The sequence below is a fragment of the Mytilus galloprovincialis genome, chromosome 2 (genome assembly GCF_965363235.1).
Source record: "Mytilus galloprovincialis chromosome 2, xbMytGall1.hap1.1, whole genome shotgun sequence".
Classification (NCBI taxonomy): Eukaryota; Metazoa; Mollusca; class Bivalvia; order Mytilida; family Mytilidae; genus Mytilus; species Mytilus galloprovincialis.
The window spans coordinates 42,011,504-42,126,220 of record NC_134839.1 but is presented as its reverse complement, the minus strand read 5'-3'; the positions used below and the strand labels follow the sequence as shown (position 1 = coordinate 42,126,220).

At 32.3% G+C, this 114,717-nt stretch overlaps 7 protein-coding genes and 1 long non-coding RNA gene across 9 annotated transcripts in view; 3 read left to right on the top strand and 5 right to left on the bottom strand.

Moving 5' to 3' along the window:
- Positions 1–4,597: 4,597 nt before the first annotated feature.
- On the bottom strand, positions 4,598–12,500 carry LOC143063625 (uncharacterized). 2 transcript variants are annotated; one of them, XM_076235854.1, is made up of 5 exons: positions 12,364–12,500; positions 10,863–10,922; positions 10,343–10,393; positions 7,600–7,681; positions 4,598–5,961 (listed from the first exon to the last, which is right to left on the bottom strand). In XM_076235854.1, the coding sequence occupies exons 1-5, from the start codon at positions 12,416–12,418 to the stop codon at positions 4,647–4,649; spliced, it is 1,563 nt and encodes a 520-aa protein (XP_076091969.1). In that variant the 5' UTR covers positions 12,419–12,500; the 3' UTR covers positions 4,598–4,646. The 2 variants fall into 2 exon arrangements, with proteins under 2 accessions (XP_076091969.1, XP_076091970.1); XM_076235855.1 differs by lacking the exon at positions 10,343–10,393.
- A 6,092-nt stretch (positions 12,501–18,592) lies between these two features.
- LOC143063624 (uncharacterized) lies at positions 18,593–30,417 on the bottom strand. Its single transcript, XM_076235853.1, has 4 exons — positions 30,297–30,417; positions 28,168–28,224; positions 24,024–24,117; positions 18,593–21,277 (listed from the first exon to the last, which is right to left on the bottom strand). Exons 1-4 carry the CDS (start codon positions 30,340–30,342, stop codon positions 20,032–20,034), a joined length of 1,443 nt encoding a protein of 480 aa, XP_076091968.1. The 5' UTR covers positions 30,343–30,417; the 3' UTR covers positions 18,593–20,031.
- Positions 30,418–34,375: 3,958 nt separating this feature from the next.
- LOC143063623 (uncharacterized) lies at positions 34,376–52,243 on the bottom strand. The gene is made up of 14 exons (XM_076235852.1): positions 52,137–52,243; positions 51,905–51,971; positions 51,129–51,340; positions 50,093–50,297; positions 49,688–49,837; positions 49,146–49,288; positions 48,386–48,611; positions 47,897–48,034; positions 46,687–46,833; positions 42,117–42,235; positions 40,352–40,553; positions 37,689–37,811; positions 35,215–35,388; positions 34,376–34,698 (listed from the first exon to the last, which is right to left on the bottom strand). Exons 1-14 carry the CDS (start codon positions 52,197–52,199, stop codon positions 34,421–34,423), a joined length of 2,247 nt encoding a protein of 748 aa, XP_076091967.1. The 5' UTR covers positions 52,200–52,243; the 3' UTR covers positions 34,376–34,420.
- A 4,769-nt stretch (positions 52,244–57,012) lies between these two features.
- Positions 57,013–64,621, bottom strand: LOC143063622 (uncharacterized). The gene is made up of 4 exons (XM_076235851.1): positions 64,466–64,621; positions 60,896–60,976; positions 58,477–58,590; positions 57,013–57,186 (listed from the first exon to the last, which is right to left on the bottom strand). Exons 1-4 carry the CDS (start codon positions 64,562–64,564, stop codon positions 57,061–57,063), a joined length of 420 nt encoding a protein of 139 aa, XP_076091966.1. The 5' UTR covers positions 64,565–64,621; the 3' UTR covers positions 57,013–57,060.
- A 1,651-nt stretch (positions 64,622–66,272) lies between these two features.
- LOC143062256 (uncharacterized) lies at positions 66,273–68,970 on the top strand. The gene is made up of 4 exons (XR_012974644.1): positions 66,273–66,443; positions 67,027–67,128; positions 67,872–67,973; positions 68,822–68,970. It is a non-coding gene; the product is annotated as an uncharacterized LOC143062256 (long non-coding RNA).
- Positions 68,971–75,014: 6,044 nt separating this feature from the next.
- On the top strand, positions 75,015–79,841 carry LOC143063621 (uncharacterized). Its single transcript, XM_076235850.1, has 4 exons — positions 75,015–75,150; positions 77,517–77,600; positions 78,515–78,616; positions 79,695–79,841. Exons 1-4 carry the CDS (start codon positions 75,103–75,105, stop codon positions 79,821–79,823), a joined length of 363 nt encoding a protein of 120 aa, XP_076091965.1. The 5' UTR covers positions 75,015–75,102; the 3' UTR covers positions 79,824–79,841.
- Positions 79,842–89,845: 10,004 nt separating this feature from the next.
- Positions 89,846–108,925, top strand: LOC143063620 (carboxylesterase 4A-like). Its single transcript, XM_076235849.1, has 5 exons — positions 89,846–90,066; positions 95,496–96,967; positions 97,376–97,587; positions 107,381–107,412; positions 108,468–108,925. The coding sequence occupies exons 2-5, from the start codon at positions 95,541–95,543 to the stop codon at positions 108,726–108,728; spliced, it is 1,932 nt and encodes a 643-aa protein (XP_076091964.1). The 5' UTR covers positions 89,846–90,066; positions 95,496–95,540; the 3' UTR covers positions 108,729–108,925.
- A 5,476-nt stretch (positions 108,926–114,401) lies between these two features.
- LOC143062035 (isatin hydrolase-like) overlaps positions 114,402–114,717 on the bottom strand; it is a gene marked incomplete at its 5' end in the record, with an annotated part of 845 nt that continues 529 nt past the window's right edge. Inside the window, one exon of the mRNA XM_076233887.1 lies at positions 114,402–114,717. This exon is cut by the window's right edge and continues 529 nt beyond it. Within this exon, the coding sequence (XP_076090002.1) occupies positions 114,539–114,717 (179 nt within the window).

Below are 114,717 nucleotides of genomic sequence, written 5' to 3'. Positions count from 1 at the left end.
TCGTTGTCATGGTTCAATGACTGCTTAAATACAAACATTTTTTTTTCATGTGAAATACGAGTAATAAGATAGCTTTATTACGTAAATGGGTTCATTGGCTGCAGGATCTACATGTCTATCATGCTGCGTTAACCTTACCTCAACCTCAGCTCATGGATCAGTGAACACGGCGAAGTTTTCGTGGTCACGTCTGTATCCCAGATACTATAAGCAATAGGTCATTGTTATTTTATTTTTGGAAGATTGAAAGGTGGTCGTGTTCGATTAGCAGGTTTCATCTGACCTTGCCCTAAATTTCATGGTTCATTGGACAATGTTTAGTTTTGTAGTTTAATCTATTTCTCCGATACTATAAGCAATACTATAGGGCCACTATTATTTGTATATGGAGTAATTGTGAGGTGTACTAAAAAAAAACTGAGAACATAAATGGGGAATATATCAAAGAGACAAAGACTCGACCAAAGAACAGATAACAGACGAAGTCGGCCTTCAACGCACCAGGAGGTGGGCCTCAGACTAGTAATCTGTTTGCCATATGAACTTGACCTTATTTCCATGGTTCGTTTGCCAATGTTGAGTTTTCTTTGTTACTATAAAAAAATAGGCCAATTATATTTGTGATATGGAATGATTTTCAGCTAGATGATCATGTCTGTCTGGCAGGGTTCATATGTCATTGACTTCATTATCAGGGTTCATTTGTACAAGAAGATTGTTTTTGTGTTTCTCAAGTACTATTTGCGATAGGACCAATGTAGCTGGTGTATGGAATATAATTGTAAGGTGTACATGTCTTGGTGGCATTTTTATCTGACCTAGACCTCATTTTCATTGTTATCGACTCCTATGAGTCGATATTAAGAATTGAACGATGGCAGTCAGTGCGTGAATTTTTCTTGCTACCTGATTGGAAGATATTACGAGACGTGAATAATCAAAGTTTATTAATTGGTTAGGACAATCCAAACCTAGTAAATGTCCTTCAATCCCGTAGAGTATCGGATTTGTCCTCTCTATTTTAGCAATTAGATTTTGCCTTGTCATTAATCATGCATATTCATGATATTGGTACACAGGTAACTTTTATCTATAAATAGTCGAATCTTCTGGAGTTTCGTAAACAACAACGTCAAACGATATATACTACTTCATAACGTGTGACCTCACGTGTGTGGTAAAATTTGATGCACGTGGCTACTCTAGTTAATGAATAAACGAGAGCACTTTCCATTTTCATCAGCTAAGAGTCGACTAGCCCTTTTTGAAAGGCTAATGCTTGTTGAAATTTGAAATCATCTCGTTTTTCATAGACTCTATATGGCAAGCCGTTCTCGTCAAAACTATGTTTAAACCCTTTTTTCGAAAAAAAATACACAATGAGATTAAAAAACCTAAAATAGCACACTGAGAAATCGAAATTACACACTGAGATTTTAAAATTACACACTGAGATTAAAAAAAAATGAAAAACACACACTCATCAATTAAAAAGACACACTGAGATTAAATAAATTGAAAAACGCACACTGAAAATTGTTAATTACACACTGAGATTTCAAAAATACACGTTGAGATTAATATGCAAATAACTAATGAATATTCATGAGATGAATAAACCAACAGATTAATATCATGGTGTCTAGAACTCTTGTCATTATAATGAAATGCGGTTCCTTCAACCAACGTTCACAACAAATTTCAAGACTTAACATCGTTTTTTTTTTGCTAACTCATATTTATAAGTTATTTGTCAATATAATTCAGATTAATATTATTGCTAACGGTGTATCGGGATTGTTTGCTTAACACTTTTTAGGCATAGGTCCTTTTTCAAAAGTCTTTCAACTGTTACCCTGATTTCGCAAGGTAATCTTTTATATTTTTGTTGTTACGTTTATATGTTATAATAGACACTTGGGTAAACATGTCATTGCATTGTTTGTCTTTTTTTTCCGATAATTTCTTATATTAATTTTAATAAAGTTTTCAACATTTGGTTATATCAGAGACATATAATACATGTCTCTGGTTATATTTTGGAATGAGAGTAAGTGGGTATTTTTCTTGTTCTATTAGTCTTTAACGTTGTATTGCTATTGTATTTTATAAAACATTTGGCACCAGATTGAAGGACTAACGAGTTATGTCCCATAGTTGTGTTAAACTTGTAATAGATTAAGATTACGTATGCTAATTAGATATATGCGCATAAAAAGTGCGCACAAATCTCAGTGTGTAATTTTAAATTCTCAGTGTGTAATTTCAAATTCTCAGTGTGTGTTTTTCAGTTTATTTCATCTCAGTGTGTCTTTTTGAAATCTCAGTGTGTAATTTTGAATTCTCAATTTGTAATTTTCGATTCTCAGTGTGTGTTTTTCATTTTTCGTAATCTCAGTGTGTGTTTTTAGGTTTTTTAATATCAGTGTGGGTTTTTTTTTAAATTCTCAGTGTGTAAAATTTTCGAAAAATGTTTTAAACGTAGTTTTGACGAGAACGGCTTGCCATAAGTCTAGTGTTAAAAAATTACCACTGATCGCAATGATTGACCAGCGTAAGCTATGCATATATGCGGCAATTTTATTACCGTTAAACTGTTGATTTTCTATAACGTTTTTGGTTCATCAAATCAAAATGACTGCCTTTCGAACGGGTACTATAGGTCCGCTTCAAAGTATAAAAAAAATCAATATTTTACACCCACGCCAATGCTCGATATATATAAAGATATTGACAAATAATGTTAAAATGAGTATAAAGTATAGTATGAAAGAATTAATTGTATACAGGCACAGATTCAATTGATCATTATTGATGCCGATTCATGCTAATGAATTATATTTGCACTTTGATATCCCATAAGGCAACCGTAAGACCACATATAATGTTATGTTAACATTTTTTTTATATGAGATAAGGCATAGTTTGATTATATAAAATCCCTGATGATACAAAGTACAATCATATATATCATTCTCCAAGGGCTATCAGGTATCAAGCAGAGTCAAACATGTGAATTAAAACAAATACCCTGGGCATGGTCCAACCTTTTTCATGATAAACAATTAGTTTTTTTTTTAAATATATTTTAATGTCTTTTTTCAGCTCCTGCCACCCTCCCCTTATTTTTAAGGGACCCTCCGTAATCCGGGTCCACATTCACATCCAACTTATTAAATGAGTTTTTTCACATCGCAGTATAACGTAGTACACTTATGGTCATGAGTTCGGAAATCTGATAATTTTGTACTCATTGTTGTCAAAATAATGATAACTGAAGGAAATGTTGATATGTAGTGTTCACAAAATATAAACCTTCAATTTAAAATATACATATAGATTCTACCACTGCATCGAGTGTGATAAGATATTTATCCACTCGAGACAGTTAAATTTTCAAATTTAAAACGCGAGGCTCGCCGAGCGTTTTGGATATTTAAAATTTAACTATCGAGAGTGGATAGATATCGTATTACACTAGATTTGGTGGTGGAATCTGTTTCTCTAATGATTTTCAAACAATACGCAGGCAGACTTATTCCTTCTTTGCGATTGATCTGCAAAAAGATGTGTTCTTTCTATGTGACGTCATCAGACATGGTCGCCTTTTTTCATGCCGTCACAATAGGAAATTCAGAGGAAAACAAGAAAATTCGACGTCATAATTGGATTTTAACCAACGAAGAACTGAAATCAAACGAACCACACGTTGATTAAATTTTTTTATACAATGGATGCAGAAAGGGATAAATTGACGAAGAATTAGAGAAATGACAATAAAACGCATGCAAATTTTTTGGCCTACACATATGTATTATTAATTCAGCGTTGTTTTCATTTAATAATTTAAAGTCCGTTTGATGTAAGAAAAACTTTTTTTTCTCTTGATTTATGTTAATGTATAATATATACGAACTCTGACTTTGAACATCATAATTTTGGACCAAAATAAAAAAAAGTTACACAGTAGGGCTTTATGTTAGTTCTATTTTTTATATATATATATAAAATACTTGATGAGGTAGGTATGAATAGTGTAACAGCTTTCCATTCACAACAAAACATTAGACATTTAACCTTTTTTGTTTATTATTGGTCTAAAATAATGATATTTATAGTCCGAGTTCGCGTATATATCATACATACACATACTTTAAGAAAAAAATGTGTATTTGTAAAAATGAATTTTCAGAATTATTTTCTGAAGATTTATAGAAATCAAACGGACCAAAATAATCAGTGACGATAGCAATCGGAATAAAAATCTCATCAACAGGTTTTACAGACAGTATACAATGTGTAGGGAATTTTGTGTTATGAATATTAGTACATTCTTCTATTTCACAATTAAAACTACACATCATATTTCTAAGAACACAACACATTCTAAACAAACGAAAATCGATATCTACTTTCTTGAGACAACAGAACTTATCTAACTACACCCGATTATGAAACCCAACTTTTACGTTTGCACAAAAGGATGTTCCTTATCCTACCTGTATGTTTGATTTACTTTGAAAGTAAAAAGTACTGTCCTAATAAATGAATAAAATAATTATTTTATATTGCAGCCTCAATGAGTTGTGAGCCAATGTACATATATTCCATTTATTAATTTTACAGAAAGAAAAACTTGGACGAGTTTAATTATTTCCTTCTTCCTCTTGCGATTCAAATTCAGACTCAGAGGTCTCAACTATTGCACCAATTAAGACGTTTCCCTTGGATACGGACACATCCTCATACAAGATATTTATCGCCATCGCAGGTGGCAATAATTTATCGGTTTCAGTTTCGTTTCCGCTATTACCGGGTGTTTCATCGCTTACACCCGGAACTGATGATTCTCTGCTGTTACTCTCAGTAGAATCTTCACTAGTTTCATTACTTTCTTCGCTGCTAGAAGTTAATTGGTAAGAGCTATCATCTTGATCAGACAAAATTTCAAAAGTTTGTGATCCCTCTATTTTGTGCGCTGTTTCTTCATTTGGGATGGATCTTTGTTTCTGAACAAAGCAGTAACCAAATTTATGTCGATTTGGTTTATTATCCTCTGAAGGATTTTCATTTTCGTTGTCATTTTCAATTGTCTTTTCTTTTTTTTCATCATTTTCACAATTGTTAATGACTTTATATTCTCCCGTTTCCATTGTTGTTTGTATTATGTCGGTTCTTTGTTCCTTTTCGATTTTCATCTTCTCTTTTGGTTCTGTTTCTTTTTGTTTTAAGGCTTCATTTTCTTGCGTATTTGGTTTTTGGGTTTCTTTTTGTTGATTCATTTGCTTTCCTTTTTCTTTTTCAGGATTTTTTTGCTTTTTCTTTTGTTTTTCTGTTTCTGATTTCTTTTGTTTCTGTGTTTCATTTTCAATCTTTTTTTGTTTTTGATTTCCTTTTTCTTTTCCTTTTTCCGGTTTAGTTTCCTTTTTCTTTTCTGTTTTTTTCTGCTTTTCTTTTTCCGTTGTCTTTTGTTTTTTATTTTCTTTATTACTTGAATTGTTTTTTTCATCCATTGGCCTGTGTACTTTTTTTCCTTTATCGTCTTTCTTTGTCGTCAAACTAGGATTTGCATCCTGTAATTTCACATCTGATAAATGAGAATATGTTGGGTCCATAATTTCAATCCTTGGCTTTAGGAAACTTCCGTTATCGTATTCGGTAACCTCCATATCAATTGTCACATGGTTATACGGATTAGGATTTTCCTTTTCATTCAACAACGACGATTTTATCCTGTTGTGGTCAACAAGATCGTACGATTCTCGATTATATCGCTTTTTAGATGTTGATGATTGAGAAAAGTCATCGGAGCTTTTTTGATCCGTGTCAATATGGCAGTAAGCATAACTTTTCTGATCAGATTCGAACGATCCTTCATTAACATATTCGTTTTCGTGTGCCGATGCAAACACTTGGTCCTCGTCATCGATAAGCTCAGCATTTTCTGTATCATCATCTTTCCTATATTTAATTGAACATATTTATTATCTATCTTTAATTTACCTATTTGTACATTTATAATTTTTAGAAAGCTAGTTATATTTAGTCGTTGAACTGTCGCCGTTGACGTATACTCCACATATTAATCTTTAATATTTACAATGTTGTGTTTGTTTTATTTAAATGTTTTTGTATTTATTCACTGGTCTAAACTTTTGAATATTTCGTCCTGATGAAGTAAATTGAAGATACACACGTCCTACGCATTTAACTTCTAGTATGCATCTTACACAATTATAATAATTTTTTTTTGGTACAGAAAACGCTATGCAATATATAGATACTGGTATGTTGTGTTGAACTTTCTAAATGTGTATTATTGTAGGGCATTTTAAAGATAAGCATATGTTGAAAGCGCTATTAGAATAATGGAATGCTTCATTTTATAGCTTTTTACAGATTCATTTTAAATTTTATACTGCAGCTATAGGTGTGTTTATTTTCTAAATATAGTAACACAGCTATTTTTTGTGCAATGCCAATTTCATCATATAGAACTTTTTTCCACAATCAGGGGTTCTTTAAAAGATGAAAATAAGATGGAAATTAGTTTTACAATTGAAATAGCTATCAATATAGTAATGTAAGTTGCAGTATAAAAACAATATTGGATCAATGTCAGAAAAAAAAGACTTTTGCGTATTCAGCCAAAACTGGGGAAGGGCGAGGTTCCCCCAGTTTTTCAGCCTCATACAAAAAAGTTTATATTTTTCTGACATTGATATTAATATTGTATATTCATTCACAATTTGTTTACATTCGAAACGATTTATAGCTTGTCAGCTTGCTTAGCAATCTAACTTTTGTTGAAGTCTATACACTGGCCTCTAGATATTGATTGGTTATTTTTGCTTTTGGGTTGCTGTCTCCTTGAATAACATTGTGTACGAAGCACAGCTTAAAACTCAAATATTTCTACGTTTTATTTTATAAGGAACTCGTGAGGTTATGGATGTTGAGCTTTTTTTGGACAAAATCATCTTTTAAGCAAGATATGATTTCATCATGATAATTGGATACTGAAATATAGAATGAAATTCAAAACAGTGTGGCTGTGGCCATTGATTGACACATTAAATTCATCCATTGACTGGGACAATTTACGCGAACGTTTGTCTGTAACGACCACTGTTCACGACGTACCTACGATAGACATTTAAACTGTGGGGTCACCAAAGGTTTCTTAACGCCTTTAATTATGAAATAATTCGAAAAATTAATCAGGAATAACCTTTATGTTTTGATTTACATAATTGGTATAAATCAAAACATCGTGTTATTTCTGATTAATTTTTCGAAATACTTTATTAAGGTGTTGAGAACCTTTGGTGACCCAATAGTTTAAGTGTCTTTAAAAAGTACATAGTGAGCAGTGGTCGTTACATACAAACGTTCACCTAAATTGTCCCATCCAATGGATGAATTTAATGTGTCAATCAATAGCCACAGCCACACTGTTTTGAATTTCATTCTATATTATATTCTAGTAATGCGGTTTAAATGGGTAATCTGCATACAAGTATTCAGATTTTCAAGGCATTGGCTTCGTCCATGAACTGTCGTTATTCACTTGTTTATTAATTGTAATATCTCACATACCTCTTGCATTTTGAGACAAAACAGCCAATGGAAAAAATCAAAGCGGCTGTCATAAAACCCGCCGAGAAGTACATTATAGCATCTGAAATTATAATGAAGCAATTTGTAACTATTTGATTAAAGTATTAACTATATGTATGTGTAAGGAGTACTTTAACGTGTACAAATGGATACTAATATAACGGGTTAGCAAAACGCGTAAGCCTATGAAATTGAGTATTAAAACAAACGAGCTATCAGTCGAGTTCTTAACTTTTACATATAGTGTCTTGTATAAATTCATATTGTTTTAAAGAGTCGTCTTTGACACCCTTGTAAACTATCAAATCTCAGCCAAATGGTTAAGCTAGAAAAAAGTGTATTGAATCTGTAAGTATTTTCTTAAATAAATGAATATAATGCCAAAGATAACTTAATAAAAACTTGTCTCGTTCATTACTCGGACCAATGGGATTTAAAATGACATCGGAATGACTTTCAACCGCAGTTTAGTGCGGTCAGCTAAGTGAGTTTTTTGACAAAATGACATTCAGTTAATCAATACATAATGTATATATCAGTATATAAAAGTTTTTATTCGTCCCTTTTGTTTTTATTCTATATTTCTACGAAGATAATTCTATTTAGCTGAATATTTTATAAAGTATGTCAGGTTGAGATTGGAAGATTTTTTATACATTGTTCAAAAATATCACAACCGATACCAGACAACCTCAACTTGACATAAAATTGAGAATGGAAATGGACATACCTTATAAGATATTCTGCTCAGTAAAATTATATTCGTAAAGAAAAGGGTAAAAACTGTTGTCATACGTTTATATTGATTAGGATATTATCAGATTATTACATGGCATTTTTCATATCGCATGTATTATTAGCCCTAGGTGCAATATCAGCCCAAGAGCCGCATGGCTCGAGGGCTGATAATACATGCGATATGAAAAGTGACATGTTATAATCTTTTTATCATATGCTTTAATAATGGAGAAAAATAACAGATGCATATATTGATCCTTTTACGTGGTTCCCAAATAGAAGTTCAAAGAGGGAAAGTCCACGGACGTTGGACCCCAAATTCAGTACATTCGATATGAAAGCTTTCTATCATATGCCTCAACAGAGAAGACAAACATTTTAATATAGACGAATCGACAAAAAAATAATTCAACAATATACAACTTTTTTTAAGTAACTTTCTAAATTATGTTCGAAACTGTTAAAAATGCATTTATTTAATAATTTTTATTTTTTTTATGTTTGTTTTTATTATTATTTTACACAATATACTTTCCAGTATCCAAATAATTGTTTTGTACACTATTTTGTTATGTTTTTCACTGAAAACGTAACATTGAGGTGTATTTTCCGGAATTTGCCGAGTATTACCGGAATGCCTTGTGCGATAACGTTACGGAAAGGCATGTGATAACAGTCAGAGCATGTGATAAACTTTTCATATCAGCCCGCTAAGCACCAATTCGAAAAATATAGAATTTACGTTAATTTAATGCTATTATCATACAGTAAAAATCATATATTATTTAGTCTAAGTATATGATGAATACTGATATATACATTACGTATTTTATTTTATTTTGTCAAAAACACATATATATTATCAGATTATAACATGGCATTTTTCATATCGCATGTATTATCAGCCCTAGGTTCGATATCAGCCCAAGAGCCGCATGGCTCGAGGGCTGATATTGGCCGAGGGCTGATAATATATGCGATATGAAAAATGACATGTTATGATCTTTTTATCATATGCTTCAACAGTAGAGAAAAATAACAGATTCATATATTGATTCTTCCATGTGGTTCCCGAAAAGAAGTTGAAAGAGTAAAAAGTTCACGAACATCGGACCTAAAATTTGATACATTCAATATGAAATCTTTCTATCATATCAACAGAGAGAAAAAAAACACATTTTAATATGGACGAATCGAAAAAAATATAATTCAACAATATACATAATGAACATTGTTTGGAAAAGTAAACTTTTTTAACTTTCTAAATTATGTTTCAGAAAAACTTACAAAATGCATTTATTTAATTTTTTTTTTTAATTTAATTTAATTATTTTACACAATATACTTTCCAGTATTCAAATAATTGTTTTGTACACTACTTTGTAATGTTTTTCACTGAAAACGTAGCATTGAGGTGTATTTTCCGGAATTTGCCGAGTATCACCGGAAAGCCATATGATAACGTTACGGAAAGGCATGTGATAATCGAAGCGTGTGATAAACTTTTCATATCAGCCCGCTAAGCACCAATTCGAAAAATATGGAAAATACTTTAATCTAATGCTATTATAATACGGTAAAAATCATATGTTATTTAGTCGAAGTATATGATAAACTGATTTATACATAACGTATTGATTAACTGATTGTCATTTTGTCAAAAACTCACTTAGCTGACCGCACTAAACTGCGGAAAAAAATCCTTTCGATATCATTTCAAATTTCATTTGTCCGAGTAATGATCGAGACAAGCTCTGATTCTGTTATCTATGACGTTGAATTATCCTATTTAAGACAACTTTCACGGATTGACAATAAATTGATGAAAAGTCGACCATCTATATATATTTTATTTTCACCAGAAAAGCTCAACAGGAAGTTCCAGTATTTTTTTTTATCGCTTAACAATTTGGTTGAGAATTGAAGGTACCAGGCGTGTTTGAACTATCAAAATGATAGCATGCTAGTAGTTGGTTATACTCACGATTTCCAGTTTTATTTGTAAAGAATGTTACTATAGCATCCCAAATGCTTTCTAAAATATAGTTGAAATAGTACACTTTTTAATGAAAATAGAAAATTAAAAAAAAAATATATGAAAATATGTATCGATTGAGTTAATGAATAATTGAATTTAAAAACACTCAATGAAATTTAACCACAAAGTGTTCAAAGCGATGTAAAAACATTAAAGAAAGTCGAACATTACATTAGTTTCCTATATTGTGTACTTTTGTTTGTCTGTTTGTCTGTTTTTTGTTTTTTTTTCTTTTTTAGCCATGGCATTGTCAGTTTTATGAGTTTGACTGTACTTCTGGTATCTTTCGTCGCTCTTTTACATACTATTATATTTGATACACCATTTAAAACTTTCCTTAGAATAGATTATTCTTGTGAATACCATATTTGAACAGGCATGAAATGAATAGAAGGACAATACATCAATCTTGCATTTACAATTGTGATAGCACCTGATCGTTTATAATATATTTGGGAATACTTACTCTCAGCAGAAGACTTTGCAGTAGAAGTTTCGTCTCCCATTGTTGAAGTACTTGCAGTACCTGCAGTTTAACAACATAATGAACATACATACAAATTTCGTATATTTGCGTCTAAGTAAATGCAACGTAAACTGTTACTTATTGATTTCTATTACAAAATCAGTCATTTTTGTATATGCTCAAACTAAAGCACCTATTGAATAATTTTCTGGATTTTTTTTTCTCGACATGTTGTACAATTTTGTTTGGAATATTACCTCGTACTTTTGCCACTCTTCATTAAAATTTGTTAAATTGTGTCATAAATACGTATTCACAGATGTAATTTTAAATTAAAAAAAATGTGGTATGAGTGTCAATGAGGCAACTCTCCATCCAAGTCACAATTTGTATAAATAAATTTGTCTAGAACATCAATATAATTCTTATACACCGTTTCCTGTGTTTCATCCTAATCAAAGGATTGTATTCATATCAATCGACATGGAGTCGCTATTTGTTTGGGGGAATTGATACGTGTTCTTATCATATGCATTAAAAATGGCAATCTAATTAAAAACCGATCTCCCATCGCTCCCGTTTTCTGATATGTCGGGTGGGAGATCTAACGAAACAGGTCACATGTGAGTGAACTAGAAGTTATAAATTTATAATGATATGCAAATGAATTGACGACCTATCAATGAGCCAATCAAAAAAGTTTATGCATTCTTTTGACTGGCGATTTCTTCGTAAATAAAATGATTTATATCCCTTTACCTCACGATAAACTTTCAAGATCGTGGAAGACTCATTTTCATTAGACGAAAAAGACACACCTACGAGGTCACTCACATACATGTGACCTCAAAGCGGGTTTCGTTAGATCTCCAACGCGACATATCAGAAAACGGGAGCGATGAGAGATCGGTTTTAAATTAGATTGTAAAAAAGTGAAAGGTCTCCATTCTCTATCAATATGCACAAGAAAGTTTCGAAACCTAAAATTCTAAAATGATTTTCCAAAATTTCAAATTGACACCGATTTAATTTTTTTATGTAACTACTTGTCATTATCCGCTTTATAAATTTACTTTTTATTTTAAATAAGATAAAAAATCATCCGTCAAAGACAAAACTTTCTTCTTCAAGCTGTCATGACACTTGACATGGTGATTTTTATTGCCATAGGCTGTTTTTATGGTAAGCGTAAGTTTTTTCCAACAATGAAACTTTACGGTAGAATTTGTAACATTATCTGAAATAATAGAGGTCTCTAATTTTCCGTTTTGATTTGAAGTCAGGGTATTTTTTTGGGGGAATACCAAAACAATTATAGAAATGAGATTTGATTGATAATATATTAAACGATTTTTCTTCTTCTTCAAATTGATCAAGAAATGGCAAACAACTAGTAGAAATACTTGCTATATGTGATTGTAACCATATGGTATAAAGTATTGAAATTCTTTCCTGCAGAGTCCATAGTAAAACAAAGAGGTTAAAATAAATTTTTACTTACAGCATGCAATCTGTAAAATTATTAACCACCATCGAAAACTGGACACCGTCGCCATCTTTCATATATTTGTATAACTGATATGTCATACGGAAATATTTAGTCAAAACATATTCATACTAATTTTAATAAGAGTGGTCGTTTCCTGGTATTGCAAATTATTGACGCTAAACTGAACAAATAATACTAATTTCCTTGTAAACAATTATTTTTGAGTTCTATTGCGTTCTTATTAATCATTATACCAGTTCTCCAATAATGCATACCCATTTAATATTTACCTATCGTATATTTCTTTCATCTTCACGATAAAATAAACTCCCTATACCAAAGTCATGCACAATTGGGCAGAATGTATTTTATCTAAATTTAACAGGAAACTCATACATGTAAAAGATACCAGGCTTTACTTTGTGCACGCTAACCGAAGCGCGTTTTGTCTACAAAAGACATATTGCTCGAATAAAACATCGAAATCACATGAATAACGAAGTTAAAAAACGTCGAAGACCTAAAAGTCCGAAAGGTTTTTGCTAAATATAACTAATAAAACCTATTTCTAGAAAGTCTTTAGTATTTTGAAAATTCAAAGTATTTGTTATGGTATTACACATGATGAGGAAACCTCGACCAGCAGTAGCATCAGCTCATTTTAAACCTTATTATAATATAGCTATATTTACAAATAAAACACTGATCATCATTTAGGTTTATACACATACAATAGTTGTTGATATTCATCTCCTGCCATTTTTAAATTCCGTCAATCAATTTCATATACATCATCAAAGAAATGCAACCAATGCAACCAATAGAGACGTTGTTTATGGTAATTTGTATGCGCTGCAATTATATGCACGCAACCATAATATTTTTCGTCGTATATTATTATGAGTTGAACTTTCATATTGCATAGTCATAACACGGCTCTCTTCACGATTTTGATGACACGTTATTTAATAGAAACACGGTTTATGTTGTTTCTGATGTTCGGGCTTGCCATGACGCCTTAATAACAGACTAATATATAAAATATGATTAAGACGACGATCAACTGTTCTAAAGACTGCACACAAACTACCAGCATTAAATAATTCGACAACATGATGTAACACCAATTGTTATGGATAACAAACTGATGTGTGCTAAGTCGAATAACTATACATGTAAGGGGCATAAGCTGTCATATTCACCAATTCGACTGCAATTTTCATAATTAATTTATTATAACTAATATGGAAATCATATTTTCATGTACCACTAGTTTCAAATAGAAATAAACAATGTGTAAAGTCGTAGATGTATCGGAATCTCGTGTGTATTTTAGTCTAGACGTCATATAATCAACCACCGAGACGATCACCGAGGACTACCGATCGTCATATTACCTGATATAAAAAGTGCATATAGACATAGATAAAAAGCAGTCATGTGTATATGGATTGTTCTAGGTGTATTTGATTTCATACTGTAACTGTAGGTTAAAAGTTTATCATCGTTTTTTACCTGTATAAATAACGATTGTTTTGTGGATCGCATCAGTAGATGATATGGTTCTTCCTCATTTCATTTTCAATGTTGATTTTTTCCCTTTTAACAGCTAAATACATGCGTGGTCCATCTCCAGTTTAGGGGTCAAATTTAAGGTGACATCAATACTGATTTAATATTGTAGAATAATTATTTATTCACATTTGTAAGTGAATAATTCATCAGCTATGTTTCTTTGCTTATTTTGTAAAAAAAAATGAACCAAACTGTTTGCTGAAAAATGTCAACGCGAATTAAATTTTGTATATATTCATATCGTAACCGCTAACACCTCTTTAAACAATATATCCCATATTGTATAACCCGTAATTTAATTTCTGTCAAATCTTGTATTTCATACCTCTGCCAATATATATTTTTGTCACAATTTTTATTGTTTATTTAGGGTTTCTGTCAGATGAAATAATATGCACTTTTGCACGATTTATCTCTTTTCTGGACCGGCGCTAGTATTACCGTGAATTATAATCTTAACTTTTATTTGTGCTGCTAATTCTCTAAGAAAAAGCATTTAGGAGACTCTATTTAATCTAATCACAACTAAAATTTCCTAATTTACCAATTGCGAACCTTTAATAGCAGACCTGTTCTTGTTTTGTTAGGAATCACAGTTTGTGATAAAATCCAGTGAATCCCATTCAGTTGGTAAAATTCAACATCTTAATGAATTTTTCGGGAAAAATCACGAATTCTCTAAACAAAATGCCTAATTTACCCATAGGAACATAATTTGAATAAATCAATTAGAAAAATAAACAGCATAAATGTCGTTTCTGATATTTAGATATATACAAGGATAACCTAGCAGATTTACGATTGAGGGACGATTCATTGTTCCCTATGGTTAATTTTCTTTGATTTTTTTTATTGTGATGTTCTTTTGTCCTTATGTTAAATCTTTTTTTATCTATCCAAACGTCCTCGCTATCCATGTTCATTTGGTGATGTCTTCGATTTCACGAACGTTTTAATATGTATTTCTAGTAAATTGTTAAGTCAGGTCTTTAGAGCAAAACCTTTAATAAATGTATTCATAAATACGAACATCTCATTTGGAAGTTTGGATGTGCCAGTAGAAAACCTAAAAATGGGATAACACATCCAATTTTTGCGGTGATGTTATTCATCGAGCCTGATAATATAGATACAAATCGGGTAAATTTTTTGATCCTTTAAATAAAATTATTCTAACAGGGGACTAATTAGGCACTTTAACAAAATAGTATTGACAGTCACACATAGGAACATTATCGGTCCTACATTCTGTCGATACCAATATTTTGGCATTGCACAATGTCATGTCAATGTGAAAGAAACACATTTTGTACCTTTTACGCTACATGCATTGGACGTTGGATTTGTACTGATTGATATTTAAGTCTCAAGGCTGATGGTTACAAATCTGGTCTTTTTTCACGAAAAAGTTTTTTTTTCACTATGAGTACAAATGAACCTATGCACTTGGAAAAGTTTAAAAGCATGACTGAACCTAGATATATAAAATTTAAATTCATTTTAAGTTAAAGAATATTAAATAGTTATCAAAAGTACCAGGATTATAATTTAGTACGCCAGACGCGCGTTTCGTCTACATAAGACTTATCAGTGACGCTCATATCAAAATAGTTATAGAGCCAAACAAGTACAAAGTTGAAGAGCATTGAGGATCCAAAATTCCAAAAAGTTGTGCCAAGTACGGCTTATCTTGATTTTGCTGCTCATTTTTTTTCCGTTTCTGCAGAGATGCCAAATAAACTGAGTTTGGAAAGTTTTTTGAGAACCCCCTGCAGAACTCGATTGTATCTCTATTATCCATTTAAATCAATACAACTCACAACATTTAGTATATCTTCTACAGACTGAAAAAAAATCACATTAAAATCCAGGTTAGTTTTAAAATTTCATGAACATAAACTACATATAACTTTATATATCTAGGACCTGCCATGCCTTAATAGTTATCAAAGGCACCAGGACCACAATCCAGTACGCCAGACGCGCGTTTCATCTACATAAGACTCATCAGTGACACTCATATCAACTATCATAGCTACATCGGTTTGTCTGTATTGAGAGTAGATTTTGTGGTGTACCCACGAATATATTTTTCAATTTATCTGAGCACAGACAAACATGCGCACCAAGAGAACTTTCAAGGCATGCCAGGAACTAGGTAAGTGAAAATTGAATCATTTTATGTTTCAGAAAATTAAACGCCTACCTGGATATTGAGATTCCCATTATTAAGCTTGCAGAATGTGATAAATATAGATTATAGCATGGCAATTTTCATATCAGCACCCATATCAGCCCGTAAGCCGACAGGCTCGAGGGATGAGTTTGATCATGGGCTGATAAGGGGTCTGGTATAAAAAAAAAAAAAAGATGACCTGCTATGTTCTTTTTATCATATACTTCAGCAGAAGACATTCAGACAAGAACTTTTATAAAATTTTATGAAATTCATTTATTGTGCATTATTTGTTTTGCATTTTTAAATAATTTGTGCATCTATTTCCTAATAGTTTTTTTATTCTACATGCTAATATTTTTCTCTAAACAGTAGATTTTCCAGAATTTGCAGAATGGCGTCGAAATGCTGAACGATAAAGTTAAAGAAAGGCATGCGATATTAACCGTAAGCAGTTGATAACAAAAGTCATATCATATACTCTGCTGGGCATTCATGTGATTTATAATTGTGAGATTATTGAATGTTTAATTACTAAGAACCCTTGTCTCTTGTTGAGGAGCGTGCATTATGATTTGAAGATGTCCTTTGTGGTTTTTTTTGTCTTAATTTTTGTCGATTTCGACTTTTGTCGAAAAAGCGAGACATACCGATTTTACATTCCGTCGTCGGCGTCATCTAAACATTTATAGTCAAGTCTTATTTTTTACAAAGACTTCATCGTAATTGTTTTATTTTAACTATATACATAATAATTATTATATCATAATGATCATACAAGTAAAATGAAAATGAAATAATTCAATGAATACATATTTATAGAAATCGTTATTCAAATGAATATTTACTCTCCCTCAAAACAACGGGAATGCAAACTAAAAAAAAAACAAATACAGATAATCACAAATATTATGTTGAAGATAAACAATGTTTGTATACTGTTACTTTTAATACCACTATTTTACCTCCTATACATGAGGGGGAGGACAGGGGTAAGGGAGAGAGGGAGAAAGGGGGTAGGAGAAAGGAGAAAGGGGGTGGGAGAAAGGAGAAAAGGGGTAGGAGAAAGGAGAGGAAGGCTAAGAGAAAGGAGAAAAAGTTGGAGAAAGGAGAAAAAATAAAATATCTCTCCTTTTAAAAAAATTTCTAATATTTCAAGAAAAAATATCTCAAAAGGAGATGTTTTATTCTAATGGGAGAAAGGAGAACGGGGTTAGGAGGAAGGAGAAGAGGGGTGGGAGAAGGGAGAAGGGTACCCCCTTGTCCTCCCCCTCATACATATTTAGGAATATGATTAGTAAAAAGCAACCGCATGGAGACCGTGTATTGTATATTCCATACTAGGTTATTATTATAATTATACGGGAATTATTTCAATATACGATCAATAGTGGTGTTAAGTCAATTTGAAAATAATACGATGTTGAGGAAAAATCGCATTTAAAGCTTTCAACAGACGACGAAATTTATGATGAACTATTGAAATAAATTAAAAAAAAAATAATTTGTTATTTCTGGCATTTTTTCGTATAGAACAATGAAGTAGGTTCTTACTACTAACAGTATCGAAGACTTGATCACTATGAAAGGCTACTTCTAAGCACTAGTCAACTTCACTTTCACCACATATGGAATTTACTGACCCCATATATATATCGTATTATGTCATAAGCGTACTATCAAACTAATAATACAAATTGCACAATAGTATAATTTTCCAACGGGTTTTAAATTTCATCAAAAGGGCAAACGGATTTCTTGCAGTTCCAACAAAAACGTTATTATGCTCCTCCTCCTCCTCCTCCTCCTCCTCCTCCTCCTCCTCCTCCTCCTCCTCTCAACACTACATCATCATCATCATCATCATCATCATCATCATCATCATCATCATCATCATCATCATCATCATCATCATCATCATCATCATCATCATCATCATCATCATTCATCATCATCATCATCATCATCATCATCATCATCATCATCATCATCATCATCATCAAAACATGATTTGCCTTACATGCATGCTCATATGCATCATACTTAGTATTTGTTTATTTATTTATATTGCATTTTGAAGAAAAGGCTATAATTTCGCAAATTAATTAAGTTTAAATTATACAAATAGCAAACATAGCAGCATGAAAACAGTCTAAAATATAATTTTTGTGTATATGTTTACACTAGGCATAATACAAACAACTATATCCAGTAGGCAGTACTTCTGTGTTGACTTGAATTATCATTGATATGTTCATAATTATGAATTAACTGTTAACAAAAACTTTAAATGTTTAAAATACAAAGGCTTTTCTACATCAGGAAAATATTACCTTAGTTTTATTTGGCAAAACTTTGAGAAATATTTGGTCATCAATACTCTTTAACTTCGTACTTATTTGGCCTTTTTAACATTTTTGTTATTCGACCGTCACTGATGAGTCTTTTGTAGACGAACCGCGCGTTTGGCGTAAATATAAAATTTCAATCCTGGTATTTATGATGAGTTTATTATGAACATTATTTCATATTTATAACATTCATTAGAGCTAATATAGTTATCAACTGTAAATATCGTTCTCTGTAATAGTTAGAATAACATTATTATTGAGATAATAAAAGGGTCAGAATAATTATGTTCATTTCTTCAAATACCAACAGTGAACGAATTAATGTCTATGATTAATAAATACGGTGAAACTACGGCAATATGTACCCATTCTGTATTTCAGAGTGTCCTTTTATGATAATCAAAATTTTTTGAACAAAATAGAAAATCTATATATCAAAATAAAAGTGTGGTATGTATGTGTATATAGAGAATATAATTCCCTTTCTTCATTATTAAGTATGAGCGTAAGTATGGGAAAAGAATTACATTCATTTTTCATAATTAATACACATCAAATCCAACAATTTCATTGGTGGGAAACGCTTTGTTTATTCAAAATGATCAAATTAAAATATGAACTTCATTGATTGTTTGACTGTTTGTTTATTTTTCTGTCCATTTTAGGTCCAAAAGAGGACAAATAATAAAAAAAAAAAAATCATTAGACACGTTATGCAATAGATTTACTTTACTGGATAAAAAAATCAGTATTTTAAAAAGCTCATTTTTTGTAGCATATCATATATACCGTCAAGAAGAAATGACGGTATATATGATATGCTACGAAAAATGAGTTTTTTAACATCTCGCCTACCGATGCATGAAAGAATTCTTAACGTGCATTGCTTTCTCCCAACAAGTCACAAGATTTAATTCCCTATTGATAAAGATGTAATTTTATAAATCCTTCACAACAATACTAATAAATGCAGTATAACTATTAATTATTTTTTAATAAACTGTTTTATGTTGTGCAATACTAAAAGTGGCTTTTTAGCTTGAGACTGCTATTGACAGATTTAGTTGTAATACTTGTATCGTAAATTATTTATGTATCTATGTATCACAAAGCTTGGAGGTTTTTCAGATAATCAAAATAAAACACAAAAAAAAAAAACAATGGCTCACGTTCCTGTCTATGTAATAATTGAAGCATTTTGTTAAAAAAATAAGCATTTTATAAAATGCATATAAATTTTCTGGCATTTATTTAGGAAGTACCCGTAACGTGCATATCCTTGAATATCAAAATAACGAAATTAAGTCATTCAAGGTCGATGCAGAACAAGGATTTTTAATCTACTGTGGATTCACTACTGTGTGAGGGTACCAACTTTCAAGGATTGAGGAAACTTTGTATTTTCGTTGATATTTGATTTCGTAGTACTAATGGGAAGTGCATACAGACCTTTATAAAATTTGTTCTTTATTGAACATTTAGATTCGTGGTTCACCTGTAATCACGAAATCAACTAAAATAAGCATCCCACGAATTTTAATGAGTCCATAGTGTATACTGTTCAAATAAGCTAATTGTTCAAATAGAGTAATTATCCTCAGATTGTTCATGAGACGATTCAAGTTCCTGATCCAAAGACTCCTCAACAGCATTGATCCTTACATTTCCTTTGGCAATTGGCACATCCTCATACAAAATATTGATGGCCATTCCTGGTGGGAGTAATTCGGTTTCTGAATCACTATCATTATTACTTGACGATTCATTCCTACCATTTGGGATTTCTAATTTCCCACTATTGGTTTCAGGAGAAACGTGTTTGTTGCTCCTTTCTTCGCTTCCTTCAAAATTTGAAATAAAGAGGAAAGAACCATTACTTTGGTCGAACAAAACCTCAAGTGATGATTTCCCATTCTTTGCTTCAGTTGATTTCTCTGCAGTGTTATGTTCTTTATTTTTACTCCTGATTTTGAAGGATTTTTCATCGTCGTCACATGAAACTTCAAATGCATCGGATCCATTCGGTGTTTCTGCTGAATCTTTATTTGGAATTTCTTTCTTTTTCTGGACGAAAGAGTATCCAAACTTCTTTCTGTTAAGCCTGTTTCCCTCTTTTATTTTAAGTTTATCATTGTCGGTTTCATAATTTGTCATACTTGAGCTTTTCTCCATTTCAGCATTTAAGCATATCTTATGTTCTTGTATCTGCTCTTCGCCATTCACTAAGACCTTTAGTTTTTGTTTTTTACTGTCATCAGTTTTGATTTCAGGCTTCTGTGGTATCTCTGGTTTCCTTTGGTATCTTTTTTCCGTTTCTGGTATCCTTGGCTTTTGCCTTTCTGGCGTGTTTTGCTGTTGATCTTTTGAATTTGTTTCAGCATTGGAACTCTTTGTTTGGTTGTTTACTTCGTCACTTTTTTGTTTCGTAGCATTAGGGCTTTCAATATGCAAGTTTGCTTCTGACAAATGAGAATATGTTGGGTCCATGACTTCAGCCCTTGACTTTAGAAAACACGCGTTATCGTATTCGGTATCCTCCATATCGACTGTCACATGGTTATACGGATTTGAATCATCTTCATCATTCCCCAAATGCGATTTTGCTCGATTGTGATGAACCATATCATACGATTGTCGTTGAGGAATTATCTTTTTAGATTTCGAAGACTGAGAACAGTTTTCAGTGTTCTTTTCAATATTGCAGTAACCATAACTTTTACGATCGGACTCACAAGATCCTTCGTTAACGTATACATTATCTGGTGCTGTTGCAAACATATGTTCCCCTTGGTCAGTGCTCGTAGTATCATTATTGTTCTTTTTGCTGAATAATAAATAAACAAATAAGACACATGTTTAATCAATTTGAATTTCCTTATTATTATTTTAGATGAGATTTTATTACACAAAACTCTAAAAAAAAAAAAAATGAAGAAGTATTAAAACAGGGAAAGAAAATGCCATGAGGATAGTAAAAACTTTTGTGTCGGGGGAAAAATAGACAGCACCATGTCCAAAAGTTAGACGATGAAAGACAAAATACTACTTTAAAAAATCAAAGAATGCGCTTTAATAAATCCATTAGATAAGATGTTATTTGATGTGTCACCTGATCAACAAGTGAAACCGGTCGTGTAGCTCTTGACAAGCAATGCTACGAGGATAAAGATGTCTTAATGGAGGAATATTATAATAAAGTAAACCAAATACAGTAATATATAAATAAAGATGTAAAGACACCCACGAAGTCTGATTTTTTGTATATAAAAATGACAGTTAAACGCTAAATTTGTCCAAATTGTGAAATTAACAAGACGCATAATTGGCAATTTAGCCAATGCTCCGTTCCGAATTCATTGCTTTGTATTTAGATATAGATGTGGTATGAGTGCCAGTGAAACAAATTTGACCTATATGTGTTAATTTTTATACGTTGTGACTTTGATGGAGATTGTTCTCATTGGCACTCATACCTAATTTTCTTATGTAATCATGGATGATTTATGACGAGAGGTATTCTATGGCGTCTTAACTTAGAACAGAAATAAAAAAAAAACATTTTTTTTTCTGAAATAGATAAAGAAAATGTTTAATGAGTGCCAATGAGACATCTCCGCATCCAAGTCCCAATTTGTAGAGGTAAACCATTATAGGTCAAAGTACGGTCTATAACACAGAGCCTTGGCTCACACCGAACATCAAGCTCTAAAAGGTCTCAAAATTACTAGTGTAAATCCATATAAACAGGAAAACCAACGGTCTAAACTACATAAAAAAAAAACGAGAAACACTCAAGAACCACAAACGACAACCACTGAAAATCACATTCCTTACTTAGGAAAGATACAGTACAAATCTGAAGAAAAAAAGATAACCTGGACATTTTACGCAGAATATATTGTTTGATACATCAAGGGATAAGACATTTTGTGAACATTTCAATTATGTTGAATGAAAAATTATGATGTATTTTCCTTTTTTATTAACACATAATTTTATTTTTGTAAGCAAAAATCTCACCACAAATACTTATACTTAATCAAAGACTTTGGCTAGCTTTATTTTGATCTGTGTTATCCAACCAACGGTTTGGATAAATGACAAAATGAGGTCTGAACATATAACATTGGCATATGTCTAATGGGGTTGCCTATCTTTTCTCTGAACTATTTCTTTGGAAACCAGCTTTGATTTAAAAAAAAAACAAGGTAAAATATTTTAACTCAATTTATCCTGCTTAATAATGTCTCAAAATTACACCGTAAAAGATATTTGCCCAGAGCTATAGACTATGTGATGGAAAATGTACCTTAATTGGTTTATAAATAGATATGATTTATGTTTTTTAATATTGTATAAATTGTTTTGCCGTGTAATTATTTCACCCGTCAAGATTATTTCTGCTGTAATGAATTTATTTTTTATGTGATGTTAAGATACATATAAGTATGAAGATAACATGGGTGTTATTATTCGTTTTTAACCAAGAGGTTGCATCTATAAGGAAAACGAAGTCGGCGACTCTGTCCCGTTTCACATCTTTGAATATATAAAGCTGGGGCCATTCTTTTTTGTTTTTGTTTGGTAAGGCAGAAGTTCTTTGACTTCATTGACATACAAGTCAAGAATAAAACAAAAATGATATTTATCAAATTTGTGAATCTTTTGTATAGCTTTAATCTTCCTACTTGAAACAAATTAAATTGTTTTTCTTGAAGAAATTCAGAATCAAATAATTCATAGTAATATCTATAATACTAAAATTACGAGGTCCAATTTGTCAGCCGTCATCACGTAAAAACGACGAATCAAAGAATTCAACTTTATATATAACTAATATAGTACAAAGGTGTAGATTAAAAATTACACCACTCCAGGCCCTTTTGTTTTCCACGTAATTAATATTGCCAATAATTAAGAAAATCCGGATCGAGTCCGATACCGATACCAATAGTATATTCACCTGTTACCTATTACCTTATCTGTACGTTCCGCATCTGACAGGCGCACCAACAAACGGTGTATTCAGGATTAATATGCTATATACACGGGTCATAATCACACCTGACGTAAAACAGCGAATCAAAGATTTCAACTTTATTTATAACTAATATAGGACAATTCTGTTGATTAAAAAATACTCCATTCCAGGACCTTTTGTTTTCCAAATAATTAATATTACCAATAATTGATAAGTTCCAGTTCGACGGGTTCAAACAGAAAGATTTGAAAGCAGAGAAAACTGTGTATCTTATAATCGACATGACTTTATCAGATGACAATACTCATACTAAAATAAGGCTTGCGCATAATTATATACTTTAATTTGGTGACGGACCCGCGATATCACGGGTGTGTTCTAGTATAAATTAAAAACGTATGTTCCAAATTAGAATGATTTTTTTATGGCTTAGAAAAAGAGAAAACTATGTTATCAAAGTAGTTAAAAATGTGTGTAAGAAATTAGAATATTATTTTGTGTGGAGGTAAATTAATAATTTTCCAAGTTTATTTATTTTAATATGTAGATTCCTTTAATAAATATTTGAATAAATTATATCGTATAATACCTTGGTTGGGTGCTGCGTTTTGAAACAAAGCAACCAATGGAAAATACTAAGGATGCTGTCATAAATCCTGCTGAAAAAAACATTAACTTGGAATCTACAAAAGAAAAAGGATATTTATATTTATAAAACAGTTGACGTAGCGTGAACTTGGAGAGTTGTAAGAAATATTACACTAATATATTTGTATACTATAATAATTAAACCGTCAGTAATTTGTATATAACAGGCGTTCAAGGTTTTTTCACGATTAAAAGCTTTAATTCATATCTCTTCTTATGTATGTGTCATCTGATGTAAGATGGTGAACTAAATTTGTCTGATAATTTTTTTCCCCCAAAATTTAGTCTATGATGTGGGAATGATATGCGACGAAATACGACAAAATGCTTCTAGTGCATCCAATAACAGACATTAAAACCATGAAACGAGATTCAGTTATTCAATGGTCGGCGTCGATACAATGCCTTTCACTTAAAACGTGTATAAACCAGGGGTATATCAAAGAACGTCATGTCCTTTTACAAAATGAAATTATCGGAAGATACACAGACCTTGTTGATAAATATTCCGTATCAACTTCACAAATACAACACGGTCATCTTAAAGTATAGATTCTAGGTACTGACGTTGTTTATTATCTTAATAACGTGTCATAGAATTATTGTATGTGTCTTCGTAAACTATTACTTTTTCTGTTTAGTCAATTTTGGTAATACTTATTTGATGTGGGTAGGTGTTTATACATCCGGTCATTATGGACAAAAACAGAAAAAGAAAAAAAGACAAGCTTGGTCAGATAATGTAATTTATGAAACAAAAAAGAGATTAATTCCATTGGTAATAAAATAAAACAGAACCCTAATAATAATCATTTAAAACAAAAAATATTTTTTTCTATGTAAAAATCTTAAAAAGATGGTAAAGCTAAAGAAAATTGAATATAAAGAAAAAATATTTGCTTCACTGTCGGATAATAGTGGTAAAAGTGCAAAAGAATATTGGAACATTCTAAAATCATTTATAAAAAAGAGAACAGATGAAACGCAGGATATCCCTGAAATATTAAAAGAAGAAGACAAACTGATCAAACACTTTATAGATCAAGGAAATCCAACTAAAATTAATACTACCTTCCAAAGGGACATAGACAATAAACTTAAGAATAAAGAAAATAATATTATAGAAAATTTAGAAACAGATAAACCATTCAGTTTCTCAGAAATACAAAAAAGTTATAAATGGACTAAAATTAGGGAAAGTTGCTGGTCCTGATAGAATTATAAATGAAGTTATAAAATATTCTAACTCATTTATGATTAAAAAATATGTAAAATTATTTAATCTTATCTTATAAACAGGGAAATACCCTAAAACATGGAGAAACTCATTTTTAGTCCCATTACATAAATCTTGAGATAAAAATGATCCCAAAAACTACAGAGGAGTCTCTATGATTAATTGTCTTGCAAACATATTTAATGCAACTCTAAATCCATAGGCTTACTAAAATTATAGATGAACAATTAAGTAACAGCCAATTTTGTTTTAGAGAGAAACACAGAACTGCAGATAGCATTTTTATATTAAAATCTCTAATTAATAAGTATTTACATAAAAACAAAAAGAAATTTGATGCTTGTTTTGTAGATTTAAGAAAGGCATTTGACTCTGTATGGAGAGATGCTCTTTTGTACAAACTTTATAATATGGGGGTTGGAAAGAAACTTTTTAACATTATAAAACATCAATATGATGACACTGGGTTTTCTATTAAATACAAAAACATGGTAACTGATATGTTTATTATTACAAGAGGGGTTAAACAAGGTGATCCACTGAGTCCTACGTTATTTGATATATTCATTAATGACATCACAGAGGTCTTTGAAAATGACTTGTGTTATCCTCTAAAATTATAGACTCAAAACTCAGTTGCCTGCTTTTTGCAGATGACTTGTTAATTTTTTCAGAAACTAAAACAGGGCTACAGAATAGTCTCAATAATTTACCTTTATACTGTGATGAATGGCAAATAGAATTGAATATTAAAAAGACAAAATCTATGATATTTAATAGGACATGCTCTAAACTAGAAAAAAAAATTTAAATTTAAAAAACAGTAGCATTGATAAGTATATCAGAATACTCATTTTTAGGCTTATTAATTAAATGCAGTGGCAAGATGTCTGATAGTACTAAAGAACTTGTCAAAAAAGCCCAACAAGCTTTATTGGGGTTGAAAGCTTACACAAAGTCTTTGAATAATTTACCAGTCAAAGTGGCATGCCACCTCTTTGATTCCCTCATAAAACCAATAATGATATATAACTCTGAAGTAACGTATTTAAACACATATATATCTGTTTTTAGAGCAGAAAAACAGAGCTTTAAATTCTGGAAAAGAAGTAGATATTTTAAGTTTTGCAGAAAAAAGTCCAATTGAAAAATTACACTTGAAATTTTGTAAACTTTTACTAGGAACTAGAAAGAATGCATCTAATCTTGCAACGAGAGCTGAATTGGGGAGACTCCCTATAGAATTTAATATTAAAACACAAACTTTATTATATTTAAAGAGATTTGAAAGCTGCAAGTTAAATCCTCCTTTGAAAGAAGCTTACACGCTTAGTAAAAACTTATACACAGAAGGAGTATACTCCTGGTTTATCTATGTAAAAACTATTTTAAGTGAACTTAATTTAGATATAGCACAAATTCAACTAAATACTAAATACAGAAAAATAAATGATTCATTTAAAGTTTAATTAAAAACAAGCTCTAAAAACTACTTTGAAAATTTGATACAAAATAAGATGCAAAACATCGATGAAAAAGGTAAACTTTATTTATATAAGAACCTTAAACAAAATTTATGTTTTGAAGACTATTTAAGAACATCAAACTTTACTTATAGAAAATTAATAACAAAACTAAGAATAAGTGACCATAATTTAAATATAGAAAAAGGCAGACATTGTAATATTCCTAGAGAGCAGAGATTATGCCTTATATGTAAAACATTAGAAAACGAAAAACATTTTATATTAGATTGTAAATTAAATAGGGAACTAAGAAACAACTTTTTTTAACAATTTGGATTTTAATTTTCCTGTTCAAGATTTATCTGATGAAGAAAATACCATCACACGTAAATAAATTGGGGTCCTACATCAAAAGGTCATCAGAACTGAGGACAGGGGACACTGGAATATTTACTGTAAATGAATGATTGTGTATATATATTATATATGTGAATTATAGTTATGTTGTTTTCTTATTTTGTAAAATAAAAGTTTATATGGTAATAAATATTTGAATTGAATTTGAATTGATTATGTTATTTTGCTATAGTGGATTTTTATGTTCTTGTCTTTTGTTTTTGCTAATGTCCTTTGTCTATATGCTTTTATGTTTTTCGTTATTTTTTTATATTTGTTTGATTTCATAGTGAATAAGATTATAACACAATATTGACTGCTTTGTAACTGTTTTAAAGATTTTTACCTATTATATCTGTTTGTTTTGTTCATACATGATTGTCAATATAATGGAATTGACTGCGACAAGTGATGGGTTTAGCTAGCAATAAAACCAGGTTTAATCCACCCTTTCTACATAAGAAAATGCCTATACCAAGTCAGGAATATGACAGTTGGTAACCATTTGTTTGATGTGTTTGAGCTTTTGATTTTGCCATTTCGTTAAAGACTTTCAGTTTAGAAATTTCCTGGCAGTGCGGTATTTTTGTTATTTTACTTTTTACATAATTACCCGGAGTACGGTAAATTACGGATTTTTTTCACATCTTTGTTTTCAGAACAACAAAATTTTTAATGCTTTAATAATCTTTGTCGTACATAAATTACATATAGTTTGACCGAATAACAAAAAGTTTTTATTGATTGATATAAATCAACCCTACCATTTGTTACCATATCATCATATTGTAAACCTTCATAAAAATATAGAGTATTTGTTACCATTTCCACAGATTTTCCTCTTTATCTGACCTTACACGAGCGATAATTATCTTAGCAGAGCAATCTGAATTATCTGATTTCAACCGGTCTGAAATTTCAGGGATTTTACGAATTCACTTATAACAAATGCAATGCAATAAATTATATTAATACTGTGTACATACTTTCTGTTTCGCAATGACGTGTGGCATCAGTTGTTGTTGCATCAGTGTCAGAAATATCTGTAACAGGAATACGTTAGCATTGAGGCTATACATTAAATTAAATCATAGAATAGTTTGGTGTTGCATAACTACGCATCTAGTTAGCAGTCTACACTAACCAGTAAATAACACAAACATTTTGTGCTCTTACTTTTTTGTTGGTCTAAAAATAATCTTTTTCTACCTTCCCAACGCTACAAGGTATGGGTAGGCAACATCAAACAAGAATTTGTTAAAGGTGGCTTGAGGAGTTAAGATCAGTAGTCAGCACTCCCCCTTGACACTATTTGCGGGTATAGTGATAGGCCGTCTGAAAGGGACGATAAATGGCTGACCCGAGTTAAGAGAGAGAGAGAGAGAGAGAGAGAGAGAGAGAGAGAGAGAGAGAGAGAGAGAGAGCAATATCTTTTGCACGTTAAAGACACCCTTGTAGATTTTGAAAAAAGAGCAGCCTAATGCCGCTACAAGGCCGCACTCGTACCCGCAAAGTGGAGAGCAACTTATAAGTTTGAGTGTTTGGTTTGGGCCGGTATGTGTTATCTCTCTGTATATCCTACGTCATTCTTTTCTTTTAATATTGTCTACTTGGGATCCATTACTGTAACAATTAATCACTGATAGTAAGACGTGAATCCCAAGGAAAATGTTCATTTTCTAACAATATATTTCTAATCCCTTTTACATCCCGACTTCAAAAATGGGGTTAAGAACTCACCCTCCAATAAGAAATTTAATGTAAAAAATATTTTGTTTCTTTTAAAATCTTTTGACAAGACGATACATTGTTGGTAATGGATAGATATCTGAGATTAATCCTCAATACACCTCAATTGTTTGATACTTATCTTTAATTCCGGAATATGAGATTTATCCGTAAACTATATACTTCTATTTTTGTCATACTTCTATAATACTTTATCACAATTTATTTATTTGTCTCACTTATCCCCGTCACTCAACTGAAAACTCTTTGAAACTATTTAATTTCACATACAGGTATATTGATGATGTTCCTTCCATTAACAATCCACACTGTTGTGATTTGATCCCTTCAGAACTTGAGATAACATAATTAACAGATACAGCTCCATACGCCTCGTTTCTAGACATTGACCTCGAATTTGACATGCAACTGTCATACAAATAAGAGGTTAAGCTAGATATATAGCAATGTTTAACCCATCTTTGTTTGGAAATTAGTCCGTACCAAGTCAGGAATATGGTAGTTGTTTTTCCCCTGTTCCGTTGATTGATATAGCGTTTTGTTTTGTAGGTTTTTGTTGATTTCTACTTTTTAGGTTTGCCTTAGTGATCGGGTTTTTTTGTTATACTTTTTTTTACATTAAGGTAATGCATTCAAAAGTTTCTGTCAATGTGCATCGATCACTTAGTTTTGGGGTAACATATGTCTCTTATGTATGGAGAATTTCTATTTAAAACCTGGCCGAGATGGACGAAAGGCTCGAAAATGGTAAGCATTATTTGCCGCTTCTCTGTTTCGCACGCTGTAATTAGGAATAAAGAATAGGACGAAAGATACAGAGGGACAGTCAAACTCATAAATCAAAAATAAACTGACAACGCATGGATAAAAATAAAAAAGACATACAGAAAAACAATAGCACAAATGACACAACATAGAAAACCAAAGAATAAGCAACACGAACCCCACCAAAGACTAGGGGTGATCTCAGATGCTCTTGAAGGGTAAGCAGATCCTGCTCCACATGTGGCACCCGTCGTGTTGCTTATGTGATAACAAATCCGGTAAACAGTCTAATTCGGTAGGTCAAATCCATGAAAGGTAAGGGGATTGTAGTTACGACGTTAGGAACATATCCGATATCATTTGTGAAACTGTTATTCCATAACGGTCAACCAACTCGTGATCTTAAGATCCCATGACCTATTAAATGAAAAATAATAAAAAACAAGACACTCGACTTCGGCAGAAACATGTACAGACAGCGCAATATAAATGTATTATTACGTCAGCGATACAACAATGCACATCGTTCTGAAATAGTGCAAATTCGTATAAATCAATGATTTCCAGTCAAGAAAATGAATAAAGACATAAAAGTACTTACAGGTGATCATTAAGATTAGCCTGAGCAAACTCATTAACAACGCCATAATTATTTTTTCAAATGAGAATATACGGAAATATTTGAGACTAGAACAATTTTCATATTTTTTATAACAAATGAATATATTTCCTGTCAAAATGAAAAAAATAGATACACAGCACACGTCTGCTCTTTTAAAAGTGTATTTAATGACTAATATTTAGAGTATACTTGTTTTTGATTCAGTAAAAATGCACTTTTAGTAATTATTCAAAAGAATGTCATAATCTGCGAAAAATCCAAAAATGGATGTATTATAACAAAATTTATGAAACGTCGAAACTGGTGTTCATAATTCGCACTAAATAACATTTGCTGAAAAGATATATTGTAAATTCAAATAAAATACGACAACGTATGTGATAGGCATGAATTATGTCACAACCGTCTTTCAAATATCGATTTTACATATTTATATATATCTGACAGTTCTCGATTCAAATTATACTTCATTGACAGAAAATGCATGGACTCTTTTCATTTGTAATATCTTATCAAAAAAAGAAATTTCATATAAAAAAGCGTAACAACAAAATAGCTCTTCTCAATGAAGAGTATCACAGCTCGGTAAAAATGTAAAAAATATAAACAAAGCAGCTAATCTAATGTTAAAACTTCAATCAATATAAAACAAACAAAATATCAACAAAGACAAACAAAATGGCATATAGACACTGTTCAGACAAAGCATATAAGCATAAATGAAAGACGTGCATACAAAACATTACCATAGCGCAATGACACATAGACATGGCGGGATGTATAAACACCGAGCCACGCCAAATTGATACTACACAAAACGACTAAAATGTAAAGGTTAAAAATATACAAAGCCAATAAACAAAACACTATGTAACATGATCAAGATGATTAACAACGTCAATACTTTAGTACAAAGCATCTATACTTCAAGACCATCATGCATTTATTTTATTTATACGAACGTTGTCTTGGTATCTTCCAATGAACTTTTCAAGAGAAAGGACGAAACGCTCTTTGACATATTCTCGATTCGTTAACTTTTGCTTCGACACTTGGACGTTTTACAAAGTCTGAGTAGCAGCTACAAGATCTAAAATATTGAATGATTAGTGAAATGCATATCTCATATTCTGGTGAAGTTGGTATATTGCTGCGAAGATGGGGAAATATTTATAATTCCAAAATTAAAACGTCTCGTTTGTCGAAGTTTCGAGTACTGAGATTACCGCTTGTGTCAAATTCGAGGTAATCGTCTTGAAATAAGGCGGATAAAGCCATATCTACTGTTTCTGTAATTTCTTGTTCTCGAGTATATAATTACGGAACCAAATAAGAAAAGTCTGCTTTGTTAATTAGAAAACAGCATAAATATATTTGAATGCGAAATTGAATTATTTGGATTTTTTTTTTATCTTCTTGTGTAAAAGAAGAGACAGACAAGGAGAGGCGCACAGTAAGTTCCCATAGAAATGCCGATAATTTGTTGAAAAAGTGTACCTATAAAACACACATATATTGTCAACTCTAGCATAGTTATCACTTGTACCTCGGTTCGATGTATCATATTTGTTGTAGCAAATTCATTGTTGGAACTCGGTTTTCTGACTAGTGGTTTTTTTAAAGCTAGCATATTTACATAAAACGTTTAAACGTTCCATATTTTCAACAGTCAATCGACTGATACGTCTTCATCATATTTTGCAATGTAAATTGAAAGAATACGTCAAACACTTCTTCAGTGTAAAATTGACAAATCGGAACAACCATATCAAAAACGTATGAATGGCCATCGTAGTGACTTTGACTGTAAGCCAGACCTGCCACTAAGTCGACATTTGAGATAACTCGAAGGCAGATAGGAACCGACTGACTATCATCATCATTCACCTTAATGCTTTGTGGTTCAGAGAGAGGAGAGTTTTACTCGGGAAAGATTCTGGATACAAAAGTTGAAAATGTTGACACCAAATGGGACCAACTCAAACAAAGCAGCACCTGATTTTGTTAGTTAATTTTGAAATATATAACTTTGCACTCCCGCCGGTTGTTATATCTAGTTCACAAGGTTTTAGAATACAAAAATCATTATATTTTGAACATTTGTTTCTAATATATTGGTATTACGATCAAGACTATTGAATGGTCACTTAAATTTTCTACAAACGTTGGTCGGTGTTTTATTTGTATGATGGCTAATTATTCTGAAAATTATAGGTATTGATAGTGTTACTCAAGTGAAGAATGGATTTATATGTACAAATCTGCATTGCAAGCCGTAAGACAAACATCACTACTTTTCATCTTTGAGTTGTCATCATCTTAAATATAGCACCAAGAGCATTACCTACAGCCGAATAGAACGGATTTTTTTTTCACAAATGATACTACTAAAAGGTGAAAACAAGAACTGTGCGATTCTAAAATGCAGACGATTTATAACACCATATCGGCGAAAATGGGAAAGAAATCGAAAAAAAATCTAGATCTTGGCTTTACGTAGTCCCAAAAGCCTAAAAGACTTGCTGATGAAAGCTGATTTCCCCCTCTATATCAGGCTCTTCGATTCTGGGAGCAAACGATGCAAATACTGAACACCCAGACTTTTATTGCGTACCTTTCCATAGATTCACATGATAGTGTCCTGTCCATTTAAACTTTAGGCAGTTCTTTTGTCTCATTGAACAAATACAAAAGGTATTGTTCTCTGTGTAGTTTATTCACTCAGACCTTTAAATTTCTTGTAAGAGAAATCTATCACTCATTGATTAATCTACCTGAGTAAAAAGTTGATCTGCTAAATAGATAGAAATAACAGGTCTACCATTAAGAATGCATGTGATTTTGTGCTTATTCAATTTTGATATATTTTTTTTTCAATCTGTTTAAAATAAACACTAATTTAATCATAAAATGTTCATTTTTAAAAACATATGTATTGTTCCTATCGACATTTTTTTTTTAGTTTTTGTTTAGTTATAGGATACTTTTAAGAAGGCCTTAAAATAAATATCATCATTTTTAGGGTTTTTATGTCAAATGTGTTTTGAAATGTAGGAATAACATTGAAAAGTTTGTCAGAAATCAACTTTTATTTATGTTTGCATAAGTGTTTACCCCAACAGATTGAATATATATAAATTTTTATAAACTCACATGCAATTTTTTATAATGGTAAACCTGTTATTTCTATCTATTTAGCAGATACATTTTTACTCAGGTAGATTAATCAATGAGTGATAGATTTCTCATAGAAGAAATTTAAATGTCTCATTGAATAAACTACACAGAGAACAATACCTGTTGTATTTATTAGATGGGACAATAGAACTGCCAAAAGTTTAAATGGACAGGTAACTATCAGGTGAATCTATGGAAAGGTACAACTGGGGTCGCAATAACAGTCACTTCGCTGGTATTGAATACACCATATTTTATTGCAATGTTATTTTCAAGGCTACACATGCTGTGTATCTTCAATAGCGTAAATGTGGTAAACATAATAGTTTTATGAGTCAAAACTGTCTTTTTAAAAACAGGTGAACGTCCATAATAGTGACTATGATTTTTTATTTGTGACCTTCTGTCCTGTGACGTTTTGTCTGTTTACCAAAAAATACAAAGCCGCTTATGAAGAAAGAGTAATAAAACACATACTAACCCCCAATTAAATAGTTATATTATGTTATTAACTATACTGAAAGCTAGTCGGTATTCAAAACCATGTTCGTAGAATATTAATTAGTATTTCTAGCACCTTCCTTCTGTAATTTGAATGACCTAGGAGCTCCCCATAGAGTTCGTTGATGGCTGCGATAGTTAAAGATAGTTCGGACAGTTGCGAAAATCTTGTGCTATATGTCACGGATTATAGCTATACGAAACATATATTCAATGGGAGACAACTTGTATTCGTTAATTGATACTTTTTATTGATGCTGCTTACATTTTTAAAACATGTGTGTATATGTCTACAATTCATATATTTATACACAATTAATCATACTACATCTTTTGACAAAACTTATCTTGCACTGTATACTACAGGCGGAAAAGAAGACTTTATTTTGACAATTTTTATTTAATTAATCTTTGTTCACCATGCTTCACCTTACCATAAAATCAATTGAATATCGTGTCTGTATAGATTTGTCGTAATCATTTTCATCATACGGATACCACAAAACATAGTTTGTATTCCATATATTATTGTAGATGTTAAACCCAATGCCTTTAATGTCATCAACGGTAATTGGTTCAAGTGGTACAGGAAATGGTGAAGGATGCTTCGTTTTTGTCCCTATAACAACTAAAGGTGCATCTTTAGTTATTAACTGAAGACCATTTCCTGACTCGTCAATATAATATGCCCCATTATCAACAGCTGGAAGATAAACATGTTGAGAGGCTTCAATATATATCTTACAAAAGCAAAATGTTTTACAATGTATTGTAAAATACGTAAAAATCTTATCTTGCACTACTAGTATATTCTTTACTAATTCAAGAGATTTAAAAAAAAAAAAACACAAATATTTTTTACTTCCAAAACACGTAATTTTCACACGAAATATTTTGTATGTAGCTTGTTCACCTTTTCGAGAAAAAATGTCTTTTAATATTTTGTGATTTCTTTGTTTTATGATATTTTTTTAATCATGTCGGACACATGCGTTGTTCAAGGATACACAATTGTAGACAGAAAAATGCTCAACGAATTTGTTATAATTCAAAGATAGGCCATTTCGGTATTTATTTCTCTAGTGATGTTTGTATACCTCTCTTCCTCAACAACAAAATCTTATCTGTGCTGTACAATGTTGCGAATTTGCAGAATTAATTCATTGTTCTGCGAATAGCTTTTGCTAAAATATTTATACTAATAAAAAAATAACTATACCGTGAACATATTGACTTCCATTTTGAATGACATTTGAAGGATCAACGAGATGACCGACTTTTGACAAATACCACTTAAGGTTTGATTTTGGTACTGCTGGACTGAAGTAGTAAGAAATTGATTCCGCTAGACGGCTTGGTGTCTTGTTCTTTAAAATTACTCTTGCCTCAAAGCCTAAATGATATAGTTAAACTTGTTCATTGGTACGAAAATACGTATTTTTTGTAGGAGCGTGGGTATTTTTACCAGTATTAAGTTTCTAAATTTCAGATTTCAGGATTTCATTTATTTACCTGTTCGTTTTTACTTTGTTCCTCCCATTAACGAACAAAAGATAATTTATTAACTCGGATTTGATCAAGAGTGAATGAATAAAGAGCGTTAGTATTAACTGCAAAGTAGAACTTTCATATACGCTAGTCTTTCAGGTTGGTTGTAGTGCTAAGCCAGGTTAATGTTGGATAGACTCATAAATGAATGAGGGACTGTGGCATGTTTTGAGTTTTTAAATATGACACGTTTTAACCAAAAACTCAGTTTGAACATTTGAAGCACATTTTTCTTATGGTGAATGTATAAAATTCTCAACAGCTATTTTTTGAATGGAGATCCCAATCAATCAATTACAGCGTCTCACAAATTATTGTTGGTACCACCGATATGACTCTTAGCATATTGAGTATTATGTATTATAACTGAAAATCTTCGACCTAATTTTATTTATACAATTTCATGTGATGATGTTTTTAGGATTTTTTTTTTATTTATATATAAGCGCTTTACACCACCCGGCCAGCTAGTCTAGGTGGTTGAGTGGTCTATAGCACCGGACACCGTCCTAATATCCCAATAGTACGAGTTCGAATTCCTACGAGGGAAGAACAACAATTTGCTTCCGCCAATTTGTAGATTTCATATCGCTGAGGAAGTGAAGAATCAGAAAATACTCCAATATAGGTTCTATCTTAAAAATTAGATATAAAATCTGAGCAGATGTAAAGCATTTTGGCTTCAATGGTTTTAAAAAGAGTTCATCAATATTAAAGAACAAAATGACATGAATATAACCAAACCATACAATAAACAGCACAAAGCAATAAAAACTCAAACACGAACATGCTTAAAAGTTTTGACAACATTTACAGATTAAACGAGTGATATCTGGTGTTCCAAAAGGCTAGAGAATATGGCTCTGTATTCATTGTATTGCATCGACCAATTACATTTGATAGTAGCAACAAGTAAGTCTTTTCAAATAATTTATGACATCTTTCACAACAGCTGAAGCTGGCACTGGTTATCTGCGAATCAAAATGATGAATAAATGTTTGACTCGAAATTCCCAAACCCATTGATTTAGATAAAGCAATGATTCAATTATTAAGCAGATTACAATGTGTCAAGGGTAGATCATTCCAATGTACAAAATATACACTGTTAAAGTCGTGCCTAGAATTAAACCTTTGTATTACATGTTGAAGTGTTAACGAGGTTAGGATTGTAGTTAATATTTAAACACATAAAATTTAAACAGCTTCAGCACTGTGAAACGTTTAGACCAAAAGTGCACAAATGACGTGTTTAGCATTGTATTTTTTTTAATCTTCAAAAAAGTATCAAACCACCCTGGTTGTTTCTTACAAACAAAATGAATATAACATATAATATTATCTGTGGCCCAATAAGTATATACATTATGAATTTCTGTTATCGACATGACATGACCACATTGATAAATAAATAAAAATGTTCGAGAAAAAATACTTGTGTGTGCTTTCAAAAAGAAAAATTCAATTGTGCTATTTCAATGGAAACAATAATATGCACCAGTGGTAATAATAAACACAAAAATGTTCAATGCCGAATCACCGATCCTAACCGTCTACTTATTGTTGAGTTTGTTGTAGGAATTTTCCCCATTCCTGGTGCAAATCCTTCAATAATTCATCCACTGAACATATCTGGGACATAATTGGTCGTTATGACATACGAGAGAGTATCCTCAGTTTCTAATTAGCTCAACCTATGCAGCAGGAATGACAAAAATGACAAAAACCGTCATAACAAAGAATTCAACATTGTATCCATATGTTAGGTTTCGATGATCGTGTAAACGGTGGTTTCATTAGATATTGGACGTTGTCGTATTTATTGTAACCATTGCAATTGACACATATTATCGTTTTTCAAACAAAAGGAATTGTGCTATTTAACTGTTTAGAGTTAGATATTGTCCGTTTTCATTACCCAGGATATATCCCCTTGTTTGTCAAAACTATAGATAATTGGATTCGTTATTTTTCTACATATAAAATAGTGTGCTAGTTGAGAGAAATCAGGGTGGTGCAATACATTTTTCCAGATGGATTTGTCAGTATTCACTATGACTTTATAAGCACAGAATAACATTACTAAATGACAGGTGATGTATGAATGTGTAAGGTTGTATTTTAAAAAACCTCAACGTTTTTTACCGGCAGGAGAAGTTTCATCTGACTGTCGTTCATTGTATTCTACTATAATGGTCTGTGGGGCACCATAGGATGTATTTGCAGTCGCATTTTCCATCACAAGTTCTAGCACAAATCTACACGAATCTAAATAAAATCCAGTATAAACAAATATATTGATGATAATTTAATAATCGTATTTGTTTCATCAATACGTATCCACAAAATTTGAACTTTTAAGAGTAACTACAAAGGGAATTCGAAATTTTTTAGGCCAAGAAAAGTATATACACAAAAACTGGTGGATAATGCGCATTTTATTTGAGAACAGAGTGATATTTACAGAAATGTTTATGTTAATATTTCTTTTTGATCGAGTTGAGTCATTTCAATTGATATTTTCAAAGTGTGTCTTTCTATAATGTAATATAATATTACTTTTTAAAACGATTAAACCCGCTGCATTTCTTTGCACATATCTGAAGTCAGGAACTTGTTGTTCAGTAGTTGTCGTGTGTTGATGTGGTTCATAAGTGATTTTCGTTTCTTTAACCGATTAGACTGTTGGTTTTTCTTTGCGAATTGTTTTACACTAGTCGTTTTGTGCCTTTTATAACTTGCTAAACATTGTGAACCCAGACTCCGTGTTTAAGGCCATACTTTGACCTACGATGGTTTACTTTTTACACATTGTGACTTGGATTGAGAGTTGTTTGAATGTGACTCATAGCACATTTTTCTATTTGTGAATTTGATGTTACACTACAAACTAGAGGCTCTAAAAAGCCTGTGTCGCTCACCTGTATTTACTGATGCTTTGAAAATCATGTTAAATAAGGTTAAAATCATAATTTATAGTATAAAATATCATTATATACTATAATAATATCTAAAATAATAGCAAAAAAATGCAAAATTTCCATAAAGTTACTTACTCAGGGGCAGCAACCCAACAACTGGTTGTCGGATTTGTCTGAAAATTTCAGGGCAGAGATATCTAAATCTAATGAACATATTTGCCACCAGTCAGATTTGCAGTTTCAGAGATATAAACCAAAAAAATGCATTTTACCCTATGCTATGTACAATTTTTAGCCATATCTGCCATCTTGGTTCATGGGCAGGGTTATCTGACACAAATAGAAACTCCTAGATGATTGTGGACAAGTTTGGTTTCATTTTGTATTTGTAGTTTCAGAGGAGAAGATTTTTGTAAAAGATAACAAAAATTTAAGAAAAATTGGTAAAATTGACTATAAAGGGCAATAAATCCTGAAGGGGTCAACTGACCATTTTGGTCATTTGGCTTATTTGTAGATCTTACTTTGCTAAAACATTACTGATGTTTACAGTTAACCTCTATCTATAAAAATATTAAAGATAGTAACCAAAAAGGCAAAATTTCCTTAAAATTACCAATTAAGGGGTAGCAACCCAACAACTGATTGTCCGATTCATCTGAAAATTTCAGGGCAGATAGATGTTGACTTGATAAACAATTTAAACCCATGTCAGATTTGCTCTAAATACTTTGGTTTCAGAGTTATAAGCCAAAATCTACATTTACCCCTATGTTCTATTTTTAGCCATGGCGGCCATCTTGGTTGGCTGGTCGGGTCTACGGACACATTTAAACTACATACCCTAATGATGATTGTGGAGAAGTTTGGTTAAATTTGCCTTAGCAGTTTCAGAAGAGAAGATTTTTGTAAAAGATTCCAAAAATTACGATAAATTGTTAAAAATGGACTATAAAGGGCCATTACTCCTTAAGGGTTCAATTGACCATTTAGATCATGCTGACTTATTTGTAGATCTTACCTTGCTGAACATTATTGCTGTTCACAGTTTACCTCTATCTATAATAATAATCAAGATAATAACCAAAAACGGCAAAATTTTCTTAAAATTATCAATTTAGGGGCAGCAATCCAACAATGGGTTCTCCAATTCATCTGAAAATTTCAGAGCAGATAGATTTTGACCTGATAAACAATTAATTGTTGTCAGATTTGCCCTAAATGCTTTGGTTTCAAGATATAAGCCAAAATCTATATTTTACCCGTATGTTATATTTTTTGCCATGACGGCCATCTTGGTAGGTTGGCCTGGTCACCGGACACATTATTTAAACTAGATACCCAAATGACAATTGTGGCCATGTTTGGTTTAATTTGGCTCAGTAGTTTCAGAGAAGAATATTTTTGTAAAAGTTAACGACGATGGACGACGACGGACAACGGATGCAAAGTGATGAGAAAAGCCTTTGGGCCAGGTGAGCTAAAAATTACTAAATTCAGAAGAAAAATAACAATATTTGAATTCCATTTGTTTGAACCATGAAATATAATTGGAGCTGTGGTATTTAATGGAATTAAGATCCTATTACATTTTTATATGATGCTTTTCGATGTTGATATTAATGACTTCATATACTTTCGGTCAAGATAGTTATTAACAAAACTTGTATGGAAAGCATTGTAAAAGAGGGGCGAAAGATACCAGAGGGACATGTAAACAGATAACGCCATGGCTAAAAATGAAAAAGACAAACAGACAAATAATAGTATAGAAGACGCAACCTAGAAAAATTAAGACTAAACAACACGAACCCTACCAAAAAAATGGAGGTGTAATCGACGTCATATGTCTTGTTGATGTAACAATTATATATTTGAAATCCATACCTTGGTCTAATCTCCACATTCTGTTTAATTTAGTCTTCCAAAGTTTAGACTCTGGATTTGCATTCTTAGTAGAATTAGGTTTATCATATCCTGCCCCTCCGTAGTAATTATACAATGATGACATATAATTAAAATCTGATTCATTATACGTGTTATATAGTATAGCTCCCATTGGGTTAGAGGCATTTGATACCCAATTAACCTGCAATTGCAAAATTAAAATACTTATTCTATCATCTTTCTGATAATTTTGAAAATAATTCTAATCAGTACGTGTTTTAATATGACCTTTTTATAAGTTTAGACTCTGGATTTGCATTCTTAGTAGAATTAGGTTTATCATATCCTGCCCCTCCGTAGTAATTATACAATGATGACATATAATTAAAATCTGATTCATTATACGTGTTATATAGTAAAGCTCCCATTGGGTTAGAGGCATTTGATGCCCAATTAACCTGCAATTGCAAAATTAAAATACTTATTCTATCATCTTTCTGATAATTTTGAAAATAATTCTAATCAGTACGTGTTTTAATATGACCTTTTTATATGTGATTGCTAAAATTAAACGATATTCCCTATTAAACACATATCCTCAATCTCAATGGTATTTAACAACTGTGTGTATAATCGAGAGTCCTTTAATTTGGCGACTTAAAAAAGAAAACATTAGAAAATCTAAGTTATATATATAAAGATCAATAGGATAAGAAACATCCCCACTTGCTCGCATTAAAATTTTACGAAAGCATTGGAACAATCTACAAAATGACAAACAATGAAGTGAAATTCTAGCCAAAAATCCTTTTATATAAACGTAACAAAACTATAAAGATTACTTTGCAAAATCAGGATAGCAGTTGGGAGACTTTTTAAAAAGGGACTCATGCTCTAACGTTTTGAAGCAACAAATCCTGATAGTGACACTGTTTATAATAATCTGAATTATAGGCAACAAACTAATGAATATGAGTAAGCCAAAAACCTTGTTTAGTCTTGAAATCTATTACGAATGGTGGTTGAACAAAACGCGTTCTATTTTAGTGACGAGGGTTCGGGAGACCAAGATATTAATCTTTTGAATTATTTATCTCATAAGTATTCATTATAAATTTGCCTAGTTATCTCCGTATGTATTTGTGAAATCTAAAAGTTAAATTAACAATGTTCAATGTGTGTGTTTTCAATTCATTTCATCTCAGTATGTGTTTTTAAAATCTCAGTGTGTAATCTTAAATTCTCTGTGTGTGTTCTTCATTATTTTTAAATCTCTGTGTAATTTTGATTTCAGTCGGTGTGTTATTTTAGGTTTTAAAATCTCAGAATGTGTATTTTAATTCTCAGTGCTTATTAAAATGGTTTAAACATAGTTTTGACAAGAACTGCTTCCATATTAGTGCGTTTTTTTGGAGTTAATAGATTAATTTTGACTGTACTCTTTTCTCAACTGTCGTACACATAGAAAAGGCGTAAAGTTTAAAATTTAGAAACAAAACATTAGTTCAATTATTGGCCTTACTTATCTATTTGATATTTATAAACGATTACATACTTAACACTTTTAGTTTATATGATACGTGTATTTGTTTTGAGTAAGATAGAGCACACTGATTAAAATCTAAACGTCTTTCGGTTAGCTTTTAACATGTTGTGATGCCTATTAGAATAGAAGCTATATGTTCATGATGTTTAACACAAAAATGAATTAGTGCTCGTGACCTGAAATATGTTTTTCTACTTGCATACTGATATAAGTACATACTTTGTTAAAAGGATCATACAAAGTTCTTAAAGATCCATCACCATTGAAGCCTATCTTCATTCCCTGTTCACATTCAAAGTCTCTGCTTAAAATTGAAGTGATGTTTTGAATTTGGTATTCTGTAAAATATTTTAGAATAAAGTTGTAATGGAAAATGAAATTCATTTAGTGTAAAATTGAGAATGGAAATGGGGAATGTGTCAAAGAGACAACGACCCGACCATAGAAAAAAAAACAACAGCAGAAGGTCACCAACAGGTCTTCAATGTAGCGAAAAATTCCCGCACCCGGAGTCGTCCGTCAGCTGGCCCCTAAACAAATATATACTAGTTCAGTGATAATGAACGCCATACTAATTTCCAAATTGTACACAAGAAACTAAAATTAAAATAATACAAGACTAGCAAAGGCCAGAGGCTCCTGACTTGGGACAGGCGCAAAAATGCGGCGGGGATAAACATGTTTGTGAGATCGCCTATTTTCAAAAAAAATCATTTAGTGTCGCCTATTTTCAAAATATATTGTTTTACGAAGCAATTTATCATTTCAGTTAGTTTCATTTTGGTTCATTCTTTAAATTTTTACACTTGACTTAGCTTGGTATACGAGCTTCTTATCATCCTTTTGTTCATACAATGTGCTATTTTAATAGAATTTTGAAATGTAACTATATTCTTTTAATTTCTGAACTAAATTGTCACTGATACCTGAGACTTTTATTCTATAATAGTTCCAGCTGATAATCGAAATAGTATTATGTAGTTAAATATTAACGTTCAAGATCAATTTAAAATGATTTGTAAACAAATAAAACACATATTTCAAAAGCATGTTTCTTTTCATAAAACACAGTATTAAGAGTAAAAATATAAGTTGGGCTTGATAACGTTCCTTTATGATTCAACTTTCCAATAAACTGTAGTATTTAAAAGTCGTGCTACATTAATATAAGAAGAGTTATTTTTACAAGCTACTAGCTGTAGATGAAGAAAGACAGAAGGTATCACGTCAACCAAAACAACATAAATCTAGTAAAAACAAACATCACCATCGCAAAAAATAAAACAATAAAATTAAAGACATAAAATTGAGAATGGAAATGGGGAATGTGTCAAAGAGACAACAACCCGACCAAATAAAAAACAACAGCAGAGGGTCACCAACAGGTCTTCAATGTAGCGAGAAATTCCCGCACCCGGAGGCGTCCTTCAGCTGGCCCCTAAACAAATATATACTAGTCCAGTGATAATGAACGCCATACTAATTTCCAAATTGTACACAAGAAACTAAAATTAAAATAATACAAGACTAACAAAGGCCAGAGGCTCCTGACTTGGGACAGGCGCAAAAATGCGGCGGGGTTAAACATGTTTGTGAGATCTCAACCCTCCCCCTATACCTCTAACCAATGTAGTAAAGTAAACGCATAACAATACGCACATTAAAATTCAGTTCAAGAGAAATCCGAGTCTGATGTCAGAAGATGTAACCAAAGAAAATAAACAAAATGACAAAAATACATAAATAACAACAGACTACTAGCAGTTAACTGACATGCCAGCTCCAGACTTCAATTAAACTGACTGAAAGATTATGATTTCATCATATGAACATCAGGCACAATCCTTCCCGTTAGGGGTTTAGTATCATACCATCATAACATATATGAGAAGAACATAACCCGTGTCATGCCAACAACTGTTTAAAAAAAAAAAAAAAATGTGTTTAGTTCCGATGCAAAGACCTTATCAGTGACTCAATATTAACGCCAAAATATGCAATCTTTAATGACTTGACAACAGTATCGTAATTATATCCCTTCTTAATAAGTCTATTCAAAGGTTTTGTAAGTTTCTGAGGTGAATACTGACACCTTTGTGCTTTATAAAGAATATTACCATAAAAAATTGGATGTGAAATACCTGAACGTATTAGAAGTCTGCATGTTGAGCTATATTTACGAATGATGTCTTTATACCGATGATAAAATTTAGTAAATGTTTTGACTAGTTTGTGATATCGAAAACCCTGGTGTAATAATTTTTCAGTAATACATAAATTTCTCTCGTTAAAATCTAAAACATTGTTACATACACGAGCGAATCGTACAAGTTGAGATATATAAACACCGTAGGATGGTGACAAGGGAACGTCACCATCTAAAAACGGATAATTAACGATAGGAAATGAAAAATCATCCCTTTTATCATAAATTTTAGTATTCAGCTTTCCATTAGTGATATAGATATCAAGATCGAGAAAAGGGCAGTGGTCATTGTTAGTATTAGCTTTATTTAAAGTAAGTTCAACAGGATAAATTTCATTAATATACATACTGAAGTCGTCATTATTGAGAGCCAAAATATCATCCAAATATCTAAAAGTATTATTAAATTTGTTTATCAGATGTTGTTTCGATGGGTCTTTGCTTATTTTTGTCATAAATTGTAACTCATAACAATACAAAAACAGGTCCGCAATAAGTGGTGCACAGTTAGTCCCCATTGGAATTCCGATAATCTGACGATATACGGAATCCCCAAAGCGAACAAAAATGTTATCTAGTAAAAATTCAAGGGCAACAATTAAAAATTACTACACAGAAAACTAGTATAAAAGATTGAGTAACAGTTCCTGTCTCATTAGTGCCATCCGTCGTAATACTCATTGCATGTACAAATTATAGAGCGGAAAATATTCATAGTCATCTACGATACATATATTCCTTATCTGATGTCATTTTTAAAACTTTCGAATGAATGCTTTTAACTTTACAATTTGGAATACAATGGTTTCCTTTTTAGCAGATTCTGAAACCCTATTTCAAGGAAATCATGACAAGAAACATAAGGCCTGGAATATCGAATCAACTGTGAGATACATTTTTCATATACAGGTCACAGGCGCTTGGGTATATGATACAGATTTTTTTTTTTTTTTTAAATATAATATTCAATTTTCTATATTTATAATACATATCTATCACTTCTGTGCATGTCTCATCTAGTTTCGAGTGATTCAAACGACTCAGAAAAAATACCAAATTTTACAATCCATGTTGCTACGGCATATCTAGCATGTTAGTTCTGCACAAATATATGCAAGGGAATTGGCGGGAACAATTATTATTGCTGTTTTTTTTCTATTAATTTGTATTATAGCGGATCCGACTATTATAGTCCGGAAAACACTTCAGTTCCGCGAGAAAATCTCTCCTAACCCCTTCTTTATGAATCGGTAGAGCTTCCACATAGTCTAAAACCTTAATTTTAAAGTTTTCTTATTAAGCAACAAAATAAAATAGCCGTATTCCAAATCGTCTGTGAAAACCGCAATAATGACAATTAGACGGAACGTTAGAAGTATATTTTATTAAATAACGTCAAAATCGTATGTGGGGACATTGTATCGGACATTTTAGTTTTATCTGATATCTCGTATATTATATTTAATTCATTGGAATTTAATATCAAAATAGAGCTAATTTTTTGTACTTTTATCCATTATAATTAGTTTTATGTAGCGAATGGCACTGTATTAAATAAACATCATGAAAAAACAGAAAACGTAACCATGCGTTTAATTTAGTTTGAAGGGGACAAAATGTCGGACATTGCTATTCAACTCGAATGATAAGAATTTATTTTAAAAAAATCCTGATTATTGCTTGAGGCGAAAGTGTGATCTTTGTACAAAATACTAGTATAAGAATTATTTACTTTCGACATGGGAATTACTCTGAAATTCCCTTTTTTGAGACAATTTAACAAAAATTACAGCAACCTTTCGTGCATGGGACAAATAATTTGTATCATCTTGATCCCTTTTTTTATATTTCCGTCTTTTCGAGAGAAAAAAAATCGACATTACTTCATCGCCCAATTATGAATTGCTTGTTCTAGACAAACTTTTACATCGTTTTGTAATAAAATTTATGTGTTTTTTACGGTATTCAGAATTTCACAAAACTAAAAGTGTAACGCGGGACAAGGAAATCATATTGCAAAATAAAGGTTTTATTGAGTTTTAATTAATGAAAATGGTCTGTTACATATACAAAATTGCAATAATCTGAAACAAGAGTTTAAAAGCTTTAAAATGATATACAACACTATATAATATCAATTTTTATGTTTAAAAATTAATAAGATGAATGTGTCTTGTCCGTGATTTTACCAAAGTAACACCAGTAGCGTGCGACGTTTCATAGATGTTTTGGGGAAAAGTTTCGAAGATCACGGCAGATCAAGCAATATGCATGTCACGTTGACTGTTCAAATTTTACTGCACTAGGTGCTCGTAATGCTCGAGGCCAAATTATTTAAAATTCTAGACCAATTATTTGTTGTCATTTGTGATCTAATGGGAATATAAATTTTATCAACACACATATTCGTTAGAAGACTCATAACGGTGACTACGATACAATTACCAACAGCAATCTTGACTCAAATAAATGGTTAGTATGTTATATATAACATCAAACTGCATTTTAATTTTCTGCAAACAATCGAATTTTGCATTTACAATCATCTAAATCGTAAATTGGTTTTTGTATAACCTTTCTTACCTCCAACATCAGGGTCTACTGGATTAGTTTCAGACAATAGATATTCTACAATATCGGCAAGTGGATGGTTGCCTAATTTATCTAATGCCACGTGTAAGAATTCTCGCTGTTCTTGCCATGCCATTACACAATTTCTGTAGTTTGAACCTTAAACATAATTAACGAGAACCATGTCAAAATATATTTACTTTTTAGTATTCATATTACTTGCTTTAAGTTGTCGTTATTTCGTTCACACAAGATTCTTCAGTGACACTCGAATAAAAAAGACGGCAAAAAAGGGAGCAATACAGTTGCCCTCATAATAAAACTATAAATAATTTTACGACTGGTGTGTGGTCGAAAGGGTATGAAAACAACATGAAGATATGTTGCATGTAAACGATAGTCGAACATCTGTCCGAAATTGTCTTGACTCGATTTCCAAAACACTTTGTAGAGCTACTGTATTTTTATGGGCTCAAATCTTTTAATAAACAAATATCGTCTGCTAAATGCTTGATTTTAAGTAGTATTTCTGTTGAAATATGGAAGATAACAACTTATAAAAAATTATCAATAGAGAATACTAGTAATACAAAATTATTATACAGGTTGCAGGGAAACAGTTTTCGATCGCTAACCGAGTCTGATTCTGTTTTATACTACTTCGTGTGTTTTACTGGTACTGTTAATGGCTATAACAGAAGGTTTGGCGCGAAAGGTGCAATTATTAAACTGCATCTTTTACGTACATTTTTTTGTAAACTAGAACTGTTTGAGTTGTGGAACCCGGTAAAAAATCGTTTTAAATAATCACTAGTTAGAAGCTGCTTTTTTGTTTTCTCAGTGTCGTCTCTTAGAATACATTTTACGTCTCGTTATGTGCTCTTCAAACATAGCCATTGTTTGTCATTCAAGGACCAGTTCAAAAAATATAGTTGTAGAAACATAAACAGTAAGGGAGTCACTGTCTTTCAAAAATGACCACCGTGAGTTCCGAGGACCTGCTAGTTTATGATCGTTTATAGGGTCGATCTTTTTCGCTAAACTATAATAATGGTTATCCTCTGCTATAATAAAATAAAATGAACTAACAATGATAATTTTGAAATGTCAATGAAACCGAACATTAACTTAATCAGCTATTCTTAAAGAAAATCAAACTTATACTTTTTAAGATGTTTTCTTTACTGTATACATAACTTATTTAGTTCATTTAAAAACATACCTGTCAATGCTTTCTGAAACGCAACGTTTGTCCAGTTAATGTTGTCTCTAACACTTGGAAGACCCCATGTATGCTCGGGTACTTTGACAAGAAACCTAACTGCATCTTTTATCCTAGGGTCTGTATAATTACATTCATCTTTAAAGGAAAAAAATCAAACAGTAAGAAAAACACATTACATCACAAGCTCATAATAAAATATGTAGCCTTTAAACCGTTAAGGGTATTTCCCGTAGTTAAACGTACTGAAATTGCTCTTTATGATGTGGTGAAACGTTGATTTAAGATATGACATCATATCACCATACATTGATATTCCAAAGGTTACATAATAACTTGTTCTCTTTATCTGGTAAAATGGCGATATTTCCTACGCATAATTTATTATAGTTGATTGTTCTCTTTCAGCCAGCTTTCTTATTTTTCTTTTTTGTTACTATCTTTTATATTTAATTTAATTTTACATAAAATTTAAAATCATAATATTACTTGAATGAAAACAAAGTTCAAGTCCTGTTTGAAACGTTCTTTGGAAAGTAAGCTTATAGGGATCTGAAGAGATTCCTTGAATCCAAGTATCTCCAATTTCTTGTGTCAAAACTGGTAGTTGATTTTTGATTGGTTGTATTGCTTCAATATAATCTTCAAATGTTGAAGCATCAATTTCAGCACCAGGAAACTGTAAACGTAGTATTTCGTAGTAGTTCAAGATTTCCTGAAAATAAAGTTAATTTGTTTTCACTTTGCTTTATCTTAAACATGTTAAATAACATGATGACTTTCTTTAAAAAAAACTCACATTATCTTAAGCGTAAGTTCCATTTTATATACCAAGCAGCTACTTTTTTTCTGAGGCTACTTTTTAATTGAAACAAAAATATTCTGTGAGATTAATCTATTAATCTTTCTTTGCCTGAAGTATATGAAACTTTTATCAACTAAATTATATATATATATATATATATATATACGCATTCATCAATGCAAGATAGTGATTAACAGTACATCAGCAATAAGATCAATCTATAATTGGTATTATATGCAACTGGTCGTACTCATAAACTTATATAAAATGAGGGGATTAACATATTTTCCCATCAAAGCACTAATTTCTAGTACGATAGCTGTTTTATTATTTTGTTCTCGCTTTTGACAAAATGCATACGAACAGATATATTTGTATTTGGATAAAAAGTAATATGAAAGGGTACAGATCTATATTTACACGATCATTTGATAAATAACGTACTTCAATATTTTCAGGGGGACCACTGTTGTCTGTTCTGAAGGCGAAACACAAAGCCTCTGTAACATTCTCAACTACCACACAATCTTTTCGTGAGAGTCCCCCAGGATGAGCAGGATCTGGACCAGGGTTTAGTGGATATCCTCCTAATATAATGTCAGTAATTACCAATCATGATTAAACTAATAGCGTTACCCCTAGTATCAAGCGAACATATTATATCTAAATAAAAGATAAGAGAAGACATTATAGCGATCATTTAACTAGTGAGCATACATTTACAAGGAAATGATAGAGGAGTCTTGAAACGACAATGGTATAACCTATTTTACAGATTACATCGTAAACCAGAGACATCGTAAAACAGAGACAAGCCAATGCAATGACTGTTAAGATTTATACCAAGATTTTAATCATAATGATTTTTCTTCATTTTCATTGTTGTTCATAGTTACGTCACTATTTCTTTAAAATTTTCATAGTGTAGTCTAGTATTTGAAACAGAAAATCTGTAAAACTGGTATTAGTTATAAAAGATATCGCACCTGCATGCCATGTTCCTAGTACTTCTTTCTCTTCAAACTGCCACCTGAAAAGATTTGGTACTGCTGGTGGACTGGTTCCAGGGTTCACACCAACGGAGACGGCTTGTATTCCTTTCTCGACCAATGTAGGTATAATTGCTTGTGTCATACCTTAACGATAAATTATACGAAGTAAGTCTTTGCTTACAAAAAATATAGAAGTTTAACACTCAATAACATTTAAATAAATATAAAATAAGCAACATAAAGAAGCAAAATACATATGGATATCTGAAATAACAGTCATAAGCGAATATTAAAAAGGCCAAACGAAATAGTTACAGGGTCAGTCAGAAGAAAGTTAAGCTTATTATTTTTTTTTTAATTTTAAAATCAAAAGCTGACTTTGCTAAAGTCTATTCTCACCTGGAACATCTCGTTGACTTAGCGTCCTATATTTTCGTGTTAAATTAAACATTTCATCCAAATCACTACTAATGTTTAAACTTAGTCCTAATAAAATTTCATTCATATTCTCCATCTGCATGTTCATTGGTCCAGCATGCCATGTTATATCCCCATATATGGTAACAGCTTCTTTGAATGCTTTTAGGTCCTGATCAGATGGACACTTAAAAATCATACCGACTATTAATACACAGTAATCATGACTAAAGCTAACGTTACGCGTTTTTTGATAATCATGGTCACAGGCGTCATCTCGTATTTTTTTTTCTTTGTTAAATTGGTTGATCTGTTTCAGGGTTGCTGACGCTCAATTGAATAGCTAAATATCTACTTCGTCCATTATAAGGCTTCATTAACAATTATTAATGCGAATAAATAAAAGTGACCTATAGAGGCTAACGTCTACTTCATTTGGTCTGTGATAGTCATAATCATACATGATACATGTGGCAACGTGTTTATATCACAGATTCTTATTTTAACATATGAACGTAAAATGGTGGATATTATAAATATCAAGATACTAGAAGACACGAACTAAATGGTCTAATAATTCATAAGCCATAGTTCGTTTCCCAAATGATAAAAACATGGGATTTGTTTTTTCAATATATAGCGTTAGTATGGACCCAATTTTCTTTTCATTTAAGAACGTCGAGGTGCATTGCTGTTATACATGTGTTTCTCTTATTCAGACCGTGTGTTGTCATGCGTTTTTGTATAGATTGTTGGTTTATATATGCAAATCTTATATCATAAAAATTACACTAACTTATGTCATAAATCCGAATCAGGTGACGTAAAAGACATTTCTTATCCACAATATCAAAATCAGAATTATTATAAACCATCCGCTGTGTGTTAGAGGTCATACTACAGTCAAAAGCGACTCATAAAAGCAAGTCTTCTCATTCAATAAATTATTGATAAGTTAGAGTTGTTAAAACATGTTTCAATATTTATAATTAACTAAGCTAAAATATTGTAAGCCTACCTTTAATGTAATATTATTTAATATGAAGCCTTGTGGACAATCTACATACAAACTAACTAGCCAAGGGTGTGTTGTATATATAAACCTTTCCTGGTATTGTTTATCTCTCAGTTCTCGTGACAGGTTCACAGCACGAGGAAAGTATTCATGGAAATAGGTATTCAATATATTGTTGATAAATCCTGTCTGTGGAATGCCATTGTATCCAACATCTGTAACAGATTTATACGATCAGTTAGTCACTGCTTCTTTGATAGGTATACTAGGTATTTTGTGCCAGAAAAGGGAACATATCTTTTTGGGGCCTGTTCCAAAAATCGGTTTTTAATGATAGTCGTGTGCATAGCATGAGTCATAATAACACCACAGTAGATTACTACAAACAAGGACGATTGACTCGGAGTCAGAACAATGTTACTTTGGAAACAAGCACGTGAAACAAACCGACACAGCGTGTCGGTCAAGTATTAGGTAGGGTTTAAATGCATTATTAGCATGTTAAACATCCTGATACATGTACATGTATAATAATCCAGCATACATTCATATTATTGTCATTCAATTTGTGTGCTCTTTTGGTGATATTCCGATCAATCTGTGAACTGTAATTATTTTTGGATTGTTACATTTATAATCATGCCAATGTTCAGTTGTAATTTTCAAGTAATACTTATCTATGTAATATCGCCGGTTATAGAAGCGTAGGCTGTTTTATAGTGATTTTGTTGAAGATCTCTTTTATCGAACTTACTCTAGTGTATTATATTTATACATACCTAAATGATTCATAAATAATACATGGACAAAACGCACATAAGGTGGTCCACTATTCACTGTAAAAACCTAAAACAAAAAATAAATATAAATGCAGTTAATTTGAGTACGCATTGTTCAGTATGCACAATCACCGTGTTCAAGAAGTAGCATAGTTTTTACCAATTTCAAAAACAATCAGTTATTCAAAAATCTACATATGTACAAGCATATATATAGCACCTCTATATTTACCTGAGTATGAAGTATTGTTATAATAACACAGAATGATATTATGAACGAAATAGTGGTAGCCATCTTTATATTACAGATATGGGTTCATTATCTGTAGTTTTGTATTTAATGTACATATCGTGATATCTAAACTCACACCGGTATCTTAAGTAAGTAGGGTATTCACTATCAATCATTATTATTTATATCATGCATGATAAAAACTTTTACAGTTAAGAAAATTCAATAAAGAGATAAATAGGAAGATGTGTTATGAGTGCCAATGAGACAATTCTCTATCCAAGTAAAAATTTATATAAGTAAACCATTATAGGTCAAGGTTACGGACTTCAACACGGAGTTTGCTTACACCGAACAGCAAGCTATAAAGGGCCCCAAAAATAACTAGACTAAGTGTAAAACCATTCAAACGGGAAAACCAAAGGTCTAATCTATATGTCGTGTACATGTTATTTTTTTATACTGTAACAGGTTATTACTTGTACAAACATTTCATACAAGTTATAACCTATACAAAAACAATTGTACAAGTAATTACTAGTACAATTTTTGCTGAGAAAAAGATAATAATAATTATTTATTTAACATGTGCAAATCATTATTCTACCTTGGCCTGTTTGGTGTTCTCAACAAATCGTTTCCCTTTAAACAAATAATACAAAAAATTCATGACTTAGACCTAAAGGTATAAACTTTCAATATATGTGTACTTTTTGTATATCAAATATATAAGCAAAATTTAAAAAAAAAAAGTCAAAACTAAGATGTAAAGATGCAAAACAGTGTAGAAAAAAATATACTATGATGAAATAATTAACTTGTGGCATGACAATAAACCTTCTAACAATTTGGTATTCACATGGGTAAAATACAGAGGGAAAGTAAGTAATGTAAAGGAAGCTAAATTAAGTACTTTAAAAAGATTTTTTACTATGGTGTTTTGATTTAGAAATTGGAGACAATGCTTTAATACAAGTGCAAAGAGTAGACCGATGTCCGATGGACTGTATAAAAACATCAGAGAAGTTGTGCTGAATAATGCCGAAAATGGATATTAAATAGGAACAAAAGTTGAAATCATGATCGGTTTAATGAGTCAAAATCAAATTGAAAAGATTCGGAGAAAAGATTTGGCAATGTTGGACATACACATGTACAACATTGAGGTTAACGTCATGAACGCAGTACAACGAAGGGAATGTTCACTGTCGTTATCAGGGTGACTGTATGACAGATACATGTAAAAGCTTACTGTGTAATTTCAGCTGTCATGCTTACTTATCTTGTGCAAATAAATAGGTTATTTGATCTATTAGGCCTTACTTTTGTTTCCAATATATGATATAACATATGCAACTTTTTATCATGATTTATATTTGAAAATGAATGGTAGAGAGGTTTTATTTATTATTTGCTTTTAACGACTTTGTCACTTTGCACCAGTACTTAAGTGGCAACAAGCTGTTTCGCTGATTTTTCTCAAGGTGTCATGTTATCTTATGTTGTTACTTTGCGTCCATCGTTTGTCTGTAATCTTCTAACATTTCGAAAATACATGTACTGTATTATATCAACTATGCAAAAGTACTGATAAAACATTAAAGCAAAAGAAGAAACAAACATAACTCAATATACCTCTGCTGGTGGACTATCAGTCACTGAGGGTATCATCAGCTCAGTAGTCAGTACTTCGGTACTGACATGACTTAACAAACTTAACTAAAATTGTCCGTTTATAAATTTTGAAATTATAATAAACTAAGGTTTCAACTCCTTCAGGCAAAGTTGACTTTAGATGCATTTGGCTATTTATTTAGGTATTTTTGTCATATAGCTCTTCGACGGTTTCGGTACTTATACATCTTCGAATTTCTTATGTTTGGCTTTGAGCGTTCCTGATGAAGGTAAATCCAGAAAAGCGCTTCAGACGCATAAAATTATTCAACGTGTTGTTTTCAATTTTTTTCAAAGATGATGTGTTGTACAAGTTATTATCTTTTTCTCAACAAAAAATGTACAAGTAATTACTAATACAATTATATTTGTACAAGTAATAACTGGTATGATGGCATCATACAAGTAATTACTCGTATGTACGTTTTTGTACAAGTAAAAACCTGTACAAAATAATAAAATGAACACAACATATATAAAAGACATGAATATTTATCTATGTTCTTACCGACAGAATATTGACACACTGAAATATATAATTTAATATTGCAGGAAATCGGAGGCCTTATGTTGTTTATAAGGGATACGTAAGCTCCACAAAATTCTGTACAAACATCGGTACATAGCCGGCTCGTCTGCATGTTCTACAAAAGAATTATCCTTTACATTGACAAAAAATTCTGTCTGCAGTAAAAGAGCGTTTTCAGAAATACTGTGAAACTGTGTACTCGCGTAGTGGTATCTTCCATATGTAGATTCTAAAAAAATCTAAATAAAACTTCATGATAATTTCAAATCTCGATCTTTTTCTGAAATAAATCCTATCAAAACTTTTGATTTTTTTAACCATTCCACATGTGAAATTGAAAAATGGTCTAAAAGAAATAATCCACCATGCTTTTCAATGGTAGCATACGCTATAAAATCATAACTTTGGAATATCATACTGCATGTTTTGTTAATAGTGAACAAAACAGTAAAACATGCTACACAGAGGAACAAGTGATCAGTATGCAGGAGTTTCTTATTAACAAAATATTTGTTGAATTTGGAGGAACTTTTTCAACAAATTTTCGGTATTCCTAAGTGCGCCTCTCAATGCCGACCACTTTTTATTTTCTTAAAAGTCGGAGTTCCATCCGAATCTGAAACCAAAGAAGCCAGATCATTCAGTTTCACATTCAGATACCTGGTATACTGATAATGTTCTTTTAAATAATATAATAAATCCAAACTTTTCTAATGTGATTCCACTATTATAACCCCCAGAACGGGAAAATAAATAAAAACAACAGACACGACTTCTTCTGTCTCATTTTTAGACGCATACATTGTACCTCGAATTTGACAGACAAGGTAATCGCAGTTTCAGAATCTATGACAAACGTGACGATTTTAATTTTGAAATTATCAATTTCTCCCACCTTAGAACCAATATACCAACTTCACCTGCATATTGGATATAATATATGCCCCAACTTATTCATTATTCAATAGCTTGCAGCTGCTACTCAAACTTTGCAAACGGTCACCAGTGTTTGAGTTAAAAGTTGATGAACCAGGAATATGTCAAAGAACGTCTCGTCCTTCTTCTAAAAAGGTTCAACGGAAGGTACCAAGACCCTGTTGATAATTATTCCACGTATCAACTTCACAAATAATAGAAGTATAGATTCTTGGTTATAACGTGTTATAATATTCTTTTGTTTGTAATTTATGAATATAACTTTTACTGTTTAGTTTGTTTTGGTGATATTCATTTGACGTGGCTCTGTACAGTACTTATACATCCCGTCATTGTGCTATTGTTTTATGGAAAACATTTGTATTCTGTTCTTTCATATATGCTAATGTGCTTTGTCTATATAGATATAGGAAGATGTGGTACAGGTGCCAATGAGACAACTCTCCAACCAAGTAACAATTTATAAAAGTAAACCATGATGGTCAAAATACGGCCTTCAACATGGAGCCTTGGCTCACAACGAACAGCCTTTTTGTGTTACTTTGTTACATATTACGTGGCTCTGCACTTGTACACCCCGTCATTGTGTTATTGTGCTTTTTTTGTCATATTCTTGTCTTTCATTTTTGCTAATATGCTTTGTCTACATGCCTTTTTCGTGTTTCTTTGTTGCATATTTGTTAGTTTTATAGCGAGTAAGATTATAACACAACGTTGACTGCTTTACCCCTATGTCTGAAATTTTTACCTTTTATATATAAAAAAAGAAGATGTCGTACGCGTTTTATTGCCAACGAGACAACTCTCCACAAGAGACCAAATGACACAGAAATTAACAGCTTTAGGTCAACGTTTGTCTGGGTTTTTTCTCACTCATAGTTGTCAATATAATGGAATTTTAATGCGACTGTCATACAAGTGAGATGTTAATCTAGCTATAAAACAAGGTTTAATCCACCATTTTCTACATAAGAAAATCCCTGTAAGTAACCAAGTCAGGTATATGACAGTTGTTATCCCTGCATTCGTTTTATGTATAAGAGTGTTTATTTTGTCATTTGACTATAGAATTTCCGTTTTGAATTTCCTCGGGAGTTTTGCATTTTTGTTATTTAATTTTATATAAAATAACTGCATTGTATTGAGTTTCAAATATCTAAACACGACAAGAATAAATAGATGATGTACAATTAGCAATTAGACTAATAACCAACACAAGGCCAAATGACAAATAATTTACTACCTAAATATAGGTCCCTGTATGAGGTTCATCAATGAGCAAAACCCAAAACGCAAAGCTACTACAAAAGAATCACTACAAAAGATGTATCAAATTGTAAAACCGAGAAAACTAACGTCCTAATTCCAGATAATAATAAAAATCGAAACGCAATGATGACCAACGACATTGCGTATATTATCTTAGTCTACGTAACTTTTATTGTACCATTATCATCAATTGTTTGTTTTACAAGCCATATTATCGGTTATATATAGGCCTGCAGATGCAATAGGTAATCATTTGCAATCGGGATGACAAACCAGTTGTACAGGATAAAAAAACTACTTTAATTGTTTAAAAATATGTTAAGATAAAAAAAAAAAAAAACTACAAAAGAACATTCATAGCTTGTGATTTATAAGGATATGTAGTTTTCTTTCCACATTCTGGCTGTGAACTACAAAATCGACAAAATGTATCCTCTATTGACTCTATATCAAACGAAACGAGGTACATTATTTAAATAATTTATTTATATATAACAAGAAGCTTTACGTTTTTTTTTAAATTGTCATGGAGTATATGTTTGTGGCTTTTGTACAAGCATGACCAAGTCTTTGACTTGATTGTGTAAGCGCGTCCAATGTCATTGATGTAGTGGCTGAACTTAAATGGGTTAGCATCTTTAGCTGTAACGAAAAAGAAATATAGATAACTAATAGAATTGTTTTTTGTTATATAAAGAACATGCGCTATTTCATATAAACTGATAAATCATATCACTGGTGTTCAAGATGTTCCAACTTTACATATATAATGATCGGTTCTCGTGAACTCGAATGATAACTGCTTGATTCTGTTCAATATTCGCTGATCCTGTTTAAAGACATCTCCAAAAATTAAAAGAAAATTTATTTCAAAAAAGCACTTGAACACAGTAGGTCACAAAGATACTTGACACAGTAACTTAGTCTACGTAACTTTTATTGTACCATTATCATCAATTGGTTTTTTTTACAAGCCATATTATCTTAGTCTACGTAACTTTTATTGTACCATTATCATCAATTGTTTGTTTTACAAGCCATATTATCGGTTATATATAGACACTGCAGATGCAATAGGTAATCATTTGCAATCGGGATGACAAACCTGTTGTACAGGATAAAAAAAATAGCTGGTTTAACACAAATCTGCAGTAATACATGTAATAGCCGGTAGTATGGTGTGTATAAGTGAGTTGAGATGACATTTGTGTCAGCATTTTAGTTCGAAAAGCTGTTCCGGAATTCTCTTCAGCAAGGCACACCAAAACCAGATAACATTGACATGCTGAATATATGTCTCATTAATGAAAGCCAATATTCAGTGGTTGCCGTTAGTTCATGTTTGTTATGTTTGTTTTTCGTAAATTGGTGTTATAAATTAGGCAGTAAGTTTTCTCGTTTGAATTGTTTCACATTAATTTTGACATGTCGGGCCCTCTTATAGTCGACAATACGATATGGGATTTTCTCATTGTTAAAGGCCGAATGGTTGCCTATAATTGCTAGCAGCCTCTTTGTTTGAACTCTGGTGGATGGTGGTCTCGTTGAAAATAACACCGAAATTCCTTTTTTCTTTATGAAAATGAAAATCATGAAGATCAAAAGAAAGTTTATAAAGTAACAAAATTAGAACATTATGCTAACCTCAAATTGACCTTTAGATGTTTTTTGCTTTTAGGGGTTTGTTGTTGTCTGAAGGTTACTGATATATACCCCAGACTGTTGTCCTTTATTCATATTTATGATAATATCTATACATAAGGGATTACTTTCTAGATGATGGAACTTTGAAAGTGTCTGCTGATGGCAGATATTTGCTAGTCTCCACAACTTTTCACGGTTTGTGAGTAATTTTATATTGTTGTATCACTGAAATCGACTACAAATTTAATCTTATTTATATTAATTTCAGTACAAATCAGTCATACAAACCTCAAGTCTGGTCTTTCCATCTACTGTATGTACTTGTTGCTGTTCGTCTTGTGATAGGTTCATTATGTAGCAGGTGACTCCATGTTGGTAGACATTTACCATGCCAAGCATATGCTTAAATTGATTTAAATTATTTTCATTATCATTTGACAAAATCATCCTTATATTCTTAAGTAATGTATACAGTTATGCCCGCGTCACACTGTTCTGATTTTTACGCCGATGGCAACACGATTATGGAAATTTTCAAAATCGGGACTGATCGTATCCAGATCGGGCTATTCGTAGTGCCATCTTTAACCATCGTAGAACCATCGGCCACTTTTTCTAGCCTTCGGGGACAACTTCGGGAAGGGTTCTAAATTTTTTAACATGTTAAAAAATCCCCGAAGGTGCGTCCGATGTTGAGGGTTCGTATTGAGTTCGTATCACCATCCTCAACATCGTAATGTCACTGGGAATGCATCTTTGAACATCGTATTGCATTCGTGTTTCCATCGTTTCCATTGGGCAGTTTTGACATTACGATGTCTACACGAATGAATCACGAAGCTACCCGGAGGTCTTACGAAGACAACACGACTTCGTGAAGACCTCGTAATCCCGTCGTGTTGTCATTGAATAAAAGTACGAAGGCGACAAGATGGAACTACGACGGCAATAAATCCAGCTAAATGTAAGTTAATTTTCGCGCTAAAATACATTTAAAGTGCCATGCGCGATATGCACTGGTCAGTCTAATACGACAGTTAAGAAAGACGCTCACAAAGCATGGAGCTCATATCATATGATTTGATGAGAACAAGAAAGGCGATAGCGTTGTTTCTATTAATTCAAATGGAACAAGAAGTGCAGCTATTACAGGCTCAGGATTTACTTTAACAAGTAGAATATTATTTTTTGTCAATTTTTCATATCCAGAAACATAATGAAAATCATAAACGCGCCTCGTACACCAACACTGCAGGTACACAGTATATAGGGAAACCAACTTTTTCTTCATTATTCTGATTTTTTATGTATCGTCTGAGTTGTTGTCACACGAATGTTTACTCCATAACCATTTTGTTTTCTATATGTCATATTTTTGCCGCATTTGTTGCTTTCCCCACATCCTTCCTTTTGTCTATATTATTATGATATTCTCCTGGAAAGAGCTCTTTTTGAATAAAAGGGATCAATGCACCCATTACCCTACCTTTAAGATAGATCAGTAAACATGGGCATAATTATGGGTGATTATTCAGACTAGTGCACACATATAACAGTTCAAACAAGGCAATGCCGAGCGTGGCATCCCCTCGTATGTAACATATTGGGGACAAATATGGACACTATATTTGTATATGACACATGCAGAAAATAGTAAATTGAATATGCATATTTGATACATAAACTATTTTTTTAGAAATCAACAAAAACATTCAGTAACTGGAAATACCTTTAATATTGTCTTTAGAACCAGCAGGTAAAAAAATGAGAAACCAATTTCCTGGGTATTATGCTATTTCAAGGAGAAAAAACAAGTCCATCTGCATGACCTTGACCTTTGGCCTTGAACATAAAAAATGTCAGATCATTACAAGGAGGAACAATATACCAAATGTGGTTAAAATCTTTTGAAGAATATTGGTTTTAGTGTGTCCACAAGGGTGATATTGCCTTGTATTACAGCTGCCACTGTGACCTTGACCTTTGAACTTTAAAGCGCTTAAAAGCTGTACACGACGTCTTTTAGACATCGTATGGCCATCGCGCCATCATCGTAATCCATCGTGTAGCCTTCGTAATCCATCGTGTAGCCTTCGTGATCTATCGTGTAGGCTTCGGCTGCGATATGAAGCTTAAATACCCGTCTTTGGTTAACCTTCGTATGTCCATCTTTTGCTATCGTATATAATTTCGGCACCATCGTATAAACTTCGTTATTCTTCGTACTTGCTTCGGTCACTTTTTGGTATTTTAACGAGATCGGGACCAACTTCGTACGAACTTACAATTTTCGCATTCGGTTTTCCATCGTATATAAAAATCGGGACAGTGTGACGCGGGCATAAACTTAATGAATTCAAGACGATATATTTGATTTATTAATGATCATGACATTTTAACATTATTTTATGATCATTGTTAAGCTATAATAAATAGTTTCGACTTTCAGAACAAAAGTAATACTTCTTTCGCTGAATAAAGCGTTTAGTGATTTAGTCTTCGATTTGACACCTGTGACTCCTGTAAAAGAAGGGCAATGGAATTAGGTCGATTCGAGTACTGATATAAGATTAGCGCCAAACACCCAGAAATTGTAAGATTTAATTGAATTTTGTTTTGCATTCAAAAAGACATTCGTCATGCAAGATAAAAGATAAAACATCTATTTTTTGTCAAATAGCAAATTAAATTATCATAAAATACTTACACTCATACTATCATAATAAAATCTATAGTTGTCCATTTCATTTTGATGTGGCTTTTTTGTTGTTGTAATTCCATAGCTGGCCTACAATAACCAATCGAAAAAAAATATAAATTCATTGTAAACTAGATGTATTTTTGTTATCCAGTGAGTACAAATAAGAAAATCCTGCAACAAATTTATTGTTCGAACTTCGCTTTTTAAGATCCACTGATCACCAATGCACTTTAATATAACAATACACCGATGTAGCAGTAGTTTTTGTTTTGTCATTTCTTTTTTATTCATTAATATAGGCTTGCATATCAAAACTCTTAAATTTTACACATTTTCCTGAAATGCTTAATTTACCTTGATTGGTATGTTTTTGAATTAATTTTCACCTATGGAGGCAATTTGCTGGGTTTTACCTCAATGCACTAACATAGTTAAATTAAGAATTTTAAAGAAACAATTGTATTGTACATAATTCACATTTAGACAAAAGAGATTAAAGATACCACAGGAAAACTCAAACTCATAATTAAAAACAAACTGACAACGCCATGGCTAAAAAGGAAAAAGAACAGACAAATAACAACACACTAAACACAACACAAAAACTAGGAGCCGCCGTGGTGTAGTGGTTAGTGCATCGGACTACTAGCACAAAGGTTCCTGGTTAGATTCCCGTCTGGGATGAAAATTTCAGGGACTGAATTTTCGGCGCTCCCTTGACACCATTTGCGAGTATGGTCTTGAGGAAACGACGATAGTCCGTCGGAAGGGGACGATAAATGGCTGACCCGTGTTAAGAGAGAGCCATATCTCTTGCACGTTAAATACACCCTTGTAGATTTCGAAAAAGAGCAGGCTAATGCCGCTACAAGGCAGCACTCGCACCCGCAAAGTGGAAAGGGATTAATATAAGTTGCAAAACTTGTTTCCCAATCCACTATAATTAATAATGAGCAACACGAACGCCACTGGGGATGATCTCAGGTGCTCTGGAAGGGTAAGCAGAAACGGTCCCAAATGTGGTACCTTTTAATACAAACCCAGTAATAAGTTTTATTCGGTAAGTCACATTCGGAAAAAAGGACGACATAAGGAATATGTCAGTTATCATCTGTAAAAATTATATTCCATAACGGTCAACCTACTCGTGATAGCGTCCGTGAAGCTTACGAAGGGATGATTTCATTTTCACCGCTTGGAATTCTTGGTTTATTATATTCCTTGTGAGCAGCAACTTTATATCAAGGAAATCATGATAGAAAATACAAGCTTTGGAATATTGTATGAACTGGGAGATATACGCTGGAATGTTGCCACATATAAAGTTCACAATTGGGAAGCTGAAATCATCTTGTTTATCGTAAAGTTTTCATTGTCCATTTCTAGATGTAAGTCAATTAAGATATGATGCAGACTTATCTGTTTCTATTGTATCGTTTATCACAAGTTCGAATGGATAGATGCGTTCAACATAGTCACCAAATATTGAATTATTTGATGAGAGAACTTCATCTATATAGCGGAAAGTAAAGTTCCTATATGAAATCAGCCTAATATGAATAAAGGAACAAGTCAAGGGCGCACAATTATTCCCATGGGAATGTCAATTGTTTGCTGAAAATCATCTTGTAATGTCAGTTTCAGAGAAATGTTTTGTAAGTATCAGATTTATTATTAAAATTTTACAAAGTAGGATTTATCTCTCCCTAATATAAAAAAGAAGATGTGGTATGATTGCCAATGAGACAACTGTCCACAAGAGACCAAAAAGACATTAACAACTATAGGTAACCGTACGGCCTTCAACAATGAGCAAAGCCCATACCGCATAGTCAGCTATAAAAGGCCCCGATAAGACAATGTAAAACAATTCAAACGAGAAGACAAGATATTTGTACATCTGTATCTACAAATGTATGTTGAACATTCTTTTTTTTTTGAAAGCTTGACCAACTCTTTCAATTTTTCTTTAAGTTTGGAATGGGGAATATTTGTTTAAAGTGTACAAATGTTTCAATATCATTACAAGTCTTAAATTGTATGTAGTCTAAAAGATCTTTGGAATTTTTAATAAAATTGAGAATGGAAATGGGAAATGTTTCAAAGAGACAACAACCCAACTATAGAACAGACAACAGCAGAAGGTCACCAACAGGTCTTCAATGCAGCGAGAAATTCCCGCTCCCGGAGGCGTCCTTCAGCTGGCCCTAAACAAATGTATATACTAGTTTAGTGAAAACGAACGCCACAAGCATCCACATCTGATTCACGCCACCTCTAGAATACTAGTGGGTAATTTCACAATAACTTTGAAGCCCGGCTTTGATTGCTGATAAAATGATGTTAATAATTTAGGAAGTCAGAGGTTTCGTGGAGCACTTGGAAGACCTACATGTAGCTATATATACCGTTTTGTGGTATGGACACTTATGTAGTTTATATATAAGAAGATGTGGTATGATTGCCAATGAGACAACACTCCACAAGAGACCAAATGACACAAAAAGTAACAACTATAGGTCACCGTACGGCCTTCACCAATGAGCAAAGCCTATATCGCATAGTCCGCTATAAAAGGCACCGAAATGACAATGTAAAACAATTCAAACGAGAAAACTAGGTATCTAGTATAATGTTGGAAGATCCAGTTATTCATCTTTGGTTGAAATTCCAAAGAAACATAGAACGGATTTATGATTATGCAGGATTTCTTCTTTAGTAATTGTTGTGTCAGTTTCAAAGTGAATTGTCTATAACTAATTCATGTATCAAACAGTTTATGCAATGTGATTTATGATGTTGTTTATGACTTTAACTGCAGTAAAAACAACACATTTGGGACGAGAGTTTTTTTTCAACATGTAATTTGTCTTCATCGTTTCTCGAGGCCTTAAGATCAGGAAATCCAACACTTATACCACCGCTTCAGGAGTGATATTGCCCCTACCCCCGATGGTCTGAACAAATTTAATAACTTGTTGAGGTCTCATTAAATATTGTCAATTGCAGCTGAACTTACTAGAAGACGTTATAAAACCTGTAAGGAGTGCAGTTTCTGATTTATTTGTATAATCTTAAGCCGCATTATTGAACCAACCAACTGTGGCTACTACCTGATATACATAAGTTGAAGCGATCAGAATTTGACCTGGCTTTCCAAATTATGTACTTTTTTTATTTCCTTGTTCACGATAGTGGTCATCCTGTTGGTATCTGGACAATATATGTTCTTTATTCAGTGTATGTGTTTCGGTTACAATCTTATCTGCCTTAAGTGTCTCAATCGCAGACAAATTCAAATGCAAACTAAAATGCAAAGCTCGCCACCTTGTTACATTTAGTCGACTAACTTAGTTTTAAAGTAGGTTATTTCAAAACAATCTTCTGTTTGCTAATATCAAAACTTTCATATTTATCGTTCATTTGGTAGATTGATAGCTTCTTACGCTTAAAGAGGAATGCTTACAATTATTGACATAAGATAAATGCTGGAAATAATTTAATAGAAAAAGACATTATCAACACGAATAAATGTTTCATCTTAACTTATCGTATAAAAATTAAAAATGGTTTTACCTCAAACAGACCAAATACAAGCAAAAATGCACTCAACAAATTTCTTGTCATGTTGAAAGGACGTCGTCTAATGAAAATGTGACAAGAGAATCCAAACATGTGTTCAATACATTATAAAGCTGAAATCTATAAGATAACAAAATTCGTGTATGTCAACTCCGAATTCATACTTTTAGAAACCACATGTATCCACATTGTTGGGAACAATTCTGTAGATAGCGAATATTAAGACTCCATATTTTGATATTGTTATTTCCGTCATTTCCCACAGAATACAAAACAAAGACTAGAATTAACTTTTAATGTGAATCATTGGGTGTATCGAAAAACCAGTCAATTATTTCTTTTTAAAACATACAAGGAAATAAATAAATTGATGATTTTTTTATACTGTAAGGTGAATATTTATACAAAATTCCTGTTTAGAAATATCAATATAATTTATTTTTACATACAGTGCTTTCCCATGTGAAATAAGTCCGACAATTTTACACTTCTGAAGTCACACAACAATGGGTGCCGATGACGTAGCATTAAACACGAATTGAGAATGCGTAGAAACGAAATAGTTTCTTGTATGTTATTCTGTATATTTTGAAAGAATTCGATCAGTGATAGTTTAGATGATTAAAGAGATAAATGCGTTATTTTTTGGATTTCTAGTTATAGTTTAACGATACAGAGTTGTATGCAAAATTTTAGCAAAATCTGTGACAGTACATTTACTGTTCTTTGACCCATAGATGTATCCCTCGTTATAACATCTATGATTGACCTATGTAATGTCTACGACACAATTTCTCTTTGCATTGTAGCCTTATTTATATGAGATGTAAAAAGACTCCGTACTCGATATGAAACTGGCGAGTGGAAATCTGAGTATTGTAACTATGATAGCTTGCTTTTTAAAAAATTAAAACTTAGTTGTACTGTGATTATTGTGAGCTTGATTGGACAGTCTTGTAGGATTTTGAAGCTTTGATGTTTTGACTAAATCTTTAGTTTTTTATAAGTTTTACATGCAATGCAAACACTTTGATGTTAAGAAAGTAAACAGAATTTAGATATTACAAACTGAACAATCATCATATATATATATATGACGATACCCTGTCCCACATATGGCATATAAACATCTTAGTATGTAAGATATCTAAGTCGTGGAACAAAACATATGAGTAAGCGATCATATTCGTCAGACGAAAGATGTTTTACATGTAACAATTTTTTTATTTTAAATTGAATGACTTTTTCGAAAGGACTGCAATTTATTCAATGACAATTATTTTTCTGTTTTTCTGTGTTGTAATTAAGAACTAGAAAATAATTTCCCACACGATAGAAACTAAACTATAACATCTATTATAAAATAAATTTAATATAATATTTCCCACTAAACCATATTTTAAGCATCTCCAGTTGATCATTGAAAAAAAATATATTAAAATTAAAATCATAAAAAAATATTGCATTTGTACATTTTACGATATGTTATGGAAAATGCTATGCAGTACTGAGGGGATTATAGCATAATTACACTCTGCTCTATTCAAAATGTGAAAGTTTAGGCTGACATGCAATGTATGTCTTAAATATGTAAATGTTCCTTGTAAAGCTAGACACGCTATTTTGTTTTTATTAACTATAACAATCGATTTTTTTTCTAACTGGAATTAACTTTATTTGTTAAAATATTTCAACCCTCCCCCTCAAATAATATTTTGTCCCATATGAAACTTGCATCAATATAAAATAATACATAACATATTATGATAATGTAATAAGACTTGACCCAAGGAAAGTCAGTATACTGGCTTATCTGAGATAGGAAGATAGGTCTTACGTAGAGTGAAGAGTTCTCATGACTTCACGTTTTCACTCATATATAACGTTGTCTATTCCTTGACACCGGTCTAGTTTTATAGTTTTCAACATGAAGTTCTTGGCTTGTGTAATCGCTTTGGTTTTTGCAGTTTTTGTAAGTATTACATGTTTTAATAATAACCAATATTAGAGAAGTATATATGATGTGCTACATTTCATTTAATTAATCAAGAAATCTTAAAAATCTATGTCAATATTTTAAACCAACGTCATACGATTCAATTTTGGAAAAGGAGGAATAAATGTACGGGCGACAACTGTTCCTTGAATTACGAAGAATTACCAAAACTTTACAATAATATTAACTTCAATCACATGATATTCTCAAAGCAGATAAAAGAACAAACAAAGTGAGTTCAAGTAAACAATTATTGTGAGTACTACTAGTAGTAGGAGACGCCTAAATGCTGGCTATAATAGATATAGGAAGATGTGGTATGAGTGCCAATGAGACAACTCTCCATCCAAATAACAATTTATAAAAGTAAGCCATTATAGGTCAAGGTACGGCCTTCAACACGGAGCCTTGGCTCACACCGAACAGCAAGCTATAAAGGGCCCCAAAAATTACTAATGTTAAACCATTTAAACGGGAAAATGCATGTTTTGTTGTCGTTGATGTTTTAGTTAAAGAAGCCATGCAAGTATTAGTACTAACATTGAAATTGTCTTTACAGTCAGTAACAGATGCAATGACCACTATGATGACCCATACACACCATTCAACACGTGAACCATATGAAAAAGACAGTCTAGCCTTTTACTTCGATGACACTTCGGTAAGATATCAGTCATTGTGTATAATTCGAATACTCGAAAAAATGTTATAATCGGAATACGAGAATAGTCTTTTTCCTCATCTAGTATGAATTAAACGTGTTATGCATCTTTGTACATTACGCCAGATCCCCAAGGGTGACAAGGGTATAGAAAAACTGTCACTTTTGGGCTCTTCCGTCTTTCAGTAAAACCCTGACCAAAGATGGGTGTACGTTTTGCTGTGCGGGATGTAAAGAACGCAGCCATGTCCGGTCAGAATGTCGTGTATAGACAGTGTTACGCTCTCTGTACGTTAATAACCATACAAACACTCTTTAAGAGGATCGTAGGTGGCCTGTTGCAAACTAGGAATTAGTTCTTATCCAATATATCCTCATCTTCCTCATTAACACCATATTCTCATTTTATTGTTAGTATGTTCTCGTTTTGAAGCGTTCAACAATCAATCAATGTGGACCATTACAACAGTCTTAATTCTCGTATAAATGATATCCTTACTTATAATAATTATGAATGAAATAATATTTTTTCTATTTAGAATGTTGCAACGATAGTTCCAGTGTCTCGTGACGTAGTCTCAAGTATGCATATATCCAGCTAGGTAGTTTTAATTCAAACAAACTCATTAAAATGTGCTTTGTGGAAATTCTTCTTAGCTTTAATATACTTAAAGTTCTAAAAAAAGAAGCAGTACATACTTTTTACCCCGTTACTACTTCATGATTATAATTTATATTTACAGAACTATTTGATACTTAAAACAAAGGGTTACTGCTACTTCATGGCTTTGACTTTTGCTGAGCAACACATGGTACACAATCCCGATGGCATGAGGAGAATAGAGGTATATAGAATTCATCTTTATTTTTATTCTTCTAAATTTGACGGCTGATAAAAAAACTAAATGATGTTTTATCTGTTAAATAGATGACGATGAAGACGATGATGATGGTTTTTCATCAAGTAGCAAATACTGTTCTTAGCCTAGTGACCTAATATATGATATATATATGGGGTCAGTAAATTCTATATAGGTTGAGAGTGAAGCTCGGGTCAGTCAATTCCATATGGGGTGAGAGAGAAGCGTATTTGGTCACTGGCACACTATGTAACAAATTTATCTTACCGACTATCTTAACATGTGGTATTAAGACTAGTGGCTTATCAAAGTGATCAAGGCTTCAATACCGTTTGTATTAAGAACCTACTTCCATTGGTCTATACAAAAACAAATGACAACAATAACAACTTGTTAGCTTTAAATGTATGTTATGAATTTATTTCATTCGTTTATCAACAACTTCTTCGTCTGTTAAAACCTTTTAGGTTTAGCTCAACACCGTGTTGTTGTTATAGGATGGTTGTGTCGGTAGGTTTTTTCGGATGTATTACAGTATTTTGTTGTTTTCAAAATGGCCTTATTTTTACAAAGACAGGCACTTATCTACAGTTTTATATCTCAAATATGTTAACTCGTGTACTTTCTTTCTGCCTGTATCAGCTTTTATGTATTCTTTAAGTATTTTTGCAATATTACATTGCTGCAAATGCTGAAACTATTCACCTAGTGGTCATATTCAAACCGCCAGTAACGCTTTTGTATTTTTACTCCTAAAGTGAATTTATTTATGAGAAACACTTACACAAATATAATACTTTTTCATCGATGTTAATTTTGTTTTGTTTTTTCAGACTCAGATGTTCCATTTTATGACATCTGCTACTCACACGGCAATGACTGGAGGCGATCATGCCCATGTTTCCCACTACGTCTACAATAAGCACTGCGCTCATGAACATATGATTAAACTTGTACAATAAAACACACAATATTTGCACTTTTTATATCTTAAATTGTTGGATAAAAATTATGTTATCTTGGAATAAAGCGATTATTGACAGTAGACAGAATACTCTTTGTGTGCTCGTAAGAGTGCAGACCCCGAATGACCTCCAATGTAGTGTTTGCTATTAATAATTATCTAAATTGTTTTTACTTTGAAAATATGTAGAGTTTATTTACAAACAGATATTTGCAGATCGACTGACACTATTTATTACATAGTGTGCTGGAGACCTAATACGATATAATCTATATGGGGACAGTAAAATCCATATGGGGTGAGGGCGAGGCACCAAATAGAATGAAATTCAAAACAGTGTAGCTGTGGCCATTGATTGACACATTAAAATCATCCATTGACTGGGACAATTTACGTGAACGTTTGTCTGTAACGACCACTGTTCACGACGTACCTACGATAGACATTTAAACTATGGGGTCACCAAAGGTTCTCAACACCTAAATAAAGTGATTCGAAAAATTAATCAGAAATAACACGATATTTTGATTTATATCAATTATATAAATCAAAACACAAAGGTTATTCCTGATTAATTTTTCGAATTATTTTATAATTAAAGGCGTTAAGAAACCTTTGGTGACCCCACAGTTTAAATGTCTATCGTAGGTACGTCGTGAACAGTGGTCGTTACAGACAAACGTTCACGTAAATTGTCCCAGTCAATGGATGATTTTAATGTGTCAATCAATGGCCACAGCTACACTGTTTTGAATTTCATTCTATATCGAATAGGTGTTATACCACCATTGATTTTCCCCTATTAGTCTTTGTTAAATTTGCACTTTTTAAAAAATTGTGCAGAATTTATCTTAGTTTCAAATAAAGAAATACATGCCATGAGTAAAGTTTTATCCTGTCCAGTACTATAAAAAATATCACAACCATCACTGGAAGTTAACCAATCAAATTTTCACCTCTTTTTTCATCTGTATGTATACAAGCTTTAGTAATCATCTAACCTAAAGCTTCAAAAATATTATATAGAAACCCAAAATAAAAATAATAATGGTGCTTTGAAATACCCAAGATATGCGTTAATGATCCAGAAATGTTTTACTGAAATTAAATCTAGGATTACCTTCCTACAACAGTTCAATTTAAGGGAATATTTTTTCGACCTATTTTCGTATGCAACCGGATGTGACGTACATGTACTATGAATTGGTGGTATTAAGTATACGTTCACTAGTACACTGTGTAACGAATTTAGAGGTCTATCAAAGTCATTAAGTTTTCAATACTTCTTCCATTTGTCTATACAAAAACAACTTGTTAGCTCTAAATGTGTTCTATGAATTTATTTAAATCGTTCATCATCAATTTCTTCGTCTGTTAGAACATTTCAGATTTTACCTCAACACCGTGTTGTTTTTATAAAGGGACGCAACAACACTACTCTTTATCAATGCTGAACCACGCATTTTTTTGTACTTTTGTGTAATTTTGTTCCTCAATAATTGTTAATTATAAAAGAATATACTAGTTCTTGTGTCCTATATAGTCTCCTTTTTATTACATTGTACTCATTGTGTATTTCGTACTTAGTATTATCATTTATACATGACGAGTTAATGAATAGAATATGTTTAGACTAATAAACAAAAATCTAAATGACCATATTTACATAGTCAAGACGAAGCAGAATATAAAAAAGGTATGTCACAGTGCACAATTAAACAAAGAAAACTTATTTTTGGGTGTTTAGAAATCTGTCCCCGGGGAAACAGTGTGACTTGTAAATAAAGGTTGTGTTACAAGAGTTGACCGAATGACCTTTTGTTAATGAATATGTGCGATGCACCAGACCACACAAAGAACGAGTGATCTGAATAGTTATGACAACTCTGGGACATATACTCTGGTGAAAAGTAACTAATAAAACTAAACACGAATGAGTAGTTCAATAATTCAGCAAGGGAAAGCTTTTATTTCCGATGGAGCCTCATATGAATAAAGAAACAAGTTGACAAGAAAAAAGAGCACAGTTGGTTCCAATGGGAATGCCGATTGTTTGTTAAAAAAACACGTCATCACGGTTTCAATCACATCAAGAAATCAAATATCTTGATTACAACGAAAGGTATGTATACACACACATAGAACTTGAATACACATTATGTCGACTCATTCATACTAAAAGAAGTCGTCACATCCATCCCGATTTGTATTTTATTTTTACAAAATGTGAAATAACGAGCAACTACATAAACTACATATTAAATTAAATCGCGCTATACCCATGTAGCAGCTGTTAGATGCAGGCATATATATCAGAAAAGGAATCATTTGTAGTTGAAAAGATCGGACCTATGCACCAGGAAAACTAAGCCGAAAAACTACTAGTAACATGAATTACGAATCCAGCGTTTGATATAACTATTTCGTCATGCAGCTGTTAATAGTTTTATGTTTTGAAAATTTGTTATCAAATTACTTAAAATGGCTGCCGATGCCAAACCGGATAAAGGAGGGGGAAGACATTTATCTTTTAATTGGTGCAATCGTATACTTTTTTTTTGGGTTCTAATTATACTATGCATGTATATAATAAGTGGCACGTACGTAGCATTTGCGCCAATGATTTGTTGCACAAAAAGGACATTCGTTGGCGCAAACAGATTTCTCCCGATCATAGCTAGGCAATAGAAGAAAAAGTATCGACCTGTCAATATGACATATCCTTTTGTTTTGAAAATCATGTTATGTTACATATTGATGACAAAGACATTTGTAACGGATTTTACTGTTCATTTCCATGTATTGTGTAACAGTTAAAAAAAATCTCAGCAACGCCCTCCAAATGAACATATATGTTCTTAACAAATAATGCAGACTCAAACTTAGTGTAATTGCACACTCTGAAGATACATAACGTATTTGATACATCCCGAAAAAGTGCGGATGTCCTATTTGTGGTGTGTACCCGACAATTAAATTCATATGCCTCTAGCTTCTTTTAAGAGGCAGGGAGGGTAAAATAAATACGTTTGTCCGTCAATTCGCTTAAATTGGAAAGATACATTGCCTACGAATTAACCAAGTCCACAATGTTTTATATAGCTAAAATATCTATTGTGTAATATCCTTCTTGCCGTCGAGATTTTACTTCTAGGATTAAATAAAAATAGGCATATGATTACGGCTTTAAAGCAGATGTTACTAGATTAGGTATCTAATTTCTAAAGTTTCTTAGCATTCTTCAGTTATAATGAAAAGTTCAGTTCTCGTAAATGTACTTTTTTTTAAAATCCGTGTATATGAAAGGCGGGCAACATCAGGCTTGCTTCAATGTACTACGATTTAGTTCCGACCCAATTTGAGAATTATTACGTCGAAAAGAGAACCACGCACTCAACACGACTATGTATTAATATTAAGGTCATTATATACTAAAGAATCTTATGTCACGAATTTCTATTTCGGATATAAGATAAGTTTCCTTATACTGTTCAAGTACATTATAAAATGGGAATATTCAGGACATAATACAATGCATTATAAGGATAAGAGAATTTCTTACGCTTCACATTTTTTCATTTGCTTTACAATTTAACTGGAAATAGCACTACCAACCCTTTTTCTCAGCAAAAAAGATAAATCAATACATTTCAGCCATAATCAGCATGCACTTGGTGGTTTATTAGTTTTTTTGTATTGACAAAAAGGGAAAACAACCACTTTTTAAACGACGAGAAATTCTGGATTTACATTCTTCAGGAACGATCAAATCCTAATAATCTACTTTAAAGCAATGATGTATAAGAATCGCAACAGCTAGTGAGCTATGTGAATAATAAGGACATAGAATATGAACTAAATCCATATTTAAGTTTACTATGTGTGAGGGAGCTGAAACCTTAGGTTTTTTTATACTTTCTAAATTGAAAAACGGTAAATCTAAACAAACATTGTTTTAAATCATGTCAGTAACGATGTTCTGAGATGATGATAAACTCGGAAACTGATAGTCCACTGCAAATATCGACACAATGCCAAAAAAGTTAAAACAACCATGATTTAAATTTGACCCACATCCAAAGTCTTGTTACTTTAGAAGAATAAAATGTATTTAATGTTCAAGCAACGTTTATTTCAGGAAGCTTCCTATTTTTTTCTAGTTGTGATACTTGAATACCTGATGACAAATCAATGTTGTATTCATTTACACTCATTGTAAAACTACTTTAGAATTGAATGCTTCTTTTTGTAACTTCATTCCACCTGGGTGTAACAGCGTTGACCGAAGTACATTTTGTATGAAGCGCGGAAGCGCTTCATTCTAAAAATGTGCCCACAGTCAACGCTTTTACAACCCTATGAAGTTACAAAAAGAAGCATTCAATTCTTATAATTACATTTTTTAGCTAGGATCATGAAAACACGAATTTTATCAACTTTTGATTTAATTCACCTGTGCACTTTATTGTGGAACCTCGTGTTAACATGAATGATAAGTTTTATTGAGTAATGCAATTGCTTAAGAAATAACACGTGATATGCAGTTAGCCAATCAGAATAACGTATTATAATGAAACATACATCTAATGTAATTATTTTGATGTGTGCACCGGGGAAAAACGTCCAGTACATGCCATCGACTTGTGTGGTAAATCAAAGTATTTAAAATGCGTAACTAGTTTTACCGGCTTTGCATGAAGTGTTTTCTGGATATCAATTTGTCACCATTTTACCATAGGTGAAACCTTAAAAAGGTTTTTGGAAAAGATAGAAAGTTTCAAGAAGTGTTTTTCGAATAATCTTTATTAGTTTCGATAGTAACAAAAAAAGTTTAAACCATCAGGCCATGTAAGGGAACAGCAAACAGTACTTACAATCAACTTTGAGAGGATAAAACCCTAGCATTTTTGAAAAATGATTTACTAAGTATATTTTTACACAAACTGTCAAATAAATCAGACCAGAATTAATGCACTGGTTACTAGGTTAAATATACATTTATTTTTGTAATCTTATATAGAAAGAAGATGCGGTATGATTGCCAATGAGACAACTCTCCATAAGAATTCAACTGACATAACAAATTAACAACTATAGGTCATCACACGACAAGTACTATAATCCACCAGCAGCAGGGTATAACCTAAAAATTTAGGAAATTTAATTGGTAATGCCTTTATCATGGCAACCCCGAACATCATCTATGCGTCCTGCACAGCAAAAAAGGGTTTACTGCAAATCGGAAGAAGACCAAGGGGTTACTGTTTTTTTTATATATATCAATCAAAAAGAAAAATTGTAATAGCACTTCTATAAGATTATGAGACAAAATTATGAATTATAAACTTTTATTTTTTATATTTTATTTTATTTTGAATTTTGAATGATTCTTCTCGGCTTTCTTATAGTCTATTTCCATGAGCCAATAGGTTAAAGTTGGCACAATATGTCGGGTGTAAAACACTATCAAACTACATTGTAATGAACATATTTCATTTGACCTTTATCTTGCTTGTTTGGCGATGATTCAGATGGATAAATGGATTGGTGTTTGATTAACGCCCAGTGGCAAACATTTAACTTAAGAAAAAATAAAGAGATGTTTATATAATTACCAAACGAGACAACTATCCAACAGAGACCTGTATAAAAACTATTGGCCACTATACAGCTTTAACAATGAGCAAAACACATACCGTATTGAAAGCTTTAAGTAATTCGTCATTATAAATTGTCAAGAGAAAAAAAAATCTGTTATCAAATAAAATCAATAAACGAATGCCAAATATGACTAACATCAAGTAACGACAACCACAGAAAAACAGATTTCATACATTGGGTAAGGTACTAATTAATTGTGCCAAAATTTAATAGTTTGATCTTGAACTGCATTTTAAAGATAAACCATTTAAATGAATTCTTATTCTATGATAAATATAACACTTATTTTAAAAATAACAAGGATAATTATTCAAGTGACAACAATTATTTTGAAATTAAGCAGTGTGGAATTTTTATATTTTCGAATATCATGACTAAATACAACATTCTTATTAGTTGATCGGTATTTGTTCAGCTGATAAGAAAACCATTACCTATCTAGAAGATATCTGTCGAAAGATTACTTACCAGATTGTATGTACAACAAAGATGAGGTCTTTAATAACCGTAGTTGGTCTTCTTGCAAGTATTATTTTGGTAAGATATTTTATTTCGACATTTGTATCTGTTATTTGTATGTTCATCATTACATGTATTTAAAACATATGTTTGGTATACGTCAATGAGACAGCAACCAAGCGATGACAAGATAGCGACATCAATTGACCAATTAGACATGGCACGTTCTGATTTCAATCGGAGTCTAGAATATTTGAAATCTTGAAAAGAAAATTTCTGCATCAACACCAATTCCTTTGCGAACATAAAAACGTCTTAGGTATGGCCGTGACCTGCTTATAAAGTGAGGGCAAAAACTAGTTTTCTGAGCAGTAAACCTTTCAAGTACACAGAATAACACACGATTTACTATCAGTACATGAAAACCGCTTTCCTCTAAAATTGTCTTGCAAAAAAATGCTTTCATTTGATATAAAAAAAAGCTCATCGTGCTGTAATCAAATCATGCTGTCAATCTTTCTTGTAAAACTGTTACGACTTAAATTCGGCGTATATTTTTATACAGAAACTTTATAAACAGTAATTAATAAACCTATATATCGTGTGCTATATGAATAACTATCATTGAGAATGAAAGACAGGTTTTAGTCATGTTTCGGAAAATAAATACGCGTATTCTTTATTCAGAATGTTGTTATTCCTTTTGTGAAATACAGATAGACTGCTCGCTTAATCACGTGTACTGATACATGTATATACGTCTAAGACAGACGTTCCCAATCATATAACACGTGGTTATACAGGAATAACTCTCTAATTAATATATACACTTCGTCTCAAATTTAGCCTAAAAATGTTAGATTCCAGAATCCGCTAAATTGCTTTCTTGCCTCAGTGGGATTCGAACACTTCTTTTGTTACATCTTGGCAACATCGCCTGAACTGTGATCCGCGCTCTTAGAGCAACCAACCAACCAGTATATATAATTAGAAAATACCAGCGAAATATACTTTGGTTCATAATTTAATATAAAATAATAAATACAATCCCCTTCCCTTTCATGAATGTGACCTACCGAATTAGACTATTTGCCGTATTTGTTATAACATGAGCAACAAGACGGTTGCCACATGTGGAGCAGGATCTGCTTACCCTTCCAGAGCACCGGAGATCACCCATGGTTTTTGGTGGGGTTCGTGTTGCTAATTCTTTAGTTTTATATGTTGTGTCATGTGAACTATTGTTTGTCTATTTGTCTTTTTCATTTTTAGCCATGGCGTTGTCAGTTTATTTTCGATTTATGAGTTTGACTGTCCCTCTGGTATCTTTCGTCCCTCTTTTAAAGATATATAGTTTTGGTGATAGGCGATATTAAGATCTTAATTCTTTTTGAAGCGTGTCACAGACGAAATACCAACTCAATATGACACCCAAAAGAATAGTCTTCCCGACAGAAACTATTGGCGTTTGTGATCTAATCATAGGATATGTCATTGTTGTACCCTTGATGCATTGTAATGATCAAAATAATATGTGTTTATAAATACTTTTAATTGGTGACATGTAGAGTGAAAACGGACTGGGATTTATAACAAAAAATATCCCGACCCTGATTTGATAAAAAAACAAACTTGTCGAGCACTTCTAGCATTTTTGACAATCCCCCAAAAAAAATTGGAAATACTTTTTGTGTACTGAACACATTAAATGATAAAAAAAATCTAGGTGCGCATGACAATCCCAGCCCCATCCCACGGAAAATCAAATGGTCCGTGCCTAATACGGGATGTGAATGTGATGTCATTATACCAACACGCTATTGAGTGACCTATTTGGTGCCTCTAAAAGTAGAAGAGTACAAATAACCATTATCAATATGGTTGAATATTTTTTGCGCCCTCCCTCTAAACATTAAATCCTGGATCCGCACCTGATTTCTGGTGTTTCCGTGTTCAGAACAGCTTCCATATATGAGTGGGCTGAAATTTTTTTGCATTAATATATGAATGGGGGTGGGTTACATTCCAGCCGCACTTTGGTACCCATTTTTAAACAAAAACTGAAGTACCCCCCTCTCTCTGATGTATAATGGCGCAAGTAGATGGTTAACCTTTCAGATCAGCTTTGTTTTATCTGTTGTATAAAGTGATAATATTATTTACCATGCTGTCACATCTTTAAATTTATTTTATACGTCTATACAAGTCATATGTGCCAACTTTACGAAAGACATTCTCCGAGCATTCTCCATCCTATAACTCGTGGAAATACAGGTCTAACACCATAAATACTTTTGTGATATAAGTTTGGAGAAATACAATTTAACATATAAATATATATACAACATCAATATGTCTCAAATTTATCCATATGTATGGGTTGAAGACACACAGTTGGTTAATCTACCTATTTATAAATGCTTGCAAACTATTTTCTTAAACAGGTGACCAGTGCTGCCATGACTACAAAGCATCCTCATGTTCACCATTCAGTAACGGGGTTATCGTTCTTTTACGATATGAATTCTGTGAGTTTTGTTTGCTTATTTTTAAGAGCGGATGTTTTTTTTAAAAGATTTAATGACGGTCATATTTAGTTAACTGAATGTTTTTTTTTTAACTACCTCAAATGTCAAACAGGTCATATAATTTTGAACTGTAGCTTAGTTGTAGAATGACAGTCATTCCTTCAAAACTTCACGATTGCATCATTCTTAACTGACAACTCGCTTGAATGTCAGGAAATCAAATGATCTAACCAGTTTATTTTTTATCATACTTTGTAAATAAATTTGTTTTTAGAAAATTATTTCAACAAATTGAAAAATAAAGAAGCGGTGAAAAAAGGACTGACCTTTCTATAATTGTTAAACAAAATTTATATTCCCATAATAGAAAAATAAGGAGCTGTGGTATGATTGCCAATTTAACAAGTATTCATTAGAGTCCAAATGCAATTGATGTAAGCAGCAATAGATACGGCCTTTGTTGCTCATCTTGAAAGCTGTAAGAAGGACCACAAAGAAAATAATAAAAAAACTCCAAAATATGCAGAGGTGCGTCGTTTCTCGCAGCTTAATCAGAGAAACCATAAAATTAAAAATAGCATTAAACAATTTTACATCACTCATATACAAACACTATGATTGCTTCTATAAAGAACAATAACGATAGGGAAAAAGACCAAAACATAGGAACACTATAACATTCATCACTATATCATTCATTAACGAAAGACAAGAAAGTCAGCTGTTAACATATGTGTATTTAGATTTCTGTATGAAATATTTTATCAAGTATGAAGCAACATTTGTGAAGTTAAATTTTATTATTCAACTGTGTTGCTACATGTATAACTTGTACATGTTTTGTGCGAGATGTAAAACTTTCGATATTTAACACAGTTATCATGACAGTGAAACATGACATGTTTATACCTTAGAACAATATGGTGATGAAGAAAGATGGATACTGTTATTTCGTGGTTTTAACACCAGATCAAGAATCAAGTGTAAAGACTCAAGATGGGTTAAGGTCAATTGAGGTAAATTACATGTACTCTGTACTCATTGTTATTCGTGGGATACCAACTTTCGTGGATTTCGTGGGTATACATGGACCATGAAATTAAATGTTCAACGAAATACCATTTGCGAGTATGGTTTTGAGAAACAATGAGAGTCCGTCAGAAGGGGAAGATAAATGGCTTACCCGTGTTATTAAAGAAAGAGCAATATCTCTAGTAAAAGACACGATAAAGAGCAGGCTAATGCCCCAAAAGGGCAGCACTCGCACCAGCAAAGTAGAAAGGAATTAATATAAGTTGTAATAACTTGTTTTCCAATCCACTATTAATAAATATGTTTAAACTAAACATACTTTAAACTTATTTATTTTGGTTGCATTTTCTAAGAAAGTTGATTACGAGTTTAAACTATTCCTTTTCATACATTTCAATTTAGAGGGATAGAAAATGGTCGTATCAGTTAAAATCCATTCAACAACAAAAATGTACTTGCATGTATTTGTATAGAATTGTCAAATTATCATTTTGTCCAAATAAGTTTTATAATCAAGGCCCATTTGCAAATCAGACAAATAATGTAAATTCATCTATTAAGATCCAATAAACCTAGCTACACGGCAGCTAGGGTGCTTTATTTATAAAAGTTAGGTTAGTTTTACCAAATTGAAATATACGTCTACATTCTTTCAGGGATGGTGGCGTGTCAATTTCGGCAAATACAGTTACCGAGAAAGAGTAGTGTGTTGCGTTAGACTTATTCATTGTCATAACATCTTGTATATACATGTATTCATGTTTCTCACTACATAAAAAATCATTGTTTGCGTGCGTACGTCCAGAAGGGTGCTAAAAGAAAAGTGTTTCTGAAAATCAATTAGGATGATGAAGAGACATGACATTCGTGTTTTACCCTTGCTTGAGATTAAATCTGTTTAGTTGACTCATGAATCATATTAATACAAAACACAGATAAAGACAAAAAGACAAACTAATTCATATAGTTGTGGAAACTTACCAGAAGATTATGTCCATTTAGAATAACAATCATTATTTAATATTATGATATTATTAAATTATTGAATTTAATTTCTTACAGGCTAGCATGTTGACTTTACACACCACAGCTGCTCATCTTGGCATGACAGGAGCAGACCACGCCCATCTGTCACACTACATCTACAGTCATTTCTGTAAAAACGAGCCTTTAATTAAGCTTGTTGAATAAAAAATGAAAGAAAACGTACTTTCGGATGATTGAAGATTTGAAAATATGTTGAACATGATCTCTTTCAAATTTTGGAAAAAATGAAATATGATATAGCCAGGGATCCATACCGGTTTATCGGCGGAGGACATTTTAGCGCATTGATAGGACATTTGAGCGAAACAATTTGGACGTTTAAGCGCCAAAGTAGAACCCATTTTAGCGCCTGATTTTTAACCCATTTTAGCGAAAATTGAAATTGTCAATGCCCATTTTAGTGAAATATTTTTAACCCATCATGATATATAAAAAATTAAAACTTTATTAGACTCAAGACAGCACAATATAAAACAAATGACAGCACTACATGTCTGAAAGATTTAATCAAATGTTAAAAGTTCGTTCTAGCCTGGAGTTATATTCCAGAACGTACATAATAGGCTCTGGATATACACCATGTACAACACTGTTGAATTGAAATAGGAACTGTTCTTTCTCTTCATCTTGTCTAGATTGTAGTGCATATTTGTTTATACTTCGTATTTTTATATATATGTTGTTGTTTGCAATTTGATAATAGTATAATTTTATATATAAAAAAGTAAATAGCTGGGTGACAACTATAAAATTGCTCATTATAATGGGCATGGAACGACTCAGATCCATTATTAGTTCGCTTTGAATTACACTGAACGTCTGCCCAAAGCTTAGTGAGTATTATTCAACCAGGTAAGTCAGTTTTCGCTAAAATGGGCTATCGAAAATACAGGTGAATGGATTAATCCGGCGCAAAAATGGGCTCTAATGTCGGCGCTCAAATGTCCATACATGCTGCTGAGTTATTTGGAATGGCAGTCTACAAAAATGTATTGGCAGTTTATGAGATTTACTTACTGTTAGCGTCATATATGTAAACATGAATGGACACAGCATCTTCCCAAGATTTGTTTCCCAATTGTTAATAATAGGGTGAAATATATATTTGTTTTGTTGTTACAAATGCAACACTCTGCAATCAATTGATACAAAATATTTCAAAAATAAAGGGGATGGGGATAATTTGTCATAGGTGTCCACAAAATTTGGTTCAAAGTAGAACAGCCAATTTGAGTGATACACTTTCCGGAGCCATTGCCATTTATCTATCAAGAGATTAAATAAAGATCCATGCACGTCACCTCATTTTTCTTTAACTGTGATCGCAAAATCAAATTGCATATTATGTTAGTTTTCTAAAAAAATATTCTGATCCCCAATTTGATGAAAAAATGAAAAAACAAAATTATGGCCAAGCAGATGGCAAAAATGAATATCCAGATTTTCACCATACCTCAAGCTCCGTTACAGTTATTAACCTGTCTCTCTGGAGCTCTAACCACATTTGCCCACAAAGCCAACTGCTTTATTTCCGTATACAGAGTAGATATCTTTAATGTATGGATTTACTCAGGCGTTCTGTGAACTACAGAATCTAACCAAATAAATAGTGAATGTGTCCATACGTCACAGATAATGCCCCTGCTTGCATATAACGTTATTAAGGGTCGTTACTCAAGAATGGTAACTAACTCGCACTTGATCTGTGTTGCATGGTACATTTTGGTGGATGCAAAATAAAGCTAGAGATCGGAAACTAATTGTTGGGATGTATGTATGTACAAGGGTTTAATCGAGTAAATATCGTGTACAATGCATATATATCATTTTGTACAAATTATAATTTGTTCAAAACAATTTTACAAATTATAATTTGTATTTTGACTTTCAATTGTACAAATTATAATTTGTCAGATTTGCTCTAAATGCTTTGGTTTCAGAGTTATAAGCCAAAATCTTCATTTTACCTCTATGTTCTTTTTTTAACCATGGCGGCCATCTTGGTTGGTTGGCCGGGTCACCGGACACATATTTTAAACTAGATACCCCAATGTTGATTGGGGTAAAATGTAGATTTTGGCTTATAACTCTGAAACCAAGCATTTAGAGCAAACCTGACGGGGTTAAAGTGTTTACCAAGTCAATATCTATCTGCCCTGAAATTTTCAGATGAATTGGACAACCGGTTATTGGGTTGCGGTCCCCAATTGGCAATTTTTAAAGAAATTTTGCCATTTTTGGTTATTATCTTGAATACTATTATAGATAGAGATAAACTATAAACAGCAATAATGTTCAACAAAGTAAGATCTACAAATAAGTCAACATGACCAAAATGGTCAGTTGATTTCTTAAGGAGTTATTGCCCTTTATAGTCAATTTTAAACAATTTTCATTAATTTGGTAAATTTTTGTAAATTTTTACAAAATATTTTCCTCTGTAACTAAAGGGCCAAGTTTATTATAGATAGAGAAAATTGTAGGTGGCAAGAATGTTCAGTAAAGTAAGATCTGCAAACACATCACCATCATCAAAACACAATTTTGTCATGACTCCATCTGTGCCCTTTGTTTAATACATGTATGCACATAGACCAAGGTGAGCGACACAGGCTCTTAAAAGCCCCTAGTTAAAGGCTGATAAACTGCTTTACGTATTGATAGTTGAAGATCAAGAACCGTTGCTGTAAATAAACATGTGTCTTTTAGAGCTTCAATTTAACGTTAAGACATAAAAAAAAAACCTGTTAAAATTCACACAGAATTCCTTATATTTGGTACCAAAAATCTCCAGATTCAACAATTACGCCATAGATATTTTGAAGACTGGTTTGGACACGACCCTACTGAGGAATATGTATAATGACATAAACCACAAACAACAACTCCTGATTATAAGTTACTGTCTTGTTTTCTTGGTAGGATATTAGTCTTGGGTTTATCGTCCACACAGCGAACGTTTTTAAGCAAGAATGATCGGTGTTTCAATGTGTCAAACTCAATTTAATTATTAGACCATTATGCTTGTCCTTGGTGTTCACATGATCGTTCTTTCATGTATCATTCCCTGTTAGGGTTAGAACCTTTTAAACAAGTTTCTCCTTCTGATCAACATTGCCGACCATGTTTACACAATTACATCAACTGAGTAAATGACTAGAAATTAAAGTAAATAATAATACCTGGGATATATAGCTTTGGCATATTATTAAAGCAATTGGCACCCAAAGTAATTATTCGCTGTATAGTTTTGAAGAAGAGACAAATGTGAAAGTCAAAAGATGCAATTCTCGATTTCTTAATTCACTCACCTGCTCAAATGAATGTATTTTGTAAATACAATGTACTGTATGATAATTTAATAACAAATCTATTGTGGTGTGTATTAATGCTTTTTTTCACCAAAATCCATATTATAAATAAACTCATCATAGATACCAGGATTCAAATTTTACATTTACGCCAGACGCGCGTTTCGTCTACTAAAGACTCATCAGTGACGCTCGAATCTAGAAATGTTTAAATTGTTGTACAAGTTATAAGTGATTTTTTTGGTCAAATATTGTACAAATTGTAATTTGTACAGGCACTTTTTGTACGAATTACAATTTGTTCAAAGTTAAAATACAAATTATAATTTGTACAATTTTTTCGTACAAATTATAATTTGTACAGAAAATGGTAACTTTTACACACCAGATAGATCGTGAATTGGTCGGAATAATCTAAATTAATATGGATTCAATTACACGACCTTAACTCGACCATTCATGACCCTTTAACGACTCCATCACAACTCAAACCCGACCACTAGTTGAATTCATATTCGATAATTCCGACCAATTCACGATCACAACACGATCTTACTCGACTAGCTAGACCAAACCAACTATACTCGATCTCAACCACATCTCGACCAGACCAGATCGACCTCATCGTATAGGGGTTGTAGGGTTAGTCGGGAATTGGTCGGGTATGTACAATTTCAATATAAAAACGTCTGCATTTTTTTATATGACCGAAAGAAGTGGGGGAGGGGGGACATTTAGTGTTACCCTTGTCTGCCCGTTAGTATAGTAACGTACGTCCCAACAATGAGTTTCCGTTCTCTAATTTTATTTTGCCTCAACCAAATTTTATGAAACGTATGAACTATATATATATATGCTTATTGCGATCAAACACAGATAAATTTCGAATTTGGGTGGCGTCACACTAACCGTCATTGGGTAATGACACTTTCATGATAACGTTACATATAAGCTAGGCTATTATCTGTGTCCCATGTTGACATTCTCTGTTTATGTGATTAGATTCAGAGTTAACAGTAGTTCTCAGTAAAATCAAACATTTAAAATATCTACATGGAAATGAAGCAGTTGGATTAATTGTCAAGGTGGTTAGAGCTCAGAGAGCAAGGTTAATAGCTGTGAAGGAGCTTGAAATGAGCGTAGAAGACGAACAAGAAGGCGTAGATAGCAACGGACACCGAGATATATAGGTGAGGCAGAGGCCGATACGGAGTGAAGTAGGACGCTAATATGTTAAGGGAGTTTTACTAATCTCTTTTTTACTTGAACACCCCAAATTGAGATTTGACACTGGATAGAAAACGAAATCTGTAACAAACATAAACTTTTAGCCACCGATTTACAAGCAGAGCCAAATACAATGAAAGTCCCAACTATGTATTGGCTTCCGAAGCTACACAAAACCCCTTACAAATATAGATTTATTTCGTCTTCAAGCCATTGTTCAACTACTAAATTGTCTATTCTTCTTACCAGCACACTTGGTACAATTAAAAACCTGATAATAAATTGTTCAAATAAGGCCTTCGAAAATAGTGGAATAAATTTACTTTTGGAGTGTCAAGAACTCGTTGGAAGTACTTGATAAATTGCATGCTTATGTTGGTGATTTTGAATCTGTTCAAAGTTTTGATTTTTCTACCCTGTATACCACATTGCCTCACATTCTGATTAAGAAAAAATTCACACACCTAATTAAATGGGCATTCAAAAAATCAGAATGTGAATATATATGTTCAAACTCTTTTAGGTCATTTTTTAGTAGCAATAAACAAAAAAACTATGTTAATTGGACATGCTTTGATACTATATATGCCCTTGAATTTTTACTAGATAACATTTTTGTTCGCTTTGGGGATTCCGTATATCGTCAGATTATCGGAATTCCAATGGGGACTAACTGTGCACCACTTATTGCGGACCTGTTTTTGTATTGTTATGAGTTACAATTTATGACAAAAATAAGCAAAGACCCATCGAAACAACATCTGATAAACAAATTTAATAATACTTTTAGATATTTGGATGATATTTTGGCTCTCAATAATGACGACTTCAGTATGTATATTAATGAAATTTATCCTGTTGAACTTACTTTAAATAAAGCTAATACTAACAATGACCACTGCCCTTTCTCGATCTTGATATCTATATCACTAATGGGAAGCTGAATACTAAAATTTATGATAAAAGGGATGATTTTTCATTTCCTATCGTTAATTATCCGTTTTTAGATGGTGACGTTCCCTTGTCACCATCTTACGGTGTTTATATATCTCAACTTGTACGATTCGCTCGTGTATGTAACAATGTTTTAGATTTTAACGAGAGAAATTTAATTTATGTATTACTGAAAAATTATTACACCAGGGTTTTCGATATCACAAACTAGTCAAAACATTTACTAAATTTTATCATCGGTATAAAGACATCATTCGTAAATATAGCTCAACATGCAGACTTCTAATACGTTCAGGTATTTCACATCCAATTTTTTATGGAAATATTCTTTTTAAGCACAAAGGTGTCAGTATTCACCTCAGAAACTTACTAAACCTTTGAATAGACTTATTAAGAAGGGATATAATTACGATACTGTTGTCAAGTCATTAAAGATTGCATATTTTGGCGTTAATATTGAGTCACTGATAAGGTCTTTGCATCGGAACTAAACACATTTATTCTAAAAACAGTTGTTGGCATGACACGGGTTATGTTCTTCTCATATATGTTATGATGGTATGATACTAAACCCCTGACGGGAAGGATTGTGCCTGATGTTCATATGATGAAATCATAATCTTACAGTCAGTTTAATTGAAGTCTGGAGCTGGCATGTCAGTTAACTGCTAGTAGTCTGTTGTTATTTATGTATTATTGTCATTTTGTTTATTTTCTTTGGTTACATCTTCTGACATCAAACTCGGACTTCTCTTGAACTGAATTTTAATGTGCGTATTGTTATGCGTTTACTTTTCTACATTGGTTAGAGGTATAGGGGGAGGGTTGAGATCTCACAAACATGTTTAACCCCGCCGCATTTTTGCGCCTGTCCCAAGTCAGGAGCCTCTGGCCTTTGTTAGTCTTGTATTATTTTAATTTTAGTTTCTTGTGTACAATTTGGAAATTAGTATGGCGTTCATTATCACTGGACTAGTATATATTTGTTCAGGGGCCAGCTGAAGGACGCCTCCGGGTGCGGGAATTTCTCGCTACATTGAAGATCTGTTGGTGACCCTCTGCTGTTGTTTTTTATTTGGTCGGGTTGTTGTCTCTTTGACACATTCCCCATTTCCATTCTCAATTTTATTAATGTTAGATAGCAATATAATTTAATTTTACCATCCCGTTCTCCTTAAGGATCTTAAAATCAAGCCTACACAATCAAATATGTGCATGTGTATGTAATCAGTTTTTTTCCCATATATTTGATATCCAGTAGTTGATTGGTTAAATATATTTATTTTTGGTGTATCCATGGCAACAACTTTTTTGCTAAAAAAATATTACAAAAAGGGGGTAAATATGTCACATTTTCCCCCAAAATTTGGCTAAAAATACAATTTCAATCCTATGGACTGATACTTTTTCTGAAACTGTTTACACTATTATATCTATCAAGAATTCAATTTAAAATCGTTTGTCTTTCGTTTTGTTGGGTTTCATATTGTTAAATCTTAAGTTTTCTATGTTGTGCTTTGTAAGCTGCTGTTTTTCTTCTTGTCTGTTTTCGTTTTTGGCTATGGCTGCGTCGGTCGGTTTTCAACCTTTGAGTTTGTTTGTTCCTTTTGGTATCTTTTGTATCTTTTTTTAAATTTCACCCATCCTTGTAAAAGTACAGACAAGTATGTACATTGAGGAATTTCTGTGGAGTTAAAAGTAAATATTATAGTAGTAACAACATTTTTTTGCGGAAGAAATCCTTTAAAAAAATCGTGTAGAAGTCAGTTATGTGTACTCGTGAATGGTCGAGTAGAGAACGAAGAGTGTTCGAATGTGGTCGCGTAGAGATCGGGTATTGGTCAAGTTGGTCTTGGATAGACAAATATAGATCATGAAGCGATCGGGCATTGGTCGAGTAAATCTGGTCAACATATTGAACAGGTTGGGGTTGATCGGGAAATCATCGGATATAAGTCGAGCATGATCGAGTACTGATCGGTAAAATATTTGTATTCCGACAAAACTCCATCTCTATACGATCCTTTCCCGATCAATTCGACCGCTTTTCGACTAATTCTCGATCTCTTCTCGAGTGACTAGCTTTTTGATCCCTGCTCGAACGTTTTTGAAATGTAGAAAGTCAGATCGATGACGACAAAGGTCGACCATCCCGAACATTCTTGTCAATTGAGTCAGACCAGTCTCCCAATCGCTTAACCTGTCTTGATCGAGATTGATCGAGTTGGTCTGATCAACATTGTGAACCTAGCATTAGCAGGGTATTATTACTGGATAGAATTCTGTATAAAGCTAGGTTCACACTGCCGATCAGATGAACTCGATGATCCCGATTGTCCAAATTTCCACGACCAAGCGTAATCAAATTCTTAATCGGGCCTGTTTACGACTTCTACCCGACTGATATCCGACTGTACAAGACATTAACTCGACCATTCACGACTCCTTAGCGACTCCATTACGACTCAAACCCGACCACTAATTGAATACATATTCGACAATTCCGACCAATTCACGATCTCTACTCGATCTTTACGCGACTAGCTAGACCAAATCAATTATACTCGATCTCAGCCTGATCTTGACCAGACCAGATCGACATCATCGTAAACGGGTTGTAGAAATAGTCGGGAATTGGTCGGGTATGTACAATTTCATATGACCCGCTGCATCAGAGGGAACTTTAAATGTTACCCTTGTCTGTTCGTAAGTACGAACGTACGTCCCAACGATGAGTTACGTTCTCTAATTTTATTTTGTCTCAACCAAATTTTATGAAAGGTATACACCATGCTTATTAACATCAAACTCAGATCAAGTGCGAATTTGGGTGGCGTCAGATTTACCGTTCTTGGCCATGGGTAATGACTCTTTATAATGTTATATTTTAGCTGGGCTATTATCTGTGTCCCATTGACACATTCTCCGTTTATTTGGTTAGATTCAGTAATTCACAGAAGGTCTCAGTAAAATCATATATTTAAAATATTTACATGGAAATAAAGCAGTTGGGTTAGTTGACAAGATGGTTGATCTCAGAGAGACGGGTTAATAGCTGTGAAGAAGATGGGAGTGAGCGTATAAGACGAACAAGAAGGCGTAGACAGCAACGGGCGCCAAGAAATCTAGGTGAGGCAGTGGCCGATGCGGTTTACCACTGTGTGGGCAGTATGAAGTAAAATCACAAAAATACTGAACTCCGAGGAAAATTCAAAACGGAAAGTCCCTAAACAAATGGCAAAATCAAAAGTACTAGATACTTGCAGGAGCGCAACAAAGAGGACCAATGGTTTCACAAAATGAGATGTGTCACTTCAAAAATTTCTAGACTTGCGGATGATAAGGACAGTCAAACAAAAAACAGGTAAAATATAATTTTGATGTTCTTAACAACTAACTTTGAAGGCTAAATTAGTCATCAGCTGTCTAATAATGAATTTTATTGCACAATTACTTTCATATATGAAAAATACTCTGGTGCCAAAATGCGGAATCTGCTTCTCTTCCAAAACACCTGAGATCATCCCAGGTTTTGTTGGGTTTCATGTTGGTTAAGTTTTTAAGTTGTTTTATGTGAATTGCTGTTTGTCTTCTCGTCGGGTTTCGTCTTTAGCTATGGCTGTGTCGGTAGGGTTTCGACTTTTGATTTGATTTTTCTTTGGTATTTTTAATTTTTGTCTCTCTTTTAAAATTTTATCCGTCCTTGCAAAAGTACAGACACGTATTGTACATTGAGTATTTTGTGTACTGTTAATAACATTTAAAAATAAATAGTAACACTATTTTATTTGCGAAAGAAAAACTATGAGATTTAATCAGATCTGCATACACTTGTATAAACCCGTGTAGCAGTCATGTGTACTCGTGTATAGCCGAGTAGAGATCGAAGAGTGGTCGAAGGTGGTTGCGTAGAGATCGGGTATTGGTCGAGTTGGTCTGGGTGAAGAAAAATATAGAAGTCGCAGTATTCATGAAGCGTTCGGGCATTGGTCGAGTTAATCTGGACCACATATCAAACAGGTTGGCGTTGCTCGGATAATGATCGGATATTAGTCGAGCATAGGTCGAGATGATCGAGTACTGATCGGTAAAATATTTGTGATCCGACCAAACTCGATCCCTACACGATACTTTCCCGATCAACTTGACCGTTACTCGAAGAATTCTCAGGCGATCTCTTCTCGAGTGACTTGCTTTTCGATCCTTACTCGAATGTTTTTGACATGTCAAAAACTCTCGGGTAGAAAGTCAGATCGATGACGACCAAGGTTGACCACCCCGATCATTCTTGTCGATTGAGTCAGACCAGCATCCCGATCGCTTAATCTGTCTTGATCCAGATCGATCGAGTTGGTTTGATCGGCAGTGTGAACCTTGCTTTAAGAAATTACAGTTACCAAAATAAGCCTTACCGCTCCATGCAATTTTGAAACTTTTGTTTTGTTCGATTTTCTGATTTTACCCTTAATTAGTGTCCACCTCCATGAACAAAGTCATACTGTATAATTGTTTTTCGTGTATTCATGATCATAACATATTTATCAAAATAATGTACATTTCCATAGCATGATTGACATTGTCTTTAATTGTATGTCATCTCTTTATGAAGTAAGTGTGTGACACTTGTAGTGACAAATATTTAGCTAGAGGCTATCATCACCTCAGTAATGCACATTAAGGACCATGAACCTTTAGAAACTAACATCTTTTGATATTATAAACATAATTATATAGATATATATTTGTAAGACTAAAGATCTTAATGGATGAGACACAAAAACCGGTACATGTTACTATCACCTTCTGCAGGAAAAGGAGACACAATGTGTCATTTTTGAAATCTTATTTGTTGGATAGTTAATCAGCCGAGTGAAATGACGTTTTGATGACTGCAGGTAAGGATAATGATTAACTATCTCATCTAGGTTCCACCAGAAAATCGTGTTGAAAACGTTTTATGCATCGCATGAATTGCACAGTTTTATTTTTAAATGACTTAATGTTTAAAGTTTTAATTTCACACCACACTTCTATATATTTTCGTTTCCTGTCTCGGTATGTATATCTTATATTTGTAATTATAATGTCCTCTTGTACACTAGTACATGTGTCTGGGGTTTATATGAATTAAATCTTCAAACTTTAAAGAATTTAAAAACAAAGAACACTTCGAGCCAGGGGGTTGGGGTGGGTTACTTCCTATATTTTTAGTGGTATGAATGTGCCGCAAAACAGTGTCCCTTTTTTTCATGACCTGCTGGTTAGATCAGGGTCCCTTTTTCATGTCCTGCTGGATAGAACAGGGTCGCTTTTTCATGCCCTGCTGGTCAGAACAGGGTATTTTTTTTAATGAAGTATTTGTCTAGTACAGGATCGCTTATTTAACTGTTAAAGATACAGCCTAGAACCCGGGTCTAGAACAGCATCTATTTTACACGGTCTTTCAATATTTCTGTATAGGACATGATACTTTTTTCAATATTTTGTGGTTAGAACAGGGTATGATTTGGCAAGTGCTGTCGGCACAGTTAGAATGAAATTCAAAACAGTGTGGCTGTGGCCATTGATTGACACATTAATTTCATCCATTGACTGGGACAATTTACATGAACGTTTGTCTGTAACGACCACTGTTCACGACGTACCTACGATAGACATTTAAACTGTGGGTTCACCAAAGGTTTCTTAACGCCTTTAATTATAAAATAATTCAAAAAATTAATCAGGAATAACCTTTATGTTTTGATTTATATAATTGATATAAATCAAAACATCGTGTTATTTCTGATTAGTTTTTCGAATTACTTTATTAAGGTGTTGAGAACCTTTGGTGACCCCATAGTTTAAGTGTCTTTAAAAAGTACATAGTGAGCAGTGGTCGTTACATACAAACGTTCACCTAAATTGTCCCAGTCAATGGATGAATTTAATGTGTCAATCAATGGCCACAGCCACACTGTTTTGAATTTCATTCTATACCCTAAAAGATAGTCAGTAACAACCCCCCCCCCCCCCAGGGACTACGAGACAGCTGATTGACATTGAAGTGTTCAAGATCTACAGCAATAAATTATCTTGTACTTTTTCATATCTGAATGATACGAAAATGTTTTTTGTATTTGAAACTATCAAATGACTAATATTTGTAGCTGTATTTACTAGTATTATTACTTCCAAATTTGTTTTTTCTAAGACAAGTATATTGAAATGAGGTATTTACATCGATCATGATATCATCAGTGTACACACCAATAACCTCTAGAAACAAGAATGTGTCCCCAGTACATGGATGCCATCCGCCCGCCTTATCATTTTCTATGTTCAGTGGACCGTGAAAATGGGGGAAAACCTCTAATTTGGCATTAAAATTAGAAAGATCATATCGTAGGGAACATGTGTACTAAAGTTGATTGGACTTTATCTTCATCAAAAACTACCTCGACCAAAAACTTTAACCTGAAGCGGGACGAACGGACGGACGTACCAGAAAACATAATGCCCATAAATGGCGCATACAAATGTGCTTAATTCAAATGTATTATAGACAAGAAATGTATATCACCTGGACAAGGGAATGAATATAGATATGATAGAGTTTTTTGTCGTGAATATCAAAGAAAATTTTTAACTTTAAGCGTTAATTTCTTTTTAAACAGAATGTAAACTTTTCATAGTTGAGTTACTTGCTAGGGGGAAATGACAGTTTATAACGTTTAACTATATATAATAGCAATATAACGGGTGCAGAATAGGGAGCATCTGAGATCACACAAGCTGTTTGTGGGTTTCATGTTCCTCAGACATTAGTTTTTATGTCCTGTTTTGTACTTAGTATACAGTTGTTTGTCTTTTTGTCTTTTTTCTTTTTTTGCCATAGTGTTGTCACTTTCTTTTCGACTTATGAGTTTGAATTCACATTTGGTTTATTGTTTTTGCCTATCTTGTACAAGTAAAGGCAACTTATCAATGGCATGTGAAATGATTAAGAAACTAGACTGTTTTCGAGAGAGACTTATGGGTTTTTATGTATGTACATGTACATGTGAATTACTGTGGCGGATTGTACACAGCGCAGAGAAAAAAAAAGAAGAAAACGTTGGTAAAATTAGAGGTTTAAAGGAAGGAAGCTTAACTACATGTAGGTTATGTGAAAATGGTTTCAATCTCAGCTTCTTTGTTCGTATCCCTTTAGCAACATGGAAAGTTCAGATCAATAACAACAAAAAAATGGGATGTAACAGTCCGAATGCTGACAAATTGCTTTATGACCACGTCCACCCTGTGTTAGGTGTATTTCTATTTGTTTCCGTCTGATGAGTTAAGCCTTTTTCAACTGATTTTTATAGTTCGTTCTTCTGTTGTACTGTAACACCACTGTCCCAGTTTAGTGGGGAGGGGTCCCGCTTACATGTTTAACACTGCCACATTCTGTATGTATGTGTCTGTCACAAGTCAATAAGGTTGTCGTATGTTGATGTGTTAGATATTTGTTTTTCGTTTATTTTTTGTACATAAATTAGGTCGTTAGTTTTCACGTTTGAATTGTTTTACATTTTATATTTTCGGGCCTTTTATGGCTTACTATGCGGTATTAGCTTTGCTCATTGATGAAGGCCGTACGATAATTCCTATAGTAACTTGTTAATTACTTTGTCACTGTGTCATTTTGGTCTCTTGTGGAGAGTTGTCTCATTGGCAATCATACTACATGTATATCTTCTTTTTTTTATGATAGATCATATGAAACTTAAATCTGTTCACTTTTTCACTTCTAAATTATTAAAAGAAATCAGAGAGTAAAAAAGCTTCTCATTTTTATTCCTTCAACAATATTTTTCTTTAGAAATTTCGATTTGTAATGGATAATAATTACATTACATGTATGTTTCATTAGAATCCGTTATTTTGGTTGGCTGACAACAATTGAGAGGCACTACAATATCATATTTTATTTTCGTATAAACTATCACAGTTATGACTGCACGTGCGAGCCGGGAGAATGTTAAAATAATGCATTGAAAAAAACCCGAAACGCTTGAATTCTTGTTGCAATATAAACTGTAATAATTACATTGCATGTATGTTTCATTATGATATTACGTTCTTTTGATTGACTAACAGCAATGTCGCACTCTCCTGAATGATCATTCATAACACAATGAAATGTAACATTCATGATGACACGAGGTCCCACAATACAGTGCACAAATAGATAAAAGAAAAACTTGATAAAAATCCTGTTATCATGATCCTAGCTAAAAAATGTAATTATAAGTATTGAATGCTTCTTTTTGTAATTTCATAGGGATGTAAAAGCGTTGACCGTGCGCACATTTTAGCGCTTCATACAAAATGTACTTTCGTCAACGCTTTTACACCAATGAATTTACAAAAAGAAGCATTCAAATATTTTTTAATGAAAATAATTGAATGGTTCTTTTCTATTATTTATTAGGGTTATAAAGGCGTTGGCCGTTGTGCACTTCATGAAAATGTTCTTCGGTCAACGCTTTGACACCCAAATAAAACTACGAAAAGAAGCATTCATTTCAATATATGACTAATAAACAAACAAAACAAAAAGAAAAAAATAACATTAACAAAGAATATAAAGCCCTTACTACATGTACTAAGTCTTTTGCAAAACTTTTATTGGTTCTGACAGTCTGAAAAGTCCAAACTTGACCATATTTCTATACCTCAGTCACCATAACTGGTTTATACTTTTCTTGCTCGGTCAATATATTATTCCTGTAACTTGCATACAAATGTATGCGTGCGTGTTCATATACATCTTTAAAACAGTACTTTAAAACATATTATCCTTTAAATTTATGATATCATTACTAAACTTCATAAACTAACAAATTATAGAAGTACGTGCACTACAGATTCGACTGTCTACAGTACACATTTAATTGTATCACCATTATGTACATGTATTTGACATCTTCTACATACGTACATGTGTATTGAATCTTCTAATAAATGTTTTGTTAGCCCTTCGGTCATTCATACACAAATGGGACTCTTAAGCAATTAGCTTTTGTGTAGGTGAAAAGAAAACTTATTCAATATCAAGAATGATAAAAAATAACGAACAACTTGTATCAAAAGAAAAACAGACAACAGACGTCATGTTTATGAGATGACAATTTGTTAACGATAATTGTTGATCATTCCATTCCCCCTTCATATGGAAAATAACCGGTCAAGGTGTTATTTGTTGTATTTTGATGTTTACGTATTTGGATAAAGACATAATTTATGTTCGTGTTGTTTACGAATTTATACTGCAACCATGCTATTTACGCAGTCAACTTATATTAATGGTATACACATTTCTACCTGCTTCTAAAGTCTATTAATATTTCGTTTTTTGGTTTATTTCGAGACAATGTATATTTGTAATTGCGTCTATGAAATTCGATTAAGATTTGTGTTGATTTCTGATAGAAAAAATCTAGTTTACTACGAAAGTAACTGTCCAAAACTACGTTTTTTTTTCTTATAGTCAGATATTCTTTTAATAGTTTTTCAATGCATCTATCAAATTATTTTTTTCTTTTTCAAAATTTAACACTTTAAAATATGGGGAAAATGTGAATTCAGAAAAAAAATTGCGATCTGATTGACCAGAATATTTTTTCATCAAATTGGGGATCAAAATATTTTTTTTTTAGGAAAAACCATCCCCCCGCCCCTTGAAGTAAAATGGTCGTTCTCTTAAAAACTCGTATGCCATCACAGGCGTGCAAATACAAGATTGACTTAGTACGGGAAACATCTCTCCACTTGACTTCGAAATCAAACTGGGAAGTTGTATGCAAAAATGTCTTTATTTGTTTGGTGTGTCACTCTTTCAGATATCAAATTGAATCAGCATTACTGTGTGTCATTAAGATGGCGCGGGCAGTGTCGTACGCTTTCTTCCTTTTTCATTATTAAGTTAGAGATATCGGTTCAATTGTTTGGATAAGAAAATTATTTCCGAACGTTCTTCCCGTATTCTGATTCGGTTTAATGTCAGTACTTCCCTTTCCCATGTAAGAAGGTACAGACATGATCAGTAAAGAGATGTCAAAAACTTGATTTGCTGTTTCTTTGATGTTTAAATGTAAACACTTTCCCTAATATTACAGATCTGTAGATTATATTTAGTTTTTTCAAGGAAAAAGGAGTATTAATGTGTTCATGTATTTCTTAACATTAAAGGTTGTTTTAAATTTTCCAAAACATGTCAAAATCTATGAAGTAGAAAATTTCTCGTTAAACATTGTTGTAATCTGATCTTATAACATATAATACTTAATTTTTATTTCAGTAAAGAACATGCAATACTTGTAAATTGATTGAATTAATTAGAAAAATGGACTGGTTGCTTTATATTTATGGCTGTATCCAAGTTTTCTACTGCATGGTAGATGCTGGTAGGACTTCTAAAGTTGTAGTTAAATTGGATATCGGACCATTGCAAGGAATCAAGGTTTTATCAGGAAGTTCTGAAGTAGCTGTCTTTAGAGGAATTCCGTATGCTAAGCCTCCAACAGGAAGTCAAAGGTTTGAACCTCCTGTACCTGTGTTGCCATGGAAAGATGTTTTTATTGCTTCTGGTTATGGTTCTGTATGTATTCAGAGTTCTACAATAGATAACAAAACTTTCGTTGGAGACGAAGATTGCTTGACACTTAATATTTTTAAGCCAATGCTTTTCTTAAAGGAAAACCGGAACATTCCCGTTATTGTTTTGATACATTCGGGGAATTTTATTTCTGGGTCGGGCAATTACATAAATGGCGTTGAACTTGCAAAAACACTTGATGCGGTAATTGTGACGATGAACTACCGCTTGGGAATATTCGGATTTTATTCAATGAGAGGACATATTAAAGAAAATTTAGGAATTTTAGATCAAATAGCTGCCTTAAAGTGGATAAAAAATAACATCAAAGATTTCAGTGGGAATCCGGATAATATATTACTTGTTGCAGACCAAATCATGGCATCAGTACATTTGATGAGCCCTCGTAGTAGATATTTTTTCAACAGAGCTATTTCGTATGACGGAGAGTCGTATTTAAATCCCATTGCTGGATATAATTTTAATTTTGAAAGCCATCGTACAAGACTAGAAAACCTTTGCGGGAGTATTAAATCAACCAATAATTTACCCGTTGAACACATAGTTTGGGTATGCCTGAGAAGTGCTGGAATAGAAAATCTGTATAACTTATCACATGAATTAACCGAACATTTGTGGCACCCTTTTCGCCCTGTATACGACGGTCATGTGATAAGTATTGACTCCCATATCGTTACAAGCTTCTTGCATTGTGATTATTTAGCTTTTAAGTCAGATTTGTTGATTCCAATGTTAACAAACAGAACTGAAAATGACACATCATGTAAAGAAATCTTTAATAATGTTGTTTCTCATGTTTCAAAAGAGAGGTATAGACATAATAATCATCTGTTAGAGAACGTATTACAATCATATTATTTTCCACAATTTTCGAACCGTTTATTTAACTTCTGTAAAGCAGTAAGATTGTTACTTAACGACCTAATGACGTCAGCTATAATATCATTGGCTAATCATCACAGTCGAACTGGATTGACATTTCTAAATTTTGTGAATTTCGATGTTGACGGAACGTCTTTTTCTGAAAGTTCAATGAGTATGCAAACCACCAATATAGCGTGTATATTAACCAACCAAAACACAGCGTCGTGTCAACTTCCAGTAGCAATTTCAGCTGGAATAAATCAAGTAGTACGAACTTTCTTGTATCATGGGTAAGTTGTATTAATTTATGTATTATTACTTTTAATATAACTGTTCCAGAACAAATGAGTATTTGGACCGTATGCGTACTTAAAAAAAATACCCATTCAATCAGACTGTACTCGTACAGTCAGTCGGACTGTACTCGTACAATCTGCCTACATTTTACTTTAAGAAACTGTTCAATTTTATTAGATACAAACTAAAACACACACGTGTTATCGCTCGAATCATTAAGCGGAGTTATTGAGAATTACCAAAGCTTGTTATTTATTTTATTTAAAATTTGAAGATATATAAAATAGTCATAAAAGTAACATTATGCAAAACTGTAACACAATACGAATGTACACAACAAAACTTGTTCTGCTAATGTAATGAGCATGTATTCTATAATGTTTTTTCGTTATTTTTCCTAGTTACCCAACAGTAAATCCGACAGTCGTTTGGAGGCCGTATACTACTACAAGCAAAAATTATTTACAAATAACGGCTGAAATGTTTTACACTGGAACCAGTTCTGACTGGCCGGTTGAAAGAATAGAACGTCTTTGGTTGAAGACATTACCGGACGCAGATGTTGCAACTTTATTTTCAACGGACCCTGATGTCAAAGTCATACAGCAATCGGGTAAGTTCTCGGAAGATAGACTATGCTCTCTCAGACTCTATTTTTTTTCTAAACAGATTTACAAGATGTTTGACATAGTTTCTCATTATTCTAAAACAAAACCATGAAATGCCATTGAACCATTGCTGTAATTTTGAAGATAATCAATAACGTTCATATCAGATTTATTCTGATTGTCAATTTAAATCAAAGACATTAAAAGTACCAAATCTGTAATAAAAATAAAAATGTTACATTTTGATATCATGCATGACTACACAAAACTACTGATAAGAAGAGCACAAAAATCGATGATACAGACCTTCTAAAATTCAAACTGACCATTATTCCGTGCGTTCATCGTGTATCGTGCGTGTTGCGTGCGTGCATCGTGCGTGTATCGTGCGTGTACCAATCGTGCGTTCATCATTCATCGTTCCGTGTATTTTCCGTGTAACGTGCGTGCATCGTGTATTCTTAATCGTGTATCGTGCGTGTATCGTGCGCTCATCAAACATTCATTCTTAACCGTGTATCGTGCGTGTATCGTGCGTTCATCAATCATTCATTCTTAACCGTGTATCGTGCGTTCGTCAATCGTGTATAATTGTGTAGATCAGATAACGTGCATTTGTGAAACGTTCATCTCTAATTGTGTAACGTTCATACATTGCGGTTTTTATATGATAGTCGGTTATAGAGCGGTTAAAGTATATGTGTATGTTCCGACTTTAAATAAAATTTACAGTCATACTTACTTTCTTGTAGACTCTTAATTAACTTCATCGTACATAACGTTCATACAGATTCATGACTTTTTGTGTAAATAGTTTATCATCTGTAAAGATTTTGTGGTTATTCGGTGAATCTTGGCTGGGACAGGCCGGACTGACACATTTTGATATAATGATACATGTTGTACGTACAAACAATAACATGATATTGACATTTCTACGACAGAAGAGTTAAAATTGGAATTTCTATTCAACTGAGCGAAAATGGACTTAAAAATATACTGTTGGCCAACTGGTATTTGTTAAAAATATTCTGTCAATTAAAAACAAATGTGTTTTTGCAAAATTTAAATGTGGGGTAGCTCCACTAAAAAATAGAAACTGGAAAGTATGAAAGAAAAGAAGTCCACGAGATGACATGTGTTGTAGCTCTACTATTGAAGATGAACTTCATGTCATTCTAAAATGCCCATTATAGTATAATATTATACATTTTAATGAACATTTTATTTTTACCCGCGGCTATAATTATCAGATAGCGAAAATTTAATATTTTTATTTAATAACGGCAATGTTGCTGCTATAGTCGCCAAAAACACCAACAATATTTTATTGAAAAGAAACTATACAAATCCTTGGTTGTAAATCCTAGGTAGATTATAATTCTTCGCTTATTTGGCAAATTCCTAATAATAGTATGCTACTAAGATATTTCGAAATATTTAAGTTTTGATAAATACCATTATAAATATCATTTTTGTCTTAGTTTCTGATGGTCACATGCACGTTATGTTATTTCATTGAGAAAATACAATATACAACATTGTCGGGTAAATGTGGATTGCGGATTAAAATGTTAAATGTCAAACATGAATTAACAAATTAAACTGAGGTGAATTAACACGAATATGTATATTCTCTTCAACGGTGTTTGAATTCTCTGTTCTGAATTTCATTTAAACTAAGCTAAAATGTTTTGTGGAAAATTGAATAAAAATAAACATTACATGTATTTGAAGGCATTATTTTAATTAAACAAATATAAGATCACGCAAATATATCATGTATTATTTTAAATTGAGGAACTTTTAAAAGTTGAAATTGGATTTACAAGTTTAAGATATAATCTTGTTTTTTTTTGTTTTTTTGTTTTTTTTTTTTTATATAAATTAGTTAAATATATGGTATTATCATAACAAGTCTTTACTTGAATGGAATAAACATGGAACACTTTCACGGATTCATTTTTCATTGTGTTCATGGTTGCCTATCAATGACACCGTTTTTAATGTACATTGTATGTCTAAAAGATTATTATCCGAAAAATAATTCACGATAGTACGTTGTTACTGACTAGGTTGGTCCCCTCCGTAAAACATTCAGTATGCCTTCGGAACATACAAATATTAAGGTATTGTCAAGAATTTCAATAACGGTCGGGAAAGAAATTAGTTGTTAACCTTCTATGATTATTAAAGAATGACGGATGTTGTTTTTTTTTCGGTACGTCTTAACACTGCTAAGGAATCCTTAGTGCACTAAGGCTTTGACTATACAATGCCACTAAGGAATAGAAGGAGTGCTGTTATGTATGTTTTTTGTCGAGTCTTCGACTTTAGTCGAAAAAGCGAGACTAAGCGATCCTACATTCCGTCGGCGTCTTTGAAATTTTAATGACCGTTTCTTAAACTATCCTGGATTTCTATTAAACTTGGACAGAAGCTTGTTAATAATCATAAGATAGTATCAAGAAGTTTTAACACTTATCTAGATTCATAAACTGTCCTGGGTTTTTATCAAACTTGGACAGAAGCTTTTTTCAATCAAAAGATAGTATCAACAGGAATATTTTATTGATTTATTTCCTCATTTTTTTTAACAAATTGTCTGTTTAGCATATTGGATGAGGTAATTTATGAAATAATTACTGTGGTGTGTTCATTACTCACTGTTGAAGGCCGTGGGGTGACTTATGGTGAAAACTTCTGTGTCATTTTATTTCTTGCGATGAGTTGTCTCATCCCCAATCATACCACATCTTTTTCTTGTTATCAAAACTTCAAGACGTATTTTCAAAAACTTTAAGAACAATTGTACGAATATGTATTGAAACCTCGTAACCAGCTTCAACATGTTCATGTGTGGACAAGTATCATTTGCAAATATTTAAAACACGTATTCAAAATGGCGATTAACTGGAAACAACAAAGTATTAATACCAGAATTTGTGAAAACGCTCCACGAACAACTCAAGCTGACGACTTTGGCGCAATGGAGTGCGATGGTTTATAAAACGCGGGATATCTTAATTAAAGTCTACATATGTGCAATTATTATGAGCAGTATATTTGTTTCAATGTCAGTATATAAAGCATTTTTTTTAATTTGTTTTTAGGGATGCACCCAGTTGCACCTTTTCATTTAAGATATATTTCCGTGACGTATCCTCGAAAGATTAGTCACATCACTAAAACAATAAGGGAAATGAAACTTCTTCTCGCATGTTGCACTTTGGGTAATAGTTCTCATCGACAAAATACTGCCTTGGACTCAATTTTTGTATAAATATAAAGAAGCCAAAATTTGGTTCTGAAATGTATATTTTTGTAAACTCTAAAAGCTAGGTAGCATATCCCTTAATTGATATAGGCTCTTACTGAATTCGACAATGTTTAGAGACAGTGCTGAGGGGGGGCAAGGGGGGTCCCAATAACAGCAAAACAGCAAATTGATTTGGCTCATAACAGATAACAAGGAATTAAAATGGACAAAAACAGATAACAGTAAATGAAATATTAAAATAATTCGGTCTTTGACAAATCAGTATTTCTTACTACGGATATAATCCTTTGTAATGCATTCCATTTTTTATGACTATGTTTTTAGTATTAATTTATGTATCTAGAATTTGTTTAAATTACTACTCAATATATTATAATATTTTTTATACGCTCGTTTACGGAACGTATTATGGTATACTGTTGTCCGTCTGTTGTCAACATGTCGGACATTAACTCAAAAACTCTTTAACCATTTGCATTACACTTTGGGAAATTGTTTATATCTATTGACGTGAGCTCCCTTTTCTTTTTTTTTTTCTTTTTTTTTTTATAAATTTTAGATTTTAAGTTTCTGGGTAATGGGTTTTTTTATTCAATAAAATTTGTGTTTTTTTTTCAGTTTTCTGATAATATCTCAAAAATGCTTTCACAAAGCAAGGAATTTTGGTGAATTGTTTACATCTATTAACATGAGGTAACTTTCAATTTTTATAAATTTTAGATTTTACGTTTCCGAGTTAATGGGTTTTATTAATTAAAAAGGGGTGATTTTCCAGTTTTCAGACATTAACACAAAAATGTTTTCAGCAGTTCTCATGAAACGTTGGTGTATTGTTTATATATATTGACTGAAGCTCTCACTGAAGCTCCCTTTGTTGATAATAAAAAAAGTGACCTAAAAGAGTTTGAATATTCTGACTTTTTCTAAATGACCATTTAATGGGGTGTGTGAATTTTTCTTAATAAAACTATGAGGCAAAGTGGTATATAGGGTAGAAAAATCAAAAGCACCAATTATAAGCATGCAATTTATCAAGTACTTCGAACGAATTTTGACACTCTAAAGGCAATTTATTCCACTATTTTCAAAGGCCTTATTTGAACAATTTTTTATCAGCTGAGGTTTTTGATTGTACCAAGTGTACTAGTAAGTAGAATACATAGTTTAGTAGGGAAACAATGGCTTGAAACGAAATGAATCTTTGTTTGTAATGAGTTATGTGCAGCTTCGGACCCAAGTACATGGTTGAAACTTTCATTGTACAATGCATTTGGTTCTGCTTTGAAAAGAATTACAGAGCTGAGTCTATGTACCATATTATATAAAAGGTTAAGTGGTTGTTAGGACCTAGTCCTTAATTGAGATCCTTGTCAGATATTCCTGGCCATTTGTTTTCCTTTTTTTCATATTAAGAATTGTTTTAATTTAATATGTTCGTACGGAAAACAAGGAACATTATTCTCATACAAAAAATTAAGATAATTCTAAATACACATTCATAAAAAAAATGAAATTTATTACAAAGGAAAATCATAAGATATACTTGAATTGTCCTGGACCTCACTTCTGTGATGGGTATATGTTAATGGAATCCTTCTCTGAATACGGACAAACATATTAGTAGTGGTAGACCCCAATGTCCAATGATCTTCAATTTATACCGAATATTGACTGTCAAAAAAAAATGCTAACATTCCAATTTTCAATAACAGTTAACAACAAATACATTATCACAATAACAGATAACAAAAAAACTAAAAGCCCAATAACAGCTAACAAAGAATAAGACAATAACAGCTAACAGCAAATGTATTTTCAAAATAACAGATAACAAAGAATTAAATTGCCTCATAACAGCATAACAGTTAAACCCCTTGCCCCCCCCTCAGTGCTAGGGCTGTTAGCAAGTCAAGGTCGCTAAACTCTCATTACCCGTTTAGAGATTTTCTGAAAATACAATGGCTTTTGCCTTATTCGAAACAAAAACATTAGCAAATATAACTGCTGGCCTTCGGCTGTCAATTGTTCTTTTCGGGTTGTTGTCTCTTTGACACATTCCCGATTTTCATTCTTAGTTTTAAAATAACTAACAATGATACTATTTACAATTGTCAGTTCAAAATACATTTAAGAAGTCAGTGCGTTGATACATGTTATATTTTACTGAATTTACTATATCCGTTATTATTACGTAATATATATATTATATACATTTTTAAGTCCTCTGTCCAGGTGGAAATAACGGGCCGTAATAACAATATGTGATTTGTATGTCAGGTGAAAGTGACAACGGGTGGTATGTATACTAAAATGTTTATCGTCTTCCATTATACATGAGGGTGTGAATGGGGGTTTATAGAAGGAAATTATAGACAAAAAAATAAAGAATACAAAAAATAACCAGACAAATAGAAAAGAAAATGATGAGGTACTAGAATATATGGAATAAAGAATGATCGGCAAAAGGTAAAACGAATTATAAAACGAATTGCCTAAAAATATAGAATACAGAAATACTGAATCCCCATTCAGACCCTCATGATCTGACATTTAAAGCTTTAGGACATTTATGGGCATGCGATACAGTTTTAGACAGTTTCTTCATAATAGTTGGAACAAAAATCTCCATACGGTATCAAGCCAAATTTCTAAAAAGAAGGGAAATATGCTCTTAAGCTAATGGTTAAATCTCGAAAAAATGTTAAAATGCTAAAAGTTTTTAAAAGAAAGAGTTTAATGTCTGCTATTTTAGATTAATTCTGCGAATTGTTTTTGTCTGCAAAAACATAAAACAGAGAGATAAAGAGAATCACAACTAATTGAATAAAATGGAGGATTGAAATGGAGAATGTGTCAAAGAGACAACAATCCAAACAAAGAGCAGAAAATGGTGCGTCTAAACACGGCTAAGGACTCATAAGTGCACTAATATGTTATAATATGCTACTAAGGACTAAAAGAGTGATGTGCAGTGTAAACAAATTTCTTATCTAAATTGAGATTGATATTTAATGCATATATTCAAATTTAATCAATAAAAGATCACTGATAACAATTGAACAATGCCTGTGCCGGTTTTCGTTTATTTTTCCGAAAATCAATGAACTATAAGACACGTGTCAAATTACATAACTGATAACACTATTACCTTAAAAAAAGAAAAAAAAATATTATTTAGAGAGGAAAATTACCCAGACATTTAGATATATTTACCATAAAAATATGTTTTTAAATTTTTAAAAAATCATTTAATATGCATCGGTTTATGATTTAATGAAAACATATAGAAAATTGTTAAGCTGTTTTTTTTTCAGGAAGGAAAATAATGTTTGCATCGAGAAAAATAGCCCCTCCCCTATAAATGATCATTAATTTACCTAAGTGGGAGCTTAAATTTTGGAATCAATCGCGAGGCCTGACTGCCATAAACAACAGATTACGAACAGCAAACAGTGGATACACCAATTCATTGATATGTATGAAAGACAACGACGGACACAAAATGATTGCACTGAATAATTTCAACTACCATTGAGATAGATTTTTCAAATCTCCTTATCAAATTAGACATGCATTTAAAAAAAACCCTTGGGATATCTATTACCGTTAGGTTTCAAATTGGAATTAAAAATTGCATTTTCCCAAAGAGTTTTAGGTAAAACCCCGTGAATCTCACCTCCTAGAAATTTGAAGTGTCAGCTAAGATGTTTGAAAATATGTATGAATTTTCTTACATACTTGAAATTGGAAAGGAATATAAACACATTCAGTATGTTTACTGTACAAACAAACAACAAACACCAATTGTGTCTTATATTGTTGAAGTCATTTTTACTGAGAGCAAAATTTGATTAATTGATTATTCAGTGGTTGTTTAAACGTCCAGTGGCAAACATTTCATGCATATTCAGGACGAAAAGTCGTTTCATAAGTATATAATGAAGTATTTGGTATTACAAATGTTTAAATTTTCTAATTATTTAGTAAATGTCATTTTCTTGGGTAGTTCTAATTAATTTGTACGAATCAAATTTTTCTGACAAAATAATATCTTTTGCTCTCAATTAACACATACGATTCTGATAACAATGGATAATATAAGGAACTTTGTAACTTAAAAAAAGAAATTATGATTGTTTAATCAGGTGTTATGTCAGTTCGCTTGTGTCAGTCGGATCACTGATTTTCGGCAATATCAAGGAAAAACCGACACGTTCTAAAGATTGTTCAACTACTCATTTATTGGTGAAATTATAACCTAATATGTCCTGTTGATAAGTATATATGTACAGAACTACAAAAATTTGCAGTGAATGTTAACATAAAAGAATCAAATAATTTCTGCTATGCTTGTAGTGAAAACGAAAACAGCTTACAATATTTTTTAGATATATACATATATAATCGTTTATAAAATGTATCCGTCAAAGTGAAAAAGTATATAACATGTAAAAATACATAGATCATTCATTTATTGCAATCAATTATATAAAACATGTTAGTTAAAATAATTTCTAGAACCAGTCACTCTCTGTAGATATAATGCATCGGACATTGTATGCCTAAAAATAAAATCTCGATTTTTAATTGTATGAAATAAAATTAGTAAGAGTTTCGCGTAACACAATGTCTCGCCTTCGTTTGCCTTAAACTTGAACTCTCAGGGTGAGGCTGAACAACATCAAGACACTATATTTTGATTGTTATGAGCTTCTGTCCAAGTTCACAAATATTTCCGGTGTCTATAAAATAGCCGACTTTAATTAAGTTATTTGAATCTGAGCTGGCAAAATAGCATGTTATCTATTATGGTGGTATCGGCAAAACAGCTACAAGTATTGCCTTTAATGAAAATGCATATCAATTTTAAATACTATTCTAAATAAAATAGCTTTGAGAATCGTGTAAAAAGCGTTCGTTGTTCAGTCGTCAATGAATCATTCAACGTGCGTGTATCGTGCGTGCGTGTATCGTACGTGTATCGTGCGTGTATCGTGTATTTATCATTGATCGTGCATCGTGTGTGTATCGTGCGTTCATCATTCATCATTCATTTTGCGTTAATCCTCCGTGTAACGCTCATCGCTCATCGTGCGTGCATCGTGTATCGTGCGTGTACCGTGCGTGTATCGTGCATTCACCGTGCGTGTATCGTGCGTGTGGTCAGTTTGGATTTTAGAATATCTGTACCCTGCAATACTCAATTAGACAAAAGCTAGCATTTAAATAATAATAATAAAAATGGCGACGGTCAACAGTAAACCAATTACTAGTACTGTAGTTGATGGTCAAAAATGATCAAATTTGGCCATTGTTTTATTATTTTCTGTTTCATCGTAACATATATATTCTATCAATCCGTAGTGGTCAGTGTTCAAAAGGTCAATAAAACTTAAGGTGGCTCATGGGTACAAAAATTTCAGCAAAAAAATAAACCTTTATTTTTTCATTACAAATTTTATTTATAGTTATAGTTATAACTTAATGATATGGTACAAAAATCAACCAAAAAAAAAAAACGATTCGGTTTGGCCCCAGATGACTTTTAAAAAGTTTATATCATTGAAAAAGCAAAAAATGATTTGTACCCAGGAGCCCCCTAAAAGCTTTCAAGAAAATTAAAATGTATATCGCGACCAGATGTGAATCATGGTACAAATGTTTATTTCTTTCTCGTTTTGGAAAAGCAGGACAAAGAGATTGATCTTGTGTGGTAAAAAAAATACATTCAAACACATCACTATTTTGATTTTATTAAAGAAAGCTTCAGTACGAAGTTGCTAAAAGTACGCCCTATGTCTTTTTTAAATCAAATTTTCATATGCATCTTTTAATTTGTTTTCTTATTTGTTTACTTCTCGGATCAATTATCAAAGGTTGTATGCTAATATTAATGCTTGTGAAAAACTATCTATGTATAAATGTTACAAGTTAGATTTTTGTATAGAGAATTATTTCCAATATGATTTTAATACCAATTTACTTACCGAGCTACGTAGTGGAAGCTTGAAATTATATTTAGAAACTGGTAGCTTTGACAATATTACTAGAAACAATCGTATTTGTAGTTGTTGTAAAATGAATCATATTGAAGATGCATACCATTTTGTGTTAATTTTTCCTGCATTTAGATCACTTAGATCGTGACCGAAAGATAATTTGTTACAAGCTACATGTACATGTAGGTAAAAAAGCTTAACAAGAAACGGTGTAGCTATCTAAAGGCTGCATGATAATTAAGATAGCAAATTATCAGTTAATATGTTGTCCACATGTATGTGTTTATATTATAAGTTAGTTCTGCATTATTTAATTGTTCTCTGCATTTCTGTCATATTTGTCATGTATGTTTTTTTTATGTTAATCTTGTTATTTTGCTAAAGCAAGTTTGTTGCTAATGCAATAAAGATTCATTCATTCATTCGCTTCTTAAAACTTTTTTGATAATGATCTGAATTTACATGTTATTTTTAGTTATAAGAATTATTTTGAAAATAAAAAGTTTTTTTTTTTTACAGTTGGAATGTCTTGGGGATTAACAGAGCAACAGGTAAACTGTTAAATCGTTTTAGAAAAGAGTATTTAAACATTCAAATGTGCGATCATATATATATAATATATATGTACATTTACTTTCAATGTAAATATTTGAACCGTTACAAATGGTACAAAGACTATTTATTGAAAGTTCACCATAAAAATAAAGATCACAAATGATTCCTTTTATCTCCCATGATATGAAGAGTGATTGGTTGATTGATCTGTGTTTAACGCTACTATACATTTTATATATGCTATTTCGTGGCGCTTATTTTTTTATTGGTCGAGAGAACTGAAGTACCCGGATAGATCCATTGACTGTCGGTACTACCATAGGAAACGTGACAATCATAGTCAATTAAGATTGGAGTCGAGCACTCTTAATCAAAACGCGCAAGAACACAGTTATTTCGTAGTGCAACTTTTTTTAGACATTACAAATTAAAAATATTGCACCTGCTCTATCTCTACAGTGTAGTAAACTACAAGTAGAACAAATAATATTAAGATTATAGAAAATTATACCAGTTCTAACTCAAAATATGGAAAAGGTGGCCAAACAATCAGTTTTACAGTTTCAGACATACTATATTTTTTTTTATTACCGTTTTAACTAGACCAAATCACTACTAATAAAGATTCAGCACCTAAATTGAAATACATGTAATTTCATCCTTTTACTTAATATTTCATGCAAGAAATACCAAGAAATGAATTGGGAAAGTGTAAGAATAAAAATTGCAAGTTTACACTGTTTACACTTGGGACTATATTAGACAACGAAAAACAAAGGACGATAACTGTGTCTTTGGACCGGAAGAAACAAGCGTCTGTTGTTCATAATTGATTCGTGTTTGTTCGTTCTACTAGTTTTTTGTTGTAAGACTGTTGGTTATTGTTGATTGCTATCTGTTTCATTTAATTTTCAATTATGAAAACTGTTATGTTGTGATTATCATTATCATCAGTTAATGACACATATGTATATGCAGCATCATCAAGTTATATATTTGAAATTGTGTCGCTGCATCTTTGTTTTTATCAAATTTATTTTGTTTATTTCAGCTTGAAGCTCTGATTTTCAGCTTAGTTTTGTTATGTTTGGTTCTTATTTGTGTGACTTTGACATTGTTTCGTATTGTTTGTTTTGTAAATGGGAAGACATTTTACACGAAAAAGAAGGCACAACCAAAGAAGGGTGTTGTTTTGACAGACACAAAAAAGAAACGAGACACAACCGGTTCATTTGGTTGTAAAGTATTTCATACACAAGAAAGTATTAGTTTGAATAGACGGACGAGTGAGCATGCTGACATCGATGCTTGATACTAGTAATTTGAACATAATAACTTGTTTAATTATATGTACTTGAAGGACCATTTCAGGAATAATGTGTGTTTCCCTTGGTATCTTTCCCGACTAATACGTTAAAGTTAGACTCGATAATCAGTCCAGTATAAAACAGAGTTCATATTCATAATACATTAACACACACGTGATCTACATGTAGTTCTGAACATGATTGTAATTATGTATTAATCATTATTTTTTCAGATAAACCATTCCTCTGTTCGTAGCATATTTTTCATGTCCGATAAAGTAAAAACTTATTTAGTAGTTGGTTACTTTATCTTAACATAAGGCAATATATGATAGTGACATTAAGTTTGATTTGATAGTTAATATTATTTTGATCAACAATTAAGAATATGTAGCAGTAAGATACGTATGGAATCAAACGGGCAGTCTGATTAAAATCAAACCTCTCAGCGCTCCCGTTTCTGATAAGTCGCGTGGGCTCCCTGTTAGACTGGCAAACAGGAGATACGAGTCTTGGGAGTGTAGATCAGAAACAGTTAAGTGATGGAACATTTCGGAAGTGAACTCAAGGACCAAAAGTAGTAAAGCGACAAAGGTCAGAGTGTCATCATGTAAAGTTTTGCTCTATATCACTAAATATCCTATATATATCTAAAAGGATCTTGTCTGGAATTTTGATTAAAAAAGACACTCGGAGTATTTCAACAAGCGCATACCAAGTGTGGACTGAGAAAAGAAGCCAACACTTAATTTTCACTGGGAGTTTTATTTTTTTTATAGGCTGCCAATGGGTAGTTGTACCTTTTATTTAGTTTTTCTGTTTTTCTTATTATCTACCTTTAAATTAATTTTTCACGATGCGAGTAAATCGTGATGTTGTTAGAATTTCGGAAAAATATGTAATGTACATGTACTTAAAAAATAATTCTAGTATGCCTTGTATTGTAAAGTACAGATAATATTCAGATTCATAATAGTTCAATTGGAATTTTAGTTCAGTATACCGAGAGTGTATGCAATTTTGTTTTTAACATGTATTTCTTAATTTTAATCACGACTTATATAATTCTAGTTATTTAAAAGTTTCTTGTAATAATTCAAGATAATTATGTGGTCATTAAACACACTGATAATATGGCTTCGGATTGTGTAACCCTTTTAACGAACCAAAGCTTATCAATATTATCTACATTATTTATGAAATTACAATACTGCATGGTATCAGTATTCAATCACTACTTTAGACCTTATGTTTATGGTTTCATCAGGTTTAAGACCGTTTTCGTCTACATTTTTCTTTATCCATCGGTTTTATATTTTGTATTATTACCGTTAGACAATTAGATGACATTGAATCATGAATCAAATATATAACTTGAGTTGTATCTCTTAGAATGTAGAATCGAATTGCACATTAGTTGTGTCGCTTTTTGCAGGAGGAAAATAAGGATTTAAGCTGGCCATCAGACCTTTTTTAATTGTATTCTTTATAAAATATGTTTGAATAAAATGAGATTGATAATCAATATATTCTTTATATGTTTTAAATCATGATAACGTGTCTCTACGTATAATGATAAGGTGTTAAACAATACAACTGTGGATAAAACGAGAAACAACTGTATTGTGATAAATGTACAGTGGAACTTGCCTAATCCGACACACTTGGGGACCACCAAAATAAAAAAAGTCGGATCAAGCAAGGTGTCGGAATACTCAGGTTTTTCTGCAAGGATAGACATATTTTGGGAACATGAAAATGTGTCGGTTAAAGCAAGATGTTTAAATATTCAGGTGTCGGCTTAGGCAGGTTACAGTGTATATAAGAATTATAAGTGTACATATGGATATACATGGTTTTGGCATGACACTTGAATATATATGACTTAGTGATGTTTTTAATTACAACGTGTCTATCGAGGTTTTAGATATCATCATCAAAATGTCAAAAATAGGGGTACAGCAATCATCATTTTGTTATGATCACTATTAAAATAAACAAATATGTAACAAAGAGGCAAAAAAAAAAAAAAAAAACATACAGACAAAGCACATTAGCAAAAATGAAAGACAAGAACACAAAAACTTACAATAGCAAACCAGTAACACAATGACGGGATATGTAAGTACAGAGCCACGGCATATGCATCATAGAAACACAAAAAGGCATATAGACATGGCACATAAGCAAAAATGAAAGACAAGGATACAAAAATTATTATAGAACAATAACACAATGATGGGATGTATTAGAACAGAGTCACGTCAAACAGATACCATCAAAACAGTAAAAGCAATATTCATAAAGACAAACAATAGAAAGTTATAACATGTTATTAAGATGATAAACAACGTCAGTTCTCATAATATGTTATTAAGATGATAAACAACGTTAGTACTCATAATATGTTATTAAGATGATAAACAACGTCAGTACCCATAATATGTACAACATATTGATCTTATTCTATATTTATATGCAGCATACACTCGTGTGGTGACTGGTGTCTCCTTGGCGTCATATTGATCTTATTTTTATACGTTTTTGTCTTAATTTATATACAGAAGTGACTGTGCTCCTTACGCAGAAACTGCTCCAACAAACTTATAATAAGGAGGAACGATTAAAAATAAAACTCCGTAAATTTTATGGACACCATCACGAATTGGTTGATCCATACGAGGTGCCTCTGTCAAGGTACTTTGCTATTTAGTTATGATGTTGTATTTGTAATTCTGATCGGATATTGTTAAATGTGTTGTCGTTTGTAGTTGTGATTCTAATTTTTTAATATTCTATTCGTATGTAAAAGTAAAGATAATAAATCACCAAGTTCATTTATAAGATTTTAGTTTGGGACAACTTAACGTATAAGATTTATTTGTTTTATATTTTGATTAAGAAGAAATACCAACATAGCTATCTAATTACTGACACAATTCTATATTAATTAAATTGTAATTGTTATATATACATCAAATACCATAATTACAAACCGGATTTTGAACTATATCAAACTTTTAGAAATTTACCTGTGACGTCACTTTTACCTGTAACGTCATTTTTTAGCGTTATTCAGTAAGTGACAATGCATGGTTATTTTGTGCTGTTTTATGTGCTTTCCTTTTTTGTTTTACGTGTTTGTTTTTATTCTGTGGTAGGTCACCACTTTGGTGTTGACATGAACATCATATGGTCATTTTCATAAATTTTCTGTTTGCAAAAGTAAGAATTGTTCTTAAAATACTATGGCTTTTCCTATCCAAGGCATCGATAACCCTAGCCGTATTTGGCACTACTTTTTAGAATTTTGGGTCATCAATTGATGCTCTTCAGCTTTGTACTTGTACTTGTTTTGCCTTCTTTACTTTTTTAAATCTGAGCGTCACTTGGTGAGTCTTATGTAGACGAAACGCACGTATGGTGTATTACATTACAAGCCTGGTACCTTCGATAACTATAAGCATGTCGAAATGTCTTATAATAATGTTTACTTGTATATTTCTCTGTCCTGAATGTTCTTACATCTATTTGTACTATAGTCCTGTCATGTAATGTTGTCATATTAGTGTTATGTTAAACATTGCCATAAAAGCGCGAGGTTTGGCTGTCCACAAAACCAGGTTCATCCATCATTGTTTTCCTAAAATGTCATGTACCAAGTCAGGAAAATAGCAGTTGTTATCTAATAGTTTATTTGTGTGTTGCATTGCCGTTTTTTTTTTGTTGCACTTCGGTGTTTCTGTTGTTTCGTTGTTTTCCTCTTATAGTTGATGTGTTTTCCTCAGTTTTAGTTTGTAACCCGGATTTTTTTCTCTCAATCGATTGATGACTTTCGAACATCGGTATACAAATGTTGCCTTTATATGCGGCATACACTGGTGTGGTGACTAGTTGATAGTTGTCTCATTGCAACATATTGATCTTATTCTTTATTTATATGCAGCATACACTCGTGAGGTATGTGATGGATATAGTTGTCTTCTATTGATATATTGATCTATTGATATAATTTTAATGCGTATTTGTCTTTATTTATATGCAGCATACACTCATGTGGTGACTGGTGAATAGTTGTGTCTCCTTGACAACATATTGATCTTATTTTAATACGTATTTGTCTTTATTTATGCAGCATACACTCGTGTGGTCTCTTGTGGATAGTTGTGTCTCCTTGACAACATATTCATCTTTTTATACGTTTTGTCTTTATTAATATGTAGCATACATTCGTGTAGGCTCTGGTGGATAGTTAAGACTCCTTGGCAACATTTTGATCTTCTTTTTTTATACTTATATGCATCAAACACTCGTGTGGTGACTTGTGGATAGTATAAAAAAGAAGATGTGGTATGATTGCCAATGAGACAACTGTCCACAAGAGACTAAAATGACCAGAAGTTGTCTCATTGGCAGAATACTACTAGTATTTCGTATTGTTATACAGAGTTGTCTTTTATATAAGTTGTGTCTGTTACGGCAACTTTTTTAAATAATGTATATAATCTGATGAATAAATTTGATTGCTTGGAAACTTGTTTCGTAAAACAAAGGAAAACGGTATACACAATTAGGATAAAAATTCATGTGGTATGAATGCTTATCTATTTGTGACTTCATGTAACTACTCATGCTGGACATGGTTATCTTTAATTTCCATTTGAAGCGTAAATATGTAAGAAGAAGCTTCTTATGTTTTCTTAAATTTGTTCTGATAGTAAATAACCCCCTAGACCTCTCACATAGCAATACTTATTATGAATACATGATTATACTATAAAAAAAAGCAATTTACATAAAAGAATATCATTAGGTTTATAGTCCGTATGACGTATTACCACAATACAGACGTACTATACAGGTGTCAACGTTTATTTGTTCTGCCTAACAGAAGGTCCACTGGAAACTTTGTTAAGAACAATGTTATAACACTGTTCATGTTTGAACAAATATTATCTAACATTATTCCGTTAGGAACATATATTATAATATTTATTCCAGCGGAGATAATATTCCAGAATATGTTTTTCCATTTGGAATTTAAATTATGAAGGAACTTCTATTTCAATACCTACTAGTATTTGAAAATCATGCTTCATAATGTTATTCGAGTCTTATATAGATACATGATTTATTTATTAGTTGTTATGTTCTTTCAAACCTGAACTGTTTGTCTTTTGTGGTTTTGTTAAGTGTTTTGTATCGATCTGATGAGTAAACCTTTTTTTGCTGATATTTATAGTTAACTTTGTTTTATGTTGTACCGTTGGAGCAGGATTGGCTCTAGCAAAAACGTTTAACTCTGCCATATTCTGTAAGTACATTTCCCATATACCGACCATGCAAGGGCTGTATAGCCAGTCAAAGTCGTTATAAACTTCCATCGTCGAAGTGCATGTCACTAGTTAGGAGCACTTTTGGGCCTTTTAAGGCTGACTATGCGGATTTTGTTCAAAATGAGTGTAGATTATTTTTTTTTTGCCATTGTTCTGGACAATTTTCTTTAGACATCCGGTTTGCAAAAATTGGGAAAAGCAATAATATTAGTTCCACGTGAAAGAAGTATTTTAAGATTTTATATCCACTGGACAATATTTTAAAGATTTTTCACCTACAGAATTATAGATATAGAATATGAGTTCAGTTATTTCATGTCTGTCATATATGTTTTACGTAAATTGTTTTGTAATAGACTTTATTAGAAATACAAAGACAACATACTTTGGTTTTAATTGTTAATACATCATAATGACATTCTAGTATACTAGCATACTAGTATGCACGCTAAGCAAATTTCATTTATCTGAACCACATTTTAAAAATTATCGTTTAACATTTTGAAGCTTACTAAACTGCATAGGAGTACAAACAGTGAAAAGTGATATTTCATAGCACTATTTGAGTCCGAAATTTTGGGTATCAGTGCAAAAACTCTGACAGGACTTCCGCTTCCGTCGACAATTTTCATAGCAGCACAAGATATAATGGTCCCGC

Excerpts from the sequence above, each read along its gene's own strand:
- LOC143063625 (XM_076235854.1), bottom strand. The coding sequence starts at position 12,418 with ATGGCGACGGTGTCCAGTTTTCGATGGTGGTTAATAATTTTACAGATT. Across the intron at positions 10,923-12,363 it reads AATTTTACAGATTGCATGCT|GTACTGCAAGTACTTCAACA; the intron begins GTAAGTAAAAAT and ends GTTAAACTGCAG. Across the intron at positions 7,682-10,342 it reads TACAAATAAAACTGGAAATC|ATGCTATAATGTACTTCTCG; the intron begins GTGAGTATAACC and ends TTATAATTTCAG.
- LOC143063624 (XM_076235853.1), bottom strand. The coding sequence starts at position 30,342 with ATGGCGTTGTTAATGAGTTTGCTCAGGCTAATCTTAATGATCACCT. Across the intron at positions 28,225-30,296 it reads GCTAATCTTAATGATCACCT|ATATTTCTGACACTGATGCA; the intron begins GTAAGTACTTTT and ends TTCCTGTTACAG. Across the intron at positions 24,118-28,167 it reads ACGTCATTGCGAAACAGAAA|ATTCCAAGTTAATGTTTTTT; the intron begins GTATGTACACAG and ends TTTCTTTTGTAG.
- LOC143063623 (XM_076235852.1), bottom strand. The coding sequence starts at position 52,199 with ATGGCTACCACTATTTCGTTCATAATATCATTCTGTGTTATTATAACA. Across the intron at positions 51,341-51,904 it reads ATTATTTATGAATCATTTAG|ATGTTGGATACAATGGCATT; the intron begins GTATGTATAAAT and ends AATCTGTTACAG. Across the intron at positions 40,554-42,116 it reads TGTATGATCCTTTTAACAAA|GTTAATTGGGTATCAAATGC; the intron begins GTATGTACTTAT and ends TTGCAATTGCAG.
- LOC143063622 (XM_076235851.1), bottom strand. The coding sequence starts at position 64,564 with ATGTTTGGATTCTCTTGTCACATTTTCATTAGACGACGTCCTTTCAAC. Across the intron at positions 60,977-64,465 it reads TTGTATTTGGTCTGTTTGAG|GCCAGCTATGGAATTACAAC; the intron begins GTAAAACCATTT and ends TGGTTATTGTAG. Across the intron at positions 57,187-58,476 it reads ATGGAAAGACCAGACTTGAG|CTAAAGATGCTAACCCATTT; the intron begins GTTTGTATGACT and ends TTTTCGTTACAG.
- LOC143063621 (XM_076235850.1), top strand. The coding sequence starts at position 75,103 with ATGAGGTCTTTAATAACCGTAGTTGGTCTTCTTGCAAGTATTATTTTG. Across the intron at positions 75,151-77,516 it reads TTCTTGCAAGTATTATTTTG|GTGACCAGTGCTGCCATGAC; the intron begins GTAAGATATTTT and ends TTTCTTAAACAG. Across the intron at positions 77,601-78,514 it reads TCTTTTACGATATGAATTCT|AACAATATGGTGATGAAGAA; the intron begins GTGAGTTTTGTT and ends TTTATACCTTAG.
- LOC143063620 (XM_076235849.1), top strand. The coding sequence starts at position 95,541 with ATGGACTGGTTGCTTTATATTTATGGCTGTATCCAAGTTTTCTACTGC. Across the intron at positions 96,968-97,375 it reads CGAACTTTCTTGTATCATGG|TTACCCAACAGTAAATCCGA; the intron begins GTAAGTTGTATT and ends TATTTTTCCTAG. Across the intron at positions 107,413-108,467 it reads GGGGATTAACAGAGCAACAG|CTTGAAGCTCTGATTTTCAG; the intron begins GTAAACTGTTAA and ends TGTTTATTTCAG.